This window comes from Dipteris shenzhenensis, chromosome 15 (genome assembly GCF_047967505.1).
Source record: "Dipteris shenzhenensis isolate YYH24624 ecotype China chromosome 15, Dip_SZ_1.0, whole genome shotgun sequence".
Lineage (NCBI taxonomy): Eukaryota > Viridiplantae > Streptophyta > Polypodiopsida > Gleicheniales > Dipteridaceae > Dipteris > Dipteris shenzhenensis.
This window is the reverse complement of record NC_141610.1, coordinates 45,607,762-45,751,940: the sequence shown is the minus strand read 5'-3', so window position 1 is coordinate 45,751,940 and position 144,179 is coordinate 45,607,762. Positions and strand designations below refer to the sequence as shown.

Genomic DNA, 144,179 nt, shown 5'->3' with positions numbered 1-144,179 from the left:
CTTTCTTGAGCTCCTTACCACGAACCAGGCTCTGATACCATGTGAAGATAGTGGGAGAGAGGGAAGGAGTCTCACTCGCGGCTTTCTCACATACACAATGGGGGAATACACACAAAGGTGGAGGCTGAAAACAGTTTTCCTCTTCTTAGTTGTGAAAGCCAAAAGAACTCTAGTACAAAGGAATAGATGAACCCTACATGTGGGTCTCAAACCAAACTCAGCTAACCTAGGTGGCATACTTATTGAGCCACTAACTAGAGTACATAGAGATAGCTATCATCTAGCTATTATTCATGGGCGGTGTACCAACCACATCTGTAGGCAACAAGTCGGTGACATAAATGCACAACGGTCACCTTGGCATATCACGAGAGGGGCTCAATATCTCAACAGGCATTGGGTGTAGAGATGCTGTGCAAGTTCAGAGACCTACTTGGTGTGCAGAAATTGGGATTGAGCTCGAGGGAAAGTGTTGAGATATCGAGCTCCACTCGTGATATGCCAGGGTGACCGTTGTGCATTTATGTCACCGACTTGTTGCCTGCAGATGCGGTTGGTACACCGCCCATGAATAATAGCTAGATGACAGCTATCTTTATGTACTCTAGTTAGTGGCTCAGTTAGTATGCCACCTAGGTTAGCTGAGTTTGGTTTGAGACCCATATGTAGGGTTCATCTATTCCTTTTGTACTTAGAGAGAGACTTATTTTGGCTCACAACTAAGAAGGGGAAAACTATTTTCAGCCTCCAACTTTGTGCATATTCCCCCATTGTGTATGTGAGAAAGCTTCAAGTGAGACTCCTTACTTCTCTCCCACTCTCTTCACATGGTATACGCCTGCATGCCATCATGCAATCCATGTTTCTAGCATTTGAAAATGATATTTTATTGCATGCCCCTCATGCAACCATAAGCAAAGAGACTTTAACTCTATATCTGTAGCCGACTTCATTAGTGCATCTTTCCATAAATGAGATCTCATCTTGAATTCATGCTGGTCATGTCGAGGAATGCATTTTCTAGCATTTTTGTCCAAATTATCCTCTTGATACCACAAACAAGACCTTTCTTTCCCAACCATGATATTATCTTGTCCACCATTGAATACTGTTCACACAACTCTCCATTTGCTGACCTCCCATAAATCCTTCAAAGTTGGCAGAAGGATGGCCCTCTCTCTCCATCACTTTATTCAGCATTGACTACAAGATGACCTGAGCCTCTGTATCCTCAACCTTAAAATCACAACTTGCAATGGTTTGAAGCTCTTGTAGAAAACAATTATATACATGGCATGGCATCATCACCATGAATTCTCTTCACAAAATCAAAGCACACCCAACTACCCTCTAGCTCCCTACCAGGGCACATCTTCTTGACTAGATCCACTCCAAAACCCAAGCCTTGAGTGGACATCTTAAAAGCATGACATCTATTGAAAGTAGAGAATGTCAATTGTCCTAGGAAAATAATGCTCTATAAAAATTCCTATCTACTTTTTTATTTCAATTGCAAAATACTGTCAAGTCCTTTGTCAATGGCTCGACTCTCCAATGTAGCATATTTCTTCAACTTAAACAACCTAAACAAGGACACACAATGAAAATTTGTTAAGATTGACACTATTAATTGGATATATAATCAAAGAAATGTCTAGACAAAGCTCCTTTAGTCTATATAGACAAGGGAGAGTCTAAGGAGCTACATGGGTGGGAGGAGGGAGCTACATGGTTGAGGAGCAACACATGTGGGAGGAGGGATTTATAGAGTTATGTAGCACACACATTGGGGGACTAAAAGATTGTTGCCTTCATGATGATGAAGATAAAGACAGAGATGACATCATCATATGCCTTAAGAAGGAAGTACCACAAGGTTGAATGGGATAAAATGATATACGCAATATCAATAAAAATGGCACACAAGCATAGGTCTCGTTCAGGGGGAGGGCAGCAAAATTAAGATCCTCATGCAAACACATAAGCTAAAGGGTACAAAAATTTGTACATTTGAGGAGCACATTGATCCAGCTCAAACAAAGAAACAGTGGACTCACCAAAGTAAATGAAAAGGGTGATTTATTGATATGAGCAAGCATTGATTAGGCACAAGTCCAAACCCAACGTCTCACATCCTTAAATTGATGTTATAAAGGACACCTTATGATAGTATTAGAATTTAGCTATGCCCTATAATAACTTGGGAGGGGTTGAGCTTTGTGCGTGCTCCCGATTCTCTGGTTATCCAAATGTAGTAACACTTTTTGGTGTTTGTACTTTGTCTTAGAGATCCATGAGGTCTTCCATAGATCTCTCTCTCTCTCTCTCTCTCTCTCTCTCTCTCTCTCTCTCTCTCTCTCTCTCTCTCTCTCTCTCTCTTTCTCTGCTCGCTCTCAGCCCCTCCCTCCTAGCCCCTTCGCCCCCCCCATCCTCTGCCCTGAGCTTCCCCATGAACCCTCACCGTGCATCACCGCCCTCCTCCTATTGTTTCTACTGTGCCATCGTCTCTTGTTGCTGTTGATGCTACCATGCCATCGCTGCCTTGCTACTACTACCCATTGTGCCCATAGGGCCTTGCTGCCATCAAGCCTCTGCCAATAGACACCTAGCTGTAGGCACCTATGACAGGGCTCCAAGGGTTTGTGCCAAAGGTTTTAGGCCCCCTCATGAGCTACATTGTCTACACCAAGGGCTCTAGGCCCCCCTTCTGAGCTGCTATCTGCACCAGGGGCTCCAAGATCTCCCATGAGCTGCTGCTCTTCTACACCAAGGACTCCAGGTTCTCCCTTGAGCTATTGTACCTACACCAAGGGCCCTCATGAGATTATGATCGATCACATTTGACAAGGGGTTGAAGAACCTCCCAATAGAAATAAAAGAAAGGGGGAAAAATCAGTTCAACAAACATGGGCTTTACTTTACAAGAAGGGGCTAAGACATCATCAAAGCAAGATGCCAACACAAGGCTTTTTAGAAGACACATGGGGAAAACAAGCCCTAGATAATGCCATGGTAGCCCTCTCATCATTGGGGACAACTCACAAAGCTACAAACAAGGTATTGGTCTGCCTCAACAAAATATGCCTTGTAGTAATTGAGAGGATCGACAGTTTGGAGGCCACCAATGTGGCTTTAATTGCTGAGAAGGTTCATGTAGACAAGACACTCAATGAATTCAAGAAGCAAGGAGGAAAAATACAGGAGGATTGGAGGAAAGAAAAGGCAAAGCATGAAGAGTGGGAAAAAGAGAAAGAAGGATGGGAAACTGAGAGAACCAACCTCCAAGACAAGGTACTTGCATTAGGGACTGAACTACATCACATGAGAGACATGCAGGTGACCTCAGAAGGCGGCTACAAATCCATGGAGGAACTTAGAGAAAAAATGCGATTCTCAAGAGAGAAATGGCTGCCATGTAGGAATGGCAAACATCCATAAATTACACAACAGCTTACTAAAGGGAAAGAGGAGATGCTTGAATGGATAGCTGTGGTTAAAAAAGGAGTAGTAGCCCCTAAGAAAGAATTCATTTTTGAGGCTCTCAAGGAAGACAAAAGGAGGACCAACAAAGCTCTGAACGTGTTAGTAAGAGGCTTGATAGTAGGAGATACTCTAGTGGCAGATGCTCAAGTTTTATTCACCAAGATCGGAGTCAATCTCACATGTGAGATAGCTTGGAGGGTAGGCAAGGTGGAGACACCCACAAGACCTTTAGTGCTGAAAATCCAAACTGCCATGGATAGATCTACCCTCATGACTATAAGAACAAATTTAAAAGGGAAAAAATAATACTTAGATAATGACCTCACTCTCCTACAATGGGAACATAGGAGGGAGGGAATGGTGCATGTCACATGAGCAGCAAAGTGGGATGCCTACAGAGATGGCAAAGTGATTATCAAAGAAAGAGTAGACAGAGGGGAGAAAGAAAAGGGGGAATTATGATGGTGTTGAGCCCAGGGGACGTGTGTACACATCAGACTGAATATAGTAGTATGGAATTGTGATGGCACGCTATGATCTGACCCGAGAGGTCTCTTGGAGACATATAGTAATAGAGATATGTTCTTCTACACTGAGACACATGAGAGCCCTGAGAGAGGACTACCCATCGTAATAGGATACACCTGGGAGTCAGGTCACAGAAGGGAGTTGAGGAAAGATAGCAGGATACGAGGCTTCGCAGGGGTGGCTATCCTTTTCAATTCACACTTGAGACCACTTATATCCATGGTCCAAAGAGAGGAGCATGCACGATACATGTGGATATGCGTTCACTAGAGATGGACAAAGTCTATATGAGATGCCTCAGCAGAGGGGTTGTAGAGACACTTGGAGGCCCTAGAGGTGTTTTGCAAAGAGAGAGACCTGACAGTCAACCTTGGCAAGACTAAGGTTATGGTCTTCAACACCTCATATACAATGATCCATCGACTCAGCTTCACTTATTGAGACGAGCCAGTGGAGATAGTGCATACCCCTTTTCACTATGACACATGCAACCCATGCACTGCTCATAGAGGGACGAGGTGCTCTAGCCTGATTGGAGAGACAGTGACTCTAGGCACATTTTTAGGATCCATTGATGATGAAGTGTTGGCTATTCGATATGCTAATGCCGCTAGCTTGCCAAGTAGCACCCTTTCGGGGATGTGACCTACCGATAGCAGAGTGGAGGAGATTTAAGCAGCTACAGGTGACTATGGGATCTAGGATGATTCGGAGCAAGCCCTTAGTCCCACATGAGATAGTACAGGCAAAGTTCACCATGACACCACTATAGACTGATGCCATCTTCCAAACAATGACTTTCATTCACAGAGTCTGGGACTTACCCTAGTGGCGACTACCGAGGCTGGCTCTAGAATCATACAAATGACTAGTTGAGAGCAGGGTGGACCATGGTATGCATGTATATCCACAGGGTTTTCCAGACATGGGATTCAGATAGACAGGCTCCCTCCCTTCTAGTACAGTATGGATGCACCCCTTGAGTCGATTCCACAAGATGAGATTAACCGTATCATACAGTTAGACCTCCTCCAGCTACATACATCTTGAGCTTGGGGGGGAGATCAGGAGCTCCCCACCAAGACCCAATTCTACTATGACCATTTCCTAAGAGTCTTGGAGGAGGCCTCATCATTAGACCCCGGTATCTCGAGGACAGGGGAGTCTCACATGCACTGAGGATCGTCAGTGGGTAGATGTGGGTTTCATCTCATCAGCTGAGGATTGAGACAGGGAGAGAAGCACGTATATACACAGAGAGTAGTGGATCTGCATGTTATGCATGCTAGGAGAGATTGAGAGAAAGGAGCATTTTATCTGTGCCTACCTAGCCTACTACAAGATCCGGGGGCGATACCACTATCTTTATTAGGACGGCAGCCCGCTATCACGATTGATCAACTTCCATGACCATGTCTACATTGGGCAGAACTAGACCCAGAGAAGAGGGAGGATAATAGCTACAAGGAGGACATGCTTTGCAATTGGCTGTATAACTTGGATTCAGCAAAGATGGTGAATATTAATTTCCTTAGCTATCGTTTTTCCTACTCCTTTAAGGTACTTGTCAAGCTCATAATGTAGGTTTCTTTTGGAAGGATATGATGGTAGTGTGAAGTCGTATAGAGCGCCAATACCAAGATGAAGCGAACCCCGAGCGAAAGGAGGAGTTACTATGGGTGTACAAGTTGGCAGAGGCAAGCAAGCAGTTAATGGTCTGAATGTGTAATGAGGTCTGCGATAGTGCATCAGACTTGCCTAAAGAGCTGGGAGGTGCTTGCTATGGAGAGGTTGATAAGATCGTCGGGAGTTTGGAATTTCCTTGAGCTGCAAAATATCGTTGTATTTTTGAAAAAGTAAAAATCTTGCATGCATTTCTTGTACTTGTGGACTTTCTCAGACTGCCATCATCCATGATCTATGGTGTTCATAATACCTAATTTGTGTTTACTTGCTTCCATGTTGATACTTAAGTGTCTCTCAAAAGATAGTTGATTTATTCTTAGTGTCAATAATATGTGGGTGTAAAATTTTGTGAGCATATACGAATTATCTCAGGTCTGCCTGAGTAAAATGTTAACCAATATTGTTTTAGTCGACCAAAGTAAACTTGGATGGATCTCAATTTTATACACGACTACTTAATACACGAGGTGGGTGAAGCAATGAAATAAGACTTCTCTAATGTCTTAAGTAGCTTGGTGGTTGAAATCTGAAAGTTAAGATAACCAGCCTAAAGGGGACTATCTTAGTATAGCACTTTGCAATGAATTTTAGGATAGCATGGTGGTAGTGTAGGATAAGTGGTCGCCAGCGAGTCGCCAGCACGGTGGTTTGTTGCACACTAGGATATTTTTTGCCACGAGTGCAGTGTTTTGCTTCTATTATGATAAGATGAATGGCATACAATTCATTCGTTTAGGATTTGTGGATTCATTATGGGATTTAATAAAACTAGCTCGATGTTGTTTGGGATATACTAAAACAAGCATAGGATTTATCGTTTGGGATTTACAAAAACAATTACAAAAATAAGCACGGTGGTTAGTTTGGGATTTACTAAAAGAAGTGCAGTCTCAAATACATTTTCCATTTTCTAGGATAAGTGGAATAATGTTTCCTTGCAATGAGACTATATTTTCTTAGTACTATCTTAGTCGTCCTCGTCCACCCCTCCAAGACACCCCAAGATGTGCTCATGCATGTCTAAATCCAATTTAAAGACACTCTTGCCCTTCTTTTGTTGTGGCACAGGTTGCATCTGGAACTTAATAGCTCTTACTAGATGAGAGTACACAAATGTTTGTGGACTCTTAGTAGTAGTTCGTAATTGTGGCCTCTCTTGGATGTTTTAAATCTCCAACTACTACATCCCAAGTGCTTCTCATAGGTTGTTCCCCAATTATCCTTAAATTCTTCCTCAACCTTGTGCTTACAACACAAAGTATGGGTTCCTCATTCTCCCTAGAGGCAGTGACAACTACAAAGTTATCCCTCTCTTCCAAACAATCAGTAAGGTCATCGAAACTCTCCCCACGAGTTGATGTTTATCTCTCCATTTTTTGTCACTCCATTTGAACGTAGAAGAAAACTTGAAATCGCTCCCATGTCTTCATAGTTGCAATGCTCTCACAATTGTCATGATCCCCTATGATGCATGCATTGCAGAAATAAGAAAGTTTTCTAGTTTTAATTAGTTGGTTGTTTGAAAAGCCCCATATGCTGTGCAGACCACGAACTCCTTTAATTTTCTCACAATTGTGTCGGCTTCTCCTTTGCACTTCATCCAAAGGTCATGCTTATGAGCCATATAGCAAGCAAGTTCATGGAAAAAGAAACAATTCAAAATTATAAATAGTGTTAGATTTATTAAAAGATCTTTGCTCCTGCACAAATTTCTCATTTTCAACTTCTTTCATTTTAGGGTGAATCTAGATATTACAACTATCAATGTTTTAAGATCACCATGCAGTAGTCCCACTAGTTTGGATTTCAAAATCTTAATCCGTTTTGGTTTTCAACAAATTAAAAAAATGTTATGGAGCGTGCCCTCTGGTGTGCATCACTTTAGCACACCAATTTGAGAACGCACGGAAAAACGAATGGCATCCCAAGACAAACAACATGTGGTTTTTGGTTCCCAAAAATGTCGGTATGGGCATTGGTATTACTGTGGCTATATAAAAGCAAAGAGTTGGTATAGACATTGGTATGGTCGTCAGTATATACCAATGCCCATGCTGACGAAATAGGAATTTTTTGGGGGTTTAGGGTTTAGGGTTTTTAGGGGGGCTGGGGAGTGGGGGGCGATTTTAGGGGATGAGTGGATGTTTGAAGGGATTTAGGGGGGATTTAGGTGCCGAGGTGTTTGTTGAAAGAGAGGGGATACATGGGTTTGAGGGAATTTGGGGGATTTGGGTGTTTAGGTGTTTGACTTTGAATTGGAGGGATGGTTGTGGATATGTGCAGGTGGAGAGGATGAGTAGTGATAGCTCATCAGACAAGGGGCCACCTCTTGAGAGTTTGGAGTGGCTTCGTGAGCGATTGCCTTGTCCTTGCATGCATTGTAGGTGAGGGGTTTGTCATCAATGCCGCATTGTCATGCACTACTTGCAGATGTATGGAGAGGCGCCACCAAAACTGGATGTTGGTCGACATGCTAGTGCATCATCGGTAAACCAATGATATTTGAATGATTCATGGATATTTATATTACTTGTCCTTGTTGCACAAACTAACCTTACATCATTATATTATACAGGATGAGGGGAGCAGTGAGGGAGCATGTGCACCACCACCACCTCAGTTCGATCAAGATGATCGTGAGGATGATCCTCTAGTGGAGGACGAGGGTATGGCAAACATGATGGATTCCTTTTTAGAGGCACCATGGGAGATGGGGGTGAGATGTCTGAGCATGAGACCATGATGCGAGATTTGGCATCAACACTATTGTATGATGGTGTGAGGATGTCAAAACTACAAGCTTGCCTCTCGATCTTGAATTTTCAAGCAAAGTATGGATGGTCAGACACAAGTCTCTCAACCTTGATGATGTTTGGAGCCTTGATCTTTGTATCTCATTCCTAATTGTTTTAATTAGTTAGTATCTCATTCACAAGTTTCTTGGACACGCAAATTGTAATAGGTTGCTCCAAAAGATGTTGCCTATCCCAAATACCATGACCAATTCTAGAGACGAAGCAAAGAAGATGTTGACGATGGTGGGATGGATTATGATACCATCCACACTTGCCCTAATGATTGTATTTTGTTTCATCGCGAGTATGGCGATTTGGTTATTTGCTCAGAGTTTGGAGCACAACCCTACAGATAAGAATTGCTGGGGGAGACAAATCCCAGTGAAGAACCTGAGACATTTTCCCATCATCCCCAGAATACATCACATGTTTAGATGCGACTCCATTGTGCAAATGATGATGTGGCATGCTACACACCTGTCCACTAATGACACTTTGAGGATCCTAGCAGATTGTGTTGCTTGGAAGCACATAGACAACATGTGGCCGAACTTTGTGAGGGAGCCACATAATTTACATCTCAGTCTTGCAATGGATGGCATGAATCCTTTCAAGTTATGCTCCACATCTTGGTCGACATGGCCCATAGCCTTGCTGAACTACAATATCTCACCATGGCTAACAATAAAGAAGGGACACCTCATGCTTGCCCTACTTGTGCTAAGGAAGTATAAGGCCAAAAATATGGACGTGTACATGGCACCAGTGATCAAGGAGCTAGAGACCCTATGGAGGGGCATACATGTCTTTGATATTTCTAGAGCCCCAAGGCGAGCCGCAGACATGTGCATCAGGGGAATTTTGATGTGGACCATGCATGACTATCCAAGATTTGGGGAGTGCGTAGGTATGTGCTTTTACATACCTATTGATACCTTTATTTTTCTATTGTGGTGTGATCTATTCATGTCTAATGAGCTATGTGTCCTTGCATATATGTAGGACTTAAAATACAAGGGTACCATGATTGTCCTATTTGTGGCCCTACTTTGAATGTGCAACACTCCAACATATGAGGAAGATGGTTTATGAAGGTCATGCTCACTATCTTCCGCTTGATCATCCTGCATGTGAAGGTCAACTTGAAGATGCAATATCTGCCTTGACCCTTGCGTCCTCTACCTTGGAAAGGATCCATGGTGCCAAGTTGGGAGAACAATGTGTCACAATCATATAACTGTTACACAAAAGCATCAAAATCTTAGTTCTATATACTCTTCTTTCAAGCTAACATGTAGAATACCTGTAAGACCTTGTGCTAATCATGGGACTTGAGGCCACTAAGCTTATTGTCCCTTGTCAATGCTCCCCTCAGGAAATGCATGTGTCTCATGGGTATCCTCATTGTTACTACAAAAAGTATAGTGCATTGTGGTCACATGAACGACATTTCTATGTGGAACACATTGATTCAAGGAGAGTCACATATGATTGTGGAGTCATGGCTAACTTTGTATAAGATAGCCAAGCAATTGCTTCTGATACTAATCTTCTCTCCTCGCAATTAGATTATTGTTGGACCATATGTGACATCTATGAAGTTGATTTTAGAAGATTTAGTATTTTCATTCTTGATGTCAAATGGTTTAGAAATATCTACAATGGTCCCAATGCTATAGTCAAGAGAGACAGATGTGGTTTCTTTGCCATTGACTCTACCGGACCCTAGATTGATGAAAGTGATACCTTTGTTCTTTTAGGGCATTGTGAGCAGATACACACTAACGAATTAATTAAAAGCTAATATCTTTGTTTTCAAACAAATGTTGGTAGATTTTCATATATATATATATATATATATATATATATATATATACTTGAGCATAAATGAATATAATTACTAGAACCTAATTTGGATCTTCAACATAGGTGGTCTTTCATCTAAATCATTTGGATCCAAGATGGTGGTATGTGGTCCAAGTTTTTCCTCGAAGCAAACATATTTTTGAAGATAGGGATGTGGATACGGAGATGTCGATAGAAGATCCAAATAATGATGCCAATGGATCTAGGGAAGAGGATGAAGATAATCATATGGGCCACCAAGAAGGTGACAATAATGACATTGTGATGGAGGAAGGTGAAGATCACGACTTTGGGGAAGAAGAGGGAGAACTAGAGGATCAAGTCTTTGTTAAATTACACGGCGTAGCGGAATAGAAACTGAACAAAGAATAGAGAGTACACAACAAACTTGAGAGGAACAAACTTTTCCTTCAATACTGATGTAGTACAGATGATGGCTCCGTCCACCTGTGCGCGTGGAGCTTAGATGGCAATCTAGACATATACTAGGTGAAGAGCTACTAGCTGGAAGATCTGATCTGATATGATACAATGGACTGAACTGATCTACTAGGTGAAGAGCTACTAGCTGGAAGATCTGATCTGATCTGATCTGAACTGATCTGATCTGAACTGATCTGATCTGATCTGAACTGATCTGATACAATGGACTGGTGAGGTCGCCTCTTTATAGCTATGAGGGCGATATTCGGATCAACGTAGTCGGTGGAGTCGACCTAGTCGGTGGAGCCAACTAGTCAACCTAGTCAGTGCGACCGACTAGTCGCCCATGGAATATTCAAGGAATATTTTCTATACCATCACCTCGGGGGCTCCTACCCCTGAACCCCCACCAAGGGGGCCACTGGCCCCCCTAGGACCCCCCAACTGGGGGACAACTGGCCCCCAAGCCCCAACAAGAATAAGGGGCTCCCACACAATCACCTTTCTACCATCAATAGTCTCATTGATAGACCTCATCTGACATGCAAGTCAGGATCCATCTAGTGTCCTAGGCTCACACATGGCTTCTCCTCATATGGGAGCCTTACAACTTGAGCACCTTGGACCACTGGTGGTTACTAGGAGGGTGGGGCATTGAGCATATCTAATAGTCTTACGTAGACATACAATAGGGGATGATGATGTAGGTGATCAATTGTACGTAAACCTTGAGATAGACATAGTTGGCATGCAATACTTGGCTCAAGATGAAGCCGTTGATGTTAATGCTACTAATTCATAGTTTTGACATTGATGAGACTCCTTATGTATAATTTGGCCCGCACATTTTTATAGTGACATGATTTTGTACATTAGCTTGTATGTTAATTAAGTTCACGATCAATATATGAGTGTTTTGATCTCAATTTTGGTATACATCCTCTTATATTTTTTATCTTTCAAATGACCAAACTTGTGGTCCAAAATTATTTTGGGACCCTTGGAAATGATGTTCTTTAAAAATGTTGGTATGGAAAAATGTATCCAAGCATCGGTGAAAGCGTTGGTGCAAGGGTTGGTGTCAGTCAGTATGGTGGTCGGGATAGCGATCGGTATATAATGACACCTATACTGATAGACATACTGACGACCATACCAATGGCTATTTTGACATCTACACTGACACCTTTCTTGCTCGCCAACTATACCGATGATCTTCGTGCCCGTGTCCATGAAGTGTTGAAAGATAGTGTCGAAAGGCGTGTGTCTTGTAGTGTGTGTACTATAACTTGAAGACAAAGTTTTCCAAATTCTATTGAGCAATGCATAAGTTATGATTCATGCAAGATACCTCTATATAAAAATTCCCTGAACCTCACAGAAAATGACTACACCCAAGCTAACAATGACCTGTATACATCTTAAATAAGTTCCTATGACCACTATTGTACATTTTACTTGGGCATTTATATAGTGACTTGGGTGTTTCCCTTGTACTCCCCAATGGTTTTTCCATCTGTAGCCAGAGCGCCTAGTTTGAGTGGGGGTGTTAGAGCTATATATAGCTTGCCCTAACTCAACCTAGTCCTCAGCTATATATATGTCTATGATACATGAATACACTCACTACTTCTGGGAGAAACCTCGTGTCTCACTCCTCTCTCCCTCTTCTTCCAGCATATGTTTTCCTGTTTTTTAAAACCCTAATATGTATGATACCTTGTCTGTCTAGCATTCTTTTAGTATTGCATTGGGATTGGTTAACCGAGTATGATCCCCAAGTATAGGAAACACTAAAATAAATTTAGGTGTGGTCTTCAGGTGGTGAAAGGGTGCTTCTCCCAAATTTAAAGCATGTGGATTCTACTTTGTGTCCAAGTTTAAATTCCAGGCTAGTTCAAACATGTTGTGGAATCTTTTGGGTCTAGCCATGGAGAGGGGAACATGATGGATGCGGTGTCCTACTATCTGGGTACTTAAAATATGAACTAAGTGGTGAGGATAAAATGGATGTGTTGATCAAAAGTTTATATGGGATTGCTTGTTTTAAGCAAATAATGAAGGTTTTACATCTTGTAGTTATTACTTTTGATGACATGGCCTTGACTTAGTGTTACTATTTCTTAAGAAAGACAAGAAACAAAGATTTGCAAACTACCTTGATGGTGTTATCCGCGCCTTTGTCCATAGAAGCAACAATTGGAAGACCAAATACAATTTTAGAAGCTAAGATTCATGCCAACCTCATTAGAAGATGATGTTCAAGGCATTTCTGACCCGATTTCAAAATAAGTAAGACCGAGGATATCCATGTCGTGATACTCCATGTCTTGCTCCATGATGAGATAAACATTAGATCAAGTTGTCCTTGAAAATAATTATGTGTGTTTTAAGATCATCTAATAAGTCTTCTTTTTATAAAAGGCCCTTACATTTATCCCTTAATCTTGGCTAGGATTAAGGGAGTTCAGTAAGCAATAATCTCATCTTCGGTTGTAAGAGGGTCATAAACTATATGGAGGTGTGCATAGCTAGGTCACCTCTTTGCAGTGAAATGACAGAGTTGGAGGCTAAATGAGCTTCATTTTTGTGTAGATATCACTCGGATCTCACCAACTTCACTCTAAAGGAGTTTTGATGGGTATTTCTGTATGTCTATGCATTGAGGAATGGTTGAGGGAGATCATGTTAGAGATATTGAATGATGTGTGCTTGGGATTTTTGAAGGGTCAAGTGACATTTAAGAGTGGATAAGGTTAAGGTAATGGGTAAAGTGTGATGCATGTGGATGTCAATAGACTAAGCCTCATGGTCTAGAAATGTAAATCATCTATTTAATGGAGGTATCTAAGCTTTTTGTATCTATCATATGTTGTTCTCCACCATGTAGTCCAAACTTACTCTCGAGTTACTTTATGTCTTGATGCATGTTGTTCATCATGAGGGTGCTATCGAGATTGAAAATGATGGTTTTAGTCCAAAGGATGATGCTATATTTACATTATTAAAGTTTTAAAAATAAAAAAAATCCTTTATTGAATCGATCCCTTAATAGTATGTATAATTTGAATTTTAATTCAAAATAATGGCAAGCATTTGGTCTTATATTTAGTTGGTTTGGGGAAAAAACTGCCTCTAATTAAATTTGCATGGGATTGAGTTCTAAATTCTAATGGAGTGGGCATCCATTTCATACATTAATTGAAACAATAGCTCAGTGTATCAACCATTGTAAAATATATTCCAATAAAGTTAATCTTGAAGAAGAAACCTATCAAACATGCTTCACAATATTGAATACAAAACCAATGGAGCATGCTTCACAATTTCTTTGTCCTATCCATGCTAGGCTCTCGTCGTCTTTATTGACTTTCAAGTTCTGTACTTGAAAGTCAATAGCCTAGAATGAGAGAAATAAGACCTGAAAGTCAATAAAGATGATGAGACCCTAGCATAGATAGGACAAAGACTTTTCTCCCACATGTTCATGAAATAGGGACCAATGGAAATATAAATTTTCTCCAAGCATCTTTGAGATACGTCAACATCACTCATTAAGGGAGATATACGGCTACAAAGGTGCCCTTTCTTCAAGCCAACACATTCACACATAAGCTCCAATGCCATATATAATCCAAACTTTGTGTGTGTATGTGTGTAACTAGAAAGCTCTTGATGAGACTAAGTTTGGGTGATTGTAGCTATAAGTTGTCCATGGCCCCCCTTGAGCTTTTTGTGAACTTTTAGAACCTCCTCAGGGGGCCCTTTTAAGACCCCAAATCTCCCCTAATGATAGCACCACCATTTTCATGATTTGAGTGCAAGCCTTTGGGAGGTGAAGATGCCGTTTAAGGCATTTTTGAAATACTAGGTGAAGACCAAGAGGAGATCCATGCTGTGATAGTTAAGGTCAAAAGACCTCTTGCTCCATAATGAGATCAACAATAGTTATGCTTTCTAAGCCCCCTTTCCCTTCAAATATTTTGATAGTGTGGCAAGGGTTCTTTGCCTGAGTTGTCCCCTCAAATAGTGAATTGAGGGTTCTTTGCCTAAGATGTCCCTAACATGATTGTGTGCATGATAGTAATGTAATAAGCTTTGCTTCCATAAAGCCTTAGGATTTATCCCAATCCTAGTTAGGAGCAAGGAGGGTGACTAAATAACAATCTTCGCATCAATCAAGCTAATTAAGGGAATAGCATGCATAGCTAGGTCACCTTAAGTTTATAACGAAGTGTGGAGTTAGAGTATATTAATCATTGCAAAAATGTATTCCAATAGAAGATTGCAATCTTGAAGAAAGCTAAATGGAATGTGCTTCACAATTTCTCGGTAGACTTACCAATGTTAGTGATCACCAAAAGTCGAGGTTTAATGTCACGTGAAATCTATAAAAAATCCTTGGAGTTTTGAGAGAGAAGATCACTTGAATTCGTAATTTTGAGAGAGGAGGTTTTTGAATTAGTAATTTTGAGGCCATTTTAGTGGAAAAGCCAGCAAAATCTTGAAACAAGATGAATTTCATTCATGTGGCCTGCCCTAGATGGTGAGCGAAAAAGTGGTCGAATTGCAAGCTGAGAGAGAGAGAGAGAGAGAGAGAGAGAGAGAGAGAAGAGAGAGAGAGAGAGAGAGAAAGAGAAGAGAGAGAGAGAGAGAGAGAGAGAGAGAGAGAGAAGAGGAAGAAGAAGAAGAAGAAGAAGAAAGCGAGAGAGAGAAAAAGGGGGGGAGAAACAATATGAATTTCATTCATGTGGCCTACCGAGAGAGAGAGAGAGAGAGAGAGAGAGAGAGAGAGGGCAAGCCAAAGAAGTCTAAGTCACTAAATGGATGCATTAAAAGCCCCTTACAAAAGCCTATAAACAATTCAAAGGAATATAAGTAGACTAATCACCTTAAAATAAAAAGAAATGTCTTTAAAAACACCTATTTTTCCTTTCTTATCACACATCTTCACTAAGGCCTTCTTGTGGGCAAAGTGAAGGGATGAAGAAGAAGAAGAGGGGAGAGAGAGAGAGAAAAAGCTAGAGAACTTCATGGGATTCCCCCAATCAATGCATGCCAAAAAAAAGTGAACATAAAAATAACTAAATACTTGATTTTCCTCTTTGGAGAGCAAACGATTACTAACCTATCGATTGGGCAGGGGAAAAAACCCTTGTGGTACCAAAAAATGTTTTCATTGAACACATGCTAGGCTCTAGTCTTTTTAGTTGGAGAAATTCAAAGTCTTTCATAAACCAAATTTCAATATTCATGACAGAAATAGAATTTCATCCCACGTGTTCATTGAAAAAGCATGGAGGATACATTTTTTCCAAGCATGTTTTAAGAAATCCATTTTCTGTTTGACCACGAAACGGAAACGCCATGTTCAACCATGTCGCATTTTCTTGAAAGGTCGATGAGGTGGGCCCTTGGGAAAACTTTAGCTGCACAAGACTTGAAATTGGCGTCGAGATCCGTTGAACCTGCAACGTGTGGTCAGCATAAAACTTCAACGTGAAGAAATGATTGGTGTTGAAACATTGAAAAACGAAAGTATGTTGCGGTCGAAGTTTGAAAACGGAGATCTCACTTAAAGTTGATGGATGGATATACACCGTTTTTGAGATCAGTCGATTTGGTCTCTTATAAAGAGAACCCCACGCACTCTACGAACTCATCACTGTTTGCTAAGTTGCTACTTTGATATTTCTCTACAGTCTCAGTCTCATTGATCATCTTTCGCTGCTCCAATTATCTATCCATGGCTGCAATCACTTCCGGAGCCATGCAGCTCCTCATGCAACCTTCCTGCCCTTCTGCATCCCACTCCAGCTCCTCCCCCCTCCTCATCGCTGGATTAAGCCATTCATCCGCCACTCTACCCGTTAGCCACAGCCGAACTGGGGAGTTTATCAGTAGCATGGCCAGCTTCTTCCCATCCAGCTCCAAGAAACTGCTGCAGCACAAGCCTGTGGCGCCAGCTTCCTCCCGCCTATCCTTGCACCCGCCAGCTGCTTCCTCTCAAAGAGACGACGCCATTGGCGTCCACCACGACGACGATGACAACCGCATCAAGACGATCGTCATCCTGGGAGGTGGCACTGCCGGATGGATGGCTGCGGCATACCTAGCTAAGGCTTTGCAAGGAACCGCCACTATCACCGTCCTCGAGGCACCCGATATCCCCAAACTGGGAGTCGGAGAGGCCACCGTCCCCAACCTCCAGACTGCCTTCTTCGACTTCCTTGGGATCCCCGAGGAAGAGTGGATGCGGGAGTGCAATGCCAGCTACAAAATGGCTATCAAATTCATCAATTGGCGCACTTCTGGAGAAGAATCCATGCAACCATGCAGGCTGGACAACGGTCGCTCCGATCACTTCTATCACAGCTTCGGCTTGCTTCCCCATCACGACCAGGTGCCTCTCTCTCATTACTGGTTCGCCAAGCATCGGGCGGGCCTCACGGACCTGCCCTTCGATTACGCTTGCTACCAAGAGCCCCTTGCTATGGACTTGAACAAGGCGCCTCGCTACATCGACGGCACCCGCTCCACGGCCAACTACGCCTGGCACTTCGACGCGCACCTGGTAGCTGATTTCCTCCGAAGACACGCCATCGGCAAGCTCGGGGTGCGCCATGTCCTGGATCGGATGGAGCGTGCGGAGCTCAGGTTGGGTGACGGCCACATTCAGGCCTTGCACACGGCCTCCGGGCGCGAGCTCCGCGCAGATCTCTTCGTGGATTGCTCGGGCTTTCGCGGGCTGCTTGTCAACAAGGCCTTGGATGAGCCCTTCCTAGACATGAGCAACCGTCTGCTGTGCAACAGTGCCGTGGCCAGCGCTGTTCCCCACGACGACGCTGCGCACGGAGTGGAGCCTTTCACATCCTCAATAGCCATGAAGTCGGGGTGGACATGGAAGATCCCGATGCTGGGCCGATTCGGTACCGGTTACGTCTACTCGTCGCAGTTTTGCACTCCCGACCAGGCTGCCCTCGATTTTTGTCACCTCTGGGGCTTAGATCCCGATACTGCCCCCCTCAACAAGATCCGCTTCCGCGTTGGCCGCAACCGTCGTGCCTGGGTACGCAATTGCGTCTCCATCGGCACTGCATCATGCTTCCTAGAGCCCCTGGAGAGCACGGGCATCTACTTCATCTATGCCGCGCTCTACCAATTGGTCCAACACTTTCCTAACAAGGACTTCCAACCGGGCCTCGTTGATCGCTTCAACTCCGAGATCGAGTACATGTTCGACGATTGTCGCGACTTCATCCAGGCGCACTTCTACATCTCACCTCGTGTCGATACTCCCTTCTGGCAGGCCACCAAGGAGCTTGCGTTGGGAGAGAGCATGAAAGCCAAGATTGCAGCCTATCGAGCAGGGCTGCCCATCAATGCACCTGCCAGCGATGATGAGAACATCTACTATCACAACTTCGACCAGGAGTTTCGCAACTTCTGGACTAACAGCAGCTACTATTGTGTACTGACTGGCATGGGCTTGCTGCCGGACTCACCGTTGCCTCGCCTGCAGCACATGCCTGCATCCGTCCGCTCTGCCGAGGCTGTCTTTGAGCGTGTGCGACAACGACAAAAGCAACTTATCAGCACCCTGCCCTCCTGCTACGAGTATTTGTGCAAGGTGCATGGCCGACCCACTCACAACGTGCCTCCCTCCCGCGAGCTCCTAACAAGTACTTGCCGATGAAACAACGTAACAGTATGTTTAACGAGCACTAGTGTAAAACCCGTGGCAAGCCACGCAAAACAAAATTTTCTTTTGATTATCTAATTTTTTCCCCAAAAGCATTACATTAATGACTAATAAACAATTTATATTTAATTTTCGTATTATTAATTTTTAAATTTTAAAATCGTCCATTTTATATTTAATTTTGCAATTAATATTTTTGAAAACATTTAAATAATGATATATAAATTGAAACAAAATTCAAATTTTTCAATGAAATTCCAAACTATAATAGTTTTGAAATCATTCTCAAAGACTTCAATATATAGTTTGTAATATATATTTATTCCATTGTTTAATTGATTGATTTATAGCAATAAGCCTTTAGTCCACGCAGTAAGCAATTGCCGACGAGATCATGGGCACAATAGGATTTGGGAATGTATGCTAAATGTGAGCACATTGTGATTGGCTTGGTGGACACCGGAATCGATCCGACTCACCCAATTTTCTTCAAGAAGACAACCAGTGCTTACAAAACAACGACAAATTTGAAGGGGGAGCTTGTGAGGTAGTTCCTTAAAGGATCTTGAACAGAGTTTGCCACAGAACTTGCCAACAGAACTTGCCTAAGGGTGTTTACATTCAGTAGAGACCCTCCGAATTTGTTGTTCTGCATCCTCAGCTCAATGAGGCTTGCTACGTTCCTCAGAGAGCCGGGAAGCATGCCTTCTAGCAGATTATTTACAAAATTCAAGACCTGTAAACTTCGAAGTAATCCCACAGATTCCTGTATAGAGCCTGAAAACAAATTCGAGGAGATGTCCAGCATCCTTAACTGGAGTAGCTTCCTTATTGAGCTTGGAATCATACCTCCTACGGCATTTCTTGACACTTGCAAGTATTGTAGAGTTGTGAGGCTACCGACGAAGGGAGATAGTGCTCCCTCGTACCCAGCACTATCCAGCTTAAGGAGTAACTCGTTGTACACCCTTTTGATCTACTCCACAATCTAAACCACAAGTGAATACTGCTCCAAATAAATTATCGCAGTGAATCCAAAGAAAAATCCCAGGTGCTCATGCACAATGCTGCTTGAATACTCGTAGAATCAAACGAAGCTTTCAATTGCATCAACGCTTCAACATCCGTGGGCTCTGTGATTGCGCTAAGCAAAAGAAGAAAACCCAACACTATGGAGCAATTTAATCTAATGGCTCAGATTGATTCAATGGAATCCAACGGGCCATTTTCCTCAAATCATCCTCCCCCAAAGCTCTCCTTAAGAGAGAAAAAGATAATATTTAGTACTAGGCAAACAAGTTTTGAGACACTTGTAACCAGTGGCATATTTTATTCTCCTCAATGTAAATATTATTATAACATACCAAAATATTTAGTACCAACAAATCAGGTAATATGATACACACTATTGACTGAATAAATCAGCTTTCAAGACATTTGTCAGTTATCCAATGTAATCTTATCAATATTTGGGACTATGATTTTGTGAAAGTTGTTGCATTTGTAAACTAATGTTCATCACCTTCATTCATTACTCTCTTGTGGCCAAAGTACGTGTCCATCACACAAGGTGTAAACAAGCGTACCTTAGGGAGGCTAATAAGTGATCATGTGCAAGTAGAAAAACAAGCCTCCTCTCTTGTTTATGATGTTCAGAGGCCCAAAGTATGGACAAGTGTTCCTAGAAATATTTTTCTTAGCAAATACAAAAAGTTTTTAAGTTGGGTTGGCTTTTATTTCAATTTACACATAAAGGTTGCCTTGAAATTACATATTTTAAAACCTTCTACTTTCAAATTTGAGGGTGAATTTCCATCCATTCACATGACATTAAACCCTTGGTTTTCGGGAACATTGGTATGGACTACTATGAGAGGTGGCGAGACCATCATGTGCTGAAAGGCCTCATGGTATAAGTACTTTGGTGGTATTATTTTATCATTCATGGCACCTAGTTCACCAACGTCCACAATTTATTAGCATTGAAACTCATTGAAAGTGCTTGTAATGGGAGAGTTGAATAGTACTTTTGTTTATTTTTTATACATATAGTATTTTAGGTTGTCCCTATGCAAACTCTAGTTCTCTTTAAGCCATGTATCTTTTCACCTCTCAATCCAAGCTTTACTGAGATGAATTAAGCATCTTTATCACAAATTAAGCTATGTACCTCAATCATGGAGATGGAAGTGTGAAATTGGATGCATTGCATCTGTTTTTATCTATGCTACCATGCTCCTAAGTTCTCCTCATACGGAGACCTTACAAGTGTGCAACTAAGCACTAGAGAGGGATAGCAGAGGGTGGAGATCACGACTCTTGCAGAACACACGCGTAAGATAAGTGCCACCTTAAGGCGGTTGCTTAACCTTCATGTTAAAGTCGAAGATGATGATATAAAAGTGGTGCTCTTATCTAGTCTTCCCTCTTCCTTCGAACGAGTGAACTATGAGATGACAGTGAATGAGATCGTAGCAAATCTTTTGGATGATGAGCGACATCAAAAATGAGAATTTGGGTTCTGAGAGAGTGCATATTTGGCTAAGAAAGCAAAGGCAGTGAAGAATGGTGACTTGAAACCATGGCACAAAAAACAGTTCTGCTTCAAAAAGAATGAGACAACATGGATCAGAAGAAGAACAAGGCCAACAAAAGCAAGGAAGATGCTCATGTCACTGCTATAGAAGAATTTGCAAGTTTGTGCATGGTGGATGTTCCGTCTGATGAAGACTATGAATTCTAGAGTAGTTCATCAACTTGTCTTGTAATAAGGTCAAAAACACCCAGTAGGGTTGAGACCATCAAAGTCTTGTGCCTACCAAAATACCTTGCAAGGTTGTGGCATTGTCAATCATTTTTGTTAGTTCTTATCAATTGTCCATTTGAAGGTCATCTATGGGGTTGAGTCAAAAATAACTTTATCCATTCTGTTTGACTGTGAGCGGTAGGTTATCTCTGGTTTCCTACTTTGTTTTGTAAGTAGATATTTGGTAACTACAGATTTTATTCTTTGCTCATTCTTTTCGACGACTTGGAGCTGCACCCTTTGTTTTTTGTGCATGCCATTTGTTGATGGCAGAAGATTTTCTCATAAGAAGGTCATCCACATGACCCATTCTCAGTTTGAGGGGGGTGTTGGATGGACAAACTGTATATGGGTTAGTTAGGAAGGGATTAGAAATGGAAAACATGGACATATGCATGGTTTACATGGAGCCTTCTTTGGAGGACATCTATTGTGGAGGCTGGCGATAGTTTCACCTTGGTTTGTGGATAGTCTCCTCTCTTGGCTGCTCGTAATTTCTACCATGATTTGTGAATCTTGATGCTCGGTTGTGACTAGCCACCTTCATCTAAATCGCTCAATGTAGTGAGAGTTTATACTGCTTATTCAAGATGTAGTGTTCTACTTTATGAGCAATTTACTTGTCTCTGTCTTTATTATTCCGTGCAACTTGTAACTCTTCATCTTCTGAGAATAGTTTTTCTATTTTATGCATGGTTAGCTACTCTTATTCCTTCACTATCACTCTGAGAAAAACTCAGATTGAGTGGCTTGCAGTGCAGAGGTTGGGCATCACGTGTTTCTCTTCTCACTTTGGAAGATAATCAAACACAATCTCTCTCTCCCTCTCTCATGTCTGATTGAAACATTAATACCTAATAGATCAGATATAATCAACAAGACCAAAAGGTATAGGAAATGAATCCACATTATTTCATATTATCACATACACAAATATAGATTCAAAAAAGCAGATTGATTCAAAAGATCTCCCTCTATTCCGTGCAACATGTTCAGATATCCTCATTTTTGCGAGCATGAAACATAGGATTCTTTGCCACTGCTATAGCACTCTGACTATCAGTGAGAATTGGAGAAGGACCCTCCAATAAGAGATGAAGATTGGAAAACAAACGACGTAGCCAAACACATTCAACTGTCACTGTGAAAGCTTCCCTGTACTCAACTTCACATGAAGAAGTAGCCATAGTAGATTGTTTCTTGCTCAGCCAAGAAAGGCAAGCTTTGCCCAAAAGAAACAATTACCACTTGTCGACTGCCTAGTGTCATAGCCTCCAGCCCAATCTAAGTCACTGTAAGCATGCATCTGCAAGTCATCCCCCCTGGGAGACATCAAGCCATAAGACTTTGTGCCTTGCAAGTAACGGAAGATGCGTTTTACAACCTGCCAATGTGTTATCTTTGGGCTATGCATATACCTGCTCGCTTGAGATACTGCATACTGAATATCGGGCCATGTATTGCACAAATAAATGAGGCATCCAACAGCCTGGCTATAAAGTGTGGCATCCACTAATTCACCTGCATCATACCTCGGGGGGTTCACCTCCCAAAATTTTAGTGTACCACATGCATTCAAAAGGAGGGGTATTTTATTTCCACTTTTGGAAAAAATTTAACAGGATTACAATAACATGAGGGGTTTTTTAATTCAACTTTATAAAAAAATCCGTGATACCTAGGGTTTCTTAGTAGTGCACCCCCCGAGCATCATACATAGTAAGCTTCAGCCCTGGCTCCATGGGAGTGGCTATAGACTTACAATCTTGCATGTTGAATCTATCCAAGAGCTTTTGCACATACTTGGATTGAGACATAACAATGCCACGCTTGTCTTGTATGAACTGGATCCCTAGATAGAAATTTAACATGCCCAAATCTGTCATGTCAAATTCAGCTTTCAATTGAAATTTCAATTGAAATCTGCAATTATTTCCTCATTTGACCCTATGAGCAGCATGTCATCTACATAAAGAATAGTGACTAAAATATCCCCCCCATCCTTCTTAATGTAGAGGGTGCTTTCATTGGGACTATTGTGTAGCCCCTTGCTTGCTAGGAAAGCATCAATCTTGGCATACCATGCACGTGGAGTTTGTTTCAATCGATAAAAGCTTCATTCAGCTTGCAAACTTGAAGTGCATTGCCCAAAAGTTCAAAGCAAGGAGGTTTTTTGATATAAACCTCTTTCTGCAAGTCCCCATTAAGGAATGCTGTGTTTATGTCCAATTGATGGACATTCCAAAAAAAAGTTGCAGCCATGGCAATAACTGATCTGATAGTTGTCATCTGGGATGTAGGAGCAAAAGTCTCCTCATAGTCTATGCCCTTTTTTTGAGCATATCCTTTGGCAACCAATCATGCCTTGTACCTATCAATAGAACCATCTAGCTTCCTTTTCACTTTTTCCTAGTCGTAAATCCACATCCTAAGTCTAATTTTTCTCAATGGACTGCAATTCATTATGCATGGCATTCATCCAGTGCACATTATCCTTGGCTTCTTCAAAAGTATCATCATCTTCTTCATCAAGAAGAGTACCTGCATAAGCTGATTTAACAGAAAGAGCCCCCCTGCATGCCTTGCTACACTACGAGTCCTGCCAAGAAAAGGTGCATCAAGTCTACTCTCCCTGAAGTTTGTAACAACCAGTTCATAACTGTTTTGCTACATGTATCTCTTGAATCTCTTGCCTGACAACATCATCCACTGCCTGTGGAGGAACAAAATCAGCATGTGGCTAAATCGGGGCAAGTGGACCATGTGGAGGCTACTGTAATTGCTGATTTTTAGCATGAGCATCAGCTGGGGAACCAAAAGCAATAGGAAGCAACCCCTGAAAAACATCATCTGACGAAGCTAGAATAGTGAATTCAACATGTGTATGAGCTGAATTCTCTGAAAAATTTACATCTTTACTCACAAAAATCTTGCATGTGACAGGATTGTAGAGACGATAGCCTTTGCTTTCTGCACTATACCCAACAAAGATACACTTTAGTTAGTGCCTTATCTGACAACTTATGTCAAAACTCCACAAGCATGTGGGCATATGCAACACATCCAAAGACACGAAAAATGATCCACTAAAGGCTTCTCCCATGCCAAGCCTCATAGGGAGTGATTGTCTTCAAAGCCTTTGTGGGAGCCCGATTCAAAACATAATTGGCACACATGAGCCCTTCAAGCCAAAATCTGTGAGGCAACTTCTTGCTAGTGAGCATGCATCTAGATCTATCTCCATGAGAGTTATGTTTTTTTGCTCATCTTTGCCATTTTGCTGAGGGGTAAGCCTCACCGTAAGCTAATGTGTGATGCCTTTCTCCTTCAAAAATGCCTCGAATTCATGAGACATTTACTCCCCCCCTGTTTCAGTGCGAAGTGTCTGCACCTTGAGTCCTTTCTCATTTTCAACCTTGGCCACAACGTGTTTGAAATGCATAAACACATCTAATTTTTTCTTCAAGCCATAGACCCAAGTGTAATTTGTGTAGTCATCTATAAAAGTGACATAATACAAATAACCACCCAAAGTAGGTGTCCTCATGGGACCACATACATCACTATGTATGAGCTGTAATTTCCGAACAGCTCATACTGGACCATCCTTTTTAAAGGGAAATCTATGCATCTTATCAAGGATGCATCCTTCATAGGCATGAGGAGGAGGTGACTCCAAAGGAGGCAATGCATCAACCATAGCATGCTTCTGAAGTGTCATCAAGCTACCACAGCTCATGTGTCCATATATGGCATGCCATAACTCACATTCTGCATGGGAGCAGTGGGAGTGTTTACTGCAAGTGCAAGATCGGATCTTTTCTCAATCCTCTTCCACAAAGTTGGCTATAACATCCACTTCTTCATGTGCACTAGGGGCTGATGCATCTAAGACATCCATGCCCAAATTCTTTTTCTTCTCCTTTGCTATTCTCTTCTTACATTCACCAATGTAGTGACTCGGATTCTTCCAGTAGTGACAAATACCCTTCCTCTTTGGCTTCTTTGCATCACCTTTAGCCTTGTGAGAGAGCTGTCCAGAATTAGCTTTAGGTTTACGTGTACGCTGATTTGCATGTTGCTTTTACTGCCCTTTCCTTTTGGGCCTGAATTTTGAAAGCATGGCATGCTCGCCAGCTCGTGTGTGGCCATGTTATTCCTGGTTTTCTCTTCCTTCAACAAGAGTCCTACCAGCTTATGAAAAGACTCAGAGGGGATTGGCACCCCCCCTCAATGGCAAATTCAGTGAGGTATGAAAATAGAGATAAGACTCAGAAGAGAATTCAAAGTGGTGGTAATCATCTCTGAATCAGGAATGATCTCATCTATATTTAGCAATTGTTCGCTCGGATCTTGAAGCTTGGTGAGGTGAGCATTCATGGAATTGCTCTCATCCATATGTGTGTGAGATAGCTCTCTCTTCAGGATAGAGACCCAAGCATCCCTCAGATAGTATAGTGTGCTCAAGAAAGTGATTAAGCTGTTGGGCAAGGCTCCAACACTTCAAATCGCTTTCTTAAGCACAAATCAAAATTTTCTTTAGAATGAGCACAAAATGCACATGTGTTTGGAATGTGGTAGGTTATATTGGAAATGTGCTCAAGATATTGATTTGGTCTATTGGTCCTGTTACCAACTCTGCAAATCACTTTCTTAGGCACACTTCTACATGAGGTTTTTATTTTTGATTATTGCTGGTGATATTCTCCACAGTCTTCTGAATGTATTTGAAATTGCAGCATTTTGTGAAAAACTAGAGATATAGCTCTAGTGTGCTCAACAAAGCAATTTGGGATCTTAAGCATCCCCTCAACACTCAAAATCACTTTCTTAGGCACATGTATGAAGTTTTTTCCAAGGGTAGTTTGTTTTGAAGTAGGAGCATCAGTTGCCGTTTCATTTGGAATTTTGGTGATGCTATTCTCTCTAGGCTTCTAAAAGGTAGTTGGCAATTGAAACACTAGGTGAAAATCTAGAATAATAGGTTTATTGTGCTCAAGAAGGAGATTTGGGATGTTGGGCATTCTCCAAACTCAAAATTGCTTTCTTAGGCACATGTATAAATTGCGTTATGAGGGTAGTTTGTTTTGAAGTAGGGGCATCAATCTCTTAGTATATATTTATGTTGGAATCATATATGATTGTGTTAATCAATGTTTTGAAATTTTTTTGGATATTGTTGATTTTATACATTGTTTTTTGTGTCATCTTTCAGCTGTGTTGGCCTTGTTATCAATTTAGTGGAATGTGAGAGAGAAACAGATTGTGTGGGACATAATTTTAGTAATGTGCTTAAGAAAGAGATTTGGCCTATTAGACAACTCCCAACCCTCCAAATTTCTTTCTTAAGCACACTTTTGCATATGCTTCTTATTGCATATTTTGTCTTGATCTTCTTCCTCTACAGGGCCAATAGGGACTACTTTTGACTGTCTACATTGCTGTTTGTGGTATCTTTCAGATGGGTTGGACTTTTGATCAATTTAGTGGAATGTGAAAGAGAAAAAGGTTGTTTGTATAGTTTTTCGATAATGTGCTTAAGAAAGCGATTTGGCCTGTTGGACAATTCCCAACCCTCCAAATTGCTTTCTTAGACACATTTTTTCATATCCACTTGTTATAAGTTTTGTCTTGCACTTTATGAGCATAACTTAGGAGCTTTTCTATGACCATGGATCTTCATCCACATACACTGATATAGGGCTATCCTTTGAAAACTGCAATCAAGAACAATAATAAGAAAGATTAGATTATATTTTGTTTCACAATGACATTTGTACAAGAGTCATTATGAATAGATAGATTTATATACTTACCCTGTTTGGTTACAGATCTGCAAAGTAAGTATCTAACAACTACCTAATGAATGGGGATCATCTTGTTGTGGTGCCTATGCAAACTTAACAACCTTAAGATATGGTTTATAATTGAGGATGCCAAAAACATCATTGAACATCTAGAAATGTCCTTACCTTTAAGTCAAAAATCTAAACACTATCTAGCAGGTCTTAGTAATAACCTTTTTAGGCCTCAGTAAGATAAAATCATATTGTTAGAAATGGTGAAGTAACAACTCAGAGCTTTATTTATATAGGGCTATATTAAAGAAAGAAAACATACAGATCAAGCTCAGTATGTGTTCCATAGAGAGAATTCATATGAAAGGCTTGTTTTTGTTGAAGATCAATAAATACTAGGCTCCAATGGTTGCTGCAAAAAAAAGACCAATACATTAGTCAACATTACAATTAGAAATGATATAAGAAATGAAGAAAAATGTATTATTCACTTATAGAGTGATAAGGTAAGACAATGAGAGTGATCAAGGTAAATTCATAGTGTTTAAAACACTTGACAAGATCAAATGTAGGAAGCTTTGGATTTCTTAGTAAGGGAGACATGCAAGGATCAAGTACATGAACCTCAAGTTATTGCCGCTTTCTTAACCCTGCTGTATACATGCTATTAAAAATATTATTATCAGTGCATTGTATAAGAAACTCAGTCCATATCATCAATTAATCAAGAAAATCAACCCATATTATCACCTAAGCATGAAGATCAATTACCTGAGACCTAAAAAAAGAATTGTATCAGTCACCCACTCTTCTCATGACATCAAAGCTCGCAAATAGTCTTGGGTCAGTGGTATATCTCTCACAGAAGTGGCATCTTGAAACTTGAGGATGATGTCTGATCCCAACTTAGTTGTCCTTTGATTATTTCTAAGGTCCCTTAGGGCAGTCTCTTGGATGAATCGCCTGTTGTAAGCAACCCTCTACTCTATCGCAACCTCCTCATAAGTAGCCTTGCCCCTTGTATCCTTGCTGTGTGTGACCTCCACTATATTTATCCCTTCATCCTTTGGTTTCCTTACTGGTGGCACAAATATAATATCCCTCATTTTGAGGTCCACCCAATTGCATGGAGGAAGGAGTCTGTCGTATCTATAACAAACTCTCTTAAGTGTCTCAAAATCCTTCACCCATCAAGGTGACCCTAAGAGTATGAGCAGCAAAAATCATGCTATCCTAGAAGAATTCTATCCTCCACCAATGACTCTTGGAGGGAAAACAATGTAGACCTATGCCATCTATAACCTAAGTGATTCTCATCATAGATCTCCCTCACAAGCCTTTGAAAGGGAGCCTTTGGTATTGCATATCCCATGGCCTTTTGTGCCCCTTTTGTGCCTTCGTTATCTCCCTAAGCACTGACACTGTTTGAGAAACCCTCCTCTTCTTTGCATGTTTGAGGATATGCATGGACTTCCCTTTCCTCTTATGAGATCCTCTGACACTAGCACTAGCAACATGGGCAGTGGCAGCTTGAGAAATGGGAGGCCCCTTACCAACCACCATGGCTATCTACTTTGTCCTTGCCATGATAGTCTTCTAGCCTGCAAGCAAGAGACACACAGTGAGATGTAGAGCTAGTGCTTTTGGAACCAAGGAGCCTGTTGTTATTGAAGGGAAGGAGCCTACCACATCACAAGTGGTATGGAGGAGAAGGGGGGTGAGGAAACCATCATAGCCTAGGATAGTCCCAAAGTGGAAGAGAGTCTTTCCAAGGACGCCCATCATTGACATACGAAGGATCTTGATGAGCCTTCACAGTATCCTAATGAGTAGCCTCATCCTTCACATTAGCCTGATGAGTAGCCTCATCCTTCACAGCAACCAAGGGATGTTTTTATCAAAGTTATACCTATATATTAATATAAAATATTGGCAAAATTTTATTGAGCTAGTTTTTTAGTATCATAATATTATTAGACCATATTACAATTTTACATATTTTATTCAAGTTTGAAGAAAAAGTTGTAAATCTTGGTGAAACTTCAAAATTTTTCTCATAAATGTTTCAAATCTTGGCGAATGTTTCAAACCTTTATTTTTAATAGGCCATATAAACTTTTGACACCAATATAAAAGTATCACTTCTTAACAAAACTAATAGGAAAAAATTATCCATGCAACAACTTGATGAGCAGTCTTCATAGTAGCCTCCAAATTCATCTGCATAGGAGTAGATATTGTCATCATAGTTGGGACATTTAGCTTCATAGTAGCTGAAGGAAAAATGTGACAACTCAAAGTATGTATACATCTTTAGTAGATATTGTCATCATAGCTTCTCTAGTATGTTTCCCCAATAATTGAGAGTACAGAGCTAGACCAGTACTCAGGGGGTGCACTACTAAGAAATCCTAGGTATGACATGCATTCAAGGGGTATTTTTTTAAAAAAACAACTAAAATTTCCCCCTATTAAAACCACCCCTCTTTACTTATGAAGTAACGGATTTTTTCTAAATTCAAATTTAAAACCCCTCCTGTTATTGTAATCTTGTTAAATTTTTCCCAAAAGTGGGATTAAAATATCCCTCCTTTTGAATGCACATGGTACACTAAAATTTTTAGAGGTGAACCCCCCAAGGACTAGTAGCAAAGGTTTTTTAGCTGCTTCTCAGAGAGCTCAAGAAGAGATGATGATGAGATGTTGGAGCAGACGTTAGAGGAGCAAATGCTTCTTAGGAGTGTCCAGGTATAGCAGAAGATGAAAGTCTCCACTGCCATGAGCAATGTAACAACTAGAGAAGCTGAAGGAGGAATGTGACAACTCAAAGTATGTATACAATTTTAGTAGATATTGTCATCATAGATTCTCTAGTATGTTTCGCCAATAATTGAGACTATAGAGCTAGACTACTAGCAGAGGTTCTTTATGTAGGTGCATCACATGCTCCATCTACATCAAAGTCCTCCTGAGGAGCACCCAGGTATAGCGAAAGCTGAAAGTCTCCACCGTCATGCTAGTAATAGAATAGCCATGAAATGGTACAGAGGTCAAGAGAGTAGGAACCAAATGCAAGTGTAAGTGACAAAGATGACAAAGAACCCGAGTTGAATGTAGACAACAAACAGCTAAAGATGGACATCTTGTCACTTGAGTGGCTACATGATTCAGTAAAACATCTCCTTCTTGGGTATGATAAGACAAAATTAATGCCCTCGTAGTCCCTAGTCTGGCCACTGGGTTGCATGTAAGTCACTCCTTATACTGTAACTAAATAGCTTGTTGTATACTTGATACACAAGGCTTAACAAAGGCACTCTCAATCTAGTGAGCTATATATGAGTCTTGTGTCATTGAGGGAACTATTGCTTGATAGGGTTTTACTTTGCTACCATTGTACAAGTCAAGAGACAATTTTCCTTACAAATCCTCAAGCTGCATCGTCCCATTAGGAAAAACTTTAGTTAACCTATATGGCCCATTCCATCCAATTTGAAATTTGTTGTTATTGGGTCCCATCTTAGCATTATATAGTAGCACCAATATACCTTTTGCCAAGTGTTTAGGAACAATATGCCTATCATGCCATGCTTTCCTTCTCCTCTAAATTTCCTACAGTGAGACTAGGCTACTCGGAGGTGCAGTTCATCCATGTGGCTTAGCTGATGTAATCACCCCTTGATCGCCTCAAATTCCCCTAATTGATGTTTAGTTGCCACTTGGAGAAACAACAAATTCCAAGGGTACCATAGCTTCCAAACCAAAAGTCATCTTGGAGTTAAATATGGTGGTGACTTTAAAGGTAGTTTTATAAGCCCATAGAGCACCATAGGGCTTAGTATCCCAATCACTCTTAGGAGATTGCACTATCTTAGTCAAAGTTAATTATTTGTAAATTCATCTTCTGCATTACCTCAGGCATAATAGGTTGTAGAGACTATGTTCGTAATCTTGAATTCATCCTTTATCAATGGCATGACTTCATTCAAAAAGTGTGAGCCTTGATCATTGAAAATTTGTATTGGGAACCCATATCTACAAATGATATTTTCAAACACAAACTTAGCTATTCTCCAGGCCGATTTATCTTGGAATGTCTTAGCTTCTAAATAATCAATAGAAACCATAATATACTTATTTTGTGTAAACTTGATAGGCTTAAAAGGACCAACAAATTCCAATCCCCATCTTTGTAATGGTTCTCAAGGATGAATAGGTTGTAATGGCATAGATTGATTCATCAAAACATGGCTAGTACATTGGCATACATCACACTGCATACATTTTTTCTAAGCATCCTTGAATAAAGTTCCCCACCATAGTCCTTGTTGCATGACCTTATGAGCTATTAAGTCACCCTAGAAGTGTCCACTGGATGGGCCTGAGTGAGCTTCTTGCAAGACTGTAGCACGTTCATGTGGCAAAACCAATCTATGCAAAACACCATCTGCACACTGATGATAAAGATGTCCACCAATCAAGGTGGGTTTCCCCTGCATTTGTCTCTTGGCATACTATTAGAAAATGTTCCTCCATCAATTTGGCATACCAATGTTCATTATAATCAACAACAAATAGCTCAGCGTGTGGAAGTTCACCCCTTGCATTTCTTTTGGTGTAGGTAGCCTAGACAAGCGATCGACTCCCACATGCATTTTACCATGCTTATGAATGATATTAAAACTAAACTCCTATAAAAGAAGCATCCAATCCACAATGCATCCTTGAATGACAGCTTTATTGATTAAACAAAGAAAATCCAGATGATCAACATAGAAAACAAAGGGATTGCTGAGAAAATAATGCCTTAATTTTTTCACACTAAATATCATGTCCAAAGCTTCATGTTCGGTAGTGCTATAATTAGATTTTGTAGGTGTCAACAAACAACTGCCATAATACATTTGGTAAGCTAATGACCATCTAGTTGTGCAAATATAATCCCTAATGCATCTCTAGAGGCATCAAAATGCACATGGAGAATGACATCCCATCTAGGTTGCATCAAAATGGGTTTGGCTACAGCTTGACTTATTAAGTCATGAAATGCAACAGAGAGCTGAGTGGTCCATTCAGACTTGGCATCCTTCTTAGTAATTCATACTGGTGGCAAACCCATGGCAAGCCTTGGCAAAACTGTTAAATATCAAAGATAGCAAGTGATTTCCAAACTATTATTAAAAAATTTCTTTAAATTGAGAATGATAAAATTTTATTCAATAGGAGGGAAATCATTTCTCTCATGGCACTCCAATAATGAAAAAATAATAGAAATTTAAAGTACCTATGGGAATTGAGTTGCAACATCTAGCTGCCCTGGAATTTGCTTGGCTAATAAATATAAAATGAGAATGATCATTCATTCTATTGTGGATAATATGAGGTGGCTTTGATGAAGCTCAAAGACTTTTTTGTTTGTAGAAAGGGTGTTCTCTTGGGGTATATGTTGAGTCTTTAATTGTTTTGCCCAAAAGATCTTCTTCCACTTCATCCTCATGAAGTAGTTTCCCGTTGTAACAACTAAACATTGGGCTAAATTTTTTATCCTCTTAAAAAAAAGTGTAGGATGGTGAGAAAGATTATGTGTAGGTTTGGTTGAAGAAGTTGTGATGTCTCTAAGGAATTTTGTAGCCTTTAACATTCAAAGTTTCTTCCACTTCATCCTTCTTACTAAAGGATTCCAATGTGTCTTATACACATGTCTCCTTCCTTGATAAAGTACCATATTCCTCTGCATTAGGATAAGAATTTTGCTAAGTAATGATTAAAAAACATTTTCATATAAACATGAGAATATAAGTATATACACTTGAGAATATAAACATATACACATAAGCATATACACAAGTGCATATAAATATATGAACACATGTACAAATGAACATATAAGTATGCACACATGAGAACACAAACAAATTATGTGCATATAAACCTATAATCATGAGCACATCAGATAGGATTTCTCCCAGGCTTATAAAACCTTAGGATTTCAAGAAAATAGAAGAGGAAAACTTATACAACCTTGTCATTGCCTTTTGATCTCTGCCAAACAAAAGATATAGGTTTGAGTGTGTCACAAAGCATTAACGTACATGAGGATGAATGGAAATAGACCAACATGGGAGACAGAGGAGGAATGGAAAGAGACCGAATGGAAACAAGCCAAGATGGTAGAGGGAGGAGGAATGGAAAATGACCAAGATGGGGAGATGAAAAACTGCAAATGTATATCACTTTGAATACAACTTATGAGATAAAATAGACTAATATTAGTGTAAGCTGAAAATATTTCCATGGAAAACTTCAAATATCACTTTGGATAAAACTTATGAGAGAAAGTGGACTTTGTTTTAAGCGAGAGGTATATATGTGAAGAAGGGCCTTACCTGGATAATGTAATGATAAATCATTTTGATTGAGTATTGCACTCTAAGAATGTGACCACAATAGATGAAGAGCCTAATAAAGCAAAATTTACAATTCAAAACCAATTTATATATGTTGAAGATAATAAAATAAATTTAATCCACACATTTTCGATTTACTTGTACTATTCAAGTGAAATGCTAGATTATTTTTCTATGAAAGCAAATTGATTTTCAAAAGTGATATGTATTGGGGTGATCTAATGATACATTTGTACGTCTCTCTTTTTTTTCATTTTTTATATTTATAACAACCATTTGAGAAAATATAAGCCAAGAATTCTCTCTCTCTCTCTCTCTCTCTCTCTCTCTCTCTCTCATCCCCCCTTACTTTTCTCCCCCCCCACATTGAAAAACATGTTTCATCCATTGGTTTTTCATACAATGTGAAGTAATTGTTTCCATAGCACATGATTTATTTTAGAATTTCCTTTTTTTTTTGGTTAACCATGCTTGATTCTGAGTTATAGATGTTGAGTTATAGATGTCATGCAACATGATATTAAGGGCACAATTTATTGGTGTGTACAAATATGATGCATAAGAGTTTGCTAATTTATTTGATGAAGGGTGATCTTAATGGGTCTTATTAGCTCATAGAGAAAAGATGAAGAGAGTTGTGAGAAGTGGCCATGGAGAAGATAGTCGTAAGATCAGCCTGATATTTTGAATTCTTCTATTGATTCTTGCCATTAAGACATTACCAATGAATGATTCTCTAGAGTTTTTGGCTAGTTCATCTACATGCACTAATTTTTTTTCCCAATCATACGATGTTCCATGTAAAAGTGGACCTGTTATTGAGATTTCTCGCCCTCAGACTAAGCGAGACTAATCCAGAACAATACACAAATGAGAAGGTATGGGACATCATCATCAACTTCATGAGTGCAGGAACTGACCCTCTTGCAAAACAGAAGGCAGGTTCATCATGTGGATTGTTACTACTCCCTTTGTGTTCCTCCTTATCGCATCATGGGGATGCAATCCATCACCTTTGGTGCCAAAAATTATCTGAAAAGGGAGAGCCTTGTCCCACTGTTGCACCTTCTTGGGATAATAGGATCTCAATTTGTGTGTGCCAGCAACATCAACAGCTCTTGATGACTCCTTGACATGTGTGTTCCCTCATGTGGCCTTTGGCGAATGTGTTACCCATGTGGCATTTGGTGGGGGCCTCCATTTGATTAGCCCGGCCTTGTGTGGTTTGGTCTTTGTTAGGTTTGACCAGTTAGTCACGTTTGTTTGCACTAGGGTTTGTACACAAGGGGGTGTTGGAGGTGGTGGCCTTCACCCCTTGATTGACCTAAGGGGAGCATGGTTTATTAGCAACTGTTGCACTATAAGACATGTGGAATTGGTGGGATTCATTCCCATAAGGAATAATGTGGCCCTAGTGGCCTTGGATATATTGTCTTGATTTCCCCTCTCTCTATCATCCATCCCAAGAGATTTTGGGGGAAGAGAGGTATACATGGCTAGGAATTGGGATCTACCATGCTTGACGGTGTCCTTGGGACACATGGCAGCCACATATGCAAGCTGCCAACAAGCATGACTATACATTTGATCCTACCAATTGAAAGCAATCCAAGTAAGTTTGCCTTCTTAAAAAATTTTACCAAACACATATACACACCCCAAAAAAACACATTTAAAAAAGTTACTTTATACTATTTAAATAGACTACTATGTGGCATTTCAGTCATCGAAAATTGCATGCACCAAGGTTTTTTCTAGGAGTCAAGTTTTTCCCAATCATCAAAATGCAAAGAGAGAGAGAGAGAGAGAGAGAGAGAGAGAGAGAGAGAGAAAGAAAGTTTGTTAAAGTCTTTGGAAGACTGACGGGTCTATGAGACTGTGAAAATCCTAGTACAAATTCTTTGACATGCTTATACTTATGTACGACAATAAATTTTCATTCCCTCATATGATTGTCCCCAATTTTTGCTTGGTATTACCTCTAGTGTACCTCTAGACCCAATTCCTTTTGTAAGGAATTAGCTATCAATATATGTAAATTCCGTGGTATTTTTATTTTCTCTCTTTGGCTTTGTCTTATATAGTTATGCTAGCTCTTGTTTAATAGTTCCTCCTCTTGTATGTATAGCTCTTTATTTTTCAACCTTGTTTTTCAAAATATTGATGCTCCTATTTAAACAAACATATATATATATATATATGTATCAATATATACATATATTTACATATTAAATGTATATATATATATCAATATATACATATATATGCATTCTCATTCCATGGGTCAGAGGGTCTTGCATTTGAAAGTGTCTTTTAACCCTGTTTATAACTATGGTTACGTATACTTTTTGATTTATTGTGTTGTTACAACTTTCATTTCATTTCATGTTTATTTTATGATTTATAGGCACCTGCTTAACATTTTAATTCCTTTTAATTACAAAGTTGTATATACATAACTATTTGACTTTTTAAAGCATTTTTATCCTTATACTCTGGTATGAATTCTTTAAATATTTTCTCTTAGCACTTAATCATACCCTTAGCTACACACATTTCATACAAGTATAGGATCCTATGTATATTAATGGGATTAGTAATTCTAATTGCTCTCATACACACACACACACACACACACACACACACACACACACACACATGCACACCTCTTTTAAATGATCTTGCATCATCATTCCCATACATGCATCTAAAACTTTGTAGCTTGAATTAGACTTCTAATTTGTCACCAAATCGATAATCTAAACATGCAATGAGAAATGTCTTGAAATTCTGAGTAATTTTCTTTTTTGGACCACCTCGATCCGAGTTATGCATCAAAAGTTATTACCCTTCAAAGTTTTGGCTCTGTATAGGTTGAGTGCCCAAAAAAAAGAGGCCACGTGGCATTTCGACAGCCGAAGTGTCACGTGGCATCAAAGTAGACACACGCACCATAGGTTACGAGGGATTTTGATGCCACGCGTCACTTCAGTGGCCAAAATGCCACGTGGCCTCTTTTTTTTTTTTTTGGGTGGCACTCCACCTAAACTTCGAAGGGTCATAACTTTTGATGCATACCTCGGATTGAGGCGGTCCAAAAATGAAAATTATTTCAAAATTTGAGATCTTTCATCTTGCATGATTAGATTTGAGATTTGGCAACAAATAATAGGTCCTTTTTAAACTATTGTTGGCTACACATGTGGTCCATAAATAATGCCAAGTAGAGGGGGGTCCCAATCCCCCTTCCTCCTAGCCATGCTACATCTATCACTCTCCAAAAAGGCCCAAGAGATTATGAGAGAGGCTTCACAAGTACTTTTAACTATACCCAAGCAACCCATGCTTATGGGATTATTATTTCCTTCATCCACATGTCATAGAGTGCGTGTTTGAGGCATTATTTCTTCAAATAGTTGCCTTATCTTATTAGCTACACATACATTTTCTTATGCCTTGTGAAGGGGTTTGTTCCACACAACCCATCTTCCACCCCCCTCCATGCCATAGTTGCACAATAGCCACGTGTCGCTCATGCGATGGCTGCACAAAAATCCACCACAGTCCTATGGCAATTGGGAACACATAATCTGATACCATGTTGGTAGCATGCATGGTTGCCACATGTCCCAAGGACATTGCCAACTGCAGGGGGTCCCAATCCCCTACCTCTTAGCCACACACACATTTGTCTCCTTCAAAAAGGTCCCAGGAGGGATGAGAGAGAGAGGGGGGTGATCAAGCTAATATACCCAAGGCCTTTAGGGCCACATTAACGCTTATGGGATTAAACCCCAACAATGCCACGAGTCCTACAACGTGGTATAGGCCAATAAACCATGCTCCACTTAGCTCAATCGAGGGGTAAGTCCGCTACCTCCAACAATTCCTACTTGCATAATTGATCAACATAATACTTATAAACTCTTCCAATATCTCAAGCAAAATGGCTATGTTTCTCCATATGATTTTTTAAGTCTTTTATATATATCCATAGTTATACCTTGACCTACTTCATAAGAAAAATATTCAAGAGATTTCTTGCACCCTTCTCTTGCAATTATGCGAAAGAGAGAGAGAGAGAGAGAGAGAGGTGGAGGGAGATGGGAAGAGCTAGGAAGAGTCATGGATGGAGATGGGTAGAGAGAGAGAGAGAGAGAGAGAGAGAGAGAGAGAGAGAGAGAGAGAGAGAGAGAGAGAGAGAGAGGTGGAGGGAGATGGGAAGAGCTAGGAAGAGTCATGGATGGAGATGGGTAGAGAGAGAGAGGTGGAGGGAGATGGGAAGAGCTAGAAAGAGTCATGGATGGAGATGGAGAGAGAGAGAGAGAGAGAGAGAGAGGGGGGGGGTTAGGGGAGTAGGATGGTGGGAGAGAGAGAGGTGGGGGGGGAGGGATTGTATGAAAGGGGAATGACTGGATAGAAGGGAGTAGAGAAGAAGAGAGGGTACATGCACAATTAGAGACAGGGAAACATACATTCAAAGAGAGAAAAGAGAAGAGAGAGAGTATGCTTGCCATTTTTGTGCAAGCTCGCCAAAAGATGCTTGCCAGAAAACATCCCCCCTTCAACATCTTCAGTGAAGATACTCAAAAATAGATCTTTCTATTTCGCAACTTGCTCGGCGGTTTAGTTTCTACTTAATATCAGTAGACACTTGGTAAATATATCAATTTTGACAAGAAGGATTTGTAATTCCATCAAGCATGACTCCACATCTTGGGGAAATGGGTCTGTAACTTCCAAATCTTTAGGCCGATAACTACCTTCTGAAGGAGCTTAATGGGAATGCACACGTCTTTAGCACATAAGTTTTAATGATCATTTCCTCTAATACCAAATTGTGCAATACCTTTGCACTCTTAAGCCAAGGCCTTCAAAGTTTTAACAACTCCAAAGGGTAGCTAATTGTCCATAACTTGGTAATGGCATGAAATTAGCCTTAATAGCTATGGACCTATATTATTAATTGGAAAAAATGGGGTAATTACTTAATATTAACCCCTGGCTTTTGAAAAAAGGGAAAAAAAAGCAAAAAAAAAGGAATATTGTATGCTCATGTGGTTATTGGGTAAATAACATGTAAATAACCATGAAAAAAGATGGTGGGCATAAAGATTATCATGTGTCCCCTAATTTTTTTTAATGGACAACCAAAAGACCAAATTTTCTATCCCTTCAATTCCATAAAATAAGATGGAACAAAAAGACCGATGGAGTCTTCATGTTCCATAGTGACCCTTCATTTTATGAGGGATGCACCTCTATAAATACCACTGGCACTTCAGAAGTGGTGCATCAAAAAAAAGTGTGCGCACAAGGGTGAAAGCGTGCCAAGTGATAAGTAAGTGACATGTGTACCTTCTTTCTTTGTATCAAGCTCTCCTTATGCAATGACATGCTACCATAAAAGTCGGCGCTCCATTCCATATGGCTGTAGGACACAATAATATTGTAGAATGATGCAGTAGTAAGGGGTAGCATTTGCAACACAGTGCTCAGTGCCATTGACTATTGTTGTAGATTGCATGGGCACGTGAAAGATGAGGCGGATGGTTATATAAGCCTTCAAACAAAGTACTGCCTATTAATGCAAGGCTATTAGGATGCATGGTGGCACATATCTATGCTATTGTGGCCAAGGTCATGTACAAATTGGCGACACTACCGCGGCAGAGGGCGATGCTAGGTGACTATTGGCACATGTAATGTAATATGGTGGTGCCACAATGACCAAGGTCATCTACATGTGGATGCTGCACTAGAATTTGTGTTGCAATATAGTCCTTATTATGTGGCTTAGTTGCCTTCCTTTTAGGCATCGAGCCACGCCATGCAAGGTATGCACAATGTGCAGTGGCGGGCCATTAATGGCATGTGCGATGGGCGGCGTTGAGCATAGTGAAGATCTACACTGATTATGACTACGACTACATAGTCCAATGCATGTGGCATAAGAATCTAGACTCCTTGGTCCTTGGTCCCTGGGTCCTGTGGCCTCGAGCCATGGGATGGGCATTAAGGAAGTTTATAGGGACCTTATACCTTGCATATATTAAAGGCAATTTGTCTAATTTGTCTAGGCATGACCTATTAATTATACCTTGGGACTTTGATACCTTTTATCTGGACCATGGGACTTTTGGACAGTTGTCCATTTTGTCCTTTTTAGACCCCTTTATGCCTTGAGTGCCTTATGGCCTTTTGGTTTTTTTTCCTTATTAAAATTATTTTTTCATTGGGTTTTAGGCAAAACATGAGATCTTTTAGAAAATTAGAATTTCTATGATAAAAGGCATTACCAAGTTCGAAGGGGATTTTTTCATAAAAAAGTATATGCCTATATTTTTCTAATGGCATTAGCTTTTCTATATGGCTTTATCCTTATAAAGGGATAATCAATCTTATGCTTATGTGGGGATATTTTTTGTGTGTGAGGATTGAGAAAAATTTCTTAATCCTTTTATTTTCCGTGGTCTAATCGTGTACTTTATATTTTGGACATGGATAACAAGTCCATTAATGCTATGACACCTATCTTCCCTTCTGGTTTAAGCTATCCTAACTTAAGCTTGCTGGATGGTGGCAAGTATCAGCGTTGCTGGTTGAAGTGTAGTGCAAAGGTTCTATCATGGAAATTTTCTTTATAATCCTAAAAATATTTTCTTTTTAGGATTCAACCATATTTTTGTCTCTAGTAATACCTTCTCTTATATATCATTTGATGTTACAATGTGGTTCATATTTTCTTGGACCTTCTTGAGGGGTTCCAATCTAAATCTTAAACACACACACAAATATTGCCATCAGGGTTTGGTCACCCTGATTCCTTGAATATATGACTAACATTACATCTTATGGTTATTCTTCAGATGGCTCTATAGTGGCATGTTGATCTGGTGGACATAGGATATTTCAATAATCTTCTAATTCCTAGTCCAGTGGTACAAGCTACTCTGGCCCTTATCGATAATAAGGAGATACACAAAAAGATCATTGAGCAGGACATGGTGGCCAAGGAAGTACGTAATAACACATTGTTACATACGCTTGGCATTGAAGAATGGTTGTTGGTCTTTGATATAAGCCAAAAGAGTACAACAAAAGCCCATGCACTACTTTCTGAAATGGAAACTATGATCGATGAAATCATTTCCAACGATGATGTCAATGTACATCATCATGAAGAAATGCTACCTAGAATTGAAAAGGCTCTATCTTCTACCATTATACCTGAGGTCACTACCGAACTTCCTTTGGAGCAAGAGAAGTTGGATACTTTCTCCAACTTACTCACTACTTCGGTAGAATAGGAAGCTCAGGACAATCTCACCACGCCACAAGGATCATGATGCATTCCTACATTGCCTGCTTGGGAGGTGGAATTTGATGTATCTCAAGAGACTCATCAAAACAAGATGCAGACTCTTAATAATTTGAATCTATTAGCACCTTTGAGCATAGATATCTTAAGATTTTGGGGATCACTATCTAATGTTGATGTGGAAAAATGCAAACATGCTGCTCTCAAAGAGTCTCATTAACAGCTTACGAAAAGGTAAGCATTCCTTGTGCACTTGCACTATCTACAATGGATGCTAGGAAATGTTCTTACTCCAAAATACTATTACTTGTTGGAAGAGGCTTTAACTCTAGCATAGAAAGGGCTGCAAATTACAAATCTCTGTGGTGTAATTGGTTACGACCATTCCTTAGGTGTGCCTGTGTTTTTGACAAAGGTGGTGGTTCTCTCATTTGGGCAGACCATGTTATATGATATATGGTAAATCACTTGGATTTCTTTTACCCAGATATGGGTTTAGCAGCATCCTTTACTGCATTTCTCATATGGCTGAATGGATCGACAAAACCCATAGTTGAAACTCTTGTCACTTTCATCTTTGTGAAAGAGTTTATGATTCAAGGGGTCTTGGAATATGTAGAAAATCCAAAGGCAAAACTTTTTTCTTCAATGGGCAATGAGCAAGGACTCACTATGATTGAAAAATTAATCAAAGCCCCTTCCTTTTCAAGAGAAAGTGCCAACCTTATGAAGCCAAAATATGGTGGCAGAGGCAATGTAAGAGGCAATCCGGTCCCTTTTCAAAGTGGGGCCAGATCTAGAAGAAGTTTCACAAGAGGGGGATGTCATAATAGTGACCGTGGATCTACTTTTCCTCGCCAAGACATTGTGGATGTATCCATACCACCCTCTAATACCCCTATCAGTGTGGTTCTAATAATTGGGGATAGTACTCTGGCTTCAGGCTCTAGTTCCAATAAGGGCAAAAGGCCTATGACCTACAACAACAGTAATGCTCCTCCCTTGGCAAAAAAACTCAAATGGTCTTCTATGTGATACAAGTTCTAGATCTCTGATGGAGTCTTATGGAAGATTGATTTTGGTAAAAAAACTCTCTTAATAAAGAAATCACTGGCATCTTGCATCTTTATTACTCCTCTTGAGTTTTGGAGAGGATATCTCTTAGGGATAATCTAGTATCTTGCTTTAAGAAATTCTATCCCAGCTCAACTATTGTACTTTCCAATCTCATTTTTGGATGGAAGCATGATCAACCAATAAGTTGGATACTTCTTAACTCAAAAGAGCTATTCCATACTTTTTCGTGGGAAACGGAGGAAGATAAGTGTAAATGCTCTACTTTTAAACGACTTAATGGGCGTGACTTCAACCCATGCATGGAAGGAAATACATGGACCATCCCAAAACAAGTTGCCTCTAAACTCTTTAAGGATTTAATTCACCTTTTACCTAGTGTGACACCATCTCATGATAATCTACCTTTCTTGTGTTCAATATTTAAACCACACAAGGGATCTCATAGATGGATTACCAATGCTCATAGCTGCATCTATTCTTCCCTTGCCAAACTTCTTATGAGAATTTATACACTTATATTGAATGTTTTGAGGGAATGGGCACATAACAAAACCTTGATTGCTAAAACCTTTTTAAAGGCGGATACTTCATTATTATGGATAGTCAAATCTGTATTTGAAGTTTCTCTTAATCTACCAACAAAAATTAACTCTATCTTTTGTGCAGACATACCTAAATGCTATGAATCTTTACCTCTATATGGGGAGGATGGATTAGTTACCATACTTGCTAAAGTAGATGCTCTAACCTTTAAGCAAAAATCCATGCACCCCTTCATCTTAACACATTTTAATGAGTCACGAGGGACACCGGGTAAACCAAAGTGGTCTAAATCTATGACAAATACACAAGGTTCTATTTGCCTAGATGGAGATAAATTAATCTTATTACAAACATGGCTTATCACTCATTGTTTTGTACAATGTGGTGATAGAGTGTGGAAACAGGTTAAAGGGATTCCAATGGGTTTTTTGTGCTCCCCATTATGGTGCAATTTATATTTCTTTGGGTATGAGTTTTCTTTCATTTTAAGGCTCATGAGACTTGGCAAAATTGACTTGTTGCCACTGTTTTACCATGTATTAACAACAATTATATAAAAGAATTTCTTCATCCAAATGCTATCAAAGATCCAAATAATCCTTTTTGAATTTATCCGCCACCTATCATTGAGATTAAGGAAACCATTCACAAATCCATTTGTGTGTTAGATAAAGTAATAACTCTATCCACAAAGTTTATGAATCTCTCTATTGAAATTATGGGATATGGCAGCTTTATAGTGGATAAGTTTGATAAAACAAAAGCACTTCCTTTTCCTATATCTAGATTTATCCACTTTGAATCTAATAGACCTATTGACCAAGCCTACAAAATGATCCGTTCCCAAATCTTTCCTATTCCTTATGCAATAGTAATGCCAAAGCTATTAAGGCTACTTTAGAAATGGTCAATTTTATGACCAACAATGGTTTAAAAAAGCAAAAATTATTACACCTCATACGATGTTTCCTAACGTCCTTGGAGTTTCCTAGCGCGCTACTTAAAGTACTAGAAGTGGTTGAACTCCTTGAAGCTATGATTCTATATGAAGAACTTTATATGGTTGTGGAGAATGGTAGACACTTCCCATATTGGGGTGTCTACCATCACGCTAATTATGGTGTTGTGCCCACCATGGGATAAGGGCGAGTACACACACACACACACACTTTCTACACTTTTACACACATTTATGTAGTTATTGACGTTAAGTTATTGCCATCTCCCCCCACCCCCTCCCCCCCCCCCCCTCTTACCTCTCTTGTCAACACACATCCCTAGTCAAAACTTTCCCCTCATTATTTTCATTTTAAGTAGTATTTAATCCCTATTTTAAGTAGTTAAACCCCCTTTTAAAGTTCTATTAACCAATTCCCCTCTTTTTATTTTTTATTTTTAATGCATAATTTTTTTTAAAAATATCTAACCCCTTGCTTTTATAACCTTGATGATGTTTGGTGAGCTTTTCTCTTAATTGGTTAGCTTTTATCTTAATGGTTGGCTTTTAATTTAATTTATTATCCCTAATTTAATGGCACTTTATCTACACACACACACACACACCACCCCACACACCCTTGTCTTTAAGTAAATTTATTTCCCCTTTTACCAATTTAATTGCCTACTTTGTCCATGACTAAATTAATTGATTTTAGTCGTTTATTTAGATAAGCCTAAATTTTCAATGTACTAGAATTTTATTTTCATCCCCTAGTCCCTTACAAACACACACATATTTCTTTATTTACTTAAGCACACACAACTTTTATCTATACTTACACACAATTTTTCCTACACCTTCATTATATTTGAAAATTTATACAATACACATTTTTGCACATATACACACACACAACCCCTCATAATCCCTTTCTTGTGTTTACACACACACCCTGTTTTCTTTGTTTCTATTCTTCTTAGCTAACTCATAGTGTGCTTCTTGGTGCTTTTTTTCAACCCCTTACTAACCCACTTGACCTAACCTTAACTTTTTCTCCCCATAACCTCTAACTAAACCTGTCTAACCTAACTCTTCCTCCTACTCGTACTCAACCCAAACCTTTAAAAAAATGGCCAACCGTCACATGGCTTTCTTTTAACTGTCATTACTCTACACCGCCACCCTAACGTGGTCGCCCTGATATTGCACAACTTGCTCCTTCTCTCCTAACCCGTCCTTTGTATTTTTCTAATAACTTTGCCTTGTAATTCCCCTAATACCGCATTTAAAGGTTCCTTAAATCCTTACCCCATATTTGTACTCTTGGTTTGTTTGCATTTTATTATAACCCCCCTATGTGTTGATATATTTATTAATTCGTATGTATTTTACTAAGTTCTTGGAATTTTCATAATGTTGATAGGGGGACTTTTTTATTAGTAAAATCTAAGAATCATTAATTTTCTAATGGTTGCCCTCTAAATGGTGGGGAGTTAAATAATATTTTTTACACAGACAATCTTTTGTATTAATATAATTTTTATGTACCTTACACACACACACACATGCACACAAATTGTCTTTTGCACACGCTAAAACACACACACATGCCCATACCTAATTCACTACCCATCATAATTATGACCTACACTCCTCCACCTTATTGGCCATTTTCCACTGCCAGCCTTGCTCAACTGCCCTCATGACCCTATTAAATCCTAACGTTTTCCTCTTCAGTTGCTGTGTTTCTCTCTATTTCTTTGTACTTCTTTTTTTACCTTTGGAGCTTTAGATTGCCTATGGACAACCTTCACTCCACGCTGTGTTTGGTGCCTCCTCTCCTTTCTAGTTGTTGCTCATGCCCTTCGCAGCGTCTTCTTTCAAGTGTGTGCCTTGACCACTTGTGGTGATCAACCTTCTTGTGCGCCTTAGCAATTTCATCGCTCGAACAACCATTGTACTCAGGTGCTTGTCCACACTCATCGTCTTCTTGCACTCCTACCGGCTACTATTGGCAGTGAGTTCCCCTGAGAAATTTTCTTAGTTTTGTTGCGTTTTCATTCGAGCACTTAGTTTCTTGATCGCCTCAGTGTGCGGCGGCTTGCACATCTCTTCGTTTTCTTAGTTGCTTGACCGTGCTCTTAGTTTGGGTACATGCTTCATAGCTTCCTTCTAGTATGCCTCACCTTCTCTACTCCTTGTCTGCTGCCATACAGGCTCTCGGCTCTCTTGTGTTACTTGCTAGCCCTTAGTGACTTCCCCACAACCGACCTAAGATATGTATATATCAACCAACCTCTACGTGATGACGTTCCTCTTCGTGATGACGTTCCTCTTCATGATGACGAACCCCTTCACTCAGGCAAAAGATGTCTCGACTTTTTGTACTTGTTCGTGTGTTCTTTTTCTTATGAGCAACCTTTTCTCAGTCTACACTCAATCTATGCTCTCAGTTTTTCAAAGTGAACTCATTGTTTTGGCTTCACTGCGGCCAACTATGCTTTGTGGTTCTTTCCCTTAATCTTAATGTCTTGGCGGTATCTACTACATTCACATACTTCCCACTATTGATTCACAAATTTGGAGGAACCTGGAGCTGACTGACTTCAACGATATGGAGACTGGTGGAAACACCAAACGTGCATTTTACTAAAGACTCATAGATCTATGAGCAAAATGCATCAGTCAGATTTTGGTGTTGAAGCATATGAGCTTGTGCCCACAGTTTAGACTTCATGAGAGGAAGGATTCACAATTAGGTAGCATATTCAGAAACTTTGTTCCATTTTTAAGGTAGTGTGGATGTATCAGTAGCATCGCCTACTCTCAAATGACTACAAAAGTCTCCTTTATAGATTTAAGGCAAGCTCGATAGCAATGTACATTGTACAACCTTGTTCCGAACCTTCATTTCTAGCGTTGTTTCTCCTGCATACCTAGCTTAACATGCTAGAAGGAAACCTTTTTGAAGCATATGTTTCAAGCAACAAATGCACAAAATAAAACCTGTACCCCTTTATCTTGATATTTGTTTAGTATCCCTGGTCTTGAGCTGACATTCTCCATATTTAAACTGATATTTTCAAATGTGACAAAAGGGACAATCATCATTGCATTGGGTCCTTTTTAACATTAATTTAAAGGATCAAGATTCAGTGCCTAGATGCTCCCAATTTCAAATTTATCATTATACTTTATGGGCTCCTAATTTCTATAATTTGAAGACCTATGATAATTGAAGATTGGGATAATGGAGCAATTCTTGCAATTGTCTATTTAGGATCATAGAAGAGGACATAGTACTCCCTTTGCCAATATTTAACCATTCCAATCATTATTTGATTTGGGCTTAGAAGAAGGTATAGTGGCAATCTGAGAATGTTTTCAAGCATTAGTCGGTGTTATTACGAAATCTTTCACCTTGTGTTATGAGTTGTTTGCTGAAAAAGAGTGTTACTATATCTTTTATAGATTGGGTGATCTTGGTCTTTTTGCCAGTAATATATTATTACATGATTCTACCATTGGGATTCTTATTTTGATTGGGAGAAGGGAATTTCCTAGCCATTACCTATATAAGGAAAATTTTTGTTATTGACATAATTTTTTTACGAAACTTTGGAAGCAATCCTTTTACTAATATAATGGATATCGTAAGAGACCACTTTCTCTAATTCTTTTCACGTGCTTATTTAGGTCCCTTTTTCATTTCAAATCCTTTATGTAATTTTTTGAATTTTGCTTGGTATCTTAACATTTCCACAAAGTAATTATTTAAATGATCTAATTAATCATTTCATGGCTTAAGTGCTTTGCTTGTTCCTTTATGAATTCTCTGTTATTTTTTGGTTCAATCATTTATTTATTGTTTTTCATGTTTTTAAACCTTTAAATTTCCAATCATGGGTGTGGATTACCCCCCTTCATCATCATCGTTCTTTCAATTGGTTTTAATAAAAGGAGACATTTCTCTTTTCCACAAGGGTGTGGACTACCCCCCTTGTCTTTTTTCAATAAAGAGGTGGACCATCCCTTGGTTCCCTTTAAAATTGGTAATATTGGTTCCCTTATCGTCTCACACACTTTGGTAGCAGGTTAATGATGGATTTGTGACACTGATTGTACACATAACATCGTATTTGCAAAAAAATGATTTTTATGAATCTAGACGGTTGTCTTTGTTCCTAGGTAAAGCAATAACATGCTAGGGAATACAGGCATTACTTGTCCACCCAATTGAAACTATGATGTCTAACACCTAGTTTTTCTTGGATGGTGGTAGGTAAGTGGACCCTAACCTTGGAGCCTGGACTACCAGACAGATTCAACACTTTTTGTACCAATTGTATACATATTTTATGTGCGCCCATAAAATGGAAAATGTATTATCCACCCTTATTTGAGCATCATGTGTTGTGTTGTTAATAGGTTTTATTTTTTTAAACACATACACACACACACACACACACACACACACATAGAGAGAGAGAGAGAGAGAAAGAGGTGGGTTGTAAAAAATACTATCCTTGATATTTGCACAAGGATTGGGTCACACAATAAACCCCATCTATTGCCTCATGTCCATTGTTGTTTGTTTCTCACTGCTCCATTTCACAATGATAATTGTATGTCCTATGATGTACACATGGGAGGCTTAATTTGTTTTAGGTTTTGTCAAATATAGATGATCATGATATTTGACTTTGCATTATATTTTAATATATTTCAATAAATTTGAAAATGTTAATCAAACTTTACATGTAGAAGAATGTATTGCAATAAGTAAAGTTAATTTGAAAAACCCTATTTAAGCCTAGTCAACAAACACATGGAAGCTCTTATTAAAAAAAGGAGTAAAAAAGAGAAACTTAAAACACACTCGCTTTGACCACTTGAGGACACAGGGCCTTCAAAAAACAAGATGAATGAGATTCAATAGGCTTGCCAAGAAGAAATTGTAACTTATGAAGGCTAAGCTCTCTAAGCTAAGGCTCCACATGCTTGAAGGTAGCGTGGAGGACATTCTCTTCTATCTGCGTGTAGATTTTGTTCGAAATCTTGGCAGCATGTGCAATCCTGAGCTCCACAAGGGTAGATTTCAGACGCCTAAAGCTCATCTAAGAATACATCGATTGAGTTGCTCGAGAAGTGTCAAGTGAGTGAATGCGCGAGCCTAAGCCGTGCACGTGGGTTCCTCTACTGGTAAGTGATTTGTGGGCTTTTTTGTGAGCATTAATTCAATGCCCCAAATTAGTTTCCACAAATGCTAAGCCTCAAAACTTGCAAAGGGCAAACAAAAAAGAGAGAAACTTTTTTTTTTTTGGGAACTCACCCACCTGTTTGACTCTATGTAGGGGCAACCATCCTAAAAACACAAGGCCACCGTTGTGGTAGGCAGGTGCCCTACCACTAGGGTGTCGTGGCTTCTACAAAAGAGAAGAAGGAATTTTTTAACATTAGGCCACAAGGCAAGGGAGCCACAAGGTAGGGATCTTGGGGATCAAACTTGAAATCATACACTATGAAAACATTGATTTAACAAGGTGGCGATACCACTCTGGCCCTACTTGGAACCTTCGCCTTCATCACTCACCATCTACTAGTGTTGCTCTTGCTGCTCTTATACTGCTTGCTGTTCAAGGCTAAGGGGGTAGGTACTAAGTACTTCCAATAAAAGAACTTGCTAAAACAAATTTAGTAAGATCTGGGTTAGTTCCTATTTGGGTCAAACATTCCTAACAACATCATTAACCTAAGACCTAACCCTAGTCCCCACTAACCCGGTCAACTTGACCCACTACTCACAAACCCCCACTTTCCCAACCCACCTCCTAAAAATCCACTCATCCCTAAGACCCTTTGCAATCATAAGGCGCTCTCTGTTTTGGATTAAGGTAGAGGTTGACATTGGTGCAATTTGTAGAATTGCACTAAACGATTGCACGAAAGCAACTTTTCCATTTGGTAGGCTCATTGATTTGGTTGGGAGCTACAGAATCGAAGTTCGCTTAGCCTCTAGCTTTTGATTGCCTGGAAGTCGGGGCAATTCGTTGATGGGACGCAATAGCAGGAAAGGGAAGGGATCCGCGTTTCGGCCCGTCGCCAAGCACAGCCTTTCCTGGTCGGTGATCTCGATTTCATGCCTGGGATGAAATGTATTCAAGGTCCCGTTTTCCCGTTGGCATATTTCTAGTTGACCACACTCTAATTCGCAACATGAAGACGACGTGGATTTTCAAACTTGGTTAAGGTATTTCTAGAGAGATGGTTGAAGATGGGTGACGGAGATTCCTAGATCAAGGTAATCCATTGGATTATTGGCACTGAGTTGGAACAAACTTTACACATGCCACTACATGAGAATGACCTAGCCAATTTTTGAACCGGTAGTTGTATGCTAACCAAGTGGGCAGAGGCAAAGATTGAGAAAGGTGAAGCCAATGGGATTCTAAAGAGCTAATTAATTTACCGAATTATGATGGAGGAGAGGTACAAGGGAGGTGGCTGCTGTGCTGTTATATGGCTTTGATAGAGTACCTAGGAGAGGACACCCAGTGGAGTACGCCACGTGAGAAAGTATTATAAACGGTCAAGTGGACAACCAACTTTGTTTTAGAGAAAATAGAGGGTTTAATCCTGAGTAAAGAACATGATTACAACTTCATGACAATGAACCCACCAAACAAACACGGGTATATGTGTCTCACATGGGATAAAAGTACTAGATAGTAGGACAGACAACAATGCTACTAAGCCAATCATAGAGAAGGTTCCATAAAGCTCTAGTTTCTTCCAATGGGTCCTTAGCCAAATCACATCCTTCTTGAAATTTGCATTTCCTTGAAGCCACAAGTTCCACATGACAATGCTTCTCACATTCCAAGGACCATTGTACCTGGGTGGCACATCTCCCAAAAGCAAGAACACGTAAGTGGAAGACAAGGAACCTAGTCTGCCGTTGACCACATCCCACAACCTTCCTAGTATGCAAACAATTCATGAACAGATGAAGGATATTCTCTTGGGCCTTCAGGCATCTAGGACAAAGACCATCACCCTGACCGATAACTGCAGCCTCCAAACTGCCTTATGAATGATTTACCATAGTAGGCAGGAGTATTTTCCCAGGATTCGTCTATCCCATATTCTGGAAATTCTAGCAAACCTAGGGTCGGCTCATGAGGCAGCCGTCTAGGGCTGAGTGCCAGCCCTTTTAGAGGGTAGAGGGGGATCAGTCCCATAGGGCTGAGTCAGCCTTATAGAGCATTGGTCAGCCTGCGTGCTGCCTCCGACTGGAGGAGGGTAAGGGGCTATATATTGGCCCCCCCTCGCTCCTTGTTTTCCATCTATAGACGGGGGGGTCTCTTCTTATCCACGTTAGATTAAGAGAGTCAATCATCTCTCTATGTTTTAAACAAATTCCAAGGACCATTAAAGCTGGTTGGCACATCTCCCGAAAGCAGGGATAGAGAAAGAACCTATTCTGCATTTGACTATATCCTGCACCTTCCTAGTATGCAAAAAATTCATGAACTGATGAGGGATATTCTCCAGGGCCTTGAGGCATCTAGGACAAAACCAGCACCATGACCAATAACTGCAGCCCTGCATGTAGTCCAAACTGCCTTATGAACGATTTACCGTAATAGGCAGAAGTATTCCTCTAACCCATATTCCGGAAAAATCTAGCAAACCATAATGAGGTGGGTCTCTTGTTAGCCATTTTAGATTAAGAGAGTCAACTACCTCTCTAGGATTTAGATAGAATTCCAAGGATCATTAAACCTGGGTGGCAATTCACGCGCACCATGGACAGCATGTCACGCACAGCTCCTACATACAGTCTCTGTGCACAGCTACAGGCGCTGTGCATAGTCCCTATGCACTGCCTACGCCTATGCACAAGCAGCTATGCACAATATCTATGCATGTCATACACAGGCTACTGCTCCTAGTACCTATGCATGCGCACAGCTCGAACGCATAGCCACACATCTTCAACTCAGTGCTCACAGCCACTCGTTCAATGTTCAAGAGATGAGCTGAGCAAACTGTTGGAAAGGTCACCTCCCCATCTGTAAGCCCCCATATGAGGAGAGCGTGGGGGAGGGAGACCTAGGGCAGAAGATGCCCAGAGGAGTGAAAGAGAGGGGGCTGCCACATGGGCAGCACCTCACAGCCAAGAGTGAAGAGATGGCTGCCACATGGACAGCAGCAAGGCTGTCATGTGGGCAGCACTGCTCAAGAGCATCCTGGAGAGCGTGGAGCGAGGTCTTTGGGCTGCGAGTATCTGCAGCAGACGTGCAGGTGGACAGCACAACTGTACGGGCCAGTACAGAGGGCTGGAAGCAAGGTACGGAGCAGATGCAGATGACCAGAAGGCTGGAGCAAAGGCGCGGTACAGGCGGGTCAGGAGAGCAGGGTGAACAGGTGCTGACATGGCTGGGGCCTGGTGGAGCAGCAAATGGGGCTGCCAGTGGGCCGAGGCATGCCTTAAATAGGCTGGGCCCTTGCCTAGATTGGAGGGCCAAAAGTCCTGGAAGTGTGGGCCGTAAAGGCCACGGTTTGTGAGCCCTAATAGGGCTGGACCAGCCACAGTCTGGTCGGTCAGATTGGGGCAGGCTGGTCGGTTTTTTGACAGGCCCCCTAGGCCTATAAAAGGAGAGGCATTTGCCTCATTTCATATCCAACAGTTCAGCAAAAGCAGGAGCAGACAGGAGCAGCCAGGAGCCACTCCCTTGGGCCTCACACTGGGGGTGAAGGAGAGTTGAAGGTGAGCTGCAGACTGAGTTCCTGGAGGCTGGACCTTGGCTGTCTTCTAGAACAGCATCTGGAGCAGCCCTCTGACAGTAGACAGGAGCAGCAAGAAGGCAAGCCTTGGGCCTATACACAGAAGGTGAAGGTGACCCTGAAGGAGCTGCAGACTAAGCTTGAGTGGCAGCCCACCTAGGCTGGTTTCCAGACAGCAAGGTGGAGAGGATTGTTCTGGACGGAAAGTCTATAGATGCTCGAGGTGGAGCACGCGGGCTTGAGTCTAGAGATAGTCAGCAGATAGGAGAAGGACCTTGTGGTTAGATCAGAGGACCACACCATTGGTGGGACTCTGGATCTATCTCTTTTGTATTGTGTCCATAGTTTTGGACGGAAATATATAAGTTTTGGTGGCTTCTATATCTGGCTGGTTCATTGTCTATTGATGAGTCTGCACACCTATTTTATGCACATTAAGTTAAGAAGTTTGTGATTCCACACCCCACACCACACTGTGTGAGCTCCTGGGCATTACTATCAATCTTCCGCTGTGCGTACCCTCTGTTGGGTAATTTCTAACATGGTATCAGAGCCCAAGTAGGAGGCTCACAGGTGTGGGAGCCTGAAGGCAGGGACCTTGCTGAAGGATGACCTTGATTCAGAAGCCCTTGGGACCGACTTCGACGATTGGAGGGTTGTGCCCTTGCGAGAAGAAGGGTGACTCAGGTTCAGTCAGGTGCGTTTAAAGTTCGCAATCCAGGTTATCTGGAGATGTACTTTTGTTGCAGACCTTGCCAAAGGAAGGACGGGTTGAAACAGACCCTTAGAGCATGGTGCGTGGAAGACTCCAGGTTGTTCACTCATTATGAGGGGGACAATTGGAAGATCGTAGAGGCTGGGTTGCTCGAGTTCCAAGGCGGGAATGTGATGGAAGATGGTGGTGCCAGGAGGTGCCACCAGAGATGGACCTGTGTACCAGGATGGTGTGCGGGAGCGGAAGCGGACCTGGTGGAGCAGGAGCCACTGGATGAAAAGCCAAGAAAAGATTTCGACACCAAAAGGTTCCAGAGGACTACGACCAGGGGGTGTTGGAAAGGTCACCTCCCCATCTGTAAGCCCCCATATGAGGAGAGCGTGGGGGAGGGAGACCTAGGGCAAAAGATGCTCAGAGGAGTGAAAGAGAGGGGGCTGCCACATGGGCAGCACCTCACAGCCAAGAGTGAAGAGATGTCTGCCACATGGACAGCAGCAAGGCTGTCATGTGGGCAGCACTGCTCAAGAGCATCCTGGAGAGCGTGGAGCGAGGTCTTTGGGCTGCGAGTATCTGCAGCAGACATGCAGGTGGACAGCACAACTGTACGGGCCAGTACGGAGGGCTGGAAGCAAGGTACGGAGCAGATGCAGATGACCAGAAGGCTGGAGCAAAGGCGCGGTACAGGCGGGTCAGGAGAGCAGGGTGAACAGGCGCGGACATGGCTGGGGCCTGGTGGAGCAGCAAATGGGGCTGCCAGTGGGCAGAGGCATGCCTTAAATAGGCTGGGCCCTTGCCTAGATTGGAGGGCCAAAAGTCCTAGAAGTGTGGGCCATAAAGGCCACGGTTTGTTAGCCCTAATAGGGCTGGACCAGCCACAGTCTGGTCGGCCAGATTGGGGCAGGCTGGTCGGTTTTTTGACAGGCCCCCTAGGCCTATAAAAGGAGAGGCATTTGCCTCATTTCATATCCAACAGTTCAGCAAAAGCAGGAGCAGACAGGAGCAGCCAGGAGCCACTCCCTTGGGCCTCACACTGGGGGTGAAGGAGAGTTGAAGGTGAGCTGCAGACTGAGTTCCTAGAGGCTGGACCTTGGCTGTCTTCTAGGGCAGCAAGGTGTTGTGATCACATTCTCTGGAGCAGCCCTCTGACAGCAGACAGGAGCAGCAAGAAGGCAAGCCTTGGGCCTATACACAGAAGGTGAAGGTGACCCTGAAGGAGCTGCAGACTGAGCTTGAGTGGCAGCCCACCTAGGCTGGTTTCCAGACAGCAAGGTGGAGAGGATCGTTCTGGATGGAAAGTCTACAGACGCTCGAGATGGAGCATGCAGGCTCGAGTCTAGAAATAGCCAACAGATAGGAGAAGGACCTTGTGGTTAGATCAGAGGGCCACACCATTGGTGGGACTCTGGATCTATCTCTTTTGTATTGTGTCCATAGTTTTGGACGGAAATATATAACTTTTGGTGGTTTCTATATCTAGCTGGTTCATTGTCTATTGATGAGTCTGCACACCTATTTTATGCACATTAAGTTAAGAAGTTTGTGATTCCACACCCTACACCACACTGTGTGAGCTCCTAGGCATTACTATCAGTCTTCCGCTGTGCGTACCCTCTGTTGGGTAATTTCTAACACAAATAATCCTGTTTGGGAGCAAGTGGAGTCGGAGCAACAATAGATTCTTAACGCCCCCTCTCAACAAGGAGCCATTGTGAGCCACAACCCACTCCTCCAGGAATGCAGTACATCTCCTCTCTAGGAAGAGCACTTTTGAACACATCAAAGGTGTTTTCTACGTCTAGTCCAAACACCCGTAGATCAAACTTCAGCATCTGCTCTTTGAATGTTCTGTGTCATCTGGATTCTGGAAACCGCTCCGCATCATCCACACTCCACTTGACTCATATTGGTAACTTGTCCATGATGTCACCATCCAATTGGTAGTGACCATCGACAAATCTCTCCGTGAAATTATTCATCCAGAAAACTCTGACCATCTCCAGTAGTGCAAAGATTGTGGCAGATCATTTCATGGGAGTGCATCTCGTGTGAGGGCACACACCCTTGGCATCTCTGGAAAGGGTGTGAATGCATGTGCGAAGAAGTTCCGGATGAAATCATTCTTTCTTTGGGAGGCTCACCAAGTGGCCCATTAAAGAGAGCAATACTTGAGGCTAAATCAGCTGCAATAGCTCTGGATCTTGCTCCCAAGAGTCCCATTGGTAGTGCTCTAGTGTCTCACATGTGGACCTCGTCCTCCACTTCCACAAACTACACAAGCTGCTTTTTTTTCTACTCCTAGTGCTTCCACTAGACGTCCAATTGCGCGAGTAGTACAGCCTTGAAGGTGGCCAAATTCATCTAGGGTACCACCCAGGTTAGGGACTCTACGAGCCACTTGGATCACATCTTTGCTTGCATCTACTCATAGGGCTTGCAAGCTCTTTATGTTATCTTTCCTTTCAACCTTCCTTGTTTTTTTGGAGTTTGTGCATGTAGTGGCAGAGGCAGGACCTTCATTTAGGCCATCATCTTTAGAGACATTATGCACTCAAGGATTGAAATAGATGTGTTGGAACTTGAGAAAGAGCTGCAGATTATTAAGGCACTGTGGGATGAATATGAATGCTCTACTTTGTGTTGTCAAATCATTGGTACACTATCAGAGAGTGACTATCCATGCCTTTTTTGGACTCGTTGTGCTGCACATAGATTGGACCTTCTTATAAAGGACATTCAGAAGCTTCCTTAGATCTCCTGAGTGTTTGATAAGGCACAGAGCATGGAGACTTTTTTTGACAAGGAAGCATAGAACCCCTTGCAAATTTTCGGTAACACTCCTAAAGACTTCCAAGGCCCGCTTTGCCCATCCTTTTATTTTCTTGTCATGCTTGGTAAATGTGAAGCCTAACTTATGGCGCATGGTGTCAGTGAGGAATGGTTGAGGTGGGATAAGGCCAACAAATTAAAGACATCTGCCTTCGAGGACATTGTGTTTGACGGTGACTTTTGCCATGCAGCTGAGCAGATTGTGGGGAGTGTGCAGCCCCTTTTACTAGCCTTTGACTTGTTGATAGAGGAGGATGCACTATTAGACTCGTGTATGAGTTCATGGGGGAGGTTGGAGAGGCATTGAAAGGGTGCACATGGTTGGATGAAGCAAGGTAAATAAAAATTCAGGAATCCTGAATTTTTGCCAATCTCCCCATGCACATTGCAGACCAGAAGAGATTTCAACTTCGTTGGAGAAGAAGATGGACATGGTTCCATAGGCTATCCATGCATTAGCAGACATTTTCCATCCTCTATGAAGGAGGGAGGACCAATTGGATGATATTGAGTTGACTGCAGGGAATTTAAACTTTGTAATCTAGATTCTAGTTTCTATATAACTGATTTTGTAAGCTCAAAGCTCACACACTCTGTCTCTAGATTTCTGTAACTACTAACTAGTAACACCTTAGAGTTTAGAGTGCTCACAAAATCAGGATGCGTCAATTTTACGAGCAAAAACCTATGAGCAGGTTTATCCGAGCGTGTTTTTCAAGAGATTTTTAAAAATGTTTTTCTTTAGGAAACATGGTTTTTACACTTTTATTTTCACTAGAACTAGATCCCTTTATCATAAAAATATACAGACTAGTCACTCATTCATTTTTACACAACATAATTTTCTTATTTAGAGACATCCCTTTGTATTCCTGTTATTACCTTAAAAAAGTGTTGATTCCTTTAAAAAACATTCCTCATAGTCACTCTCAATGTAATAATACTATGCATATATAATTACTTATTAACACATTTATATCATATGGCAATATCTTTTTAGTGTTTTTATAGCATATTAATGGACATGTTTCTAAAGAAGTTTAAATTACTATAAATAAGTATTAACTTGGGCTTATATATCACTCTCATAAAATACATGTAATATTTAATACTATATATGAAAGATTTTCCAAAATATAACTCCATAGATGTGCTCAAATGGGGTGTTCCGATCAATTTGAGTGGTTGAATGACTATATTTGGACATTGGATATGAAAGTTATGTCACTTTTAAAAGTGCTGTCCAAGGTAGTTTCGCCAGCGAAACTACCTTGGGAGACTTACTTCAAAGGGGTTTCGCTGGCGAAACTACCTGGATGGCTTGCTTCAATGAGTTTTCTTTGAAGAAACTCTTTCATGAAGATAGGTTGAGAGAGGGTTTTCAATGTCACCCCCTATTAAGTAAAAGTTGTAAGAAGGATCATAAGGGAATTTTCATAGAGAAGTCTACTCTATATGTGGGTTTCTTCAAAAGCCATCCCATTATGCTCTCACCATTCCTATAGATTCACCTAAAGATTTTTGTATAAAATAGGCATTGCTATAATACTTTGCATATTTCTAAGTGAAACTACGTTTTCTTCTAATCGATTTTTGCCATATTTATGCATAGTTGGAAGCTTTTTTTTTCCTTCGCTTAGACGCTCGGAAGATTTCGCTCAAAAAATGCTCGTCCCCACAAAATCATTGGGCATTATAGGCATTGTAAGACTTCATTTTGTGATTTTAAAGCTTGTTTTGCATAGTTTCAGCATACTTTGTGAATGCAGGGCATAAAATTTGCATTTTTAAGACTCAAAAAAACACAAACAGAATTTTTTGAAACTCAGCCTGTTTTTTTGGAACGTTTCATGTTTTTGAATATTGGAACATTTCTTTGAACTATGTGTGTGATGTCCATGATTTGAGGAATTCTCTTTCAAACAAAATAGAGAAAGGCTCTATTTTTTCCTCGCATAATGATGCCTCATTGTTAAACGCAAAGAATTCAATGTTCCATGCTTGAATGAAGCACCACCACTTTGTTTGCGATAAGGTCCAAAGCAAAGACATCAAAGCTTATATGTCTTTACCACATATAACTGCACCAAGACTGAGGAAGGCAATTAGGAAAATTTAGCATGTGTACCTTCCTGTGCAAGCATTGGACCTCAATGACGCTCCATAGTATGCCATTTAGAGGGGGCGTTGGAGAAGTCAACGCCCCACCTTGTGTATGATGTCTTAGTATGCCCACCTGTAAGGTCCCATATGAGGAGAGTCACGGGCCTTAGTAGTTAGGATTGTGCCCATTGTTTTTGGAGGGTTAGGTCCATCTCTAGGGCCACTTTGGGCCGAATAGGTGGGTTCCCTAGCCAACCAAGTTACCTAGGTGGGCTTTTGGTCAGGTATAACTGGTCTCTGGGTCAGCCATGGAGCAAGCAACATCCCACGCCCTAGACTATAAAGAGGGGATATTGTTCCTCGTTTATCGGATTACTAACCTCCCTTTTTGAGAGTGGCAATACTTTTTTGACACGTGTGAAGTTTGCACCGCTTTTGCAGGCTATCAGCTTTGAGCTTACGTTCTTGTGTTTCTGTCTCACGGTTCAACTTATACTTCTGTGCCTTTTTGCATGATTGCTCACATGGGGGTTGGTGACGCTGGGAAAATAGAATATTGAATCTTTTGACTAGCTGAGTAGTTGCTATCTACATCACACTCTTTGAAACATAAACACAGGGACGTGGAGCATAATGAACAACCAGGAGCTAGTTTTCCTCCAGTTCCAGGTGACACTTGAGTAATTTGAGTTGGTAATCACGCTCTTTACATTGTTGCTGCTTGGTTACATATTGTGCTCAGTCTTCCTGCAACGTTTGCACAGAGAATGCAGAGGATGGAGAAGCGCAGAAGATTGAGTTCAATTTGGCAATGTGGGTAAGATGCTTCTAATGCTCAATTTACTCCAGGTTTGCACCAGGAGATTTTAGTTTCAATCGGTAACAGTCGGTCATCACTAAAATGGGGTGCATTTTTGAGAGAGGGAACCATGCTTAGCAGATAGGACCTCAAGTGGCGAATCACACATGGATGGTGTTCCAAATTCTTTCTTTGTGGACATTGGGAACAGTAGATTTTGTCATTGGATGAATGTGAGCATGACCAGTTCATATTACAATCTTAGATCTCTATAGTGATAATCTGCAATGCAAGCTGCATTTTCTGTTGAATGTCTAGAGTCATATCTGATAATTTTGGCACAGTGGCTTCTTGTGATCTAAAATTCATGCAGCTTTATGCAAAGGAGGCAATTCACATTGAAAGTCGAAGGGCCATGTCTAACAATGTCAGCAGGGTGGCATATACTCTATCCCTAATTTGCATCAATCTGCCTGCTTTCTTTTCCCAACCATGTAGTTTTCCTATCCCTCGAAGTTTTAAAGCTTTTAAAATTTTTGGACATGTACATAATCATGATGATCTACAAACTCACGTAAAGCCTTAAATAGCAACACCAATTTTTTCATACACACTGGCATGTGAAGATGACCTGGAAAGTCTTTTGACAGGATTTTGGTCACTGCAACATAAAACGATGTACAGGGCGTAAACTTGTGCGGCTTGGGTTTGTAAAGGTTAGTATCTTCTTTGAAGGAGAAGCCTTTTGTTTAAAACTATTTTCGTTTGAGGTTATTGTATTGTATTGTTTCAAAGTACAAAGAGAGAGGATATCAATGAAGACTACAAAAAATATCAAATGTGCTCGGTTTACAACCCAACCTGGTGCTGTGCTCAGGAAGATGCTCATTCTTACAGTAGTGTTATGTTTGGACTAAAAGATATTTTCATTTTCTGCACTTAGTTTGTGTAGAAAGATTCAATTTATGCACTTAGCTCCACAATTACATATTGAATACTTGAGAGCTTTGTAACTGAACTCATTCTCACAGTGCACTCTTGGATTGAATTCAAGTCTTACACAATTTTAATTTGTGACTCACCAAGTTCATACTAACGGCCTTACCTTAAAATGTAGTAGTACCATTTGCAAGGCCATTCTGTAGTGTTGTGCATACGAATACTTTGTTTGCTATTTGTTCAGGAATATTATATCTGTTTGTTAATTGATAATGATAGTGATAGAGGTATGGTAACACTTTCTATTTTGTAAATGCATTTGGTTCATAAGGCATCTTTAAATGTTGATGTTCTGGTTTTGGGACTGAATTTATATCTGCACTGGCAGGAATTACGTACTCAACAACGATTTGGAGGCGTTGTCCTCAGGTATCCACTTCTTTGGTGACAACCTGTCTTGTTGAATCCAGATTCCAGGTCCTCTTTAACATGATTTTTGGTCACATAGCGGCCCTTAGGCTTTGCTTTGATATTTCTTTTTTGCGGAATTTGCAAATTATCACATGCTTATTGGTATACCCAGAAAACAGCGAACTCCCAGGCCTTACAATGAGACTTTGATTTTTTTTAAAATATATGTTAAAGCCCATTGACATGATTCAAACATGAGAGCAGGAACTTAGATAGTTTCAGTCTCATAATGTGTAGGACCAATAATGCCACTTGAGCCGATCAGAATATACTCCATTTTCATGTTTAAACTAACAAATGCATTTCTATATGCGAAGCCTGTTATACCTGCACTTCATTCATTGGACAGTGCATTTGATTAGCACAATCATACCACACATACTTTCCATATTACACTTTTTTAGAGAACCTTTGTACGTTGTGCACATTTCTGCAAGGCTTGGCCCACTTCTTTTACATGTCCATGGATCAGAAAGCTTCTTTTGCAATCAGCACTTTTTGATATAGAATGGCATGGCTCATCTTGTTACATACTTGTTAGAGATTCGGATTAATTGACTTGTCCTGTACTTCAAGGTTTCATTTTGGCCTACTGTTAAATAGGTCTTATTCTTATCAAAAAGTCAATGAAGCCCAATTTTTATTAGGTGACTGGGACATGGTTTGAAGCGAAAGGAGAAAAAGATATTCGCTCTGCATATTGTACTATTTCAACTGTCATTAAACTGCTCCCGTTTGAATTTCTCTGTTGGATATGATTATCACCCTGTGATTTGGCAGTCCCATGGGCAAGAAGTGTGTGTCAAAAGAAGATAGGCAGCTGGTGAAGGAGAAAGGTTTAGCTGTCATAGACTGCTCTTGGGCAAGGCTCAGTGATGTTCCCTTTCAGACACTTCGCTGTGGAGCGCCCCGATTATGTATGGAGTCTTTTTGCCTTCCTTTTTATGTAGAGAATATGAACAGAGGAACAAGTAAGGGGGAACTAGAAGATTCATCACAGTAAATGTTGTCCTGACAAATTTTGAAATATCCTGGATAGTGCTAGTTACATATAAAGATGCACACAAGTGGTAGGAGATGCATGCACAGTGGTGAAGCTAGCTTTTTCCATTCCGTTTAACAAAGTTATAGAAATGTTTTTCGCTACTTATTAAATCAATCAACCTGCAGCAAGGAATATAGACACAATTTCAATCTAGGCGTCCTTCAAAAGCAGTCGGCATATGTTAAAAACTGTGAGACTCCCTTAAGATGCGAAGATGCTCATACATTGCAGAATATCTGCAGTGCCTTGGCTGGTGGCGGCGAATCCTGTTAATTATGGCCGTCCTTGCGAACTTTCATGTGTTGAAGCTCTAGCTGGAGCATTGTATATCTGGTACATTCTCTACATTTGTGCATGCATCCTTATTATTGAGTATGTCCCCATGATGTTGAAAAAAAGGAAATTCCTATTAATTAGTTCTGGAGAAAAGAAAAAGGGTGAAAAGGAAGAGGGCAAGGCCATGATTGAACTAAGGGACAAAGGGGGGAGGGGAGGAGTTTCAATTAAAGAATAATGGAGGGTAAGGGCATTTAAGAGGCAGCCACGTGAGATTGGAGAGGGGGGGGGAGGGACCACTTATGAAGGGGGCTTTAAAGAGAAGGGACGTGGGAAAGGGGGAGGAGGGACCATTTATAATATTATGGTTATCATTAGAGGTGCTATACTACTCTATAGCTTAGTGGTAGAGCTCACGTGTGGGAAATACAAGGTCATGGGTTTGAATCTTATTATAGATGTTTTACCCAGGGGTGGACTCCTTGGCCGACCTATGCCTTGTGGGCTGTGAAAACTGGAGGCATCCTGTCTCCTTGCTGCACCTGCTTGTCTGGTTATAGAAGAATGATAAGAGTATTCTGCTTATCTGGCGTACTTTTACTTAGTCTCTCAATGGAAGCAAGATCATTTCCCAACACTTGCTCCCTCTCCTTAAGAGACTATCAACCGCCGACGAAGAGGTTACTCTTATGGATATGGTTGGGTTGTGAGGCACTAGCCTACACCATGTGTGCCTTGGTCTCTGTGTACTGATATCTGGTGGTGTTGCAGGTAGCTCGTGGATAGAGGATTGTAGGAACCCCTAGGTTAGCTGTGGCTAACCTGTAAGGGGTGTTTCATTTTGGTATCAAAGGCTACTCTATCTGCTTGCTTCAATTTGTTTGCTTGCTTCCTATACGTGCTTGAGGATTGTGATTTTGTTTTCTGTTTTTTGTAGACTAAGGATGGGAAGTTTGAGTTTGATTTTACTGCGAATTCACAGCAGGAGTTGAGCTCGCATGTGCTTCTTCTGGCGTGTGAAATCGTTGTTTAGCTTTCAAGGAATGTCAGATTGTGGATTTCGTTTTGAAGTGTTAGGGTAGAAATTCGCTGGTTGAAGGTAGACAGACATGAACTCAGTTATGGTTTTTGTCCTGCAGGTGAGGTTGTACGGCTGATTTGCTTGCTGACAAACTGCCATGTGCTGTCCTTTGCATTGTCAATTGTGCTACAGCAATTTGTGTTTTCTGGCACAGCGTTAGGTGTAGTTGCATGCATGTTCTAGACCATCCATAAGTAGTGGTAGTTTTACTTTCCTTTCCTAATACCTAAAGCAAGTTTTCCATACATGCGACCCCTGCATGTATTGCTGGCCACCTTCTTTTCATTCGCACCTTCCCTATTTCAGCTATTTCATCCAATTTTCTAGCTAACGTACCTCTCTTCAACATTTACCAAGCTAGCTTGATCTTGTTAGCTTTCACAAGGCTTTTGCCCTCTACAATCCACTCTCAACTATCGATTTCCTTCCCTTATTCAAGGAGTTAGCCTTGGATCTGATTTTCAGCAGCCTATTTCCCTTTTCCACCACAGCACATTTGCTCGTTTTTTCGAGGAGAAAGTTGCTAACTGCATTTACGCTCTCCTCTTTTCATCCTTTCTCTCACGTTCTCTAGGTATCTTGAGATTTCACTTTGCATGACGTGGACAAGCATGTGTTGCGCTTGATAGGGAGTCTTCCTCTAGAAATGAAGGAAGAAACGAGTCCAAGAGCAAGGCGATGAGTTTACGCCTTTAACTCAAAATCCGATACACATGGATTATAATCCAAGTGCAAGAGGGAGAGAGGAGTCTCCCGTTGATAAGTTGGTTTCTTGAGTAGTGCATTATAACAAAATTTGGGACTAAGAGGGGATGAAGATTTAGGTACCGCCTTGAAGAGAGCCAAATTCCAACCCCGAGAGAGAATAGAATTCTTAAAATATAAGGAGCAAGAGAGGCGGATAAAATTCTTAATTGGATTTGCTAATTTGAGCTATATTTGTCCCATCAAGATAAGACCGATCATGAGAAGCTTGCTCTTGCCACATTACATCTACAGAAGGATGCTTTGATGTGGTGGTCCTTATTACAAATGGGAAAAGAGCCTATTCTTCAATGGTCCAAGTTTGTAGAGTAGCTTAAGGCCACTTTCATGCCTCGGAGACATGAAGAAGAATTGACCTTCCCTTGGGAAAGGTTCAGGCAATTCGATAACGAGAGTAACGCTGAATTTATAACTAGATTTTGGAAACTCTCTTTAGAGTTACCTCAGAAGATTGAGGATGATAGAAGGAAGAAGTATTTAGCAGCCCTAAGCCCGAAAGTGAGGTATGAGGTTGAAATGTTCAACCCAACCACACTACTAAATTGGATGAGATTGCTGAGAGGAAATTGAATCTTCATAAACCCTTCAACAAAGGAAAGGAGAAAGCTATTGTACAAAATGCTAACAGCCAATCACGTCCTAGATGGATACCATTTCCTTCCATGATTGACGATGACAAGAAAAAGCTGATTAAGGAGGGTAAATGTTTTGGATGTAAGAAACATAAGCTAGGGCATCCATGGCATAAATGTCCTACTCTATGAGCCGAAATTGCCAAGACCAATTTTGTAAAAGGGAAAGGCAAAGCATCCAAGCAAGAGGGTGAGGCTTCTACCTCCTCATCCGGGTGATCTGAGGTGAACTTTGAACCACGAGTAAATGCTAGCCATTCAGCCAACACTGGTGTATGGATGTGTGAACTAGATAGAGAGTATATATATTCATTATAAAGTATGGATAGAGAATAAAAGATTTTCTCCTCCATGTAGAGCGTCTTATAGGATGAATAGGGCTGAAATAGAAGAGTGGAAAAAGAGATTGATGATCTATAGTTTCTATAGATTAAGAAGCTCTCCATCGCAAAATCATCTATAACCAAGGTCTACCTAGTTCAATGAAACATTTGGGTGAGAGAATTGTTTTAATATTGACCAGCTTGTTGAGAATATGTTTAAGCTTATTTAGCAGGTTATTATGAAGAGATTTCAGCAGCTTAGTATTTATGAGGAAAAAAGTGTTTATATTATATACAATTCAGAAGATATACAATCCTTTCCAAAAATACAGTTTTAAATGCAGTAAGGCTTTTCCAAAGTTTGACAACAAGGTAAGTAGCAACGATCATTATGAGTCTGACTCAGACTTGTAGTAGATGGTTCCTTTGAACTGATATTCTTCATTGAACGACTTGAGGTGCTCCTGTTCATGATCACGTATCTCCGAAAAGAACTGTTCCCGTGTCATTGTCATAGATCTGGGAGGCTTGCTACCCAATCAGCAAAAAAATGTTTTGCATTAGTAACATTCGTGTTGAACTGAAATTGATTTCTAGAAATCCAAATAAACCACAAGGCGTGTGCATGAACAAGTGCTGAGTGAAGTGTTTGACTTTTGCTACATCCCCAAACAGTATGACTTTCCAATTCACTGGCTCTCCTAGCTGTATTTGTACCTTTTTCCAGACTTTTATGGTAGATGGGCATGCCACGAAGTGTTTGAAGACATCTTCTTGGGACCCAGGACAACGTCAACATTTGCCATCCCCTTTTCCAATCCTCAGTCCCCTTAAGTTGGTCCACACCGCTTTATGCATGATAAGCCAGAGCAGCGTTGACATCTTCTCGGGGATAGATTTTGACCAAATGTAAAAAACCTCTGCTTCCAGCAATGAGAGGAGTGAGAGGTATTCCATCTAGCGTTCAGGATCGGGATCATGTCTCCTATATCCTCATACGGAGTGGGCACAGGAAGCAAGTGAGAGGAAAGGATCCAACTAAACTCTAAAGCGTAGTTTACCGCGCCCCCCTTCCACTGTATGTTCCCTTCCCAAAGAGATTATTCTATTAATTACAAATAGTGCATCATGGTTCGTAACTGAATTCCCTTCTGATTTCAAGCATAGTTTTCCATCTGAAGTTATCACTGCTCCACAGCTGTCCCCACGATTGTAGACCCTTGTTAGAAAGTAGACAAGCTCTGAGGAAGTCTTCGTTGCTTAGGACAGCGTTTCTGTGAATTGAAGAGGTCAAAATGGAATCAAGACGCATAAAAGAGCCTTTCTTGGTAAACTTCAGCTGTGCCTTAATTGACTCAAGAGCAGTCCATAAGGATTTCCACAAGGGGCTTCCCTTTGTAGAACAAGGTGCCAGGCAAAAAACTACAGATAGGATTGGGTATCTTTTCCACCCCTTGACTCTGACGTATTTGAAGTTCCTGGCTAACAGCATCACTCGATCAAGATCAGGACTTTGGAGAACTTTGATTATCCACATTGTAGCAAGCTTCACTGCCGCTTGCTTGATGTCCACTACCCCCAGGCCTCCTTCACTCTTAGGTCTAGAACATAAGCTCCATCTGACTTTTGCAATCCTGTTTGAGCCACCCCAAAGAAAGGACCTGCACTTGGAGATCAGTTTATCCAGCCCTGTAGTAATAGGGTACAGGCATTGATTAAGAACCATCTGTCTCCAACCCTCTCCACTTCTCGAGTTTGGAGCTGAATCTGTTTAAAACCCAATCCCACCGCTCCTTCATGGACATGTCGAAGCCCATGGGAATGCCTAAGATTGACCACTGCCTTAATATTTCAACACCTTTCAATTCTTTGCACTTGTGTACTCTTTGCAGCAGTGCAGCGTATCTCTCTATTTATTACTTGTCTTAGACATCAGCCTTGGATGTGGATGCGTGCTTCAGCAGCCCACCCATTAGCTTTTGTTGTATTTGTTTTTTTTCAGTCTTGTAAACCCTTCGGTCTTTCAAAGACGTTAATAAAGATAAAGTTTCTTTTTTTCTTTCTCTCTCTCATGAACTTAAATTGTCCTCATGGGGCCTAGACATCTGAACTCCTAACCATCCCATATAATAATAATGCCAAAAAGTTTTGGATGAAGCTATTAGATAAGCGTTCACCTTGTCCTATTAAGGATCCCTGTCTGTGGAAAGTATACGTGAACACACTCTACCATGTTCCAATCTGCCCATACATGATTTAGAGGACATCCCCTGTCCAACCACTTCCATGCCCTTCACCACATCCCGCCTAGAGGAGGCCATTAAGAAGCTTCAAAATGGCAAAGTCAAGGATCAGGAAAGCCTACTAACAGCTTTTTGCATAGCCCTTCTTACTTCTAAGACAATAAACATCATCATATACATTCACAAAGCAGGGGATCCCATGGTGGCAAGGAACTACAAGACCATTATGGCTGGCCTTTGATGGCCAAGGTATATGGATCTATCAAAGCGTAGTGGAAAATGCAAACAGAAAGAGAGAGGAGAGATGCGAATACATGTTCGACCCGCTTAGACGGGGTGGACATGGTCACATGGTCGACTTGGTCAAGGCTATGGACATGGTCACATCGTCAATTTGGTAGCTTGGTGGATCATCTCACAAGGATGTTATCTCACCTAGTCCACTTCACGGTCAGTTCTTATGCAGTGAAGCCCCTTGTCAGAGATACAGGTGGCGCACAGGGCGGTGCACATGGAGTAGTTACATGTCTTCATCTCATGCAATGAAGCTCCTTGTCAGAGACAGGTGGTGCACATGGAGCAGTTACGACGATCCAACTGGGGAGAAGTTGGTAGTCACATAAGACATAAAGAGACGGAGCGGTGCATGGCTAAGGTGCAAGGGATAGCCAATAGGAGAAAGGATGGGAGATTTCCAGCTAGGGAGAGGTGAGAGTGAAGAGGGAAGATCATGAGGAGTTCAAGAGCCATTTATTCATTCTTTCAATGTATGGGATTTTTGGGAGGAATAGAGAAGAGAGAGAGAGAGAGAGGTTGGAGCTACGAGCTCACCTATTGCATTGTTGTATTGCTCTATCTCCAAGGTGGACTGGTGTACTTGGTTTCATTTCACTCTATGATATGCTTTCATTCGCAGAGTCTCCTCTATGCTTACCATTGTCAGTTATGATCATTGTTCTCTCCTAGTCATTTCCCAGAGTTCTCCTTCCTAGTCTTCACTTAGAGGGCGTTCTTTCCTTTCCTGTTCCGATTCACATCAATTCAAGCACCCACAAGCGCAATCCTTGCACTCTGTACTATCGTGTCATAGGTCCACGCATTTCTCGACTCTCACACTAGTGGCCCTTGGCCTTCGGTAACATCTCCGAAAGTGATTGGACCACACCTCACATAGCTTATGGCGATCACAGTGGGACACTGCTGGTGTTGAGTAGCAAAGAGTATAGACGTGTTTTAGGGCCTTAGCAGAGATTTTATGATGAGTAGTTCTGACACTCTTGAGGGAGCGAGTGAGGGAACAAGAAGGTACTTGAGAAGAGTGGAGAGAAGGCTCCCTGCAGATCAAACATGGTATAAGAAGCATTACATGTGACGGAAGTTGGAGAAGTCCTCCAGACGAGCACAAAGTGAAGCCATTGGTGCGGTTGCCAAGTTTATCGAAGCTCTCATTGACTTGGACTGGCAAGATCCATGGTGGTTAGATCGGGACTCTAAAGGAGAAGAAGAAGTGCAAAGGGGTGAACAAGTGAAGGAAGAAGGCAATAAGGATGAGGCTTCATCCGAAGCTCATATAGTTCAAGACAACATCTTCTCCCCTCTCGCAATTATGTCTTCATCAACATCATCTATTGGGTTGGCCACCGCGTCAGCATTCGACTTGACACAATAAACCGGTCAAAGTGCTATGCCACCTCTTATGCACAACCCTGGTTTCCTCCCCAGTCTAGCCTCAACATCCATGGCACCTCTTGGTTCTCATTTCGCTCTGGTCAAGTCCCTACCTTCCATGGAGGTAGCTTTGCAGATCTGGGTTTCTCACATTCAAGGTGGAGTGCCCTTCCCTTTACATATGGCAACAGCCCTCTCCAATATTAGTGACTTTTACCATGTGGTTGTTGGTACCAGAAGACGTGAGATTCTTAGACGAGAGGTTGGTGTTCGCGAGCAGTTGGCAGCCTTGTAGAGGGAAGAGTAGAAGAGGCCCCATGATGTTTGGATTCAGGAGCGTCTTGCTGCTCATCAACAGATTTTGTTGGATTAGAGAGCAGAGTATGCCTTTCATGCACAAGAGTCCTTCTGGATCCAGATGGGAGATAGAGTCAACAAGCATTTCTTCTCTACTCATGGACCCCAGGCATAGTAGAGAGTGTTTCTCAGCTTATTGACTTAGATGGAGTTTTGCAGTCAGATCCAGATGTCGTCATGCGCATAGCTACAGATTTTGATGTCTTTCTTCTCTCAGCAGATCCTAGTAGCGAGGCTATAGATGATGCCAGACAGGTCATATGGTAGTGTATTCTTATGTTGGTGAAACCAGATATAAGAGCCTCTCTTGATGCATCTTTCACCAACATTGAGTTCAAGTCTATGCTTCTTACCCTCCATAAGGGGAAGTGCCCAGGTTCAGACGGGCTTATACCCTCTTTTTTCTAGACCTTTATGAATATGATTGGGGATCACACCACCTCAACCCTGCAAGGTGTTTGGGACTCTGGTGAGATGCCTGACTCACTTACAGAGGGTCTCATACATCTAATCCCAAAAGGGGGGTGTATAAATTTAGTGTCACAATGGAGATCTATCACTTTATTGGGCACTTACTATAAAATCCTGGTGAAAGCAATCAGCTTGCGTTTTCATCCCATACCTCTAGATCTTATCCATGATACGTAGACGTGATTTGTTCATGGCAGAAGCATTTTTGATAATATATTCTCTTTTTGGGAAGCTTTTGAGTGGGCCATCTAGGCGGACAAAAACTAGCCATTCTTCTCCTGGACTTAAAAAAAGCCTATGACAGGGTAGATTGGGATTTCTTGGAGGGCACCCTTCATCATTTTGTATTTTCGGATGCATGGATCAGAGGGGTTTTAGCCTGTACAGATCAGTCCATAGCTAGGTGCTTATCGGGGGGACTAGGGGAGACAGATTTCAGATGTCAAGATCAGTCTGTCGGGGATGCCCTCTTGCCCCTTTTTATTTTCCTTTTTGTGGCTGAGGCTATGAGCATTTTTCTTAGATCTTGAACTGACATTCTTGGGCTTAGACTACCGCTCAAATAGGAAGAGGACCTCGTTAGTTGTGAGCTAGCAGGTGCTCACATTAATTGGTGCAAGTCCAATGGCTTTTGGATCAATGATGATGACACTCCAGACTGGGGGGTTGACTTGGATTTCACTTGGACTCTAAGGGTGTGTGAGTTAGACACCTACGATGCCAAGTCGGTATGGGTATCTCCTCTTCGCAGCAGTTGGAGAGCATTAGGAGGAAACTCCTTTTTAAGAGTTCAGCCAGGTTGGACCTTGCATCGAGGGTGGTGGTTGTTAACCAGGTTTTACTGGCCACGGCTTGGTATGTTTGCTCTTGTTGGTGTAGCTCCAGGGATTGCATCACTCAGATCATAAGGCATATAAGGAATTTTTTAATGGATTGGGCTAGATGGCACAGTAGACACTATTGGCACGGGTGCGTGGGAGACCTTCATCCTTCCCACGCAGGAGGGGGGTCTCAACATCATAGACCCAGATTTGCAGTATAAGGCCTTGCTTTGCAAATTTGTGGCTAGAGGTCTTACGCATGGGGGTGAGCCATGTAATTTTTTTTAAATTCATTGCATCCAGATGTGCAGCCCTCCTTAGGTGGAGACTGGATGGACATCACTAGATGGATTTTTCACTTCAGCCCGCCTCAGATCTCCTTTCTCCCCACTTATGGTCGCTATTCTGAAAGCTTGCGCCAGCTTCAGAAATACCCTTCGGAGAGTTCCTCCCTCCTCTCTCAAAGAGATTGATAGGCAGCCTATCATGCGGAATGACAGTATACTTGATGAGCATGGTAGGCAGCTTGGTTTGTCTCATTATATGCAACGGCCTAGGTGGGAGAGAGGCCCTGCCGCCTCAGTAGGTTCTTGGAAAGCAATTGGTCAATCACCTCAGATAGTGCAGGGAGGATACTTCAGATAGATGCAGCCTTACCCGTGATTGGGTGGATACAGATGACAGGACTGTAGTTTGTTCACAGTGGATGGGGGCTTTTTCGAGGACAGGTATTCCTTTTCAGGTCATTCGTTGCTTTTTTGGGAGCACAGGAGGATGCCTTGGTCTTTGATGATGTAAAGTCAGGTGGCAAGCTGTCTATTTCTTTAGATGATATCCTTTTGGACATGCCTTTTCAGCTGTCAGGACCATAGGCTATGTGGAACAGGGCAAGGACTCTGCTTGGCATATAGATATGAGCCATTGACTTTCTATCTCGGGCTCATGGAGGTTGTGTCTCTATGGAGGAGTCCCTATAAAGTATCACCGGTGGGATGCCGGAGAGTGGGAATGGATTGTTGCAGGGAACACAGAGAAGAGTCTCCCTTTCTTTGATTACATAGTCGGTAATGCCAAGAGGTTCTAGATCAGTTGTAGAGGTTGGATCTCTTCCAGAGCCCCTCATTGGGAGAGTTATCAGTTTCTGCAGATATGCAGAAAGTCTTTTGGGGAGACTCTAGAAATCCCAAAGAAATAGAAAGATCACTTTATTTTTTTGGCTTTATATTCATGGAGGGATTGCATTGAACAGGTGAATGTCCAGGTTTGAGGCAGACTCCACTTGTCCAAGTTTCTCGTCTACGGAGGAGTCGGTTCATCATTGCTTATGGGACTGCAGGCATGCGAGAGTGATATAGATAGGGGCTGCTAGGGTCCTCAGTACTTTTGTTCCTCCTTGTTTCTTCATGACTTGGGAATCAGTGGCTTGGCTCTCTTTGTTAGGACCTCAGATCTTCTATGAGTGGCAGGATGCTTCCTAGGCCATCTCCATTCGACGACACCTAATCGAGCCTTGCTCTCTGGAGGATGTGCCTATCTCCTACCATAGACGAGTACATGCTGATGTGGACTCGTCTTGGGAGATATTGGCTAGTATTACGGCTTGGCAGATTTGGAGGGCCAGATGCACATAGGCCTTAAAGGGATCTCAGGTCCACCCTTCCCACACCTTGGCCAGTATTTGGGCTGATACCATTCACACCTTGCTGGCCAGTAGGGCAAGCATGAAGGGATCCTCTCGGGTAGCCTCTGCCAGGATGGTTATATTCCTTACGGAATGGAGGGGCTCCCCCTTTTTCTCAGAGACTACAACAGGGTTGAGGTGGCATTTTCAGCCTCAACCTTGGTTTCTTTCCAGCTCTTTCTGAGTTTTTATTTACTCCTCTAGATTATTTATTTTCCTCATGCCCAACATGATGTATTTTCGCTTCGAGCTTGGTCACGCGAGTTTCTTTCATACTTAATAGAAGTCTTCTTCATGAAAAAAAATAAAACTTTATGTGAATAAAAAGAGAGAACAGATCTGCGAATAGATAGACAACAGAAACACGGCTAGAGAGAGATGATACTGCTTTGGAAAGTACAGGAACGCTGAGAAAAACTTCAATGAATGAACACGACCCCAGGGCTGAACTGCACCTCTGGTTGACTGAAATCTGAGGTAGAATTGCACCTCAAAAAATACCAACACTAGGCTGAAAACTGTGTCTATAATCTATAGAATACAAGGGCAAAGTGACCCTATATACAGGGGGGGAAATTAGCAGCAGACTGGCTGACTGACCTGTTGATCTAGCCGAATGACCCAACCAGGTCTAGTTTTTAACCTGTACTTGTCGGGTCGGGTTAATTCGACCTTGGTTAGGTCATTTAACCCGACCCTGGTCAAGGTCCTTTCTGGTCTCAACCAGGCTTGCATAGGTTGGCCAAATTTGGCCCTTACCAGCCTCTAAGCCAGCCCTAACCCAAGCCATTGTGCAGCCCTTCGTCTAGCTTTTACCCTGGTAGTGTGCCCTAGCTAAACCCCAATTGTTCTGCAAAAATACAATGAGAAAGGAACAATAACTACACTTCTCTCTAGGCGGGCACACCCACATAGAAGCCCTTCCTCCCTAATGTATAGACAACATCTGACCAACTTTAATTAGGATCGGCCTTGGAGATACACATCAGCTAGCACACTGAGAGACCAGGCGTGCAAGTGGCAGGGCAGACGGGATCACTCCACACTGGACCACATCTTTACCTTACGAGCCATTATAGAGGAGGCATACTTCCAAAAATAGAGGGTATACTGTTCTTTGTGGATTTTCCAAAGGCCTTCGATTTTGTACCTCCAACTCGACTCATAGCACGCGTTTGAGCCTTGGATATGGACACGATGTTATATGGGTAGTCATGGCCTTATATGAGACGATTATTGGTAGAGTGCACACCACAGAGGGAGTATCCAAGGAGGTGAGCCATACCATCGGGGTGAAGCAGCGATGCCCCTCTCCCCAACACTCTTTGGTCTATACATAGACGAGCTAACCTCCTTTGTAGACACATTGGGAGGTTGGGGGTTGCAATGAAGGAGGACGGGGCTGAATTGATGAAGCGCCAGAGATGGCAGGAAAGGGGGAAGAGGAGAGGGGAGAAAGAAAGAAAGAAAGAAAGAAATTTTATTATTGTCTTCGGAAGACCGATGGGTCTATGAGACTGAAAGAAAACCTGATACAAATCACCGTAAGGGTGGAGGAAAAGCAGAGATAGAGAGATAGGGGGGAAAAGGGGGGAGGGAGAGGAAGAGAGAGAGAAGGGGTGAGGGGAAGAGACAGAGAGAGATATTAGGAGAGAGAGTGTAGGCAGCACATAGGAGGAAGGAGGTGGGAGTAGATAGGATTAGCTGTCACATCCATTAAAGTACACAAATAGGTATGGATGGTGACTTATATAGTTCCCTCCACATTTCCCACCTAAGAGGCCTCAAAAGGTCCTCTAAAGGGCCCCTTTTTCCCCTTCATTACAGCCATCCCTTCATAGAATTTTTCCCTCAAAATTTTACAGCATGGCTATCCAAAAAGAGTGCAACAAACAGCAACTACTAATCAGTCCGGTAGGAGATAGGGGTGGTCCTGGACAATGCTTTCTGGCTGCCATGAATTTTCATCCTTAGGGAGTCCCCGCCACTTGATAAAATACTCTATGTAGACCTTGTTGTGGAGTACATGGTCTCTAAAACCCACAATGCACTCTGGACCATAGAGGATGTGGCCCTGCTCATCCACAGGTGGCAACTCAGGAAGAACATGGACATGTTGTCCCACATGTGGTTTCAGCAAAGACACATGGAAAACATCATGGATCTTGGAGGTACTGGGTAGCTCCAACTGATATGCTACCTTTCCAACCTTGCGGATGATCCTGTAATGACTGTATTACCTATGAGCAAGCTTTGTGTTGGTATTACCTTTCAGCGAGGCATAACGGTTCTTACGGAGACGCAAATGCACATAATCTCCCTCTTTAAAAGACAAATATATCCTGCGTTCATCCACATATTTCTTCTGCTTGGCTTGGGCACCCTGCATATTCGTTTTTACTGTAGAAGGGCATCCATCCTCTCCAAGTCATTCGGAGCTTGCTGATTTTTCACAGCCATGTCAGCAATTGAAGAAGGCATTCTTACCTTGCATCTGTACATTGCCTCAAACGGGCTCATGCCAAGGGAGAGATGCTTGGTACTATTGTAGCAAAATTCAGCAAGTGCCAACCATTTATCCCAATACTTCTGAGTGTCATGACAAAAGTGCCTCAAATATTCCTCCACCCATTTGTTCACCCTTTCCGACTGTCCATCAGTCTTAGGATGGTAAGCAGTGCTAGGTGTGAGCAATGTACCCACTGCTGTAAATACCTCTATCCCCGGGGTGTGGGCTGCCAAATAAACCAAAACTAGCTCCAGGCACACTCGCTGGTGCGGTGAAATGAGCACTAACCGGATGCATTCAGACGGGTCAACCCAAAAGAGATGGCTTGGCCTGCATGGATGGCCTGACATCCTGCAAGAAGGTGCTTTGCGGCATAGAGAATGCATCATCCAAGTCCAAATAATCACCATACTAGGGTTCATGCAACGGTCCAGAAGACTGATACTCGTAGGCACGGTGGGCATCTGCCATAAAATCCTTGCGTGGAGTAGAAAGCACATCTTGACTATCTGAGTGGTCCCTTTGCTTGGGTGCGGGCTGCTTGTGCACTTGTCCTGCATAGCCTGACCAATTTGTTGCTCGAGCTGCTGTCCCATTTGGGCAAGAGCCATATCCTACATAGCCATGGCCGTGGTAAGCTACTGGCTGAACTCGTGTCCCGTTTGGCGGAAAGCACCTTGGAGCATAGAAGCAAGGTATCCAAAAACTGTGTCTGCAATGCCAACGCTTCTCGAGATGCGGGAAAGAGAGGCTGAGTTGTAGGAATCTCCGTGCCACCAGTGGATGCACCGGCTGTGGAAGGCAATTGCTCATGCTAAGCAGCCTCATCACTATCATGCATTGTATCCCGAGGGGCACGCTTGGGTGGCATGGTGGCTGTCCCAGAGAGAGAAGCTCAAATGCAGGCAATGAAAGGGACTCGGAGAAATAGACAGCAAAACCCTGCTGTAATGAGTACCTAATATAGTGTGTAGAACAACTAAACGGTCCGATGGCGAAGCTCAAGATGACAATCGATGAAGAGGCTTCAAAATAGAGTTGAAATGACTCCAAACAGGCTGTGAGAGGCCCTTAAAAGAGGCTGGAAAAGTTGACTTTTTGCCCTCTTTTTTTCTTTTGGGGGGGGGGGGGGTGTGCCCCTACGTCACCTAGGACTGTTAGGACAACACTAACCTAAGACCTCTATGACAAATAGTACACTGACTTAGTCTAACCGAACCTAACCTACTAACTGAACCTTAGTTAGGTTAACCTAACTGGACCGGTGGGAATTTTCGGAACAGAAAGCCATCCAGTTTGATCCCATTGCAACTTTTTTGCGCCCATCTAGCAAGCAATTAACCTAACCTAACCTAACCACTGAACTTGGGTTGAGGCAGCGGCGCCAAAAATCAACGGACGGCCGCGGGGGTGCGGTGTGGCAACGACGGGATTGGCTCACGGTGTTGATGGGCTCGGGTGATAATGGCTCACAGCGACGGCAGATGGCAGGATGGGCTCACGGGACGAGGATTCACGGACTCAGGGACGGGCATCGGATGGAAGGCGACTAAGGCGGGCAGCGAAGGGAAGGCGATGAGCTGAGGGGATGCCGGCTGAGGGGATGCTGCCTAATAGGATGTTGTGGATGCCAGCTGATGGGCTATTTGGGTCTAAGGTCTAAGGGTAGCAGATTCGAGGTGGCCAAATTATGGTCAGCTACTCTAATGAAGCGCCTGCTAGCTCTGTTTTGACGACGTTCAAGGTTTAATGATTATTGAACGCAGGTTGAACTGCAAGCACTGGCTGTAGTACGTTGAGTCGTTGGCGCCATCACCTCCCGTATCTAGGATGAAGGATGAATGGTGCCAGATCAGATCTCTAATACCAATGCAATGAAGGAGGCCACGGCTGAATTGGTGAAGCGTCGGAGATGGCAATAAAGGGGGAAGAGGAGAGGGGAGAGGAAAGAGGAGAGAGAGAGATAGGGGGGAAAGGGGGGAGGGAGAGGAAGAGAGAGAGAAGGAGTGAGGGGAAGAGAGATAGTGAAAGATTGGGAGAGAGAGTGTAGGCAGCACGTAGGAGGAAGGAGGTGGGAGCAGATAGGATTAGATGTCACATCCAAAAAAGTACACAAATAGGGGTGGATGGGGACTTATATAGTCCCTCTACATTTCCCACCTAAGAGGCCTCTAAAGGTCCTCTAAATGGCCCCTTCATTACAGGGGTCGACTTTTGCACATTGCATCGTACCCATCTTGCTTTGTGCAGACGATGTAATGCTGATATCAGGCACATTAGAGGGTCTGCAGAGTCCCCTGAGAGCCTTGCAAGACTTTTGGGGGCGCCGAGATATGAAGGTCAACCTAGGTAAAACAAAGGTATGAGCTTCAGCATTAATGAGGCTCAGCTTCAACGCGAGGCCTTCACACTTGCAAGAGAGACAGTTGACACAATTAGATCATATGTATACTTAGGGTGCACACTTATAGGCCCTAAGTTACCATGAAACTGGCAAACACGGTTTCAACTGGCCAGAGGGCATGCTTCCTTGTCTAGACGAGAGAGTCAATGCCTCTGGGCGCACTTCCAACATGTGAACACGAAATCCCTTCTCTTTGACTCTCTAGCTAGACCAGCTGCAATTCTATGCAGGGGCCTTTTGGGCCATAGACTTGAGGGAGGATGAGTGGATGGGCTAGCAGAGTTTGCAGCGAGACTCCTACACATAGATACATCATTTAGATTATCACCTACCTAAATCGGGTCAAACAATTTGGCTGGATAGATGCACGTCAGCAAAGACTGCCATGGAGAGCCCTTTCATAATCTATATAGCTTGCAACTAAGGGAGATGAAAGGTGTTGGTATGCACAAGTATCCAGATGGTTTTGATTGTTCCAGGGCAAGTTTCTTGACCACCTACCACCATACTAGTACTCGCTAGATGTGCTTGACATAGCAGGAGATCCATCAGATCATTAGCGGCGACCTATAGCAGGTTTACATCCATAGGACATGGACATCCCCCCAGCACCCACATGTGACGAGGATGGCCTTCTAATACAGAGAGCATTTCCTTCATTCGGATGATGACAGCTTTATCCAAGCACTGGGATACTCAAATCCATGCAATACAGATTGCCATGGGCCAGGTGAGGACATATCACAGACTCTAAATCAAGGCAGGGCACAGATCATAGATTTCTAAGGCTCTGCACCATATGCGACATATAGGAGGTAGAGACTGAGGACATGCCTGCTTGATTGTGCTCGTTATACTATAACATCCAAGGGAGATACCATTGCCTTTTCACTAGGGGGTTATTGACATGAATCGACTCATTGACTATCCAGATTAGAGGTGTGATGCACTCTTTGTACACGGGGTTACTTGACTGAGGTCCAGGATCATGAGACATACTACGCTATACGGCCGAGGGATGCGTCAATTTTACGAGCAAAAACCTATGAGCAGGTTTATCCGAGCGTGTTTTTCAAGAGATTTTTAAAAATGTTTTTCTTTAGGAAACATGGTTTTTACACTTTTATTTTCACTAGAACTAGATCCCTTTATCATAAAAATATACAGACTAGTCACTCATTCATTTTTACACAACATAATTTTCTTATTTAGAGACATCTCTTTGTACCCCTGTTATTACCTTAAAAAAGTGTTGATTCCTTTAAGAAACATTCCTCATAATCACTCTCAATGTAATAATACTATGCATATATAATTACTTATTAACACATTTATATCATATGGCAATATCTTTTTAGTGTTTTTATAGCATATTTATGGACATGTTTCTAAAGAAGTTTAAATTACTATAAATAAGTATTAACTTGGGCTTATATATCACTCTCATAAAATACATGTAATATTTAATACTATATATGAAAGATTTTCCAAAATATAACTCCATAGATGTGCTCAAATGGGGTGTTCCGATCAATTTGAGTGGTTGAATGACTATATTTGGACATTGGATATGAAAGTTATGTCACTTTTAAAAGTGCTGTCCAAGGTAGTTTCGCCAGCGAAACTACCTTGGGAGACTTGCTTCAAAGGGGTTTCGCTGGCGAAACTACCTGGATGGCTTGCTTCAATGAGTTTTCTTTGAAGAAACTCTTTCATGAAGATAGGTTGAGAGAGGGTTTTCAATGTCACCCCCTATTAAGTAAAAGTTGTAAGAAGGATCATAAGGGAATTTTCATAGAGAAGTCTACTCTACATGTGGGTTTCTTCAAAAGCCATCCCATTATGCTCTCACCATTCCTACAGATTCACCTAAAGATTTTTGTATAAAATAGGCATTGCTATAATACTTTGCATATTTCTAAGTGAAACTATGTTTTCTTCTGATCGATTTTTGCCATATTTATGCATAGTTGGAAGCTTTCTTTTTCCTTCGCTCGGACGCTCGGAAGATTTCGCTCAGAAAATGCTCGTCCCCTACGGCCGAGATAGCACGAGATCACCAACTTCTTCATCACGGGAGAAGAGCTGATCGGAGACACCATGACCGTGACCGTGACCCCGACTTTCATAAGGTTAGGTTAACAGGAGGTTGGATTTGGGCATGTGAGCACCCGATCCATTCGGGTACTATCATTGCAGTGTCGCGACGTCAGGCAACATCACATGGCCCCCGAGTATGCCCTACAGAGAGGAGTTAGGTGCGCCAGTGACAGATCTCTGATATGTTTCAAAGACAATAGGACTCTATATGGGATCCTATTTGGGCCCACCTAGAGCTGAGATCATGCACTTAGAATTGGACAGGCCATGACATGACATGATAGGACTTATTCCTGACTTATAGAGGGCTCTCTTTGAGTCTGTATTATTCACTATGAGCTTTCGTGTGTATCAATTCATCAATAGTATATTTTTTCTTTGGAGATGTGCTAGACACCTCTAGTTCCCCTCCATTGGGGTGTATTTCTCATGATGGATTTGGGCTGCTTGGTCTCATAGGGTTTTTTGGCTTTTCATAGATATCAATAAACCTTTCTTTCTTTCTTTTCTATGGTTTGAATGATGTACCTAGGAAGTGCAAGTGATTAATATTCATTGGTTAGAGATTCAATCTTCTATGAAGTTCAAATCTGTTATCAGGCAAGGTGATTTGTGCATAATATGTTTTCATTGAAGCCGTACTGATATTGATCTATGTAAAAAGTTTTTTACGTATTTTTTGATTGAAATCTCAGTGGTGAAGAGGTGACATCTATGAAATTGCTAAGCAAGTTCAAGTGGGGTCACGCTTTTCTCTCATTGAATGGGTATGGATTCTTAGGTTTCTGTTGTCATTTTATTTGGCTTCAAAAGTTTGTGCTGGAGACTGGACTTTGATACACAACCCTGTTCTTTCAAATCAGTTTATATGTGCCATTTCTTCCTCATGAGAAAGGGACGTGAATGAAAAGCAATAGAAAAATCCATGGCCTTTTAGAATAAGATTATAGGGAAAAATGACTGGACTTTGATACATAACCCTGTTCTTTCAAATCAGTTTATATGTGCCATTGTTTTCTCATGAGAAAGGGACGTGAATGAAAAGCAATAGAAAAATCCATGGCCTTCTAGAATAAGATTATAGGGAAAAATAAAGCTAGATGATGTTTATGCTCTCGAGATGTCTGATGCTGATCATTGATGCTTTGTGAATTATAGATACATGAAACAGAAGATGTATCCAATTAAGTACAGCAACCTTATAGTCCAATTTTCGCTCCATGTTCTAGGATATCTAGTGTTGGTTTATAAAAATATGCTGTCTGATTTGCAAATTCTGGAGAAGTCCTGTCAAATAATCTTATAACTTCTGCATGGAAACGAGGAACATGGTCTAAGGCATTTGGAATCCATAACATAAGCAAAGTAAAGGGAAATGGCACAGAGAGACAAAATTAAGTGCGAATCACAATTGAAGAAAATGATGGTGTACACAACCTCAGACAATATTGTTTTGTAATATGAAAAGAACAATTCATTGCACAAAACAAATCTTTAGCTTTTAATTGTTAGTAATTTGAGCTGATCTATCATTGATTCTCTTGGTCCTCCTATTGGATTAGACTAGACACCTATACGCGTGTAAGCCTCTAAATGAGGACATGGGGGAGGTTGACATACGGCATATGTAGAAAAGGGGGATGGACTGGGGTTGCCGTGTGGGCAACAACCTGGCTGCCACATGGATGATGGGCAATACAGGGATCTCCTTGTTGCATTGGATTATGGGCAGCCACATGGGACCCACACCAGCATCTAGGGTTGGCTGTGTGCCTTGGATCAGGGCTGAGCTAGGGATGTTATATGTCTAGCTAAAGGATGCAGTTGCACAACCATGATAATCAAAATGATTGCTGTGAATGCGGTGATACCCCATGTCTAGCTGGTGGAGAGAGCACACGAGGCATGTGAGATCTTTAAGAATCTCTATCATGAAAAAAATACAGGGGAAATCATCATGCTCCAGAATTAGTTGTTCACCATGATGATGGGCTCATGACTTGTGAAGATGAAGATTCTCATTTACAAGGTGGAGAACAATCCATTGGCTATACTTTTGGTTAGTAAGCTTCCCAAGAGCTATCAGGGTTGGTGACAACTGTCACCATTTGGTACTTCTCTCAAGAAATAAAATATAATCTTTATTAGAAATTGACTTCGGTCAAAGAATGTTTTTTTTCATAAAGTATGAATGAGAACCGCAAGAGCAAGCTCTAATGCGGGAGTACATCATGTCATGCATGAGAAAAAAACCGGCTCAAAAAGAGTGAACAAAAATCCAAGGTGGAAGCTGATAATGCCACCTCAACCTTGAAGGAGACTCGGAGAAGAAAGGAGATCCTCTCCAAACTCTGAAAAAAGTCTCTCCTGGCTGTAGCTGTCAAAGAATTTTGAATTTGGTTAACCAAGAATTAGTTTTATTGTTTTACTTTTGCTTTGCATTGGTAAAAGAGAACTGTGGAGACGCCCACAAGGGACTAGGATTAGTCCAAGAACTAGGAATGCATGCATTTTGCTAACCTCTAATGGGTTAAAGTGTGGGAATTTGTTTGTGCAATGTGTAGGACCCAAGAGAGTGCAAAAAGGACCCAAGATTGGGGAGAAAACACAAAAACTAGGTCCCTCAAGGCTCTAAAGCAAGGACAAGGGGGCGCCTATTTAAAAAGAGGGCCCACAAGACTAAAAAGGCGCCTAAAGCCTACAATTTAGGAAGAAAAGCCTGAAACAAGCCGTCACTAACCAATGGGTGGTAAGATCCACTTTAACCACAGCATACACAGTAAATAATCAAATTATCAATCACCACAAATTAAATCACAGGGAGCTAGAGCGCTCCTACTCAGAAACAAAGACACCGATTCGCCCCAAACACTAGCCCCCCCTTGTGGTATTTCTTTAATATTCATATAAAGCCAAGAGGATAATTAGAAGGTCTCCTGAAAGCGCACCACAGGCAAACCACTGCCCACAGAGACTTCCAATATCCTGCACACCGTGCAATTCCTGCTCAACTTTATACGATGGATATGCATCCAATCACTAGGGAATCATGCACTCTTCCTTCCGACCAAGCGTGGAACAGAACCCAAAGGCATAAACTATCTGTCTGCTTATTGCAACTGCACAACCAAGTGCTCAGCCAGCCAAACACGGCTAAACAGTTGCAGAAAGCCAAAGACAGCCAAATTTTTGGCACAATCAGCCAAGAGAAACCCTTCCAAGACAGGTCACCCCTCTTTGTAGTCACCTTGGCCATTGGAAAAGGCCCTAACTCAGCAGTAGCTGACAGAAATCAGCCAAAAAACAGGTCGCCCCTCTTCCTGCAGCCTGTCTGCAATCCGGGAAGCAGCAAGATGGGTCGCCTTTTCTCCTAGAGCCCAAAAATCAGTGAAATCAGCCTATAGAAGAGTTCACAGCCCTCCTGGAGCCCAGAAAACAGCAAAAGCAGCCTGAAGAGAACTCGCAGCACTTCCTACTCAGCTTCTGGTAGCAAACACAGTCTCCAAAGAGATCACCCTGCCTCATGGAGGTCACCAACAAAGGCAAAAGACCAAAAACTTAGCCAGAAACTAGTCGCCCTGGCCATGAGTTCCCCTGAACTCCGAGCGAAGAAGAAACCGAGCAAAACCCACCAAAATGACATTACTGCATAGTCCGATTTTGGTGATTCAAAAGTCGATTTGGGGGTTTTGGGACACTTTAGATGCATTAGTAATGTCAAAATATCCAAAAATTTGTGCTCCATGTTAGGAAAAAAATTCCCACAACATGTTCTAGCCTACAAAAAACTTTCTCAGAAATGCCATGAAATGCTATATGTTTTGATGATGTTTAGGAGGAATTGAATGTAATTGCTTTTAAATGGTAAGGAAACATTATGATGATGTTAATGTTGATGCAGTTTTGGGCAATTTTTTTTGCATATATCAGGCCACACCAATGCATTCTGAGTGGCCCAAACCTCCCAAAAGTTTTGATGTAGAATTTGGAGATTTTGACATCTCCAATGCATCTGGAGTGCCCCAAAACCCCCCAAACGACTTTTGAATGACCAAAATTGTACTTTAGATGAGGGAGAAATGACATTTTTAGGCAATTTGCCTAGATCAGGCCGTGGTGGCGCGGCCTGATCTAGGCAAAAAAATTTTCCTCAAAATGTCCTTTCTCCCTCATCTCAAAGTCTGATTTTGGTGATTCAAAAGTCATTTGTGGGATTTAGGGCACTCTGGACGCATTGGTGTTGTTCCCGGCATGGGTGCTCTTGTTTTAGAGGTTTTAATCATGTTAATGTAATTTTAAAAACTGCTAAGAACTAGAGCACGTGTGATAAACACCCCCTAAACATTCAATAATTTATAAGACGGCTAAGAGGCATCAAATTCAATGATGGTGATGATGCATATGCATGCCTCTTTTAGTAGGTTTCACTCGTTTTTTCTTCGCTCGAAAAATCTCGCCAAAGTTTGGGAATAGGCTGTGGCCACACATCTTGTCTAGGAAAGTTGCAACTAATTTTCTCTCTCTTCTGACCTGAATTTGGCCTCCTGCATGCCAAACTGGTGTTCTGTGCTATTTTTGGACAACTGTGCCAAAAATAGTAAGTTTTGATTGCACCACTCTTTTGCCTCTCTAGTGCACACATTGGTCCTAGGAATTAATTGCCTAGTAATTGGCTTAATTTTGAGGGGTCCAGTAGGAATTTTGATTCCCCAAGTCCCGCACATGTGGCCAGACTTCTGTGCCCCAGAGGCTCAAGGTAGTCACACGCAAATTACTGGAGTTGCAAAATCAAAATTCCCATAAATTCACGTCCTCGTGACATACCCCCTCTTGAAAGAAGGCAAACGTCCGCGATTGTCTGCAAACAAAAATATTATCAATTGCTCCGATACCCAGATCCCGATATTTCCCCCAAGTTTGCTGTCCACCTCTGGCGAGAATTTTGCACCTTAGCTTCAGCATCTCCAAGGTATTCTCCACCATATTTAGCACAAGGATATCTTCGCAAGCAGGCCCAAGTATCTCCTATCGGAAGAATCTCTCTTGCGTGGATATCCCCCTCTTCCAATAGCAGCTCAGTACCTTCTTCCGGATCTGTGGACTCTGCAATCTACCCCTATCCTTTCGAGAGCAATAACACCTACACCTGCATCATCAATGTTACCTCCTTTAGGACGCCCTCTGCCAGACTTCCACAGGTGATTCCATCCTGTATCCCTTGCCCCATCCAACATGAGCAATTTTAGGGAGTAGCCCGGACCTTCCTTCAAAGATGGTACAAACTAGAGCACAATATCTTTGTGCTCTCCTCATAGGAAACTTAGACATGTCGAACCGCTCGCGTGCAACCTTTATGGTGGTTAGAGAACTGAATCCAAACAAATCTCTTGATGAGACTCAACATGGTCAAGCACTATTTCCAACTACAGATTTCTCAACTTCAGGACAACATTTGCGACCTGGTCTAGAAAGTCCAACAATTGCAGGATTCTCAGAGCAGCTCAGACCCTCAAGGATGATGCAGCGCCATCGAACGATTATAAGGACCCGATTGCATGAGAGGTAGAAAAAGTCGAACTTTGTGTCCTCTACCGTTTACTTAAGGCATCAAAAACAAAAAGACTTGACATTAAATTACCGGAAGCCTATGCTGGTCAACGAAATTGCCGAACAGTTGATTAGTGGCTCGCCAAAATGCACATGTATTTTGACACTATCAACCTTACCAAAGGCAAGAATATTGCACTGGTTGCCTCCCTCCTAAAGAATATTGCATTTCTTTGGTGGCAAAGACACTTAAAGGATGGAAAATTTGTGATCACCTTGGCACATTTTGAACACGTGCTCCATAAAGAGTACATATCTACTAATCAAAATTTCCAAGCACGATCAAAACTTCAACAGTTGGAACAAATTGGCTCCCTGTCAGCCTACATCTCTCAGTTCACCACATTGGTGCTGGAGATAGATGGCTTGACTGATGATGATCGGCTCCATGCATTCATCTCAGGCCTCAATCCCTCATTACACATTGATGTCCTAACATTTTCACTACTACTGATGCTATTGCTTACACAAAGCGTATAACAGATTTCCAAAGTAGAAGGAAGCAGGGTTCTAATAAATCTTGGAACTCTACGTCAACCAAAGGTTCTCGTCCTCAGGATATCTCTAAGTTCAAGAAACAATCGGGTAATCAAGGTCCTCGGTAGTCTCAAGATCCCAACAAATCCAAAAAATCCTATGCTGGTTCCCAACAAAAGCAATACTTCAAGGATCGTTTCTCTACTTCTTCTCAAATCCACGACCGCCATTAGCAACATAAAGGTGCGGCCACAGGCAAGAAGAACGGAATCAGCACAAAAAGGACTTTGGACCATCTGCACTAGTGACCATGGATGGTTCGATTGTCCAAAGAGACCCAAACAAAATTCCAATATGGAACCTAGCACTTCCCAGTCTGAAGACGCTATGCTAGCACAAGACAAGAAAGGCAAAGCTGGCCAAGTGGCGATGAACACCATTCACATGAGCCTTACCAGCAATCTCGAACCTTCCGTGGCCACTCAAGTACTTTGTGTCCAAGGATCGATTCGTGGTACATTGGTCACTATTCTCATTAAGAGTGGCTGTTCTCATAACTTCCTTGCTAGTTCTTTGGTCGAACGACTTCGGTTGACCACTAGTCCTAGTAACAAGGACTACCAAATAGAACTTGCCAATGGAACAACCTTCTTGTGCAACACTAGGGTCCAAAACCTGTCCTTCTACATCTAGCAATTACGGACAAGTTAACTTTTGACTTCATGCTCCTCTCACGGTACGATGCCATCCTCAAACATTAGTGGCTCTATGACTATGACCTGTTACTCAGTTTTTGTAGCCATGTAATTCAGTTTGTCCAACGTGGGAAACTTATCAAGATAACTTGTTCTTCCAGGGATGGTCCTTCAACACCGGTTGCCTTTGTTGTATAAGTTACGAAGTGGGCTCGCAAACGATGAGTTTAAATTGCACTTTTGTTTGTTACCCAACCTTAGACAAGCATTTTTTCAGCCTTAACTGGACATTTTTCCACAGGAATTGCCAAAGAAGTTATTACCTCGACGACCAGTGGATCATGCAATCAACCTTCTTCGAGGAAGTAATCCACCGTCGAAGCCTCCTTATCAGATTTCTTTGACACAACACGAGGAAATCCATAGACAGGTGATAGAACTACTCGACAAAGGTCACATCTGGCCTAGTCGTAGTCTTTTTGGTTGTCCTGTGCTATGCGTGGAAAAAAAGATTAAGTCGATGCACCTCTGCATCGATTACCGAGCACTCGACAAGCTCACCATAAAGAACAAGTATCCATTGCCTCGCTTCGATGATTTATTTGATCAACTTCTGCATGCAATACACTTTTCCAAGATTGATCTCTGTTCTGGTGTCATCAACTTCGAATATGTAGAGGGCGATGAGTACAAGATAACTTTTCGAACGAGGTACGAACATTATGAATGTTTGGTCATGCCTTTTTGATTGAACAATGCCCTTGCCACATTTATGACACTAATGAACAATATCTTTAGGCCCTACCATGACATTGTCTATGTAGATAACATGCTGATTTTCAGGATCGGCCACCAAAAAAATCTACAATACGTTTTTGAAGTTCTCCGAGCCAATTCTCTCTACATCAACATTGAGGAAAGTGAGCTCTTCAAAACCCAACTTGAATATTTGGGACATGTCATTTGAGCTCAAGCATCTCTGTGGATCTTGAGAAGGTTAAGGTAATCCGTAATGGGCCTACTCTAAGGAACGTTCATGATGTACGCTCTTTTCTCGGTTTGGCAAACTTCTATCATACAAAGGTCTACAAATTTTTCGAGATTGTAGCTTTTATGTCCGGATTTTGAAAAGCATTGCAATATTTCAGTGGCTTCCTAAAATAGAGTATAGTTTCCAACATCTCAAGCAAGTACTCACTACAACACTTGTTATGCTTACATAGCAAAGCCGGCTCTCAAAACAAAACAAAACTTTTGCAGACCCAAACCTTCCATTGGAGGTCATAACTGACACTTTTGACATAGCTACAGGAGCAGTTTTGATGCAAGTAGGTAGAGTCATTGCTTTTGATAGGCATAAACATTTTGATATCCAAACTAGATATCCAGTTTATGATAAGGAGTTTCTTGCTATGGTTCATGCCTATCACTCGTGGAAACATTATCTCATGGGAGACGACTCTGTTGTAAAGACAGATCAATCAATCAGCCAGTTATGAATGCTTGTCAAGCATGCTAGGTTGATTTGGGACTGCACAATGTAGTTGCAGATGCTCTTAGTAGATTAGCTCTAGCTTTAGCTATGGTGATCTCTACGCTCTCTGTAGATATTCCGAATTCTTTCAAAGGAAAATATCTTCAAGATAAAGACTTCGGCACAATAGTATAGGTTCTTTCCAAAGATCATCCTTCTACCTCGGACCAAAAGATTTACTCATCCTACTCTTATGTTGATGACCTTCTGTATCATCAAGATCGCATCCGTGTGCCACACGACAAGGATGTTTGAGATCTTTTGTTAAAAGAGTATCATTTAGTTCCTTATGTTGCACATCCCAGGGTAGACAAGACTTACAGGTTACTCAGTGCAACATACTACTGGCCTCAAATGAAGAGCTACATCATCGAGATGGTTACTTCTTGCTTATCTTGTCAACGAATGAAAGTAAGCAAACGACTTCCAGTAGGACTTCTTTAGTTGCTTATCTTGTCAACAAATGAAAGTAAGAAAGTGACTTCCAACAGGACTTCTTTAGCTACTTTTTGTACCAATCGAAAGATGGGAAAGCATTTCCATGGATTTTTCTACAATATTGCCACGATCCTCCAAAGGAAACACTCAAATAATGGTAGTCGTTGATTGATTGTCCAAAATAGCACATTTTGTTGCGTGCAAGAGAAGTGCCCAAGCTCCAGACATTGCACAATTATTCATACAACATATCTCTGACACCATGGATTGCCCAAGAATATCATTTCCGACAGAGATTAGTTTACCAATCATTTTTGGGTTTCTCTTTTCGAATATTTAGCCACACCTTTATTCTTCAGTTTAGCCTATCAACCAGAATTAGGTGGATAGGCTGAAAGAGTTAATCAATTCTTGAAAGAAGTGCTATGACATTATTCAGTCAAGTCTGTCTGCCGCTCCTCGAGCTCACCTACAATAACTCTTTCCATAGTGCCATCATCATGACTCCATTCCAAGCAGCATATGGACAGAATCCGATAGTACCAACGAATTTCGTACTTCAAAATCGAGTGGCCGTAGCTGAGCAGCTTGATGCAAGGCATTCTAGTCCAAGTCAAAGGATCATATGCGTAAAGTACAAGAGCGGTATCAACAGTCCGCCAACAAATGCCGAGGTCATCTTGAATTTGAAACTAGCGACATGGTGCTGTTATTTGTAGCTCCACATTGCTGCAAGACGGTCAAGCCTGTGTTCCTGAAGTTGTGGCGAATATATATTGACCATTCCAGATCATCAAGAAACATTCAAATTTAAGTTATAAATTGGAATTACCACTATCCTAGGGTAAAATCTATCCTACATTTCATATTTCTTGGTTAAAAACATATATTCCAGATGAGAAGAAATTCATCCTCCAGGCGACTATTTTTCAGAAATTGAAGATGATTGTGTTGTCCTTCTGAGTGTATTTAGGAGCATCGACAGTGAGACCCGGCATCAACTCATCATGGAATTCCTTGCTTTTTGGTGTAATTTGGATGACTCTGATGCTACTTGGTTACATCAATATTTCTAGAATTTACCATGATATCTTCTACACCGTTTCATATTCTCCACCAGGGTCTTATTTTGAGTGGGAGGGGATGTCACGATCTGTGACATATTTCTTTCCTTATACCTAGACCTATGGATGGTGGGATGAATGGACACTTGTGGAAAGGTATGCCCTTTCTCGACGGGACACTTCCCATGATGCACAACCTTTCACAAGAGACATATTCATATGAAGAGGACTACTACTAGTACTATTGTAATGCACCCTCTCATCAAGGGTCAACACCCTTCACGAGGGGTACACACACCTCTTCATGCACATGCCTTTTGGAAGCGCACAGCTTTTCATGTGTGGCTCTTCACTCTCTAAATAAGAGAGGCCCAATTGTATGGATCACCCCCTCCAGACATTTCAAGCAATACAATTATTCCTTGTTCTCTGCTATTTTAGTCTCCTTTGAGCTCCTTACAACATTCATAATAATAGAATACTAGGATTTCTTACATTTATAGTTCATTTGCATTTTGCAAGCTGGAATTTCATTCTCGCTTCCATTTTCAACAGAGGAGTTACCACATGCTTGCTTGGCAAAGAGGCCACGGAGGAGGATCACACAGCAGCATGCCCCAGAGATGTGGATGGAGTGGACACAGTGGAGAAAGTAGGGGGCTGTCAATGGGGAGGCTCGATAGGATGATGTCTCATGTACTTGCGACAAAGATACGGTATACTCTTGGATCACATCCAAGCCCTCAACGTTTCCAGTATTTGATGATGTACCCTTTTTTCTTCTAAGTAACACCTCGGCCTGTAGGACCTCCTCAGCACTGTTTAAAACAGCCAATAGGCTGCAGCCTGCAAGAGGGATGAGGTCCACCGCCCAAGGATGGAGAGGCAAGAAAAGGGACAAGGGATGAAGAGGCAAGCTGAAGCAAAGGAGAGGAGAGCTAGAGCAGCCAGCCTGGGCTGCAGACTGCAAAGCAGGATGAGGCTGGCAGATAGAGGAGAGTTGGAGCAGCTAGGCAAGAAGGTGCACGCAGGAAGCGACGAACAGCCATGTGAAGAAGGCCGTATTGCAAGCTTTGATACAAAAGCCCTAATTTTAAAGTTTTGTGAAAAAACAGCCTGCGCAGACTCCAGTGTTTCTAAACGTTATGCCCGAAACGTTACTTTGGTATTGTGGGCCATTTGCAATAATTCAGAGGATTAGTAAACTTGTTTACAAGTTAGCCTTACGAGAACGATGTAGAGTGCATCAAGTTTTTAATGTTAGTCATTTGAAAAAATATGCACTTGAAGGTGATGGTTTGATAGGAGAGGAAATACTTGTAGACTTGATTGAATCTCACGTGCTTCCAGATGAGCCACAAAGAATTCGTAATGTCAAAGAAAGGTCTACATCTTACAATTATGTAAGAATATTTAGCAAATTGGACAGATGGCTCATAGGAGAAAGCTATTTGGGAAAGTGTAAGCTGAGGTGTCAACTCTTCTAAGGGGGGGGGAATGCGGTGCTATTATCCCTCGGATGTACCTAGTTAGGAAACTAGGAGTTTAGGTAGGTGGCCACTAGTTAGGAGGGCTGAATTGGCCTAATAAGGCTAGTATTGCCTTTATTAGTATAACTTAGTATCCTAAGTGTACTTGGGAGCACTTGTATATTTGAAAGGTCACCGATTGGCTTAGGAGTGGAAGCATGGGTGCATCAAGAGGCATCTGGCAGTGAGCTTGTGATATGTCTGCTGTTGTGGGTGGTAAAGCGTGACCCTGCTATTGAGTGACATTACAAAGGTCATTATCATTGTGTGAGGTGGTTTCTAGGCAGTGGGGTGTGGGATCCTCTCATCTGGGTAGGCATGTGGCTAGCAGTCATTATGCCATGTGGTGCACTAAGACATGCGGTAGCAATGTAGGGGTGCGAATTTTCTATCATTTACCTTTGTTTACACCCATTGCTAATATCATTTCAATAAGCAGAGATGTATTTGTAGGTTGCTGTAGAGATGTGTAGACCCTTTTTCTCTTTCATTTATGTTATACATTTCCTTTCTTTTCCAATTTCTTCTCTCCCCCCATGCCCTCTTCTCTCCTTTTCCCACAAGTGCACTCATCCTTCCTTCGCTTTCTCTTTCAGATAAAATTTTATTGCGTATTCAAGGTCTACAATAGAAGGCTTGGTTATGATATCTTGGTTTGTTGCATATCAATGTATGGTTCCAATGTCATTTTCCAGCAAGTGACTGGGTTATTTTGGTCTGATTGCTTAGTTCTGACTTGCAGGGAACTATTGGAGGCTTATAAAGGCTGTAATAATGGGGCCGATATTATCGAAGTACAAAATTCCTGGGTCTCAAGTCAATCTAGCAGTGCAAAGCCATCATGTGATACCCAAGGTGAAATATCCCTATTTTCTATTTTTAACAACTTTATTTTTGTTTTGCATAAATTTTCGGATTCATGGGAGTCTAAATCTTTGAGATTATTAAGCCTTGTCTCAAATGTGGACAACATGTAGGTGTAAAATTCTATTATAAAGAATATTGACATGGATAAGATCTGAACCTTGCTTATGTTCTTCATTACTTTTCTTTTCTTATGGGTGAGCATCTCCAAGGACATACTTTATAGTTTTTCCCTTCCTTTTTGACTGCTAAGAATCAATTCGATGGCAAGAGTTTCCTTCACATAGACTAAATATGTATGGGGCTGTACTATTTCTACAGCAATTTCTTTTGGTATTCTTTGATGCTCAAGACTCAAGCACGTGTTAAGGTTTTGTTCAGGCTGCTCTGCAGCATAGGTTGCAATGTGCTCTTTGTTGTTGCTCAATTTCTCTTTAACTAGACAATTGGAGACATTAGGCTTATTTATCTTTTGCAAGGGGATTCTATTGTGTAGTTGAGAAGGATGGCTTAAGCGAGGATGATGAATTACCACCTTTGGAGCGTAATCCAAATCATATGGATGCTGAAAGCAGTGATGACAGAGAAGATGATGGTATGTACTTCAGCTATTAATTTCCAATACATTTTGCAAACTGCAGATTAGCATGGGGTTGGAGGAACCATGCTTAGCACTGAAGTCGAAACTCAAGGTGATGAATCTATTGGGTTAGCTCTAATGTGCAATCCCTGCCCTCTTATGAACCATCAATTGCCATGCTAAAGCAAATCTTAAGAGTATCATATAGTACTTTCTCTTTCTCTTCCTTGTCAATGAATTGGAAGATAACAGGTTTCTTTTTCACGAAAAGCTGTAAGGTTTGGCATTCAAGTGTAAGAAGGGCATTGCGAAGAGCTGGGAAAGAAGGGCACATAGAATTCCAATTCCTGCAATGTCATATTATCCTAAGCTTAGACATTTCTTGCTAAAGTTTTATGTATTTTTGCCTTGTTATTGGTGAATAAATTGTGTGAATTGGACAGCCACATCAGGGAAAGAAATTTGTAAGTTCTTGATGGTAGAAAATAGAGTGCAAAGTTGGTAATGCCAGGAGATTTCAGCTGAGCAGTAGGGGTTGGATTCCCTCCAGAGCCCCCCATTGGGACAGCTTCTTCATCACCGCAGATTTGCGTAGGAATTTTTGGAGGAGGCTCTGGAAATCCCTTAGAAATAGAAAGATCACTCTTTTCTTTTGGCTTTCTATTCATGGAGGGATTGCAGTGAACCAGTGGAGATGACGATTTGGGGCTGATCCCACTTGCCCTCGCTGTCATTCTGTTGAGGAGTCAGTGCGACATTGCCTTTGGGACTGCTGTCAGGTGAGGACTGTTTGGAAAGGGGTTGCTCGGATACTCAGCATTTTCATACTTTCCCTTTCTTCATGACTTGGGGCTCGGTCGCATGGTTATCCCTTACTGGGCCCCAGGTGTTTTATGAGGGTGAGCCTTCTTCTTGGGCACTCTCGGTCCACCGGCAAGTGATAGAGCCCTGCTCTCTTCAGGATGTACCACTTACTCCCTTCAGAGCTTCTCATGCTTCAGTGGACACCTCTTGGGAGATTTTGGCTAGTATTTCCTCTTGGCACATTTGGAGAGCCAGATATACAGAGGCCTTGGATGGCACCTAGATATACCCATCACAGGTGTTCACGAGTATTTGGACTGACACGTTTCACACTTTGATAGCAGTTTGGGCTAGCATGCAGGGCCCTTCGCGGGCAGCCTCTTCTAGGAGGATTGTATTTCTTCGAGTTTGGAGGGGTTCTCTCTTTTTCTCGGAGGTTTCTATCGGATTGAGATGGCACTATCAGCCCCAATCCTTTCTTTTTGGCTCTTGAGCTTTTCATGCATTGCATGATGTATCCCGTATGGAGCTTGCTCTAACGGTTTTCTTTAATACTTAATAAAAGTCTCTTTTTGCAAAAAAAAAAAAAGAGTGCAAAGCTGAAAGAGTTTTTACACAAGCATATAAGGTGCACACACGTTCCTTACCCCTTAGTTGAATGAATCAACATGATCTTGAAGCCAAGTCAATCATACCTTAGTCGAGGCTACATAGTTATTTACATATTAAATGTTGCTTCTTGGGATAAGGGTAGATTTATTGTATTGGAGAGGATGGCTAATCAAAGTGGGGATGAGAAACATGGTCAATAAAACTTCAAGTGTGGGGCAAGTGGATAATCCTTGGCTAATCATGGTTGACTAGTAAGCCAACCCAAAGTTACAGGAAACCTTAGAGATTGTGGAGATTAGGAAAGGGTGGAAGACTCTAGGGATAGTGATACCAGGCGGAAGGCCGTAGGGCTAAGCATTAGAGTTTGTACTATGTAGAATTTATGTTTGTTGAGTTAAAAGCACTTGTGCTATATATGGTTAGGCTTGCGGCTATACATTGGCATTGGACTTGGCTCATAGGATGTGGCTATAATCAAGGTGACAAAAGAATATGTTTTTCAGGTAGAAATCGTAAGTAGAGGAAGATAGAGAGTGGAGTAGAACTGAACAATTATGGAGAGCACGAGAAGCTGAAGTGCTATTACTAAATGTCCAAAGATACAGATAACAACTCCAAAATGAGGTTATATACCTCTAACGTAATAACCCAATCCTAAGGGGAAAGAACCCTTCTAATTGGAGGTAAAATGGGCCTCAGGGGATGTTCACACCACACTAGTCAATATCCAACATATCCCCTGTGTAGTGATAGTGTGAACACCTACAAGGAATAAGCCTAAAGCTTTGCAGAAAGATTCAAACCTTTCTTTGAATAATGCCTTGGTTAAAAGATCCGCAGCATTGCCATGTTCCCACCAGGACTTCAGAATGGCTAAGTCAATCTCGCCCATCTGCTGCCTTGCCCCTCACAGATGCGCTAGGGCGTCAAGCCTCGCCTCTGTCTCCATAGGTAGTTTGCTCCAATGGCCAAAGGACCCTGCTGGACTACTCTCCCATTGTGCCCAACCAATGTGAGTCTGCTGTCCGAGCATACGTCCCTCCTGATCCGTGATCTCTGGGTGCCACAGAAGGGACTGGCACTCAAACTCCTCTTTGCATTTGGGCGGAGCACGAATGAGACTCCCTGCAGTCTCTATCATACCCTGTGAAGACTCCTCATCAGGGGAGAGCCCTTCCCCGTTAGGGGGGCCTCTGAGAAGATCCATCTATGTGAAGACTGCCACTGTCCCCCAGTGCGTGGGGTATTCCTCAGAAGCCCTCGCTGTAAGAGGAGCTTCCAAGGCTCTGCATCTGGGGTGAGGCCACGAACCACCAACTTGCCCAGAAGGGCCCCGCTCCAGCATCTCCGGATCAATGACACCCAAGCCTCCCAGTGCCTACGGCATGATCACTGTTTGCCAAGCTACTCGGGTCCTAGTGTTCCTCGTGCCGTCTGAGCTTGCCCAAAGGAAGTTCTGTACTAACCGTCGGAGCTATCCAATGCATCCTCTGTGAAAGCACCAGTAGGAGGTGATATACTAGGCCGTTGCAAGAAGGACCTGGTTTGCTACTAAGGCGCGACCTGCTAGGGAGAGTTTGTTGGCCGAGCTCCAATAGAGAAGCTTGCGCCGAACACTCTACAGGACCGGGGCAATTTGCTGCTCTGCTGTGATGTCAATACCCACATGGCATTCGAGATATCTCGCTGTCTGGCCCCGCGGTATCCATTTGAAGCCAAAGTCACTCCCCCACTCACGGATCTCCTATGTCTCCTCAAAGCTTGTGAAGAAGCCTATGGATTTTGTCCATTTGATCCGTGCCCCCGAGGCCTCACAGTAAATAGCTAGGGTGCCTTTGACTCTCTCGAGACTCGTTGTGGTGCCCTCAACATACAAGGCCGTGTCATCTACAAACTTTGAGTCAAGTAGCTCCTCCTCCTGTCTGATTGGGAGCCTCAACCCTTTGAGACCCACCACCTGTGATCTCAAATAGTAGCCCAAAGCCTTCGCCACAAACAAGAAGAGGAAGGGAGTGAGTGGGCAGCCCTGGCGGACCGAGCGAGAGAGAGGAAAGGCCTTGCCTGTGTGTCCTCCAATGAGCATCTGACTAGAGCTCCCCGCATATAGCACTGAAATTCCTTTGACCCATCTGTCTGAGAAACCCAATCTCCTCATAGTGCCCTCTAGGAAAGACCACTCCACCCTATCGTAGGCCTTCTCAAAATCCAAGAGAAGGACGGCCAACGGCTGTGACTCCTCCCTGGACCAATCCACTGCCTCCCAGAACGTGAAGATGTTATCCAGGATGCTGCGCTCCTGAACAAACCCAGTCTGTGTGTCATGGATGATGTCGGTAAGATGGGGCTGTAACCGCAAACTCAAGACCTTGGCGAGGATCTTATATGCAGTATCAAGCAAGGTGATCAGCCTCCACTGTCGGATATCTATCTCCCCCTTTCGGGATCAAACATATCCACCCTCTTCTCAAGGACTGCGGGAGAAGGCTTGTGTCAAAGATCTCTTGGCAAGCTAAACGGAAAGGGGTGGAGATAATCTCCCAGAAGTTCTGGAAGAAGGTCGGAGTCAAGCCATCCTCACTCGGGCACTTCTGGGTTGGGAGAGCCTTGAGGGCTTCCCAGAGCTCCTCATCTGTGAAAGGCTCCTCAAGTTTGCTGCATAAGTCCTACGAGACTATTGTCGGAATGTGATCCCAAACTAGCCCTCGGGCCATAAGACCAGCTGGGGTCATCCTCTCCGTCTGAAAGAGCTGGCTGTAAAATCCGGTGGTCATGTCGTGAATCTCCTATGGGTCAATGTGCATGATGCCTTGCGAGTCTCGGAGGCGCTGTAGCTGTGTGCCTGCTGATCGGGGCCCAGTGGTATGAAAGAACTGCTTCGTCATCCTGTCCCCCTGCTGCACCCATCGGGCCTGGGAGGAGTGATAGGAGAACTCAGCTTGCCGCAACTCCGTGTCTTGGAGCTCGAGACGAGCGCTCTCGAATCTGTCACTAAGCCACTGAGAAATTGGGTCCTGCTCCTTGAGCCTCTCAATGGAGGCGAGGTCTCTCCTCAAAGCCCGCTCACGCTCCTGAAGGGTCCTTCTCCGCAAGGGCGTGAGCCTGCAGCTCCTCACTGCTCCTCTGAATCGCATCGGCCACCCACGCAGCCCAGCCCTCACACGGTGCCATCTCCGACTACTCCCAAATCCCTGCCATGACCTGCTGAATCTCCTAGTCCTGCAGGAGGTCATCTGGAATGCAGACCCCCTTCTGGGGGAGACCTCGGCGGGGCTGATCCAAGTGAAGTACCATTGGAGAGTGGTCTGACATCGTGGTACCTGCCAGAATCCCGGTAGATCCGCCTCTGTGTAGTGCCCAATCCCCAACCTCTCTAGCAATCCATTGTGTCTCCTCTGGCCAAAGGAGAAGAGAAGGCTGCCAGGTGTCCTGCTGAAATCTGGCTCTCTCCACGGGTCTCTGCCACTCATCATGTAAATGAACTGCTTTTAGGTGCTATGCTTTGCTGTTGGCATCTCAGAGAAAGAGGCGCCGCTCTGCTTGTCTTCCCCAAACTCCAGGTTGTTGAAGTCACCTCCAACAATCCAAGAGTCTACATCTGGAAGACACTTTGATAGCCTCCTCCAAAAGGCCGGGCGGTGCTGCCTGCACGTTGGGGCGTAAACGTTTAGGATCCTAATCCTGGACTCTCCCGTCCGAACTCCCATCCCTGCCCGTATCGCCCTAATCGTAGACCTCTGAAGCCAAAGACTATGAGACTGAGATGCAGACCCCTCCGCTCCGTCCTACTGTGGGAGACCACACCTCTGGCCCTCTTCCTGGGAGAAGGTGATGGCGTCGTCTGATGTTGTGGCTGAAAACATGTGCTCCTCAATCATAAGGATGTCCACTGCCCACCCTACCACTGCCCTCTGCAACTCCTGCCGGAGTATCAGGTACTGCGGCTGGCTACGAACACGGTTGTGGAGCCCGTGTACATTCCAACTCACTAAGGTCCAGCGCATGAGGATGGGGGAGTCGGGAACAAGGCTCCCCTGTAAGTGGGTGCCTGTCCTAGAAAGACTGCCTTGTGTGATTTTGCCGAGGGTTTAGAGGGCGAGCAATTAGTGTGTCGATGTCGGCTATGGGAGCAAAATTGTATCCCTCTACAACTTTCATTATGAAAGCACGTCAAAATTCAATGTGTAACTCAAGATACGGTGTCTGCGCTGCTTGCCTATCTGTGAAAACTGCATGTATAAAGTTCTCTCTTGTGCCAGAATCCCCTCCAAAAATAGACTCGGGACCTCCCAAACCAGTTCATCCCTGAAAAACACGACTCTCTTAGCCTTTTGGCGCTATAGTTGCCTCCAAAAGTAGATCTTCATGCAAATAACGACCTCAGATTTTAGTTGACATGCACCTATGCAACCTCTTCTTTTTCAGTTTTTGCTAAAGATGTCTCCAAGTAAGCCACAGGACCACATGTAGCTAATCGACCCTTTATTGTTGGCTGCTCATGCAAACTTCTAGCCATCATGCAACCACTACCTTTTTCATAAAGACTCTAGTAAAGTGTGTTCATCTCTCAAAACTTCTCTCAGTCTCCATCGTCCTCACCACATGCACTTTGCTGCGAGTTTCCCAAGATCCACAATCAGAAGGCTGTAGGAACACTAGTTATCTAGGAGTGGCTAGGGTACACCAGTTATCAGAGAGTGGTTGTGAGCTTTTTTCATCATCACTTCTTGTAATCAGGATCTCTCCACAAAATCGCATTAGGAAAACCATTATTATTTACAAAAGAAAAACAAAAACTCTATGCCTAGAGCTAATCCCCACTAGCTTGGATTTGTGTTTAGCAGTGATAATCCTACTTACCTATTGGTGCTCGTACATGTGATTTATACAACATGTACCATATTTACAGTAATTTCTTGGGTGCCTTCCTGTGTCATGGGTGGTCCAATCAAATCCGGAGGTGTTACCAGAAGCCAAGGGCCAATGATGGGAGAGGCTAGGAGTGGGGGTGGACCTATGACACGATACTACAGTGGGCAAGGATCACGCTTATGTGGGGGTTAAAGGTCACTGCGCCTTTACCCCGGTTATGTACAATACTCAAACACATATATAAATGAATGTAAAAGAAGATTAGGGTGTTCTGCACCCACCAAAACGTGTGTGGCTCTCTGTTTCTCTCTCTCTCTCTTCCGTTCCGCTTCCGTTGAGAGCACTCTCAACTGGTATCAGAGCCCGGGTGATCTAGCTGAGCGTGCGTGAATGCTTGGAAGCTCAGCAGCTTTGTGGGAGGAAGGAGAAGCTCTGTGGGAAGCTTTGTGGGTGATTTTACTTGCATTTGAGTACGCAGAGACCTTGAAGGAACCTTTGGAAAAGTCACTTTGGTTTTGCGAAGTGGTTTTGAGAGCCTGTTAAGTGTTTTTAAAGAAAAAGTCGTTTTTTAAGCTTTTCCCTGTTCCGTTCGACAACAGAGACTCCGTATTGACTTGTAGAGGCAACTATTGCTTGCTTTTGGTGTCCACTTCACTTCAGGAGCTTGGAAACACCTTCATTCTTGAATTAGGGATCATTTCATTGGATTTCTAACTCACTGTGTCAGTTCTTACGTTTTTCTGCCCGGGTGTTGGAACTCAAGTTTGGAGAAACCATTTGCAGATCTGTCAGTTCCGGTGGACTTAAGAGGTCCTTAAACTTCTATGTTGCTCATCATTCTCACTCCGGTGGAGTTTACAAACAGTTCTGTTTTCAAAAACGTTTTTCAGTCTGTGTGTTGGACCCAGTGATTGGGACCACGGTTTTCAAAACCGTCTGTCCCATTGCGTTCCGGATGCCTAAAAACCCTTACCTGTCAGTTCTTGCGTGATTCGGTGGAGTATTTTCAGAGTTATAGATCTCTGTGTATTGGATTTCGTCTCTTTGTTATGCATTTTTCATTCTAAGGTTTTGAAACCTTAGATTTATGCCACATGGCAGTGGATAAGTGTTGACTCCCATTTCTCACTCATCGGTTGGGATTTTGGAGTTCCAGCAGAAGAGAGATATTTGCATATTTTCTTGCCGAGTTCGATTATGTAATGGCGCCCATGTTTTGAGGCATCTCAGGTTCTATTTTTAGTAGCGGTCATTGCCGTGGGACCATGATTTCTTAAGCATACCTTATGCAGATCACTCTGGTTGCAGTTTGAGCCGTGTGCGCTCATTCATGGTGTGCATTGGATTACAGTGGATGATTTATAGGCCATTTGGAAGCATTGTGATCCTTATTGGATGCGCTGATAGGCCCAGATTGCATGCTACTTTATGCTGAGGGACAGCTTTGACACATTGCAGGTGATGCACTGATAGTGTTATGCTTTCTTGGATGAGATATTGGTAATACATATGCCCATGGACGGTGTTTATGCTTGAGCCATTTGGCACTTATTGGCATTTTGGATTGCTATTGCAGTTGGTATTTTCTTTTGGGCGAGATTTGCTCATATGGATGCATAGTACATGCACTTGAGTCAGCTGCATCTTTTTGATGCTTTGAGCTTTGAGTTTTGGTGATATTTCACTCTATTGTGGCATACACATTTGGGTGCACCTAGTATTTGGTGTGATTTCTCTTTTGCAGGTACTAGCATTTGGGATTTTGCTTCATTTGTATCATGGCATCCTCTTCCATGTCTGAAAAGGAGTTTTTCAGCATTAAAAAGTTTAATGGGACAAACTTTTCTTTGTGGAAAGAACAGATAAGGGATGTGCTTATTCAAAAGAAGCAGATTAAATCCTTGGCAGGGATTGAAGCTAAGCCTGCAGATATATCTGAGGATGATTGGAATGAGTTGGATGCATTAGCAAAGTCTACTATTAGACTTCATCTTGCGGAGTCAGTTTATTTCACAGTAGTAAATGAGCAGACTACGGAAGATTTGTGGAAGAAATTGTGTGCCACTTATGAGAAGGGAACTGCCTCTAATAAAGTTTACCTCATGAAGAGGTTGTTTGAGCTGCAAATGAAGGAAGGGGTCTCCATTTCTTCTCACTTGAATTATTTTCAGCCAGCTTCAGGCTCAGAAGATGAATTTTGATGCGGAGACTAAGGCAATATTTCTCTTATGTTCATTGCCATCCTCATGGGATACCTTCCGTATAGCTGTCAGTAACTCTGTACGTGGTGGAGTACTGAAGTTTGATGATGTTGTAGGTAGCTTGTTGGCCGAGGAGATTAGACGAAAGTCTATGGACGGCAACAAGTAGGATGCAGCCTTGAATGTGCAAAGGGGCAGATCACAGTTCAAGGGGAAGTCCCAAGAAAGAGGGAAGTCTCGTTGCAAATCTAGGGCACGGAACATTGAGTGTTACCACTGTGGCAAGAAGGGCCATATGAAAAAGGATTGCTACAAGCTGAAAAGAGAGCAAAAGGATAAGAAAAAGAATGCAAATTGGGGTGCAAATAAGAAGGAAGAAAGTCCAAGGGAGGACAAAGGAAAAGTGAAGATTGAGGAGATCAATGCAGTCACACATGATAGTGACAATGACATTCTCTTCATGTCTAGTTTATCTGCAGAGTTGCTTATCACTTCAGATGATGCATATTCCCAGGATTGGATTTTGGATTCTGGTTCTTCATTCCATGTTACTCTCCATAGGGAATGGTTCTCCACTTATGACAGTGGAAAGACAGGTTGTGTGCATCTTGGAAATGACTATGCATGTGACATAGTGGGAGCAGGTGACATAAAGTTTTCTTTTGCAAATGGGTGTGCATTTGTTTTGAAACATGTGAGACATGTGCCTAAGTTGACCAAGAGTCTAATTTCAATGGGTCAGCTAGATGATGCTGGTTTTCACACCACTTTTGGCTTTCAGAGTTGGAAAATTCAGAAGGGCTCTATGCTCCCTGGTGCCAAGTGTGGGACTTTGTATCCCTTACGTGTATCAGGGGTGTTTGATCATGTTGTTGCAATAACCGAGTAGCCAAGCACTTCTTTATGGCATTGCCAGTTGGGCCATATGAGCCAAAATGGGATGAAACTCTTATGCCGTTTGGGTTATGTACCACATTTGAGTTTCTCTGATTTTGAATTTTGTGAGCACTGTCTCTATGGGAAGCAGACTAAATCAGCCCATAAAAGAAGGGGAAAGAAAGAGTTTAAAAAGCTTGATTTGGTGCATTCAGACGTATGTGGTCCCATGCCTACACGGTCATTAGGCGGGGTTGAATACTATGTGACATTCATTGATGATGCAACTAGGAAAGTGTGGGCTTATGCTATAGCTCGAAAGAGTGATGTGTTCCAGGTATTTCAGAAATGGCTGGCCTTGGTTGAGAATCAGTCAGGTAGAACGCTTAAATGCCTACGGACTGACAATGGTAGAGAGTATCTCATGAGAATGGTGGAGAGTATCTCTCTCATGACTTTCAGCATTTCTGTGATACACGTGGGATTAAGAGGGAGCTCACATTCCCTCGTACTCCAGAGCAAAATCCAGTTGCAGAAAAGATGAACTGTACCATTCAAGAAAGGTTGCAATGCATGCTTTCCAATGCAAGTCTTTCTGGTGGTTTTTAGGCTGAGGCAATGAAGATTGCAGTGCATGTGATCAATAGATCACCTAGTAAGAGTTTGGATGGTGGTATTACTAAAGAGGCATGGAGTGGCAAGAAGCCCTCTTACTCTCATTTGCGTATATTTGGGTGTGAGGCATATGCACATGTGCCAAAAGAGCTTCGAAAGAAGCTAGATCCTAAGTTTAGGAAATGCAATTGTCTCTCCATTCACATATCCTTTGGAGAATGGATTGAAAATAAGTTCCATAAAACCAATGAAGGTAGTTATGGTGAAAGTGGAGAGATGGGATATCATCTCTGGGATCTAGAAGCAAAGAACATATGCAGCCATGATGTAGTCTTCAATGAGAAGAAGATGCATAAGGCACCATAAGGGATGTGGAAATGAGGAGAATCACTTTCCAGGACGTGAATCCACCTGCATATGTTGATAGACAGCAAGCTGTCCATGCACCAAATGTGCAAGAAATGGTACCACCAAGTACTCCCACAGGTATACAATCAAGGGTAGATGATGGATCATCTATTGGTGGAAATGATGAGCCAAATGTAGCTGATATATAGGTGGGACAGCAAGCTGAAATGCCCTTGAGAAGATCATCTAGAGTGTCTAGACCGCCTGATAGGTTTGTTCCAGGGATAGACTATGTGATGCTTACTGATTGCGGGGAGCCTTCTTGCTACAGAGAGGCTATGATGTGCGAGGATCAACGCAAGTGGGAGTATGCTATGCAATCAGAGATGATTTCACTCATGAAAAATAAGACTTGGGACTTGGTTTCTTTGCCACATGGAAAGAAAGCATTGCCATGTAAATGGGTCTACAAGATAAAGGTCACAAGTGATGATGTGCCTAGGTACAAGGCCCGTTTGGTCGCTAAAGGGTTCAAGCAAGAGAAGGGTGTGGATTTTGATGAGATATTCTCTCCGGTTGTGAAGATGACCACACTTAGATGCATGCTTGGACTAGTGGCAGCAGAGGATATGGAGCTTATGCAGATGGATGTCAAGATAGCTTTCTTGCATGGGGATCTGCATGAGGAAATTTACATGGTGCAGCCGGAAGGCTTTGAAGAAAAGGGCAAAGAACATTTAGTTTGCAAGCTGAAGAAGAGTCTCTATGGTCTTAAGCAAGCGCCTAAAGAATGGTATCAGAAGTTTGATGCTTTCATTCGGTCCCAGGGTTTTAGAAGGAGTAAAATTGATCACTGCCTCTACACTAAAAGGGCTAAGGATAATAGTCTGATAATCCTGGCACTATATGTAGATGATATGCTATTGGCTAGCAAGAATACTTATGAGCTAGATGCATTAAAGGCCAAGTTACATGAGGCCTTTGATATGAAGGATTTGAGACTTGCAGGTCATATTCTTGGTATGTGTATCACGCGTGATCGGAGTAGGAAACTCCTTTGGCTTTCACAGAAAGAGTATGTTACAAAAGTATTGCAGCGTTTCAATATGGAGGGGGGAAAGGCAGTGAGTATTCCATTGCCTCCATATGTGAAACTGAGTCATACAGATAGTCCCAAATCAGATGAGGAGAGGGCCATGATGGCCAAGGGTCCTTATGCATCAGCGGTTGGGAGTCTTATGTATGCTATGATAGCTACTAGACCAGACATTGCATTTGCAGTGGGAGTTGTTAGTCGGTATATGGCTAATCTAGGAAAGAGGCATTGGGAGGCAATTAAGTGCATCATGAGGTACGCTCCTGCGAATGCTCCCACCTCTCCCCGCTCCCGTCTACCTCCCTCGCACTGCGCGGTCCCCTTCCCCCTTCCCCTCCCTCTCTGCCGCTTCTCCGCTCGCAGCCGCCGTGCCTCCCCCCGTCCCCCTCTCCTCCTTCTCCGCCTGCCATCTGCCCCCCCCCTCCCCCCCCTCCTTCCTTCTCCGTCCCTCCACCCTTCCTCGCCTCCCCCCCCTCGCGTAGCGCTACCCCCCCCCTCCCCTTTCCTCCCCCTTCCCCACCCTTGCGCCACGTTGCCACCCCCCCCCCTTCCCCTCCCTCTCCTCCTTGCTTCCCCGCCCCCCCTCGCGTCGCGCTGCCACACCCTCGCCCTCCTCCCTCCCCTTCCCCGTCCTGCGCCGCGCTGCCACCCCCCCTTTCTCCTCCTTTTCTCCCCTCCCTCGCCATTCTCTCCCCACTCTACCACCTCTCCTCCCCCCGCTTCCTCGTACATCTCCATCCCTCCCTCTTTCCTCCCCCGCCTCCGCCCCATTCCTCCCTCCCTCGCCTCTGCTACTTCCTTTCCCTCGCCTTTTGGAGCTTTCACAGTTTGTCGGTGCGGTATGGCGGCCGTAAGTCCGGAACTGGTGGCCCAGATGGACCCCCCCCCCCCCCCCCTTCAGCCTACCGCATAACACTGACAGAGCATCAGGTCTCCTTGGTGAAGCAGGCCGCCACTGACTTTTCCCAGACGTCCGTTTATGGGAGAGTCATTGGCTACGATCCTTCACGAGCAGACATCAGGGAGGACTGGTTGCAATCCACCCTTTACCTTGAGGACAACCACATTGAGGAGGTCGCACTCATGGGAGGTGGTATCTTCTGGCTCAAGCTCTCCTCAGCACAGGCTGCGAGTGATATGGTCAGACGGTCCCCTACCTCTGTGGGTGGGAAGATCATTCTTATGGTCCCATGGTATAGGGGTTTCAGTGTAGCGGACTTCGATGCCCACTTCCTCATTCCCCGCCATCCAGTTACCCTCATCTTCCCAGGCCTTGCAACAGAGCTTCGCCCGATCATCAGGGACTTGGGGGCGCACTTTGGCTGGCCCATGCAAGACACCTTCGTTAATGCGGCGGTAGCCCAAGGGGTGCCACGTGTCAAAGTGGCAGTCCTAGATCCGCAGAGTATCCCCTCGGAGTTCGAGATTGAGACGGACACAGGTGTGGTGACACAGCGCATTATGATCACTGGTCGCCCAGGTCAGTGTCTGAGATGCCACGGCTTCGGGCACCAGGCGCGCTCTTGCCCTCACTTCACGAGGACAGAACCTCAGATGGCCCCCATCCAGGCAACTCAGGATCGCCCCCGCCAGGCATCGACACCCCCTCCCGAAGGGGAAGGCTGGACTGAGGTCAAAAGGAAACGGAAAGGAAACAAAACAGTAACAAAAAAGCCCCCCCCTCTCCAGCAAGAGACCCCTGTGGTCACCAGTCAGCAGCAGCCCGGTAAGGGGAAGAAGAAAGGGAAGGAGAAGGTCAGCCAGCCTCCCCCTCATCCTTCACCCCGCCCCCCCCCTCCTCCCCCCTCCTCCTTGGTTCCTCTATCTCCCCCCCCTCCGGGACCCCCCCCGGCACCTTTGGTTTCAGCCCCTCCCTCTCCCTCGAGCATGTTCCCGCGAGGACCCCCCCATCCGCCTGCGGCCCCGAAGCTAGCACAGACCTCCTCCGCGCCTATCCCCCCTGGCCCGGTGGAGGGGAGAGGCCCTTCCCCGCAGACAGCCAGCACTACTCCAGCTCCTTCGACAGCCAACACCCCTCTTTCTGGTTCTGACTCCTCATCTTTGTCCCCCCACCCAAGGGCAGCTCCTAGAGCTCTACCGTTGGAGTTTTACCGAGCAGGACCTTGGGATTACTTGGATGTAGCAAGTATTGGCTCCCTCCCTGCATGCCTAGACATTAGCATCTTCTTCCTCCGAAAGGGGGCGGAGGGTAAGGTGTCCGTCCTTGCCCCTCATGATGGTCCTAGCTATTCCTTCACTATCACCAGTGACAGGAATGAGCAATGGACGAATGAAAATGTTTGGGAGACGACAATCCCAGGAGTAGGTGCAGGACTGGATCGGTAGCAGAGCAGTAGAGCTTCTTCATCAGCTGTGAAAGGAGGGTAGCGCTACCACCCCCCTGCCCCTTTCCTCCCCCTTTCCCACCCTTGCGCCACGCTGCCACCCCCCCCCTTTCCCTCCCTCCTCTCGTCCTTGCTTTCCCGCCCCCCCTCGCGTCGCGCTGCCACACTCTCGCCCTCCTCCCTCCCCTTCCCCGTCCTGTGCCGCGCTACCACCCCCCCCTTCCTCCTCCTTTCCTCCCCTCCCTCGCCATTCTCTCCCCACTCTACCACCTCTCCTCCCCCCGCTTCCTCTTACATGTCCATCCCTCCCTCTTTCCTCCCGCGCCTCCGCCCCATTTCTCCCTCCCTCGCCTCTGCCACTTCCTTTCCCCTGCCTTTTGGAGCTTTCGCAGTTTGTCGGTGCGGTATGGCGGCCGTAAGTCTGGAACCGGTGGCCCAGACGGACCCCGCCCCTCCTTCAGCCTACCGCATAACACTGACAGAGCATCAGGTCTCCTTGGTGAAGCAGGCCGCCACTGACTTTTCCCAGACGTCCGTTTATGGGAGAGTCATTGGCTACGCCCCTTCATGAGCAGACATCAGGGACTGGTTGCAAGTCCACCCTTTATCTTGAGGATAGCCACATTGAGGAGGTCGCACTATGGGACGTGGTATCTTCTGGCTCAAGCTCTCCTCAGCACAGGCTGCGAGCGATATGGTTAGACGGTCCCCTACCTCTGTGGGTGGGAAGATCATCCTTATGATCCCATGGTATAGGGGTTTCAGTGTAGCGGACTTCGATGACCGCTTCCGCATTCCCCGCCATCCAGTTACCCTCATCTTCCCAGGCCTCGCAACAGAGCTTCGCCCGATCATCAGGGACTTGGGGGCGCACTTTGGCTAGCCCATGCAAGACACCTTCGTTGATGCGGCGGCAGCCCAAGGGGTGCCACGTGTCAAAGTGGCAGTCCTAGATCCGCAGAGTATCTCCTCGGAGTTCGAGATTGAGACGGACACAGGTGTGGTGACGCAGCGCATTCTGGTCACTGGTCGCCCAGGTCAGTGTCTGAGATGCCACGGCTTCGGGCACCAGGCGCTCTTGCCCTCACTTCACGAGGACAGAACCTCAGATGGCTCCCATCCAAGCAACTCAGGATCCCCCCCGCCAGGCATCGACACCCCCTCCCGAAGGGGAAGGCTGGACTGAGGTCAAAAGGAAACGGAAAGGAAACAAAACAGTAACAAAAAAGCCCCCCCCTCTTCAACAAGAGACCCCTGTGGTCACCAGTCAGCAGCAGCCCGGTAAGGGGAAGGAGAAAGGGAAGGAGAAGGTCAGCCAGCCTCCCCCTCATCCTTCATCCCACCCCCCCCCTCCTCCCCCCTCCTCGGTTCCTCTATCTCCCCCCCCTCCGGGACCCCCCTCGGCACCTTTGGTTTCAGCCCCTCCCTCTCCCTCGAGCATGTTCCCGCGGGAACCCCCCCATCCGCCTGCGGCCCCGAAGCCAGCACAGACCTCCTCCGCGCCTATCCCCCCTGGCCTGGTGGAGGGGAGAGGCCCTTCCCCGCAGACAGCCAGCACCACTCCAGCTCCTTCGATAGCCAGCACCCCTCTTTCTGGTTCTGACTCCTCATCTTTGTCCCCCCACCCAAGGGCAGCTCCTAGAGCTCTACCGTTGGAGTTTTACCGAGCAGGACCTCGGGATTATTTGGATGCAGTTGGTATTGGCTCCCTCCCTGCATGCCTAGACATCAGCATCTTCTTCACCCGAAAGGGGGCGGAGGGTAAGGTGCCCATCCTTGCCCCTCATGATGGTCCTAGCTATTCCTTCACTATCACCAGTGACGGGAATGAGCGATGGACGAATGAAAATGTTTGGGAGACGATTCGTGATCAATCCCAGGAGCAGGTGCAGGACTGGATCGGTAGCAGAGCAGCGGAGCTTCTTCAGCAGCAGTGGAAGGAGGGTGATGTTCGTCTGAGATGGCGCCACAGCGCCAAACGCTTCCGCCTTTTGGTCATCATTCGACCGCCTCTGGAGTGGATCTATGCGGAAGGGCTCCACCCTTGGAGGACCTCAGAGGTAGCGGGCTTCTACAGTATTTCCCTGGTGGAGGCTTCGAGTTGGTTAGAGAGAGCTTACCACCATGGGACGAAGGGCCTTTCCCCTCTGCTGAAGGTTTTAAAGGATGGGTCCGATGATCCGGCCTCTCCTTCGAAACCTTCATAGAAGCGCCTTCGTCTGCACACTGGACATCCTCCGACCACCTCGACATCGACCGCAAGCAGATAGCTGTTTGTGGCCCATCTCTCCTCTTCATGAGTATACGCATTATCTCTTGGAACGTCAACGGGTTTCACTCTTCAGGAACCCGCGGCCCCAGGAAGATGGTGCTCAGACAGGAGCTCCAGTCAGCTTTGGTGGGAAGGGTAGATGTGCTCCTATGACAGGAACACAAGATTTCGGCTTCTCAGACCAGTAAGTGTGGGAAGGTCCTCACAGGACGCTCCCACACCTGCTGGGAACCTTCGATTGGCGAGCAGGGGAGGAGCGGGGGTGTCTGTACCTCCATCGGCGCTTCTCTAGTTCAGCATGTGTGTGGTTTTGGCACCTTGATCCCAGGACGAGCACTTTGGGTGGGCTTGAATATTGAGGGATCCCGCATCGGCATCCTCAATATCTATGCCCCGACCGACCTTAGACGGAGAGCCGCTTTCTGGAGCTCTTTGACAGACTTGTTGCCAGAGATGGATTCTTGGATTGTAGGAGGGGATTTCAATAACCTTGAGACTTTAGAGGATCAGCAGGGACGGGGCCCAGAGTTCCTCGGTATAGCTCAGGCGGAGCAGGCGGAATGGGACTCCTTCGTGTTTGCTGTGGGAGGACGGGACAGTTGGAGGGAGCCTTCCTTCTGCAGATGGACAGGGAGCTTGGACTTCTCTTGGGGTTACAGGAGGAAGGGAGGCAGACTTTTGGAGCGGTTGGACCGTTTCTATGTCAGTGATTGGGCGATAGGCAGAGGTGGAGAGTCAGGGGTGGTTCCAGGGACGACCCTCTCTGACCATGCCCCAGTCATCCTAGTCCTCGACTCAGCCTCTCATTCCTTACCTCCCCGCTCGTGCCGGATCCCAGACTCCATCTACTCCAGAGCAGCGGTTTGCAGCAAGATAGTGGACCTGTGGGAGCAGGATTGGGACCCCATGGGGGATATGGCAGCTCAGGTAGCTCAGGTTCTTGCCGAGTCTAGTCTCATTTGTTAGCAGGAGGCAACTCTGGTCAGGCAGCAGTGGTGGGCGAAGGAGAGGGGTCTCAGACGAGACCTTGCCTCGATACAACGGATGTAGCAGTCTTCTCCAAGCTCTGAGGAGCTCAGACAACAGGAGGTTAGAGCCCGAGCCATGTTAGAGGAGATCACCCAGCGACGCTCAGAGTTCTCATTTCATGCTTCCAAGTCCTTTTGGGCTAGGAAAGGCGACAGGATGTGCAGAGAGTTCTTCAGGACTCATGGCCAGAGGTCAGCAGGGGAACAGCTCCGATCTCTTAGAGCGCAGGATGGTAGTGTCAGAACAGATCCAGACGAGGTCAGGGACTTGGCGACAGATTTCTATAGATCCCTGTTCCAGCAGGAGCCCCCAGACCCTCGTGCCCGCCGATGGAGGGAGGAGGTGTGGAGGGATACGCCGTCGCTCGTGCAGCCTAGCATGAGTGAAACCCTTCTCGCCCCATTCACCGTGGCAGAGATGCAGGATGCTGTGAGCGATATTGATGGGCAGAAATGCCCAGGTGAGGATGGGCTCTCTAGAGCTTTCTTCACCACCTTCTGGGAGCAGATCCACCAGCCCTTGCTCGCAGCCTTCCAGCATATCTTCTCCAGCGGACAGATGCCAGAGAGCCTTGCGACAGGCTTGATTTGCCTCATCCCCAAAGGGGGGGACCGTCAGGAGATCAGACAGTGGCGCCCTATTACCCTCCTCCCGACTGCCTATAAAATCCTCGCCAAAATGATCAGTAGCCGCATCCGACCCTTGCTACATGACTTGATCCATGACACCCAGACCGGTTTTGTCCAAGATCGCAGCATTTTGGACAACATTTTCACATTCTCAGAGGCGACGGAGTGGGCCCAGCATAGTGGCCAGCACCTTGCCATACTCCTTCTTGACTTTGAGAAGGCGTACGACAGGGTAGACTGGTCCTTCTTGGAGGGCACACTTCCTCGGTTCGGTTTCCCGGACAAGTGGATCAGAGGTATTGCTAGCCTCTACAGATCGGCCTCCAGCCGGGTTATCATTAGTGGCAGGATGGGGGAGAGATTCACCCTCGAGTGCACGACAGGGTAGACTGGTCCTTCTTGGAGGGCACACTTTCTCGGTTTGGTTTTTCGGACGAGTGGATTAGAGGTATTGCTAGCCTCTACAGATCGGCCTCCAGCCGGGTTATCATTAGTGGCAGGATGGGGGAGAGATTCACCCTCGAGCGCTCGGTACATCAGGGCTGCCCGCTTACGCCCGCTTACGCCCTACCTCTTCCTATTTTTTGCGGAGGCCATGACTCACTTCCTACGAGCCCGTACCACTGGTCTTCGAGGGATGCACCTCCCTATTCGGGATGATGCGTGGATTCTGAGTATGCAGACGACACGGCCCTGTATGTGCAGGATGATATCGAGTCACTGGAGCGAGTGAGACTGTCATTAGAGGTTTTTTCCCTAGCCGCTGGGGCGAAAATCAACTGGCATAAGTCAGTTGGTTTTCCTACGGATCCGGGAGCCAGTTCACAGTGGGGTGTTTTCCTGGGGTTTCGCTGGATCCCTAGAGGACAGATAACACACTACCTGGGATTCCAGGTAGGGCTGGATATCACGCCAGCTCAGCAGTTCCTACCGGTCCTAGTTTCCATACGGGGGAACCTGAGAGAGGCTGTGCCGCAACTTCCTCCAGACCGAGACGAGGCCGCGGAGGAAGGGGGAACGGGGCTGAAGTGAAAATCCACCGGATAGACGACTGCCAATCGCCCCCTCTCTGGGGGATACACGCGCTGAGACCATGCTGAAGCAAGAGCTTCCACGTCTGCCCTCCTAGGGTCAGGCCACGGATGACTAACTTGCCAAGTAATGCCTGACTCTGCAGTTCTAGATCTATGATGCCAAGACCGCCCTCTGTCTGGGGGAGAATGACCGTCTGCCAGACGACCTGGGCTATGGTGGTGCCGGAACCATCTGAGCCAGACCACAGAAAGTTCCGCACTAGTCTCCTCAGCTATGCACGATCTCGAGAAACACCAGCAAGAAGCCACGTACCAAGCGGTGGCTAGAAGGACCTGATTGACCACAAGGGCCCTGCCTGCCAGAGATAGCCGAGCCGTGCTCCAGAAGGCTAGCTTCCGTGGGCGCTCTGGGCCTGCGCGCTCGCTCCGGGTTTGGGGGGACGTCTATAGCCAGTTGGGCCCAGGCGAGCTGGCAGCAACAGTAGGTACGGCACGTGGGATTCAGGCTCGGCGAGCGGAGATCGATGCTGCCATTCCTGCAGGTTGGAGGATTCCAGTGATCACCAGACAGCTCTTCCCAGGAGATGAGAGGTGGCTAGGGCAGTTCACACCCCGCGGCATTCCTTTGGTGGTTGCAGGCCTTTTCTCGGACTCCTCGATCCACTTCTTCTCCGTCGCCGATGGTAGCCGTCTCCAGAGCAGAGAGGCCGTGATCGACCGCCCGCTTCTCTGGCAGCGCCTTCGCATCATAGGGCTACAAGGGAAAGCGTGGCATATAGACCCCCTGATTGTTCAGGACTAGGACTGGAGACTCTGGATTTGGGAGGGTCGCTCCTTGACAGAGGTGGAGTGGGACCCAGGGGAGTGGCGCTGGCCACCACTGGAGACCTCAGAGAACCCTACCCCCTTCTTCTCATACAATGCACGTACCGGTAGGCGTGCTCTTGGGGCTCTCCAGCGCAGGCTACCCACCCAGGCACATAGTTGGTATGCCCAAGGGATATCTCTGGTTTTTCTTCGTACATTTTGGAAGACTCTTTGGGCAAGTTGGCGGCCGAGGAAGATCTCTTATTTTCTTTGGATGGTGGTCCACAAGGGGCTACCAGTTGGGAGATGGCTGAGGCAGATGGGGCAGGAGGGGCACTGCCAGATGTGTTTTCAAGAGGAGTCGTCCCTGAAGCACTGCCTTTGGAGCTGCTCGCATGCTCAGACAGTGTGGAAGGGAGTCATGGGGATCTTAGCGAGGGCTGCACCCGAGCTAGGACCGGTCACTTGGGGAGCCGTTTGCTGGTGCAGCACTGAGATGGGACATCACTTGGCTTATGAGTTCTCCCGGCAGGATCCAGTTTTCTTCATCACGCAGGCCACCTGGGCATACATGGACAGCTTCCCTTGGCATCTGACAGAGACAGATGCAGGAGCGATGACTCAGCACCCAGTTTGGGAGATCATAGGGAGTATTGTAGGCTGGCATATCTGGACTTCCAGATGTGCGTAGACCCTAGGAGATCAGGTTTCCTCTGCTACCCAGACCCTAGCGGACATTTGGAGCACGATCATTCACACGCTCAAGGGTCAGTGGGATCAGATTCAGGGGGAGACCCGGGCAGGGATAATATAACTAGCACTACTTTTTGCACAAAAAAAAAAAGTGCATCATGAGGTACATGAAGGGTACCAAGGAGATGCGCATTTGCTTTGGTAGAGGACACATGCGTGTACTTGGGTACACAGATTCAGACTATGCAGGGCATGTGGATAGTAGGAGATCCACTTCTGGTTATGTGTTCACCTTTACAGGTGGTGTAGTGTCGTGGATATCTTGTGCACAAAAGTGCGTTGCTTTGTCTACCACATAGGCTGAGTATGTTGCAGCCACAGAGGTTTGCAAGGAGGCTATATGGCTTGATTGGCTAGTGGGAGATTTGGGGATTCATACAGGTGTATCGACATTGCATAGTGATTCTATGAGTGCTATTCAGCTTGTGAGAGAACATTGTGATATATACAGCATGTACCATATTTACAGTAATTTTTTGGGCGCCTTCCTGTGTCATGGGTGGTTCGATCAATTTTAGAGGTGTTACTAGAAGCCGAGGGCCACTAATGTGAGAGGCTGGGATTGGGGGTGGACCTATGACATGATACTACAGTGGGCAAGGATCGCGCTTGTGGATGCTGGAAGTAATGTGAATCGGAACAGGAAAGGAAAGAACACGCTGTGAGAGAAGACTAGGGAAGGAGAACTCTGAGAGAAGACGGAGAGAGAACACACAATGCAAGAGACAGTAAACATAGAGAAGACTCTGTGAATGAGAGCACATCATAGAGTGAAATGAAACCAAGTATACCAATCCACCTCGGAGATAGAGCAGTACAACAATACAATAGGCAAGCTCGTAGCTCCAGCCCGTCTCTTCTCTCCTCTCAAATCTGCGTACAACGAAAGAATGAATGAATGGATCTTGATCTCCTCCTGATCTCTCCCCTAGTTGGAAATCTCCCATCCTTTCTCGTATTGGCTATCCCCTGCACCTTAGCCATGTACGGCTCCGTCACTTTATGTCTTCTCTGACTGTCAGCTTCTTCCTAGTTGGAACTACTCCGTGTGCACCACATGTCTCTTACACGGAATTTAGATGTGAAGAGATGGATTCCCCTCTATCCAATTTTAAGTCAAAGAACTTGATAAGCAAGCTAAACTTAGAGCATCTTCCGTGTGATCTAAAAACATGCTCAAGATGAGTCCATGCAGCATGAGCAGTCTCACATCCATCAATGTGATGAATAAAGGAATCACTCAAACCAAGAGCAATTATAGCAAGTGCTTTTTCATCTTTGGGAAGCCATGAAGCTTCTCCTTCTCTAGTTGTAGGTTTAGTTTCTTTTCCATTTGCTACCTTCTATATTCCCTTTTTCATGAGAATAAACTTCAGTTTTGTTTGCCAAGTGTGAACCTCTCTCCTTCAAACTTACCTATTTTCAGTTTGGAAGCCATTTTGGGAAGGTCTTACCAATTTAATGGCAGTTTCTAATCCCTTTACAAAAGATCAATCTTTCTGAACAAAGAAATCACCTTCACCATATAGATGTAAATTGCAAGATGAGAATTCAGAAAATCCTAATTGTTTGGCATATGCATAACTAGTTGGCTTCTTCCACAACCTCTTAACTAGAGTCTTCTGTACCTTGTACTTTGTCTTTGTAGTCTTCTTGGCACTTGAAGAAGAAGATTGAGAGTTTGGCATTTTGTCAAGAAATCAACATCAACTGAACTTCAAAGAGCATTCTCTGATCTGAACAAATCTCTTATTTGAATTTTAACTCCTCAAGCATCAACTTAGCAATTAGTGTAGCATCTATTTTCAAAAAAAGTCAAGAAATGCTTGCAAAAACAGAGTAACCTTGGAGGATTGCTACCTCACACCACAAGGCATCAACCAGAGGGTATTTGCTGCGCAATTAATGACCCTTGGGAGTAGACTCAGTGGAAGTCTCAGACTAAAAAAAGCTTCACACCTCAAGGGGCAGCAGCATCTTCTCTGCCTTCAAAAACCATGTCTTCTTGAAAAACCCGACTGGTTTTTCTGTAGTTTCTTCTCATTCCTTGGACCATTTGCTCTCAAAATTCACCAGTAGGTAGCCCATAGGGTCGCCTAAGTGCACCTCAGACCGTTTTTAAAATGGTGGCTCCAGCAAGCTGTATCATCAGAAATGGCGTGGGATAGGGCGAGTGCAAGCACAGGCTGTAGAGGCCATAATCCTTCAATTCCTCTCAGGTGGAAGGGTGCCCTAACTAGGGGAATCTACACCTGAAAGCGCTGGAGCAATGGTGGCTTGTAGGAGGAGAATGAGCTTAAGGAAATTCATGGAAGAAAGGAAGAAGAAAACTCCATTTAGGGAAGAAGAGAGAATCTAGAGGGAATCTTCAAAGAATCTCTTCAAAGGCACTAGGATCTTCAGCAAGCTCTGATACCATGTGTGAATCCATAGAGAAAGCAATGAGGCATAAATGTAAAGCTTTATTTAAAGAGTGGTTACAAATATAGGCAACTGCCTCCATGTTGGTAGATCCCAGATCCATAATCATCTCCATGATTATCTCAATCAGTCACCTCCTATGATCACTCGCTCATCACACCAACCTGACACACCTAACTGATGAGTCACTAGAACCTTCTAGCACACCTACACTCACACACTCCTTGCATAGGACACCAAGCCCATAGGCATACACACACACACATCAATTTGCCCCTTTAGAAGCTTCGAAATGGAGCCAAAATGGCTCCAAACAGGCTGTGAAAGGAACCTAAAAAGAAGCTGAAAAGTGGACTTTTTTTCTTTTTTTTTTTGGGGGGGGGGGGGGGGGGGTGTCCCTAAGTCACCTAGGACAGTTAGGACTCCTAACCTAAGGACTGGTAAGACAATTAGGACACTGACTTGGTCTAACCTAACCCTCCTTGTAACCCTAGTTAGTACTAACCTAACCTAGGTCAAAACTAACCAAACCTAAACCTAACCCTTAACTAAACTAACGCTAGTTAAAGTCTAACCTAAGGCTAGGACTTTGTAGACTAAGGTTTTGCAAGGCGGTGGAGGCGGCGCGCAGCTGGCAGTAGGGTGGAGACGGGGTCCGGAGGCAGTGCGGCATCGGCGTCAGCGTGAGCGTGGGCATGGGCGTGGGAGGCACGCTACGGACAGAAATGGGTTGTGCCTCAGAGGGCTTTTGGTTCCGTCGACGGATGAAGTCGACGGCTTGCTCGTGGGCGTGGCGATGGACGGGCAGCTCGAGGGCGTGGCGACGGGCAGCTCGAGGGCAAGATTGCCGTCGATGGCAGCCATGTGGAGCGCTGGTGCTATGGAGCGTTGGTGGTAATGTTTGCTTCGTCGATGGCAGCCGTGTGAAGCAAGTGTGCCATCAATGGTAGTCGTGTGAAGCAAGTTGCTGTTTGCTGCTCGTGGGCTGTTGTGGACAGGTTGCAGGGATAGATCGATGGGATTTGCAGCAAGGATAGATCGATTTGTAGCTTTCCTGTGTTGTAGGTTATGGCAACCCTTCTGGCTATGGTGATTCACCGGCACACTGTCTCGTTCAGCAGGATGTCCCTGTCAAATCGTTCGTAGCTGCCACACTTTTTTTTAAAAACAATATGGTGAAGCAATGGTGCCAAGGTCGGAGCTCTGATACCAATGTAGAGAAGGGGGAAGGGGCAGATTTGGAGATGGGGAGAGAATAGCAGAAGGAAGGGAGGAGAAGAGAGGAGAAGGGGAAGGAGAGAGGAAGAGAGAGAAGGATGAGGGGATAGAGAGATAGAGAGAGGGAGGAGAGAGAGTGTGAGCATAGGCAGCAGGAAGCAGGAAGGAGGAGGGAGAGTAGATAGGATTAGATGTCACATCAAAAAGGTACCATACAAATCATAAGGGGCTAACTTATATAGTCCCCCTTCTTAATCCTATCTTACCACCAATTTCCCTTCTTTTTCCCCACCTATTTCCCACCTAATTCCCTGCTATTTCCCACCTTCATTACAATGAGACACAAGCGTACACTCATGCGACAGTGGATAATCAAGGATCACACCCACATGAGTAGCCATTATAGGCAAGCTATCATGAGCCTACTCTCCAACAGTGCTAGACTAGCATGAGGATGGCTACAGGACCGGCAAATAGATGAATCCCGGCATCGTTCTCACAGGATCACAGCAAAAGGTCATCTCATGACACCGACATCCACCCTACATTTCTTGAAAGACCTATAACTCGCACACATTTGTGCACATAATTAATAGAGTCAATGATTAGTAGATCTAATATGCACTTGAAATAGGGCATTGATGGACTTGCGAGCTGATGCATACTTGCACACATAATTAACAAAAGCGATGATTAGTGGATCTAGTGCGTACTTGCAAAGCAAAAGCAATATGAGTACAAACTACGGAGTGGCTTAGCTCTCATGCAACTGCTGGATACATCCATGGCCCCCGGCCGTTAATTGATTTCCTTGAGGGATGGGTGAGGTCCAATTGGGTGAAGAAGGGGAAATGTATGTGCTGGATAGATCAACTTTCGGATTGCTTCACCATTGGATTAATATGTTGGTGCAGCAAGAATTTAAAGCACAATTGCCATATCATCTATGGAAGCTGAATATAGGTGAGGAACAAATGCAACCTGCCATATCATCATATCATCATCAAGGGAAACTTGCCATATCATCATGCAACCTACGAGCTACTTGGTCAAGGGAAACTTGGAAATATTAGGCTTGAAGAAAAGATTCAATTACTTAATCTAAACTATAATCCAAGCTCATTTAAGCTAACCAAGAACCTCTCATCTTTCTAGTTAAAGTTTTAAGATTATTTTTAGACTAATGAAGGGGGCATTTCATGTACATTTTTGTTAGAGGCACATTTAGGAGACGAGTAATAATTTAGCAATAGCTGGATCATAATGCAAATCTTAAAAGACTTGTAATGATCCTATGCTAAAAGTATAAGAATACCTGTTTTGTTAATTGCAACTTTAAAAAATCACTATCGCTCCTTGAAAAATAATAAGTAATCAACACTTTTGTGGGTATTTTCTACATGCCTTGTAATATTTTTTAGACTCCATAGGCTAGGGGGGGAAATTCTTAGAGCAAGAATTTGGGGAATCTATTGTAGACTTCATCTTAGAGCAAGAATTAGGGGTGTGCACATGCAAAATTTATAGCAATAGCAATCCCTTGTACTTGATGACCATGTATCTATGATATTTCTAAGGTTTTGCTCATTACAGCGAGCTTTCACAAAATTGGATTAGGGAAAATTTTGTTTTGGATCTGGTTTTCTTTTTTTTTTAACGACTGATTTTTAAGCATGAATGGTGCATTCCATACTTCAGATTGTGTGTTTATTGTTCTCAAGGGATTTTTTATGCTGCGCCTCTTTGTTGGGGGCATAAAATGTTATAAGCAGCTAAAACATTAAGGGCAAACTAATTGTGTATATGTTTTTGTCATGCAGGAGAGGAAAGTTCAAGTGAAAATGATGCGTTAGCACCCTTAGTACAGAATCTCAACCATATGAATGTACAAGATGGGCACTGACAAGCTGAAGAGAGATGAAACAAGGGCATGAACAGGGATAAACGCACATTGAACCACAGAAGGAGGTGATTCAAACATGGTAATGATTGAAATGAGCTATTTGCCTCAGCTATTATCGGAAACACAGCTTGGTACAGTAGTCGGCCTTAAAACAGTAAATTAATAGTGTATTGCAGCGCTATGCAACTCACTGCTTTGGAAAGGCTGACTGCAGTAATCTTGGTACTTATCTGGAGCTTTGTAGATGTTGTAGAAATATAGAGGCCCAAGGTCTTGTGAGTATACATTGAAGTTCACAATGGCTGTGATGGCATATTCTACACTACACTAAAAATGCGTTGCCCCTTTTCTGTCATGTTTAATGAAGTCAATAGATTAGATGGAACTGTGTTTTATAGAACAAACAAAACCTTTCAGATATATGAGTGTGTCATCAATGTGTGTTAAAAATATTAGGGTGTTCTGGTGATTGGTGGGGGAAGGGATCTGAACGCATGTCATCTTGAATCTGTGTCCACTTTCTTATGATAAGGCTGGGAGTTTGAGTTGAATGTTCTATTTCTTTGATGAGTAGGGAGTTCTAGGAAATTTCCCATTACTGTATGTGCATTAAGATGTTAAAGGGTATTTTCTGGTCGCTTTTGGGGGGGGGGGGGGGGTTTTCTGGGAAATCTGGGCACATAGCACTGAAGAGTGACTGTCTTCTGCTGTTAAAAATAAGCCTGGCACTTTGATATTTTATTTCGATGACAGGTAGAGAGTTTTAGCATTGAAACAGGGTCTTTTCCTCCATTTTGTTTCTAGAGATGGAGCTGCAAAATTAAGAACTTAAGCTTTACAATACGCAATGTGCAAAGTCAGAATGTAGTTTTTCTGTTAATGAATGTCTAGTGTTGAGCCTCTTCTTACCTCATTGAATTCATGTTAAACGGAGTCAGCTGAGCATAGAAATAATAATTGGAATTGAGGCCTCTGATTACCTAAGCAAGACCGAATGGTGAGAACTGTGCTACAAATCTATGGAGCAAAAGATGCAGCAGAAGTAATGGATGTACCAACTCCAGTATTAATGTAAGGTCCCATTGGCTCTCAATTTTTGCAACTTTCAATGCTCCTAAACTCAACGTAAGTCGTGAGCCCTACACCATGGAAAATCTCCATATCTCATGCCATAGCAACTTGTCAGGGGCTCAAATATGAACAAAATAAAATACTAAATTCCAACCCCTCTCTTCATGTTTATATTAAATAGCTACCACATGGGTTTTGATACAAGACAGATTACATAGATGAGTTACATGAGGATGACTATGTCCACCCTCAAGGTCCTTAAATTTGCATCACACTATGAAATTGCCACCCCATGCATATAATCGAATGACAAGGCATCCTGCTACTGTTGGTTTGGAAGTGTCCATAATCTTTGTTGACAAAGACATGCACCAGTCTACAATGTACAAATCCTCTCTTTGATGCTTACAAATCGCTCCGCTCTATTGTGCTTGCTTGAGCTTTCTTACCAACATTGGTGATTACTCATTTCTGCTTTCTTGGCACACACTATGTAGTACTTGTTTGTGCTCGCTTTGTAAGAATACCCCTATCCAGGCTCTTATGCATTCCATTTTTTATGTTTGTTTTCTGTCCACCACATGTTCATAGGCATCTAAAGACCTCTTTCAATTGAAGCAAATAATGTCTTTATAAAACCAAGCTATATTATAATTATTCTAGCCAAAAAAATGTTTTTTACGATTTTTTTGGTGATCACATTGAAAGAATGAGATGATTTCTATGCTCATCACTTGTAACAATTTCTTTAAAAAATTTGTAGATCCATAGAGCAGCTATTACATGGCTAAAATTGCAAATTGTTTGCCCCTAGTTGCAAATATATTTTAAGTAGAAATTTTTGAAATTGAAAATTTGTTAATTTTTAAAAGTAATTCAAGCCACACCAAATTTTTACAAGAACAATACTTTGGATAGACATCTATAACAAATTCAAAAGTATTAATCAAGAATAGTTTATGTTTAATAGCTTTTTATCCAACAAGTGACTCCCAATTCAAGACATGACGAGACTCAATATCATGCTAATCCATCGTCCATGACTATAATTGAACTCTAAGGATAGACTTGCACTTTCTACCTTATTGTTTTGTGGGAGACAATTAGAGATATCGAAGCAATTTCCTTGGGTTCTAAAATGTGGACATAGGAGTACCAAGTGTATAGTTGAAGTGCCATGTTGATATTGGCATCCCCACTTCACAAAAGTTGGACCCACATGATGCTAGTGGGACGACAACATAGAAGCAAGTTGAGGAAAGGGTTGGCCACATTAGTAGGCGTTGTGACAGTGGTAGTTTCCGTGTGGCAAGAGGCCATGCCAACAAAATTATTATGCCAACAATATTTAGTGTTAGGTGGTAGTAGGCTAGGTCGTTAGAAGGGAAGAATATGAATTATAATGACCATGACGGTGATTCAAGGACATCATATCACATAAGCATATACTATATAAGCATATGATCACCATTGAGGGAAATTTAGAGGCCTTGTGATTCATGAGCATGAATTGATTATTATAATACCCACTTTTGTGGGGATCTGGAGTACATCTTAAGGCCAACCTATGCATGATTATGATGAATTGAACTTGTACTTCATGCAGTTGGGAAAATGAATAGGATAGATCCTATTTATGGAAAAGAGAAAGGGGAAAGGGGGAGGGGGAGGAGGGGAGAATCACAATTTGGTTGAACACCTATCTTAAATGCATTGCATCCCATGCATGCCAAGTAATGATTGGTTGAATGTGCATGTATGTGAAGGATATCCCTGGAGTCACATTGCTATGAGAGCTAAGACAAAGAGAAGTTGTTTGTTGTGATTGTAGGAGCAGGAAGCAAGGTGATGCAATATGCTTGGGAGGTTATGGACCTTTCTATTTGTCATTTTCCATCTATCACAAGTAATTTAGATTCTTACTGTCAGGCCACTCATTTTTCGATCCATTTGAGGGTATTGAGACTCCTAACTCGAAATTGAACTTGAATCCTAGCATTTTATCAAAAAATTAAAGGAAAGGAATGAATGAGTAAAAATATGGACATGCATACGGTCCGTTAGGACCCAATCCTCCTTGTAAATGTCAGGGATAGTGATTTATTGCTGGCTTTGTGGTGTCCATATTTCGGAAATTATATATATATATACCTTTGTAAGACTAGAATAAGTCCAATCATACAAATTTAGAATTTTTGTTGTTCTAAAGATCAAAAATCTACAAAGAAAATAAAAGAGAAAATGAAAGAGAAGAAAAAAGAGGTAAACAAAAACTTTTATGAAAAACAAAAGGAAGACATACTTAGCAAGCAAAGCAACACTTATGTCGTCATCAGTGCCCAAGCATAAGCAACTATACTGGGTTTCTAAAGACCCGCGGAGTCTCTTGGGCAAACCCAATGCTTACTAAAATATGTCAAATAAACAAAAGAGAATGAAAACAAGAAATAAAGAAGAAACGAAGCAGGTGACTTAAGCAAAAATTAACAAGCAAGTCAAGAAACAAAAACTTTCAAAAAACTAGAAACTCTCTCTCTCTCTCTCTCTCTCTCTCTCTTATTTAAAACATAAAAAGCTAAATGGCCCTTTACACTTATGTCTCGTTTCTACAAAGCGGTAAAAATACATTTCTAACTTAGAAAGCACAAGTATACTCAAACAAACGTGGGCAGAAAAATGGCTCCAAGGGAGCAGTACAAATCACAGCAGGATGCTAGAGAAAACTGATGAACTCTCTCTCACAAACTCCCCCAGATCTGGGTGCTGAACACTGGAGAAGGCTTTCTGTAATGCACTGGATGTTGGGCTCAATGGAGAAGTGGGCCTTTTATAGGCTTTGCCCAGGCCCCTTCAGATGACCGACCAGTAGGGTCGGTACCCTGTCTGATGGTTGACTTCAGGGGTCCCATAAACCGACCAGGGTTGGCCCTAATCGGTGGCCCTGGTTGGGCTGACTTGGCTAGCCACAGGCCCCTATATAAGGGCGCCTTGGGCGGCCAGTCCGCGCTGCTGCTAGAGCCTCCATGTGAGGCCTAAAGCCCAACAAATACATATATAAGGTGATGCTCACAAAAGCTCATAACCGATCCTCATTACAGCCAATGCAATATTGTCACATGGACTACAACCATATGCATAAAGGTGTTGTCATCCTTCGATGTTGCATCCAGCTTGGATTTCTTTGCTCCCAACATCGACGTGCATCAAAAGAGAGGAATGTTGTAAGAATTCAAATTGAAAACAAGATATTTGAATGAACGAACAATAAAAAATATTTAAATGATAATATATATTATAATTATTATAATCACACATAGTGTGGACGAGGAGGCGACGCGCTTCCTTCCTCAAAGAGCTATAATCCGAGGAAATGGCACTTCCTTGTGCATCGAGATTGAGAGCTTTGAGAATATTAGCGCAGAGCACGAATGGATAAGATACTTACATATTGTCTATTGATCTTCTTGCTTATATATAGCGCCGTTGATTTGTCTCTTGAATTCGCAAATAAGCCCCTCCGTGTCAATTTTCACGATCGCCCGATTTCTCCTATAGATCACAATTGCAACTTTATAGACGGCCACGCATGCCAAACATCCCTCTAGGCTACCTACCGCAATAGGACAAACACATGTCGTGGTAGCAAGATCTTATTTACTACTTATACTGCTTAGTTCATTGGCTCGGGGCTTCTGTTCTACTCCGAGGTGTCTTAGATGGTGGTAAAAATAGTCGAGTGATCCAATAAAGCATGATTAAAGAGAAAGCTCACATCTAACAATGGCACAATACTCAAATTTTCCTAAATCTAATAATATGATTGCATTTGTGTCACCTTCAACACCCTTGTGCAAATTTGGTATAGCCATTGTTGAGGTTCTATATGAATGTTTCTTTACACATAATATATGAATCTCTCTACTTGTCTCTTGCGGACGTGATATCTCTTTGCTTCGCACCTAGGGAGCTCTCTTTCGCATGATCTTATTGTCACAACCTTACACTATCTTGCCCAGCGCGAGTTTGGATAAAATAAAGGTTACTTACGATCAAAGAAGGACATGCCAGGTGGCTCTTAAATCCAACTCTTGCACCCGACTTCCTTGATAAATGGCAAGCCCCACTCAATGAAAGTGTAGTGCCAGATTGATGATCTCTCTCCCCTTCAACAAGTAACCGTGCTGCTGCCATCTCTGTTTGGCTTCTTTGTGGACATTTGCCACAGTGGCCAACCCTGCTTACCAAAATCCTTTAAGAGGAGTCCATGCACAACAGCAGCCCAAAGCAAAATTGTTCATTCAAGAAAGTTTGCTCGCAACACCCAGTACTCATTGTGCGACGACTTCCCTACGTTTTCCGTTTTATGAACTGTGGGCAGTGCGCGTCCTGATCTTCATGGAGCCTGTTACCCTCAGGCTGTTGTGATCGAGCAACCTTGGCTCTTTCCTACACAATGTACCCGATGCTGCTGCTCCTTGGTCGCAATCTCAGTGTTCCATTGTATCTAGTGTCTGCTTTTGATCCGCAGAATTTAATACCTGATAACACTTTCCAGAAGAAAAGGATTCCCAGAAGTTCCGCTTTCTTCCGACACCACCTTCACTGTTTACAACTCGAAATTTCTTTTGCAACCAATGTCAAATCCTAACAATTGCCGTCAAGGGAACTGGCGGATACACATGCAAATTCGACCTCAATATATCCCCCTCAATCAATAATATTGTCCGCAGGGATTGCTCTTGATCACACTCTTAGCGTCCGTTTCATCCCTTGATTTGTGGGTTTCGGAGTTGTAATATGCAAGTCACGCGAGCGACTTCCATACAATCAGAGGGGGGGATCAAATGCATGGGGAGATGAAGAGGGAGTCCACCGCTACCCCATGTAGATGTTGCTCGCTGCTCGCTGCTCGGCCGTCAAGGCCCAAGGTCCAAGGTCGACTGAAAACCAGGTCCTCATGCAGAGCCGTCGAGGTCCAAGGTCGACTGAAAACCAGCCCTGGCCCTAGGATTAAACATACTTCCCACACACAAGATGAATCGCAAGGCTCCACCAAGCTCAAACCGGAAATACATCATGCTGTGCATGAGGAGACCCCCCTGAAATAGGGAACAGAAAACTCGGAATGATAATCCACGAGGTCCTCTTCCCGTCTGAGTGGAAGTCTGAGCCCAAGAACGTCAACTAGACCTGCTCATAGCCTCAACCACAAAGAGGAAAAGAAAAGGGGCAAGAGGGCATCCCTGACGGACTGATCCTCTAAATCTGGAACCTGTCTCCCCTAACCCCTCCTATGAGCACCTGGCTGTGGGCTGACCTGTACAAGACTCCGACCCCTATGAAGGGTGCCTTCCAAGAATTTCCAATCTACCCTGTCATAAGGTAGAATTGCGAGCTTTTGACCGCTTTGCATGGCCCACTCAGAAGCTTCCTAAAATGAGAATATATTGTCAAAAATGCTTCTGCCATGAACAAACCCTGTCTGCGTATCATGGATAAGATCAGAGACTAAGGGATGCAACCGCAGGCAGATTGCTTTCGCTAAGATTTTGTAACAAGTGCCTAATAGAGTGATGGGTCTCCATTGAGATATAAATTTATGCAACCCCCTTTTGGAATTAAATGTATGAGATCCTTCGTAAGTGAGCCAAGCATCTCACCGGAGTCCTTGTAACAAGTGCCCAATAGAGTGATGGGTCTCCATTGCGATACTAAATTTCTGCAACTCCCTTTTGGGATTAAATGTATGAGACCCTCCGTAAGTGAGCTAAGCATCTCACCGGAGTCCCAAATGCCCTGCAGTTTTGAGGTGATATGATCCCCAAACATATCCCAAAAGGTTAAGAAAAAGGAGGGTGTAAGACCATTTGAGCTTGGGCATTTTCCCTTATGAAGGGCAAGAAGAGTAGTCTTGAATTCTAGGTTGGTAAAAGGTGCATCAAGAGAGTCTCATATATGGACTCACCAACCTAAGGATACATTGCCAAATGACTTGTCTAGCATCATCTACAACCACACTACTAGGATCTCCTGAAAGAAGGGAGGAATAAAAATCTGTAGCTATGCGCACGACGGCATCTGGATCTGACTGCAAAACTCCGTCTGAGTCAATAAGCTAAGAGACACACTCTCTAGTATGTATGGGGCCAATGAGTAGAGAAGAACTGCTTAAGTAGGAGCCCAAATCTTAGCCCAAAAACCTTTGAAGGTTTGACCAAAGAACCAATACATTGATATAATAAAATTTATGGATAATTTAATCCACCAGAGCTCTTGGCATTGTAATTGAATAGATGTTCATGAGTTCTGCCTCGTAGATTTATTGTAATACAAATCCAACAAGCGTATTAAGTAATGAAACCATACCACACTTATGGAATGTCATTGTGCAATATCCTAAAGAGATAATCCAAACAAAATCAAAGAAAGAATACTGAATGTCTCCTGTCGAAACCATGTAGAAGGCATCCCATCTTCTTGTGTGCCATCTTCAATAGATCATAGATCCCCCAAATTAGTGGTGCCCTACATTACGCATAATATAAACATTGAGTTGTAAGTGTAAGTATGGGTACTTAAAATAACCAAAGAACCAATACATTGATAGAAAAAAATTTATGGATAATTTAATCCACCCGAGCTCTTGGCATTGTAATTGAATAGATGTTCATGAGTTCTGCCTCGTAGATTTATTGTAATACAAATCCAACAAGCGTATTAAGTAATGAAACCATACCACACTTATGGAATGTCATTGTGCAATATCCTAAAGAGATAATCCAAACAAAATCAAAGAAAGAATACTGAATGTCTCCTGTCAAAACCATGTAGAAGGCATCCCATCTTCTTGTGTGCCATCTTCAGTAGATCATACATCCTCCAAATTAGTGGTGCCCTACATTACGCATAATATAAACATTGAGTTGTAAGTGTAAGTATGGGTACTTAAAATATAGATACCATATCATAAGAGGATGCAAGCAATGTATAAATGAATCCATTAGGTGATAGCATGTAGTGCTAGTGTGATGATAATGCATGTGTGAGTGAGTGTGTATATGTGTTTGTGTGTGTGTGTGTGTACATAAGCATGTGTGTAAGTGAATGTGTTTGAATGTGTAAGTAAGGGTACACATAGATGCATGTGTGTGTGTGTGTGGCCCACCCCCAACCTAGAGGATAAGACCACATGGTGAGGGGCAAGCCCACCATGTGGAACTTACCCCTCACTAGTAAAGAGAAGAAGCAGTTTTGAAATGTCAAACCATAAACCTGGAAAGGTGTTATTTTTCAAGAAAAGCACAATATTTTTGGTAATCAAGTGTGTATTAAATCCATTATTCTCAAATAGCCCAATTAGTTTCATTAAATCAATATAAGCCCATGATGTATGCGAAGCATTGTAAATAAGGGGTAGCACTTGTGAGACACAAACCTTGTACGCAATATTCTTGGGTCTAGTACCAGCTACATGAATAAAGGATATATTAGCACAAGGTAGTTTATCTTTCTTCCAAAAAGTATCTGTTTCATAACCACCAATAAAAGGTCTAGAAAGTGTTTAAAAAAGTGGTGGAATAAGTGTCATAAGTGGATTTGATAGAGGATCTTATGGATAAAAGGGCTTGTTGTGTGTGAAACAGTCCAAGACAAACATGTTGTTAATAAATATAAGATGATCCATAAACCGTGCCGAGAGATAGAAAGCTTTTAGTTTCTCCATATCTTTCAGTCTTGATAATTTGAGGATAAATCGTATCTCAAACCAGGCCAGATACAGGGTACACCAAAGGGGTGAACAAGAATATCCCATAGGAATACCTTTAGTTTGCGCATATATATCTCCACCTAGCTTAGTGAAGTAGTTGTCTAGTATAAAGATGTTGAGTTTAAGAAGTCTTTGAAGTTGACTGAACACTCTTTATCTTTCTTTGTTAGTAAAAATTGCTTCCTGGTTTTTTTAAATCCAAGGTAGCCAGCTTTATTGAGGGTATTGATAAGATTTTGAAGCGAGTCAATAAGGCTAAACCTACCATGGTGGGGAATGGCTTCATAGCATGACATGATGTCAAAGGTAAATACTAAGAATATACTAGTTGATAGATTAATCAAAAAGTCATACTGGTTGTGGATAATCCAATATGCATTTATGCAGGTGCGGGTAAAGGTCCACAGATCTTTATGAATACTTTTAGTGTATTCTTCGATACTAATATCTAGGGCAATCAACATTTTAGAAATAAGGTCAGTAATGTTCGTAAACATACAGTTGTATGCATTGGTAAGCCATCTAAATGTTTTTTAATGTGCCTTATACATCCCCATGAGATGAGGGAAAGTTACATTAGATGGTTGCTCTATGCCATAAGATAATGAATAAATTCCAACATTTTCTACCACCTCATTTTCTGTGACCTGAGAGATTACGAATTCTAGTGAGTCAAGTCTTAGCTTGGCAGCAAACCTCATTAATAGATGAAGGTAGGGGTCTGCGAGGATTTGTGTAGCCCCGAAATATAGAGATGTTGCGTAAGATAATCCACTTCATCCATAATATTTTTGTTTAAAAACCATGGCTTTTGGTTGAACCTATGATTCGAAAAAAGTGTTTTGAACTTGCTTTGGACAATCATCTTAATGCAATTCATATGTTCAGGATGAAAATTGATGCCCATCCAAGAACAAAGATCAGTCCAAGAAATATTTAGCTCATTAATAATAGGGTAAGGGTTAACAAATACTAGAGGAATATGGTTAAGACCTTTTCTCATAAACTCTTGTAGGGTAGGGTGTCTACAAATCTGAGGGTCAGTAGAAAGGACATGGATACCTAGGTTATCAAAGTTTTGAATAAAGGCTCGAAACCTATCAGACATGTCACAAATGCACACTAGGGATTCACTAGAGAAATTGCAAAAAGTTTCCAGTGGTTGGTCGCTGCTAAGTTTCACGAAAATCTCCATCCAAATCCAATATTAAGGGTAGACCATGACTTCTTAATAGCAAAAATTTCAAACACTTCCAAAAAAACTGATACCGATGAGATAAAATCAAAGAGTTTATTAACAAAAAGCAAATGGATAAAACTTTTAGGTTTTCTTTTCCTTCTATTAAACAAAGATAAGCTATTGGATTTAGTTGATATAAATTGTACCTACTCATCATTAGTGCTAAACTCCAGTGCCTTAAAAGTCTCGCCAATGTCAACCGAACCTCAAAAGGACCGAGGCTTCTTAGTAGAAATATTCATAGTAGAAGGAGTCATTGTAGGTCGTTTGATATCCTTATTTTTTGTTGGGAGGAGTATAGTTTCAATGGTGTTGGATGCCGGAGTATTGATGAGTCGAGGAAGAAGAGCCGAATTCGAAGTGAAAAAACCAGTAGGTTACAGGTGGCTTCTAGCATAAAGTCATGAAACCAGAAATACACACTGAGTGCAGTTTTGATCTCCGAGGGGAAAGAGGCAACCCAACCAATGAAGGCATACACTAGAGCCGGTCCAGAAGTAAAGGGAAAAAAACTAGATAGGTTCTAGAACATGAACCATAGGATATGGTCTAGCTAGATAATGGAAGAAGTACAAGTAGAATTGGGGTCTGATCTCTTACACTGGCACTTAAGAAAGGGTCTGTATGTATTCCAACAAGTTTTAAGGAATTTTTTAGGGTTCCCGTATTTTGTCTTGGTTGATAGGTCCTTTTGTTCTAGTAATGAGGGCAGTACTAGAGCATTTAGAAGGATCTACATCAGAGAGCTTAATTTGTGGGATGTTAAAGAAAAAGTCATTAGATAAGAGATGTTTGGATTGGAGGGCAAGTATTTTTCAGTGATCAATCACCTCTAATGAGAAGCTGCAGAAGAGAGCTAAGGAAGAGATTGAGAAAGGGGCTCTATGATTGATGACTTCATAATCCCAAAGTTTGTGCTCTAGCCTGATAGAGTCAAGTTCTAATTGGTGATGAGGGAGGAGGGGGATAGCACTAGGAAAGGCTGTGGAAACGGAATTTCGAGGAGGAAGAGAGGAGATAGAAGACCCAAAATTCAAGGACAATAAGACTTCTTTCTTGCTATGATCAAGGAGGTCAAAGTCAAGTAGTGGATTAACAATCTCCAGAATGTTCTTGATCTCTAGGGGAATTGCCAAAATACCATTGAGAAGGAAAAGTTTATTAACAATCTATGGAAGGGTAGAAAAGTAAAAGTTCAGGTCAGAGGTGTCTTGGGCATCAATCAAAAAAAGGGAAAAAAGTAGCTTATTGAAGGCTTCCAAGAAATCCAATTGGCCTTTTTTGGAGAGGACCAGAAGCTCAATCCAATCATACGGAGGCTATGGTAAAGGCAGACTGGGATTTCTTAAGGGAGGCTTGCTTTTCAAAGTCCAAGAGCTTCTTGTGGAAGTCTGGTCCTTTAAAGCATGAGAGGATACATTGTTTGCCCAAAGGAGGAATTGGAATATTAGGTGAGGAAGCAGAATATCCAAGTTTGACAAGGGATGGGATCCATTGATTTTGTAACAAGCCAAAAGTACTTAGAATCAAGAGAAATGAAATACTCTTCTTCCATATGTAGAGCATGCTAACAAAAATATAATAGTTCAAACAGGTGCATGAAATCTTTTACCCAAGTTCCTCTATAAATCATACCATAATGAGGAATTTGTAAGAAAACAATACAATGTCTATGCTCAACAGATAACAGGATCTCGTACGCAAGAGAGAAAACAGATAGTATGGACAATAAAAAATTTGATTACTGTAGAATTGATACAATAGATGGCACTGCCTCCCAGCCGTGCGCTCCTGTGAAATAAGCTTCAATGGCATGCTGGAAACAGTAGAAGACAGAGGCTTGATGCTAAGGAATTAGGGGTTTTGTAGCCAGTGATGAAATGGGCTTCACGGGCTTGCTCTTATATAGCCACTAGTCATAGTTGGTTGGACCCAATTGGGTGACCGACCCAGCCCACCCAAAACGGCCGACTGGGGGTCCAGTCCCAAAATAGGCCACGGACCACACGATAGAATCGGTGTGCAAAATAGAGCAACTAACCTACGGTCTCCGTTCGGCCCACCATTCGGAATCATCAAAGGCTCCAAATGGGCCCCGCAACCCGAGAGTGGGCTACCCCAAGAAATGCTCCATCTACCCTCAGTGCGGTCAGTCATGGGATGCCTTCCCGCACTTGCATGTAGCCTAGTTGGCAGTGTGCCAAGTCTATCTGAAGCCATCCAGCCATCAGGCCACACATGGCCCCCATCTGGTGTCCAAACCAGGATCTACCAGATAATCGAGCTACTCAAATGCCTTCTCCTCATATGGGGGGCTTACAAGTAGAGTTAGTTGGTTCCTGTGTAGTTACATGAGAGTGGACCATTGCTATCTAACCCCCTCAATGTCCACCCGCAAGTGAACTTACTTTTTCGGTCCAATGCCAAGTCAAAAAAGGCTTGCAGTGGAGTCATCCCATTCACAACCTTCGTGTAGCTATGATTCAGAATGTAAACTGCAGTGTTACATGCTTCAACCCAGAAAGTATTTTGCAAATCTTTCCCTTTCATCATACTCCTGCCCATTTCGCAGATGACGCGCATCTTGCGCTCTGTTACTCCATTTTGCTATGATGTATGTGGCAAGGGTTTTTGCCTCTTGATCCCGTGACTTTTGCAGTAACTCTTGAATTCAGTTGATGTGAACTCTCCACCTCTGTCTGATCTCAACTTCTTCACCTTCTTCCCCATTTCTTTCTCGACCATTACATGCCATTCCTTGAACTTACTAAAAGCCTCATCTTTAGTCTTCAGGATCCTTCTACTGTAGTCATCGATCAGCGTCATGAAGTAGGAACCACCCAAAGCTTCCGTCTCCATCTTTTTGCAGAGGTCCGTGTGAATGAGCTCTAGAGGAGCCTTTGCCCTGCTGGCATCTTTAGGAAAGGGATGCCGATGCTGCTTGCCCATCATGCAAGATCCACATACATCGTGCAGATCTGCAATTTCTGGTAGGTCTGCAATCATTCCACTTTTATGCATCTCCTTTAAAGAACTACAATTTAGATGACCAAACCTCTCATGCCACACCTTAGTGTTCTTCACATTTGCTCGAGCACTAAAAGCTGAGAGTTTGTAGATGTTGTTGTGCCGTGTACCTTTACTAATGACCTTCCCTTGAAGATCCAAAATCTATGTGCCATTCTTATCGAAGTGAACTTTGAGGTCCCGATCCGTGATCGTAGAAACGCACAACAAGTTCCTCTTGATATCTGGCACATAAAGAACATCGAACAACTGTTTTACAACTCCATCTGACTTGAGAGCAATCGTACCTTTTCCTTTTGCTGGACATTTTGCATCATTGCTGACTGCTACCAGGATGTCATTCCCTACCGGTTGTAGAGAGGTATACCAATCCTTGCAACTAGTCATGTGGCATGATGCACCACTGTCAATGATCCACGGTTCATCCGTAGGTACATGAACTGCCTCTGTGCAAATTGCTACGAACAGCTCTATTGGTACTGCCTATGCGCTATTGCTGGGCTCTTTCTTTACTCCGCTCTTCTCATTTGCAATCTTCTTTCGGCACTCATTCTGCTTGTGCGCTGCCTTGTTGAAATAGAAGCACTTGATCTTCTTCTTTCTGTTTTTATCATCAGAAGAAGATGGGTTACCAGAGTCCTTATCCTTACCTTTCTTTGATCCAGTGTAGAAAGCCAAATCTTCTCCAATCCTCGTCTTTTGACACATCTCCTCCTCCAAAAGCATTGCGCTGAAATCCTCAAACTAACAAGACCGTCATACTTTGGTGGGAGAATCCGTATGTACCTCCGTGCTAGATTCTCACTGGTGATAGTGATGCCAATCGCAGTCATCTGATCGCACAGATTCTTCACCCTGGTGATGAACTGCTCTGCCGCTTCAGACTCAAATAGTTTCTCATTCGCGAGTTGAGTCTCCAGATTCTGAATCCGCATCTGATTCGTGGTCTTGTACTGATTTTTCAAGACCGTCCATGCCTCCTCCACTGTGGTGACATGTTGAATTAATGCCATGATGGAATCACTTACACTACAGACAATAGAACACAGTGCATCTGCATTTCTTCTTGTCCACGTGAGAATCTCATCCGTAGTTGGTACTATCTGTTGTGCTGCATTGGCCAGATTCAATCTTGGAAATGGTTTTAGGTCCATCCCAGTAGCAGTATCCCAAAGCTCGTATGCGCTTAGGATGGTCTTCATCTTGAACCAGAGTGGATAGTTAGTGCCATCTAACTTTTCATTTTCGCTGAACGGTGGGATTCGCAGTCTTGCAGGCTGGGCCATCTCTCACTATCTGCTCGCAAACAGAAACACACTACCAAATTTTCTTGTTAGAGTCCAGGCTCCGATACCATGTAAGAAAACAATACAACGTCTGTGCTCAACATATAACAGGATCTCGTATGCAAGAGAGAAAACAGATAGTATGGAGAATCAAAAATTTGATTACTGTAGAACTGATACAATAGATGGCTCTACCTCCCAGTCATGCGCTCTTGTGAAAGAAGCTTCGATGGCATGCTGGAAATAGTAGAAGACGGAGGCTAGATGCTAAGGAATCAGGGTTGCTATAGCCAGTGATGAAATGGGCTTCACGAGCTTGCTCTTATATAGCCACTACTCATAGTCGGTTGGACCCAATTGAGTGACCGACCCAGCCTGCCCAAAACGGCTGACTGGGGGTCAATCCCAAAATAGGCCATTGACCACATGATAGAACCGGTGTGCAAAACAGAGCAGTTAACCTGCGGTCTCTGTTTGGCCCAAAGCCATCTAGGATCATCTGAGGCTCCAAACGGGCCCCGCAACTCGAGAGTGGGCTGCCTCGGGAAATGCTCAGTCTACCCTTAGTGCGGTCAGTCATGGGATGCCTTCTCACACTTGCATGTAGCCTAGTTGGTAGTGTGCTAACTCTATCTGAAGCCGTCCATCAGGCCACACATGGTCCTCATCTGGTGTCCAAACCAGGACCTACTGGATTATCGAGCTACTCAAATGCCTTCTCCTCATATGGGGGGCTTACAAGTAGAGTTAGCTGGTTCCCGTGTAGTTACACGAGAGTGGAGCATTGATATCTAACAGAATTAACTATATGGTACTAGCCCGACCAAGGGCTAGTTGGGAAATAAGAGTGTGTGTTCAAATTTAATCCTCCCATCAATATAGAACACACACACACATTGAACAATTTGATGATCACAAAAGAAATAACCACTTAGAAATGCTTAGATATAAACCCTTTTTCAAACAATTATAAAGAGGCTTCCTCTTTTTGGGTGCAGGGCAAGACACCACTTGATGGGTGTCCTACCCCCATCTTGTGGTGTCCCCTTGGGTAAGGGTGGCTACACACACACACACACACATTCTTCCTACACCTCCTTGTCTTTTAGTTAGACCATGACCCCCTTCTCTCTCTCTCTCTCTCTCTCTCTCTCTCTCTCTCTCTCTCTAGTTTTATTTTTTATTTTCCATTTAACTTTTAAAATTTTTTTCATTAAACTCCCCTCACTTTCCTTGTTTAATAAAATTTTCCATATCCCATTCTTTTTACTGTTCAATTTTATTTTTCTATTTTAAAAAATTGCCTTCCTACTAAATCCCCTCTTTTCCAATTTTCCCATTCCCCCTAATTTTTCCTATTGTCCCTAATTTTTAAAAATTTTATCCTAAATTCCTAACTTTTTTCTAAGTATTTTCTTTTTTCCTTTAATTTTTCTTATTCTAGCCAAATTTCATTACAATTTTTTTCCTTTCTAATTTCCTCTTCTTTTAATTAGTACTTCACCTTTCTCAAAAATGTTACCAAACTTAAGTTTTTCCTATTTCTCTCTAATTATTTCGTAAATTTTCTATTTCCCCCTAATTTGCTCTTTTTTTTCTAATTATTTCCCAATTATTTCTAAAACTTTTCCTAAAATTTCCCCTATTTTACCTATTTTCCCTCAGTCTTATTCTCCCTATATATTTTCTCTTATCTTCTATCCTATTTTTAAATCTTTATTGGCTCTACTTAATTTTTGTTAAATACTTTTTACTTTTTCATTACTCTTAATAAACCCCTATTATTGATTTAAATTAAAGGAAACTAGTAGCTAGTTATCCTCCCCGCATTTACAGCCAGCCTACCATTCATGGCCTTTTATCGTCCCCGCACTCCCTATATCTCTATATTCCCATCCCTCTCCTATCCGACCCTCTCGACTACCCTCATCCCTTAAAACCCCTGCACTAAGTCCCCTCCCTCACACGCTCCTTCACATGCTCGAAAATTTCCACTAAATCCTACTGCCCACTGCCACTTTAGTGTCTGGCCCGCTACCCAATGCCTTTGCACATTCTGGCCCCGTTGCCTACCTCCTTTGCACTGGTTGGTACTCATGGCCCACAACCTCTACAAGGCCTTTGCTTCCACCTCCTCTAGCTTGGCTTCTGCACCCTCTCTAAGCATTCTCCCATGTAGCGCTATCTTTGCTGCATTGGTGGATTTCATATGTAGAAAATTCATCGTCTTATTGTATTGCTCCAAAACTGATTTGAGATAAGTCCCCATCAGGCACCTAGAAAATCCAATTGGCTAAGATGGCAATTTGGATTTGCCATCCTTGCAATACTTCAAGTTAGTGATCACACTGGTGGAGATCACTTTGAGAAATAGACCATACACTTGCTCAGTTGCTCTATTGCTGCTTAAACATGTCAAAATTCATGATTCCTCTTGTATCAAAAAAGTAATGCCTTGTTTGTTTCAACACATCTTGAACATCTATTGGCAAGCTCAAAATCTTGACTCCACCATCTACACTAATTTGATTATTAGGGTATGAAGATAAAATATCCTTCGCTTTTATGACTTCTCCAAGAATTCTGCTTGTAAATCACTTCTAGAAATGCCTATTACCTTTTCAATCATGCTTTGACTAACGTTAATCCTCTAAATTTGATAGACAATGTATCCCTCCTTCACATTCACTTCATCTACCAACTTGGTGAAGTTGGAGAGAGAATTTAAATTAGGCTTTTAATGGAAAAGGGAGCAAATTGGGGTGGCGAATGGGTGGATAGTGGAGAGAGATCAGGAAGGGGGGTAGTGGGAGAGAGAGTAGGGATGGAGAGTGGGAGAGGGTGCAAGAATGAAGGAGGTGGGAGAGGGAACAAGAAGAGACAATGGGACAGGGTCAGGGAAGGAGAGGCCCAAATTCTAAAATTTTTTTGCCCACCAAAAGTGCAAGTGTTTCAACTAGCACGAGGGCTAGAGGGTCTAGGTGTGGTATCTCTAATAGTTTAAAGACTATCCACCACTAGGCCAAATGTTTGAGACATCTAAGTTAAAAAATGCAACAACTACAAATTACAAAAATTCCCACCAAAATTAAGAATTTTTAATAATATTGAGTTTGACAAACAAAATATTGGAAAAAGATGTCGAATCCTCACACAATCTAGATTTTGAGGTCAGGGTCATAGGTACGTTTGGGTAGATAGGTAATGCCTTCTTTCCTTGGCTTATTATCGCTTTAGAATATAGATAGCCATATGGATTCTTAGATAATTAAAAAAATAAATTAAGTCACAAGTGGAGTAAGGAGCGAATAAGTGCATGGGTTGAGAAGTGATTAGAGGAGGTATGGGAGGATTAGTGTGCTTGGTGTGTGGAGTGGCTGAAAAGAGAGTGTAAAGGGAAGATTTCACCGGGGGCTAGGGGGGGCAGGGGGGGTACATAAAACAATAATTCATAGTTGGGGAAGTATGCATGTGTGTGTGTGTTGTTATAGGAAAAAAATTGCCAATGGAAAGGTCATAATAAGCATGTCAACACCCTTCTTCCCACCTCTCTTCTACAAATGCGTAGTGTGAGAATGCAACAGACACATTGTCTTGTGGTGGTTTGGCTTACAAGGATAGCCTTGCTAGCAAAGGTTTCATTGTAGTTCATTTTGAACTTGCACTTCCCATTGTTACTTTTTCCTTTAAAGAAAAATTCACCCACCTACCTAGTTTTGTGATCTACAATTCTGGTTACCCATACTCAAAAAATAGAGGTTCCTTGGCAATGCTACAAATCAAACTAGTACACTACTAATTAGGGTCGTAAGACTAGAATTGGTATGTTTTTGGATCTCCACCATTATTCTAGATACTACAGAAAGCAAACTTGCTCCTTTTTTTGTGCTCTCCTACTATATCTCATCAAAAATCAAGAAGGGGGTCCCCTGGTTTATGGACTTAGTCCAAAGCTAACAGTCAATAAGCATACCTATGGGGGCCCCCTAGCCTATGGACCTAGTTCAAATCCAACAATCCATAAAGCATACTTGTAATTGAGCACACAGGTAGTGTGTTTGAGACAAGTGCCTTTCAAGACTTCATTTAAACTCTAAAACCATGAAATGTTTGTACATGGAGGGATGCCTTTCTAGATCTTTTGTTTGACCTTGAATAACACTTTATTCAACTCCTTACTCAAGAGAAAAAGTATGAGGCTCTAGAAGTAGAAGGTATTGCACATTCACTAGGTCCATGTCACATTTGATTCCCCTAGATATGCATTAATTAATCTTCTTGCATCCTTTGACTTTGTACAAGAACTTAGATTCTTTGATGGGTGAGAAATGCCGAATGATTGAGGCATGATCTTGAGAATCTATTTCCTTGTTCTTATGGACATGCTTGTATTGTTCAGACTTTATATCATCCGTTTGACAATGCTCCTTGGAAATTAAGTTGTGTAGTCCTGGCTATGAATCACATGTTGTGGGAAAGTTCACCAATACACCAAGGGCACTCCCTCCTCAACTCCCATGATGAGGAGCAATGCACAGCTTGTCATCCACTTGTGTCACTCAAGTAGCTTTTGAATTGTTGCAATGTGACTCCACAAGAGGGAGACGGGGGGGGGGAGAAGGGAGAATAGATGGAGAGGGGAGGGCAAGAGGGGAATGAATGAGGGAAGAAGGGGGAGAGGGAGTGGGAGTGGAAATCACAAGAGCATAATGAAAGAACACAAGAGAACTCAAGACAACTCACATGAGAGACCTTGTATTCCAAATGTGTGCATACAACAATGAAGAGCAAAGTCAAGCCTTTGGCTATTTATACATTCAACCTTTTGAAGGGAGGTATGACTCCAAGGTGGGTTTCTATTGTCTTCCTCTCATCCTCTCCCTCTTCTATGTGCTATCTTGCAAAATATCCAATTGCGTTGCATAAACTATTAGCCATGGCAGTTAACATGCCCCCTTCTTGCTCATGATCCATCCATGTTCAAAATCTATACATGATGTTGGACTTGAGGGTGTTCTTCATGATGCGATGGCAATCAACTAGCCTTTGGGAGATGTGGCAAACTAGATGAAGAGGCTTTTAAAAGTGTTTGCTAAACGTATAAGTAGCTCACGGCTTGGTTCATTGCAAGCCTAAGGAAGAAAATCCGAAAAGACATGAAAATGATTAGTAGTTATGAAACATTCAATGCTACTCATGCGGCAGCCATTGACATTGAGGAGGGCATGACTGACTTTGACACTAGCAGTGATGATGGAAGATCTAGTGCATGAGATAAGTGCTCTAAAAGGGAAAAATCTAAGTCCATTGCGAAACGTCTACTGAAGATCACTTAGAGGCCATGACCATGAAGCTAATAGAAGAAATGATATAGGCCATGGAACAAAAGCTTCACATGTCTCAGCTACCTCCACCTCAAACTTGTCCATGATGAGAAAATGTATGGTGCCCACACTGCATGGCCAATAATACATCAAATGACTGCCTGCTCCTAAGAGCCAAGATCTCTACACAAGAAAATCTAGCGCCAAGGTTGTGGTGCCATATTTGTGTAGTCGGTGGCCATGATGAAAATAGTTGCATCTTCAACATGCGCAACAACCCACCTCGACCTCAAAAATACCAATCGGCACCCGTACTAGTGTACAGGCACCGGCACACAAGTGCCCCTAGCTCCAAGGTTGAATCTTGTTCCCATTCAGACACAAGTCCTGCAATTACTCACGAATCCAAATCCACGACCATATCCAAGAGCACCAAATCTAGCTCCTCCAATAGTTTCAATACAACAACTGCAAGCCAAGGAAGTGGATTCGCCATTCGAGTATGAAGCCAAGTACCCAGTGTACTATGTAGAAGGCGTAGAAGGTTTAATACCATCTATGCAAATCAAGTTCAATCTAACACATATCGAGCTCCAATCAAGTGCTACGGTTGTGGAGAGAATCACCGGAATGCAGAGTTCCCTCATCATGGTAGCCCTGCTACTTTCCCTCATTATGGTAGACTTGCTACTTTCCCTCATCGTGGTAGCCCTGCTACTTTCCAACCACTCTTCATAGATTGTGGCATAGGCCATTCCTGTATGGATTGTCCCATGAAAAATAAGGTCCCATAATAAACAAAGGTTAAGCCTGACATCCCGATTGGCATTATTGGGGTGGACCATCAAAGTATAGGGTCAACAAGTGTAATATCACAACTTGTGAATGTAATTGCATGCCAGCAACAACAAGAGGCCACCAAGGACCCTAATATTCCAATCCAACCAAGACTTCTTCACAAGAAAGAACAAGTGCCTCTACTGCCACCAAGCAATAATCAGCCAAGCTCATCCTCATTAGCTCCCAAGCCTTAAATAAAAGAAGCTCCATACCCAAATGCAGAAGTGGAGAAGGCTCAATTATAGGCACTTCAACAATGGGTACAAAAGGAACAAGCTTAATTTGAGGCTGAGAAGTAAGTGCAAGATCCAATCCCTGACTTGGTCCCACCGAGTATTGATACTATACTCAAGCCTCTGTTCCAACAATAAAATCTGCAACATAATGTACCCACACGCCAACTTGAAGGAGCTGCGTTTTAGCATTCTAATTTGTCATGTGTCAATTCCCATCGGAATCCTACTATGGAATTATCCCAATCTCTGGGAGAGTTTCAAAGGCTAGATTGAACTTGCACATCCCCCTCCACCTATGGAAGACATAGAAGATATCCTTGTGCAGATGGGTGAGAGAGATGACATATGCAACATAACTATGCCTTTAATCCACAAGGTATATAATGAAGTCCAAGCCATAGTGGATGGTGGAGCAGGTGTAAATGTCCTATCCAAGGAGCTCTACAATGAATGGGGTCTCCCACCAATGCAAAAGGCTAATTTCAACATACGCCTTGTCAATGATTCACGAGCAAAACCCTTGGGAATAGTGAATGGCATGTCAACAAAAGTCGTAGGATTCCGCTCTTCCCTTCAATTCACAATCTTGGATCTCCCTAAGAAATCCTATCAAATCTTGCTGAGACATCCTTGGCTGCGGGAAGCATTAGTCCTCCATGATTGGGAACTGATAGACTGACAATCCAAAATTGCGACACCGTAGTGAGAGTAAATGTGGGGACAGAAGCAATAAAACCAATTGTTCCTAGAGCGTTGGATGAAACCTTATCAATGACGATCTCAAGCAAATTAACTCCCCTGTAATAGCATGCTAGAGTGGGCGATACACAAAGCAATGCCAATAATTGGATACAAACATTGGCAACCATTGACAACTGCCATTCATTAGACCCCATCCTCTTGTTAGATAGATGCTAGGGTCATGTAGGTAGATCCTCCACTCATACATGAAGAACCAATCGATCTAGAGGTGCCATTCTTTATGGCTAACCTCGAATAATGAACATGACGAAAGTAATCATACCAATAATGACTCAAATTTTCCTTGGGACCTTGAAACTGAGGCTGAGAATGCTCAAATTCAAGATCAAGTCTTTGACAATGACTTAGCCATTCTGCATGCCCTAATGGCAGTTGAGTTTCCAAAAGTTAAACCTCCAAAATTGAATAACAACAAAAGATCCCACAAGAAAGCCTAAGGAGGAAATCGCTGAAAACACTTCAATGAATTCGAACGAGTCCAAGCAAGGATCATTGAATTGTATCTTGCAAAGAAAACTCCCTCAAAATCTGAGCCACCTCCTCTTGAATGGTCCCCTAAGGGAATGGAAGGAGTATGCACATCAAATGAACCCTTACTTGGGAACACCTTACCAGTGGAAAAGTTACCCCACAATTCCCAACATAAAAAGTTTCGAAAGTATAAGCCACATGTGCGGATGATCAAGAGACTTTAGAAAAAGAAAGTCACCAGGAGCCTAACAAATTGGTTAATGATACTATGCCACCCAATACCCATAGCACATGTCAGGCTAGTTCAATACCATCAAAGGCTGATCTTCAAGAAGTACCAGCATACTTCAGGAACTACACAAGTGGAAGTGTCCCCATATCAATGCGAAGACCACTAAGAGAGTCTTAAGTTCAAGAAAATGACAGCATTGGAGAAACTCCAATCTATGAGGGACTAGCAAAGACTCGACCAATAAACCTCACCCTTGAAGGGGAGGAAGAAAAATTAGTTTTCATTAGGAAACAGCTTTGACAAGAAGATGAAACCAATAAACCTCACCCTTGAAGGGGAGGAAGAAAAATTGGTTTTCATTAGGAAACAACTTTGATAGGAAGATGAAACCAAGCTCAAAGAACTCCTAATGGAATATTGAGACTTCCTAGCATGGTCATACAAAGAGATGAAAGGAATTTCACCAAATGTGGCAGTACACACGATACCTATAAGGGAAGGTGCCCACCCTAAGGTATGTGGACCTTATCGAAAAGTAATTTTAGAAGCTGCTTCCTATCAACTCATTGCCGGACAACTATACAAGATGGGCAAGGACCAAGTTTTAAGAAGATGTGTAATACCTCATGAGATCATGCCAATCTTGAGTGAAGTCCATGAAGGCATTGCAGGAGGACACTTCCAAGGGGAAGCTACAGTAAAAAAAGTCCTCCTCATAGGCTACTGGTGGCCAACACTTTGGGCAGATGCCTATGAATATGTCAAATGTTGTGATGTATGCCAACGAACCAATAAACCCCAACAAAAAGACTTCAATCCCCTAACAACAATTGTTGCACAAAAACCATTTGAAAAATGAGGGATTGACTATGTGGGTCCCATCCATCCAACAGCAAAGGGATCACATGCATGCTACATCATTGTGACCATTGATTACTTTACCAAATGGGCTATAGCTAAAGCAGTCAGAAAGGCAGATGCTAGAAAGACATCAAGATTCTTATATGAGAATGTGATCACCCATTTCAGATGTGCCATTGAAATTGTGTCGGATAGGGGCAAGCATTTTGTTAATGAGGTAATCCAAGAGCCTTTGCCTGGCTTTATGGTAATCCATAGAAAAAGCACACCCTACTACCCCCAAGGGAATGGACAGAGGCTGAATCCACCAACAAAATATTATGCATTATCCTCACTGAGGTAGTAGAACCACAACATTCTGATTAAGCAAAGAAACTAAATGCAGCCTTATGGGCATACCAAACCACACTCAAGGTCAGTACAGGGAATACACCTTTTCAATTAGTGTATGGCCTTGAAGCTATGGTCCCACTAGAATTCGTAATACCAAGCTTAAGCATAGTAGTACAGGAATGCATGGAGATCATGCATCCTTGAAAGAAAGACTCTATCAATTCGAGAAACATATAGAGACAAGATAAGTCGCCTACCATGCCATGAAAATAGAAAAACATAGAAGAAAGGCATGGTTTGATCAGAATCTTAAAGTCAAAGACATCAAGGAAGGTGACTTGGTCTTGTTAAACAATGCCAAAGTACACAAGGGAAAACTCAAGTATCTAGGTCAAGACCCTATCGAGTAAGACAAATGAATCCCATTGATACTACATCAACACCTAAGCCATCCCCGACAATAATGTAGTTTTGGGAAACCCAAGTCTGTTGAGATATTGAGCTCCACTCGTGATATGCCAGGGTGATCGTTGTGCATTTATGTCATCGACTTGTTAGCTGCAGATGCGGTTGGTACACCACCCATGAATAATAGCTGGATGACAGCTATCCTTATGTACTCTAGTTCGTGGCTCAGTTAGTATGCCACCTTAGTTAGCTGAGTTTGGTTTGAGACCCACATATAGGGTTCTTCTATTTCTTTTTATAAGTCATCCTTATTGCCTGTTGATGCAAAATCGTCACTAGGAAGTGACTGTGTGGTCAAATACCACTTTCTCAGTTTTGCAAATTTGCCTGTGTGAGGCAGAAGCTGTGTTTTTTGCAGTGACAGAATATTTTGCAGTGTTCTGTAATGGCGTCTGATTCTCTTTCATAGATTGTCATTGAAAAGCTTGACAAGAACAACTTCCAAGCATGGAAGTTTAGAATGACGAATTTCCTTATGGGAAAAGGCTATTGGGAGTTCATTACAGGAAATGAAGAAGAACCAGTTCTTCCTAATGTTCCCAATCAATAGGGAATGCAGGCATTTAAAGGATGGCATGAGAGAGCCAGAAAAGTTATGTACTAGCTATCTATCAGTATTTCAAATTCTATGATTGTGCATATTCAAGATGCAAGTACGCCGAAGGAGGCATGGGATACTTTGGCAAAAATGCACAGCACAAATACACAAGCCAGGAAAATGAAGCTCAAGCAGGAGTTGCACAATGTGCAGAGAGAAAATATGAGCATCAATGACTACCACATGAAGGTGAAGAAAATTGCAGATGCACTTGCTTCCATTGGGTCACCAGTGGAAGATGATGATCTAGTTTTTGTGACCTTGAATGGTCTAGGGAAGGATTATGCACAGTTCTGGACATCTATTACCGTCCGTGAAAAATTCCCTAATTTTGAGGAGTTGTTTGCTCTTCTAATTTCTGAAGAGCAAAGAAATGGTGGTGCATCTTCTTTAGGAGAAACTTCAAAAGAAACTGTCTTCTACTCAAATGCTAGAAGAGGTAGAGGCAGAGGTAGAGGAGGCCGATCTGGAGGCCATGGTAGAAATCAGAATATGTAGCAAACTCAAGAAAACCAGTCCTTTGGAGGAGGACGTGGTAACTCTAGAGGCAAGGGGAGCCAAAGAGGTCGTGGTGGATGGCAGAGAGGCCAAAATGCAAATAGCAATAATGAATGCTACTATTGTTGTAAAATGGGTCATATGGCTAAAGACTGCTACAAAAATCAGAATGACATTATGAATGGAAAATTGCAACAAGGCAATTATGCATCCTCTAGTAGACAGGGTGATGACAAAAATGAGCATTTGTTTATGGTGCATCACATGACCAATTCTATGACAAGTGCAGAAGAAAGTAATGATGTGTGGTATGTTGACTTAGGAGCATCAAACCACATGACAGGTCATGCATAATGGATGCAAAAAGCAAGGAAAATGGAAAGACCAGGATTTGTGAAGACTAGTGATGATAATGCACATCCTATTGTGCAGATTGGTAAAATTCCTTTGTCTATGCAGGATGGGAAAAAGAAATACCTGTCTGATGTATTTCATGTCCCGAATATCCAAGAACCTAGTTTCTGTTGGTCAAATGGTTGAGCAGGGCTTGCAGGTCAGATTTAATCCTCATGGATGCTTTGTTGAGGATATGAAAAATAATGGTTGCTTGATAGCAAAAGGAAAGAAGAAGGGCAGGATGTTTATGTTGGATGTGGACATGCCTGAATTATGTGCAGCAATGTTTGCACATGGGACCGGTGTAGTTGCAGATATCGATATCTGGCATAAACGCATTGGTCATGTTAATGTACGACGACTTAAATCAATGTAGGCCCAAAATATTGTTGCAGGATTGCCTAAATTCAAGGTTGCAGAAATGCATAATGTATGTGAAGCCTGTCAATTTGGAAAACAGGCAAGGAAACCATTTCCTAGACATGTTCAAGAGAGCAAGAAGCCATTGGAATTAATCCACTCTGATGTGTGGACTACTAAAGTTGCATCTATTGGAGGCTATCATTATTTTGTCACTTTTATTGATGACTACAGCAGAAAAGTTTGGGTGCATTTTATGAAAAAGAAAAGTGAAGTGTTTGGGCATTTCAAAGCCTTTAAAGCTATGGCTAAAAAAGAAACATGCCTACAAATAAAATGTCTAAGGTCAGATGAGGGGGAAAGTACCTCTCAAATGAGTTTGCAAGGTTCCTGCAAGAGCATGGCATAAAGCAGCAATATTCATGCAGTCATACCCCACATCAAAATGGGCTTGCAGAAAGGAAAAACAGGCATATTGGAGAGGTATCTCAGGCCATGCTAAATGAAAAAGACCTACCAGATTATTATTGGGCTGAAGCAGCTGCTACAGCAGTTTACATAATGAACAGGACTCCCACTGCAACAATACATGGCATGATGGCAGAGGAGATGTATACTGGTAGGAAACCAGATATTTCTCATTTGAAAATTTTTGGTTGCATTGCCTATGTTCATGTGCCAGATGAGTTGAGGTCCAAGTTGGATATAAAAGCTGAGAAGTGCATCTTTATTGGTTATTCTCTGCAGCAAAAAGGGTATAGATGCTATAACCCTTCTACTCATAAGTTTACAGTGAGTAGAGATGTTGTTTTTGATGAGATGAGTAGCTGGTATAAACCAGTAAATGTGATTGATGATGCAGATGCACAAAATGGTAATGCTGCATAGAATTCACAGCAGCAATCACAAAATATTAGTGGACCTGCAGTGTCCTCTAATAGTGGTTCACATACTTCGCCATGGATAGGCAGATTGAGATCAGGAGAATCTCCTTAAAGCAATGTAGATAGTGGTATGCAAGTATCACAAAAAGGAAAAGAGAAGGTAGATCAGCCCATGTTTGATGTGAATGCACGACACTCTTATGTGGATGGTGAATCCAATGGCTCAGAACAGAGCATTGATGATGAGTTGGGTATTCCTTCTGTTGTTACACTTGGAGTAAGGAAGACCAGGGATGTTTTGAGAGCACCTGGAAGTGAGCCTATTTTTTTGTGTAGGTCTACCAAAGTTAGGTATCCTGTGGATAGGCTGAAATATGATGGATTTATAGCCATTCACTATGCCTATATGGTCAAAGTGATACAGGAACCAGAACCCATTTCTTTTGAGCAAGCCATGGGAAAAGAAAAATGGGAGAAAGCCATGGATGAAGAAATGGATGCCTTGGAAGC

General features: G+C 42.9%; 1 protein-coding gene and 1 pseudogene across 3 annotated transcripts; both read left to right on the top strand.

The window, feature by feature from the left end:
* Nucleotides 1-49,248: 49,248 nt before the first annotated feature.
* LOC147893889 (RNase L inhibitor protein-like protein) lies at nucleotides 49,249-117,412 on the top strand. 3 transcript variants are annotated; one of them, XM_087386124.1, is made up of 11 exons: nucleotides 49,249-49,496; nucleotides 58,429-58,478; nucleotides 58,583-58,626; nucleotides 59,259-59,324; nucleotides 59,936-59,976; nucleotides 60,799-60,935; nucleotides 61,306-61,396; nucleotides 79,090-79,161; nucleotides 90,481-90,593; nucleotides 91,099-91,197; nucleotides 116,932-117,411. In XM_087386124.1, exons 1-11 carry the CDS (start codon nucleotides 49,429-49,431, stop codon nucleotides 117,012-117,014), a joined length of 864 nt encoding a protein of 287 aa, XP_087242250.1. In that variant the 5' UTR covers nucleotides 49,249-49,428; the 3' UTR covers nucleotides 117,015-117,411. The 3 variants fall into 3 exon arrangements, with proteins under 3 accessions (XP_087242250.1, XP_087242249.1, XP_087242251.1); XM_087386123.1 differs by having other exon boundaries at nucleotides 58,574-58,626; nucleotides 116,932-117,410; XM_087386125.1 differs by lacking the exon at nucleotides 91,099-91,197 and having other exon boundaries at nucleotides 58,574-58,626; nucleotides 116,932-117,412.
* On the top strand, nucleotides 107,674-108,331 carry LOC147893890 (uncharacterized; annotated as a pseudogene).
* Nucleotides 117,413-144,179: the final 26,767 nt, after the last annotated feature.

What these genes read in the sequence shown, in the direction of transcription:
- LOC147893889 (XM_087386123.1), top strand. Translation starts at nt 49,429, where the DNA reads ATGGGACGCAATAGCAGGAAAGGGAAGGGATCCGCGTTTCGGCCCGTC. An exon ending in CTGTGGAGCGCCCCGATTAT is followed by an intron (nt 60,936 to 61,305) that starts GTATGGAGTCTT and finishes GAATATCTGCAG; the next exon opens with TGCCTTGGCTGGTGGCGGCG. An exon ending in GCTTTTCTCTCATTGAATGG is followed by an intron (nt 79,162 to 90,480) that starts GTATGGATTCTT and finishes TCTGACTTGCAG; the next exon opens with GGAACTATTGGAGGCTTATA.